Here is a 144,179-nt window from a genome sequence, read left to right on the forward strand (position 1 = left end):
GATAGATGCTTTTCTTCCATTCCTTCCAGCCGTGGTAAGAAAAGCAAGAAAAAGTCCCCCAAGGGTCACAACTTTATAACTCTGCAAGAGGTAAAAGTAAACATTTTTCTTCTCATGATACACCTCTATCATTATATTAAATGTTGGAGCTTTAAATAAACCTCAAAAACAACATGAGGTTTGTTGGCTTTGTTCGGATTATATCATGCTTCTATTAATTTTTTTGTTGAAAGACAAGTTAAAGAGCATAATTCCGCTCTAATAGCTAGAAATCTTTTCCCAAATTGGATTTTGTTCACCAACTATTTACATCATGATAATGGGAGAATTTGGGTGTTGTGGAATCCTTCTTTCATTTTGTTATTCCACTGGAGTGTGTGAAGTGTTGTCATTGTTGGCAACGTATTTGGTCATATTGGTGTTATGATAGTAGCTACTGCTGATTTGACAAAGCTGGAATGGTCAAACTGGTTTCTACACAATGACAAGGGTAATTTGGTCATTTGGCAGGGTTACAACAGCATCCGAGCATGTAGGATGATTATTGGCAGTATATTGGGTCCCTAAGAGGTGTTTGGCAAAGGCCCAAAACAGCAGGTGAAGGCCTCGTGCTTAGCCTAATTTTTCGGCTTCAAATTTAATGATCATTCTGTAGGCAGTCGTTGAATTTAATGAGCTACTGTCCCAGAATCTCCATGAGTGTCAGATCAGCATCAAGTGCTCAGATCCCTCTTGGGCGTCGCGGATTGATGTGAAGAGTTTTTGAGTCAAATTCTTGCACGGGGTGTAAATTGGGTTGGTCCACCTTAATTTTGTACACCATCTCACACCATAGTTTGGTTCTGTTCGTGTATTAATGGGTTTCAATCTAGCGCACACACATGCCTCAAGTGTAGAAGATTCCTTATAAAGGAATTTGGGTAGAAGATTCCTTATAAAGGAATTTGGTTTATTAAAGGAAAAAACTGAAAACGAAGGAAAAAGAAAGAAAATGAGTCTTCGATAGTGGAGTGTGATGTCGGCATGACTGTATACATTAAACAGCCTGACGGGTTTCAGCTTGGTGATGACCCCACTATGGTTTTTAAACTGAAGAGAGCTTTATATGGATGAAAGCAAGCACCAGGGGCATGGTACTCAAGGTTAGATACATACTTACATTAGTTGGATCTTCGCAAAGGTATGGTAGACAACAACTTGCATGTTATGACAGAAGACACGAAACTGCTGTCTGCCTTGCGCATCCATTTGAAGGTCATGAAGAACCAAGGAGGGGGGCAAGAGATCATAGTTGAAGAAACCTCAAGTTCTGCTGTAGATTTGGCCAGATAGTATGCAATAGGGTTTGCTTCCCTATAACAATGAGTACCAACTGCAAAGATAACCACTCTTGCAGTACAAACCATGGAACTAGGCCTTTGGATAAGAGAGTGAAAACCGAGTTGGAATCACATTCCACCCAAGGGTATTGAATCCTAAGATCCTTGGCAAACACCATTCCTTGAATTACCACCAAGAATTCATCCTCGAAGTTTGATATTATTCCCAAAAAATTTCTATATGAAAAGCTCACTTTGGCTTGATCATCTCAAAAGACGCCGCCTGTACCTAACTTCCCAGGGTTTTCCAATGAACAACCATCAACATTGAGCTTTACCCAGCCTGGCGAAGGAAAACACCAACGGATCTCTTAGGTAATGTTTGGTTGGAGGTTTCTTCGGAGACAGATTCGACGGAATCTGGATTCTTGAATTTTTTGCGTGTTTGGTTTCTCGGAACCCGGTTCCGTGTTGGATTCTAAGAATCCATGAAAATCCATTTTATAGTGTAAACTTGGAATCCACAAGAATTCACCCCAAGGGGCAAATTCCAAAACAAGTCCAGGATACTGGGCCGTCATATAAATAGGATGGATTCCAGTGGACTCCAAAAATCGGGATTGAATGGGTATGCTTGATTGCTAGGGTTTCTCTCGTCTTCAGCCATCTCTCTTGTTTTCTTCTCCAAGGAACCGAAGACAAAGACAATCTCTGCAACTCCAAGGAAGTGAAGGCAAGCTCTGCAACGGTGAGGTTCTTCACGACTCTCTCTCTCTCTCTCTCTCTCTCTCTCTTTGTTTCTCTGCAACTCCAAGGAAGCGCAGACAGTCTCTGCAATTTCAAGCGAAGACAGTCTCTCGCTCTCTCTCTCTATCGTTCTCGTTTTCTTTGTGTCTGTCTCTCTCTCTGTGTCTATGTATCTCTCTGTCTCTCCCTTTATCGTTCTCGCTCCATTGTAGTTAGGGTGTTTTTAAAAAAAAAATTGGAATTATTGATTGCTAACCAATTTTTTCTCCATTTCAGGTTCTAGGAAGTTCATTTGAAAATCTCCACTGGAAGGAACATCTTGGATTAACGCAGGTATGGCATATTTCTTCTCTCTCTCCCTTATCTATCGTTGCATTATAGTGAGGGTTTTTAAAAAAAATTTCATGGTTTGTACTGATTGCATTCCATATTTTGGCTTTCTTCTGTGATTATCCTGAATCTCACTGTTGTTCAACATTTGTTTGTAAGTTTATGAAATGTTCTTTAGTCCTTTATCATGATATATTTATTACTTCTATTTTTTTTTCTATATTTGTGATTGGTAGCCTGGGAGAGTGATTAATTTGGTTATCAGAGAGGTCTACTGATGCCAAAGATTCTGGCATTGGAAAGTTTGGTAAGAGGCCTTTGAGGTTACAACCAGCAAGGTGCACATCTGTGAGGGGTTTATTTCTAATCCAGTCAGGAACATTTGCTAAATGGAGTTTGTTGTAGGGTGAGTCTATTGACAGTAGAGATAGGATGCCATTTGGAAGGATTCTTGGTGAGGGATCTGAAAACCCATTTCTTGACAGGTTAAGTTGCCAAAGTTTCTGTAGCCTTGAAACTGAAACTAGGATTTGACCAGTGAGGGTTTACTGTTTGAGTCAGGGTTTCTGGGAATAAAACAGAGAATTGAAAAAAAGAAGGCAAACTTGAAAACCCATTTCAGATCAGCATTTTGGGAAGTGGGTTTTGATCTACTTTGACAAATTTCTTGAAAAATATATGAGATTTCTAACCTGCTAATGGGTTCTCGCTGGTGAGAACTCTATTGGAAGATGAAAAGCTGAAAAAGGGAATTTCTGTGTTTGTTTCTTCACTTAGGGTGGAAGGTATGATGATGGAAACCAAGTGGGGGAAGAGATCGAGTATTATATTATGGTCTGAACCAGATGCAGGGGTCCTTCTGCCTTCCATAATATAATTCTTTTGAATAGTCTCAAGGCTGGATTTTCTCTAAAAAGGCATAATTTCCCTTTCAGAATATCTATTTTTATTAGTCTTTTATTGAAAATTCTCCAATTTTCTTTTGACATTTTTTTGCTTTGTAACTGTCACAGAAAGTTTATAATAGAGATTTTGGCTGAAAGGGTTGTTATTGAGTGATCATTTTCATTTTTATAAAGCACCTTGGATCAAGGGGTCCTTCTGGAATATCTATTTCTTGAAGTCTTTCAAGGGGAATTCTTCTAAGCTCTTTGTAGCTATACCAAGTACCAACAGAGTCACAACTTATAATAAAAAACATGTAGGGACCCTTTTTGCAATATTAAATTTATTGAAGGCCTTATATGAAAACTATCCATCCTTAAGTTTGCTTATATGGTGAGTGGTAACAGAGGACCCAACATTTATATCAGCTTGTCTGTATTTTGTTTTAAGTTTTGAAGTTATAGTCAAAGTAGGAGTGGGGAGTAGAAACTATGATGGACATGTGGTGAATTGGAAGAGCAGGGAAGGGTCAAACAAGTACCACACCCAAATACCAAAGAGAAGAAAATAGAGAGAGAGAGAGAGAGAGAGAGAGAGAGAGAGAGAATAGGAAGAAGAAGATCAAAGACTTTAGTGCAATCTACAACTAGCATTAGAAATTAAGGCTCCAATACAAGAGCCACGAAGGGCAACAACTCAACTTCAATTCAATAAAGCAAGTAACAATTTAATTATATAGTTTGTCCCACATCCTAAATGCTTTGAAATATAGAACTCCTCTGATTTTATAACACCCAAAAGTTGATTTCCTCTTTGAGCAAAACAGCAACCTTATAAACCTTAGATTTTCTAAATTACTAAGCACCAAAAGTTCTATGAAGTCTTTCTAATTTTCAAACCTAAGACTAGAACTTACTGCTTTTACTTAAATTTATCAATTTTGCAACACCTGTGTGATGTAGATCAATGGTGGTTGAGAGAAGAGAACAGCAACCTGTCCAGGTTCATCCCCCCATCAACCCAGCTTATTTGGGGAAGATATTATCTATTGGCCAGCAGTTAAAGGGTATCCAATCCTATCCTTCTTCTCTATTTTCTTCTTTGTTTCCTTTCCGGTTTTTATTTCATATTCATCTTTGTCCCCTTTGTGTTTCATGTACCCAGCAGTAGATAATATGGACTTTGCATAGTTTCTTGTTCTACATCCACCAAAGCTTGCAAAATAGATAGATCAGCATTGATCTAGTGTTACACTGGTACTGTTAATGGAAGCCGATAAACATTACAGAATATAGAAATTTTCTTACATGGCTCTATATGGATGTATTGCCAATCCAATCTTTTGGATGAAGCATGCGTATACGAATTAATTCAACTTCTCCCACAAAAAGAAATGTGGTGCAGTGCAGTGTGATTTGCTGACTGCATCTGTCCAGATGTTCCAGCTTGGCAAAGTGTATGTTGACTATCCAACAACTTGGTTACCCTGCATGTTTTTACATGCAACTACCAACCAAAGGTTCATTAATTCACTTGGATTGGGTGATCTAGTTGGTGTAACTTTTGTAATATGGAGTATCTGGGACTGAGTGAGATAACATCACCTATGGTGGTATTCTTAAGCATGATAGTCCCCTGAAAAGTATTGGAGGATCAAAGATGAATGCTGCACAACCGATTGAAGTCAAGTGCTCTTTCCCACTGAGCCTGTTATATTTTATATAGCCATCCATGCATATATGATGGTAAATTCCAGTGTTTGGTTTGATGATGCAACCTGTGATTGACATGATAATGTCTTTGTGCAGGCTAAACCAGAGACGGTTGAAAAGGTGTGTGAAATAGTGAAGAAGCAGTTGGCATTACCTGATGACTCTGAGGTCACTGGTGAACCAAAATTTGCTGCACTTGGAGCTGATTCTCTTGACACGGTATGCAATTTCTAAATCAACATGCTGCCTTTTTTAATGCATGTATTATACTCTCATTGACCTGGTATGAACCTACTGATTTCCAATGTGGCTATGGATACAGTGCCTCTAATTTCACTGATTAGGCTACCTAAATCGTGATCATTTAATTTTACAAAACTTTCCTTGTTCTACAAAATTTGAGGACAGTTGCTTTTAAGTTGCCTTTAGTGCCAACAGTGAACTGGTAGAGTAAACACCACGGGTAGTAACTTTCACTAGCATCTGTCTAAAGTCCCAATGGGGCCATGTTCGGCTTTGGGTATTCTTGGTATATGTACACAATTTCCACAACTTATTACATTTATTGGGAATTCAAGTGTTCTAGAAAGTTCGTTTAATTGGTAAATGATGTGGGTGATGACCACTGGATTCAAGAATTAGTTTTTTTTTTTTTTTTTTTTGCTACCAGCAATAGTTCTGAAAATGATTTTAGTTGTTTCTAGTGGGAGAGTCAAGTTGCACAACAATCCCAAAAAAAAAATTTCACCCCATTGGATATCTTCTCTCCAAATAATATCCAAAATTGGTATTGGATGGGGAGCTCAGGCATGGTAGTTCTTTATCTTACATTCATTGTCATCTTGGTCCGTTCCTATCAGTCTTGAGTGCTCATTAGACTAGAAAGCAATATACTATTAGTCTTGGAATGTCTTGTCCTCTTAGTTAGTGGTTCTATTTGTTGTTGATTAAATTCCAAGTTCCACTTGATGGGCCTTAAGCTCAAATTGGTAGAGCACTTGGAACATAAGCATGTTCCAGGGATGGTGGTTCAAATCCACCAAGGCCCTTTTTATTCAACTGTTCATAGCATAGTCAATTATGACACTAATCCACACAAGAACCCAAATTTAATGGCATCTTTGAAATTTGACAAAAATTTTATATGTATGTACTTCAATTAAATAGATATGGATTTTTTACTATATGTAGAGATCTCTGTTGTTTGAAAATGCCCGTACTATGAGTTTTGCTTTGTTGAAGTAACATAACACCACTTAGTGCTAATTTTGTAATTTGTATGGACACATGAAAAATTGGGAAAGATTTTCTTTTGAGAATTTTAATCAAATTTTTTGATTATCTTTTTTTTTTTTTTTAAAAAATAAAGTCATATTAAATGTATGCATATGTTGTATAACAAAACAATGTTAAAATATTTTTTCAGACAAAATTCAAGTAGGATCCAACTGACAGACTCAGGGTAACCAAACAATTTTACATATGGATTCAGAAGGATTCCACCTGACAGACCCAGGGTAACCAAACAGGTTTTTTATCCGAATCCAAATCCACATGAACCAGATTCTTAAGAAGCTGATCCAATATAAGAATCCGACTCGTCTGACACCTTCAACCAAATGCTACCTTAAAGATCCCTAGGCTTACCAGATAAGATTTGGATTCTCAGATTTCTGGCACAAATAAGATCATTTACCGAGGAGATTGGAACTTTGAAATTTGGAGATAAAGCCTTTATCTCTCTCAACAGCATATTGCAGACCGTGCCCAAACTTCTAGTCTTCTCATTAAAACGTCTGGAAGTTCTTTCTGACCAGATAATAAAGGGTATAAGGATCAAACCACAACAAATCCTTGAACTGCCACACCCCACTCCCAAGATATTGGCAGTGTGACTGGAATACCCTCGGTATTCCACACCAATCCCAAGGATCTGCACTTTGTAATACCATGCTCACTATTCCCGACAATATAATCATAATCAGAGTCGCAGCGAAAATGAATAATTGCATAATTTAACTAACGGAATCAAGAACTAGAGATGTGATAATATATATGTAAGTGTCATCTTATTCCAATATTCACAGTGTTCATCGATCATATCATAATCATAAGTATAGTAACCAAATGTATACATCAACCAAAACTCCAAGTAACATCATACTTAATTACATTTCCAAAACCAAATAAGAGGAAAACATAAATCCAATAGGGCTCTAGTCCCACATTACTATATAATGTAAGCACATGCATCATAGGTACAGCCTGCACCGTGCTCCTCCACACCAGGAACACTCCAAGCCTCATATCCATCACCACACTGATAGTCCTACTCAGCCTCGATTGGGTCAACCATGCTTGCATCCATATCTAAAAAGAGAGAACCCTCGAGGGATGAGCTTCCACCAAGCCCAGTGAGCGATTAAACCATACAAACAAGCGCAACAACATCTATGATGCACAACACACACGATGCATGAATGCGGTCATTGATTTTCCCCTTAACAACACGTCTAACTCGGATCAAGTACTATAGCACTAAAGTAGCATCCCCGGCATGCAGTTCCATAAACCAGATGGTAGTTCGACGATGTCAAACCCATGCCATTGTGGAAGCCTGCGGTATTGAACTCCACTGGGTTGTCCGCAAAACCCCAATACAAACCCCATCCTGATGTTCAACCTAAAATACTAGTTGGTGCTTGAACTTCACGGTGGGCTACCTCAAAAACACGGTCGGGACACATGGGTATGCCCGACACCTATACCCCTGTCTATAAGGATTGTAGTACTGGGTATAACATAGCCTAACAGGCAAACAACTAATGCAATGGGAGGGTATGCCGATATATAGCCTAGAGGTCGAGTTCATAGTGTCAAATCACAGTGGCCCAGCTATCCTCTCACCCCCTCTAGCTTACACATAAGCATACAACAGTATGGTGGGTGTGATACCGAAGTAACGGATAACCGGTCACCACCCTATCCAATCATCCATTATCCACACAACATTCACATAACACTCTCATGGCAATCACAAGTTTGACGCCAACTTACGACACTTGGATCCCATCACTAACATTCATCGCATAACCACTTATCCATTTTTATCATCATTTCACATTTGTTAATCATAACCATCATTCGATACACATTCATCATTCACGTTGATTCCATGATAAATATCCAATCCTAAACATCTAGCATTCAACATGATAATTTCCAAACACATCTATCGTAATCCAACATTTAATAAGAATTTCAAATTGACATCGCATGCATTGAGATTATAACACATCAACACATAAATAAATAGTACAACATATGCATGGATGGCATTCGACACAATCAGAAAACATTCCAAAAATTAAGTCCAAGTGTCTAATCCACTCACAATCGTCGATACATGTGATCTTGGGTTCTATGCACCTGTACGCCCTTGCAAGTATAGGTTACCCTAGAAAATCACAATATAAGTGCACAATCAATAGGAAAGCCAACAAGAGAGAGAGAGTCAAACTCTCATAGGGATTTTTCCCATCCAGGGTTTTAGAAACCCTAGGTTTATAAAAGGGAAATTATCAACGCCACCCCCTGATGTTTACCTATATTTTAAAGCACACCCACAAACTACCATAATATCAACCATTACCCATTTTTAAACGGTGTTAACCTCTGAAACTCCTTTGACCAAAATACCCTTTACTCTATTCCATCATCCAGATAAACACAGTGGCATCTCTCGTGAATCTCTCGTTGGAAAAGATCAACAAGGTAAAGATCGTATGGGCGGGGATCGTTCCACCATGAATCAATGTGTTGAAGGGAGGGTTCTCTGAAGCGCATGAACACACTATGGGTGCCCTCTTCAGCCTCGCTCTTGACAATGAGAACAAGATGGTTGTAGGTGTGTTAGGCGCGTTGCCACCGCTGCTCCACATGCTTCGGTTTGAGAGTGAGCGGGCTCGGCAAGACTTGGTGCTCACTCTGTACCATCTCTCGCTGGTTCAGAGCAACCACTCCAAACTTGTGAAACTAGGTTTTGTGTCGACACTGTTAGCCATGGCAAAGGGAGGGGAACTTGCGAGCAGGGCACTACTTATACAACAAGGAAGAAAAAGTTGCAAAGAGTAGTGAAAGAAAGAGTCCATCTATTGTACTTTTTCCTGAGAGAGAGCTCATTTTGTTATTGATTGTCTCGATCCTCAGCACATTCTAGTGCTTTTTTTGTTCCGTCTAGTTATCCAATTTGTTGCATATGCACTAGATTCTTGATTTTCCTTTGTTTCTGGAAATTTTTGTGATCGGATCTTGGTCACGGACCTAAATTTATCAGCCATTGTTCACTTATTGCTCTGATCGATAGAAGCTAGAAGCTCTTTCCGGACCTTATGAACTAAAACGTGTCAAATGGTATAGGGTTTATGTATGCTTCAAAATAAAAGTTGAGTTATGGGTTCATTTCGACGAACTCTATCACTTGCTTATCACGACCGTTCGTACCAAAATGATAGTAATTCGTTTGTGGTTCATTCTCCAATTAATAAGCTTCTCTCTGGTTCCAACTACTCGTCGAATTCACCATCTTTTGATGTGTTAGGTGTTGGATTCCACTGATTCCTACCTGGGATTTTCTTGCCGAGATACTTGCGCAAGGGGTATCCACCATGGAAGCGATTCTTGTTTCGGTTATTGCTGTGTTTTGTTCTAGGTTTCGTGCTAGGGCTCACACCGTTTGCTGAGTCAAGGGAGTTTGAGGTTCAAAGTGTTGGCGAAGGAGGCGGGAGCGGCGGAGGTGTTGAGAGAAGTGGAAGAGAGAGGGAGCGAACGAGCCAGGAGAGCGAGGGAGAGGAGGTGGACTGAGAGGGCTTATTGGACTAACGTAAAATAGAAATCCCATCTTTGTCGTCGTTCATCAACCCAAAAAACCAAACCAAACATTAACACAAAGGGAGAGCCCATAATTTAGATCGGGTCTTAGCTTGAATCTCAATGGTTGTAGGCTTGCAAAGACAGCGATTCTTCGACAGATAAAGAAGGGTTGGGGTTGCTTCGTGTAGATTTTTTTTCTCAGAGTTACGCTTACGAATAGCCCAAAAGTTCACTTACATTACCATGTAAACAAAGGAAATGGAGCATCTACTGTACGTCTATACTCATCGGAGTAAGGAAGACGATCGTCGGGGCCTTTAAAGAACTTCGTCGACTGGGTGTGAGGAAGAAGAAGGGTTTGTGGGTTTTTTAATTGAAAGGGTAGATTAGGTATTCTCCCACTAACAAGGGCAAAATTGTCTTTTAAAAAATATTATATAGTTGACATCACCACTTAACAGCTCTTAACTAATGGTAGGGGGTCTGTGTGGAATTAGTTTGGTAAAGTAGGGGTGGCTTTGATATTATGGTAGTTAGTGGGTGTGCCTTAAAATATAGGCAAACGTCAAGGGGTGGCGCTGATAATTTCCCTTTATAAAACCACCAAAAAATGTAAAGGGGGCACCAGTGCACCACGTTTTTGGCTGCCCCCCCTCTGGATGAATTTTGGCTCTCTCCCCTCTCTCTCTCTTGTGATCTCTTCTCTGCCCTTCTTCTAGCTCTCTAAACTTTTGAGAGTTAGGGTTTTGGAAACCCAAATCTATGACTGACGACCTGAAGAGGATCTAGGATTGGCTTGAAGAACCTTGGCTGCATCATTGGATGTTCAGATCTATTTACTTAGAGTGCTCATTGGAGGAAGAACCATTGTCTATTGGAGGTGCAACACTTGAGGCTCATCAGGTTAGCAAATTTATATTAATTCTTGTTGTTTTAATTTTATGATTATTCATGGGATGTGAAAGTAACCCCAATCGATTGTTTTCCGCTGCGCATTCAGGTATGGGATGGATCCCTCTTTCCATGGGATGGAATAGAGATGTGTTTTCTCAATGACATGGATCCCATTAATTTTATGGGATGTCAAAGAGATGGGCTGGGCATTGGTTTGTCATACCAAACCCTAATAGGGTTCCAGTAGGGCACCATGGGCTACCATGGAAAACCTTAAAAATTGAAAATAGGATGCCCAAGCCAGTTTCGAGTGCCCTAGGGACAACCCTAGAGATCCCAAGAGTTGGGAACTCACAGTATATTGTTTATTGGTTTACCATGGTGAACCATCATGATCCCATGTACCATAGCTTTGTCTACAGTCTTATGGTCTGATCATGAATTGAACAACTACCACCTAGAATCTAGAAGGAATTGCATAAAATTTAAGTAGAATGGATAGCTTACAATGGAAGTTAGCTTATAACAACAGGAGGGGAAGCTTCTAAGCTAGAAATGGATCAAACTCCTCCTCTTCCATGAACTCCAAGGTAAAGGATGAGTTCTCAACCAGTTGGAGTGAAGATGGAGCTCAAGAATAGCTTGAATGGCTGGGACAACAATGGAGTCACTTCTCTTTCTTCCTTCTCTCCTTTCTTCTTCTTCTTCCTTTGCTTGCTCTCTGCGTTCTCTCTTTTCTCGAGGATTGGGAAAGGAAGTGAAATGAAAAGGAGGCTAGGGTTTTACTAATTATGGATAAGGATACTAAGGACTGTTTGGTTGGGACTTGGTTTTAGGTCTTAAATGTGTTTAAAACATAACTGGGTTGAAAAGGGTATTAGTTTAGGTGTATGGATGACTAGGATAAGTCAATTAGGTCTAAATACACCAAGGAATATCCAATTCTGGGAAATTTAAGCCTCTGCAGATGATCACTGTGGTTGATGTGCTGCATTGATCGGAGGGTGTCCAGGCATGATCCTTAGAGAGCATATCTGGCAGATTTGAACTCCAAATGTAATGGGGTTTTCTCCGGGGTGTTTGTACATGCAAGGGGGACATAAATGAGTAATGATATCACACATAAAGGCCATATAAGGTTTATCTAATCAAGAGATCTAATGCTCGATGCTCACCTAGTTGAAGTCTTCCTCCGGAACTCCAAAGAACTTTCTCATCTTGATGCAACTTCGCAAAGACACCAAGTATCGATGATATATGACATTGGAATCTTCTTTCGGTATTCTTCACTTCTGGGGCTAGTGCTTGGAGGATAGTCAGTGAACTTACGATCAACGAATCTTCCCCACTTCTGATTGAGGAATCTCTCTTCGACATATTCCCCCGTCCTCGGGTTGATGATCTTATGTGTTGGCTTAATCGTTAGCTTGAATAATTCACAGGCATCAGGAGCTTCCTAAGCTACGCTACAGTATACACACATAAGTTCAAATTAGTATGGATTCGGGCACTGGTGTAACAGCGGGATTGCCCCCTTTTAGGGTGGGCCGGTCATTTCGCCCCCTTTGTGTCTAGGCATGGGTGGTACACTCCCCTATAGAGAGCTTTTTTCCATAATCAAGAGTGTCACGGATTGCGACAATGATTCTTTGACCTCATTGGTCATAATATTGGTTTCATATGATAGGAAAGAGCATTACTTGACACTAGAGAAGGATTTTTCCCCCCTTAAATCAACAGAACTTCAATGGTACTAACCTCACATATTATGTGAGCCTTGATAAACCCAAAATCACACCGGCCAATTGTAAGCCACCACGTGTCTCGGCCCAAGCAGGGAGACCATCCCAAGGTCGGCCACCTCACTTCTCTGGATGGGAAAGGACCAAGTCCAGGTACTACAGGCTACTACAATCAAGGACCAAGTCTAGGTACTACGGGCTACTACCATCAAGGACCAAGTCTAGGTACTACAGGCTACTACCACCAACGATCGAGTCCAAGTACTACACGCAAGCTACCACCGCCAACAATAAGATATACATCATCTCATGGGTACAGGGCACCGCCTACCAGCAACATAGTCCCAGATGGACTCAAGCACCAAGGATCCTATCCAACACACCAAGACTTATGAATGTCTATCTACCAGGAACATCCACCCTACCGGGACTCTACCTCCTGTAGGGGGACAACCAACCAATAGAAGAATCCTACTACCTAGGAACTCTATCTACTACGAGGGTTACTCGTCATCAACTGGGGCTCTCCACACCGCCACACTCCACTATAAATGCGAAGGTACTCTACCCCATCAACCCATCTCGAATTCTAACTATTCATCTATTTACTCAAAGAGATCTAACTTAGGCATAGGAGAGTCCTAGGCTAGAACCACATCGGTTTTCCTTTGTCACCCAGGTTCTTTTGCAGGTTACGACACTCGAAGGGACCACCGAACGATTTCTTGACGCAACAGATTGGCGCCGTCAGTGGGAACGACGCTAGCCATCGTACGTACTAGCTCGATTCCTCAACTACTCAATGACACCACTGGTTAAGAAGACCTCTCCCTCCACCAACAATGCTGCGAGGGAGAGGAACGGATCACCTCCTCCAGAGAGCTCGCGTGGCAGAGCCAATGACCATGTCTCTTGATGAGCACATTTATGTGTGAAATCTTAGGGCATAAAGCATACATTTTACCATATTGGACAGAGTTACTTCAGTGTTTTCTTGTGCTTTTCAGGTTTTAGGTGAATTCTTGTGAAAATGGAGCAAAAGATGCTAAGAATAGCCAGAAGCGCCCAGGAGTCGAGAAAATCAAGTTTGGATTGAGCACTGAAAGAATCACACCAATCAATCAAATTTGAATGTGATTACAGTGGGCCCCTAAGCATAATTTTGAGGTGTTAATAGTATGGATGCGTAGCCCGTCGAGTCAGCTTCGCAACGGTTTAAACGACACTTGATTCCGAGTTGAAACGAAGAAGTTACAGTCGTTTCCGTCGATAGGGGTTTATTTGTAATTATCAAAAATGGCCGACGACAAAGTAAAGCAGAAGTTTGGATTCGAGGGGTGTTAGTGTAATTATCAGAAGTTATCTTTCCTGTTAGCCGAAAGATTCCATTTGAAAGGCTCTGCAGCAGTCCAACTTCAACTTGAGATATCTTGGGCTCCCGAACTCCAAATTGGACGAAATTTAGGTCTATTTTGGGTGATTTTTCGCAAGGAATGCAATAATGAGGCCTATATAAGCAACCCATTCTCCACGTTTTTTGAAGGACAGAATGGGTATTTTATTTGTTGAGTGGAAGCCTAGTCATCACTTTCTCTCTCCTCCAACTTTCCAAGGGCACTTTTGGAATTTTACTATGGATAGATTTCTTTTGAAAAATATTCTCTCATCCATGGAAGGTTGAAAAGTCAAAGATGCCTTGATCTCATTGCTTGGAGAAGACACCTGCAAAGAAAAGGAAGCACAAGTTTAGAATTAGAAAGTTACTTTTTGAAAAATAGAAGGTTTTTGTAACTAGGATTTTTATCTCTCTTAGTTTCTATTTTTCTCTTTTTTTTTGGGATTCAAGTAATGTAAAGAAGGAAGGAGAAGAGAAGAGAATATCTCTTAAGCAAATATTTCTTAGGAAATATTTCTCCTACCTCTTCTCCTCTTCTCCCTATAAATACCCCTTGCCCTTTGGGTTGTAACTAGTTAATTTTGTAGTTAGTTCTAGTTCAGTTTTTAAGTTAGTTTTAGTTTAGTTTTAATTCAATTTTTAGTTCAATTAATTGGTGAAATTTCTTCTTCTCTTCTTCTAGTATTTGGCTTTCTAAGTTCTAGTTTGATTTCATGCTTTTAATTCTATGGTTGTAATGCTTTTGATTCATGCTTTAATTTTATGTCTTCAATATGGTTGTAATAATTCTAGTTTAGTTTCAAGCTTTCTAGTCTAAGTTCCTAAGTTGATGACAAGACTTGGAGATTTAGAAGAGGAAGCCATGCAAGGTTTGTTCAAGTATCCAGGTTTTTACTCTCTAAACTCTTAAACTCATTCTCCCTCTCTTCTTCCATCTCATTCTTCTTCTTCTTCTCCCTCTATTTCTTTTTTTTTTTATGTGGTTATGGTGTGTGGTTGCAATTTATCCCTTCCAATCCGCGTTAGTTTGATAGGTTAGATGGCTATGTGTTAGGACGCCAATTTAATTCATGCCAATTTAATTTGTTAGATGCTTGTGAGTTAGGGTGTGTTAAGTTGTTAGTTTAATTAGTTTAATTTAACACTTTAATTTGGTTCACTTTGCATTACTTTAAAGTGAGTAAAATAGGGTGGCGTATATCTCCTAGTGTTTGACCCGTAGCTATGATTGACCCGTACGCTTGCGGTATTATTTTAACTCAAACATCTCTCAGGAGAGGGAGATCCTAGAGAACGACCAGGTTGAGGTAGTTGACCTCAACCCCAAAGTAGTCGTGGAGCTAATACCTGACCCTAATGCACCAACGACTGTGGGTCAGGTCAATGAGTTGCAACGATAGATCCTCAATGACCAACGACTCTTTCGAGACTACCTAAGGCAGTGAGAGACGTCCCACCACCATAGGGCGTTGCCACCACCAAGGACGAAACCCATCCCTCGACAATAATAAAAACCCTAGGAGGTTGCCTCCTAGGGGTGAGAGGTCAAAGAGACTCACAAGGCGTGCAAGTCCCACTCACCAGTAGGGAGATCCTTCACAGCATCCTAGGAGAATGGCGGACCTGCCAGAACGTTCAGGACATGAGGTGACACCAACACATAGGTCTGTGGTACCTAGTCCAAAAGGTTCAATCAGGATGTCAGTGTTCCAAGGTCGACTAGGAGGAAGTCACACATCAAGGCGGAGCCGGACCTACTGAGAAGAAAGTCCCTCACCTTCACACCAAGGTTCGTTGCGCTGTGACCACTCACCATCCCGTCAAAACTCATTGCGGGAGGGAACGTCAAGGAGAGGTCGAGAGCGAGGTCACAGCGAACACCCTACCAGGTGTGAAGGGCAGTCACGAGAAGAGGAGCTAGACAAAAGACTCTGAGATTTGGACGAGAAGTTGGAAGGGCTAAAGAAGCAGACCAAGGGTGAGACGCACTTGGTACCCGGACAACATCCCTTCTTGGCAGAGATCATGGCAGCCACACTCCCCTCCCGGTTCAAGCTACCAACTTTTGAACTCTACAGTGGTACCACGGACTCTAATCACCATATCAATTACTTCAACAGAATGATGACCCTTTACGGGGGATCGAACGTGGTCTCTTACCGAGCATTCCCTGCATCCCTCAAGGGTGCAGCTACCTCATGATTTTCCAGGCTACGACCAAGGTCGAAAGATTCATTCGTAGAACCGACTTTCAGAGCAGCGTCAAGAAGAAGAAGACAATGGTTAATCTACTGAACGTGGTACAGAACCCTAGGGAGTCCCTCAGGGAGTACGTCACCAGGTTCACCAAAGAGTCCTTGGAGGTCCGAGACTTAGACAACCAGACCTAGCATGTAGCCTTGGCTGGGGGCATCAAAGACCTGACTTGATCAAGGACCTGGCACTACATGAGACCAGGACCATAAAGGAGCTTCTAGAGCGGTGCAACAAGTTGGGTATGACCGAGATACTATAGGCTAGAAAGAAGGTGATTGAGGCCAAGCCACAGGATAATATGAGGTCACCGCAAAGAAAGCAAGAGATCAAGGACCGAGCGCCGACAGGAGAACGGTGACCATCAGTCAGGAAGGACCAATCGTCGCCCAGAGAGAAGCAATCGAGCAAGCAGCCTTGATTTCACACCCCTGAATACCACCAGGTCTCAGATCCTCATGCAGATCCAGGACCGTGACCTACTGTATTGGCCACGACCCATGCTAGCAGGACCTTAGAAGCGTAACCCCAACAAGTACTGTCTCTTCCATAAAGACATTGGGCATGACACAGAGGATTGCATCCGACTGAAAAGGGAGATAGAATAACTTATAAAGGCAGGGAGTTTGAACAAGTACGTGAAAGGAGGACGTGACGGCCGTTCGGGCCAAGGAGGTAGAGGTCGTGACCGAGAAAGAGAAGAACCAAGGAGGGAAGAAAGAAGGACAGACCGAGATAGGGAGAGAGACCGCCCAGAAGAGTGGAGAGATGTAGCAGAGCCAAGTGGCACCAAGGGAGCCCCCATCCTCACCATACTAGGAGGACCAGGGCAGGAGTCTACCCGGAAGGGCAACGCCCATGCCAAGTTCGTGGGAGTAGCGGAGAAGTCGAGTAAGATAGCCAAGACCAAGACGGTAATCTCCTTCTCGGATGCAAACCTGGAAGGACTGAGCTTTCCACATGAGGATACCCTAGTAGTACAGGTGGAGGTAGCCAACCGACCAGTGCACAGAATGTTGATAGACACTGGGGCGTCCGTGGACGTGCTCTCACTAGAAGCCTGCCGACAGTTCAGGTTTGGCGATGACCAATTCAAGCCAGAGCTCACCTACCTCCACGGATTCTCAGGCACTACAGGCTCCATCAAAGGTACCATAGAGTTGCCTATCACCTTTGGAGAGCACCCTCGGCAGATGACAATCATGGTGAACTTCATGTTCGTCAACTCTGTGGTATCCTTTAACGGCCTCCTAAGGCGACCATCTCTAATAGCCCTTAGAGGAGTTGTATCACCCATCCATCTGAAGATGAAGTTCCTCACTGAGAATGGGGTGGGCGAGGTCCGAGGAGACCAGAAGAAAGCCAAGGAATGTTATGCAACCTTCGTCAAGAAGAACAATGGCAACACCCGTGGAATGGCTCTATGCATGGAGAACCTTGTTAGCAATCAGAGAGATGAACTGACAGAGAGAAGAGGAAGGCTAGTGGAGGACGTGCGTCGACTACACGGAACAGAAGGATGCGCTTGGGCATCTCCTCAAAGAGAACATGGATGTCTTTGCATGGTTGACTTCCAACATGCCAGGCATACCCCGGTCCATAGCCGAGCATAGGCTACACATAGACCCAACCAAGAAGCCCGTCCAATAGAAGTGACAAAATTTTGCCCTTGATCGATTGGCAACCATGAAGGAAGAGGTCAAGAAGTTGAGCTAGTCGGGATTCATCAGAGAAGAAAAGTTCCCAACCTGGCTTGCGAACATGGTCATGGTACCAAAGCCCAACGGGAAGTGGAGGATGTGCGTCGACTACACGGACTTGAACAAGGCATGCCCGAAGGATGAGTACCCACTACCCATGATTGACCTGTTGATCGATGCTACTACTGGCCATGAGATGTTAAGCTTCATGGATGTCTGCTCTGGATACAACCAGATCCTCATTCATGAGGATGATGAGTCCTATACTGCATTTCGGATGGACAAGGAGAACTACTGGTACCGCATCATGCTGTTCGGGCTAAAGAATGCAGGAGCCACCTACCTGAGGATGGTCAACAAATTGTTCGAGGAACAGATCGGATGCAACATGGAGGCGTACGTGGACGACATGCTCGTGAAAAGCGTCCAAGCCCATCAATACCTAACCGACCTGGAGGAAGCATTCAGAGTACTGAGAAATAACCAGATGAGGCTAAACCCCGCAAAGTGTGGCTTTGGTGTAACATCAAGGAAGTTCCTGGGCTTCATGGTCTCGGTACGTAGAATAGAAGCCAACCCATCAAAGATAAAGGGCATCCAGGAGATGGCGCCACCCCGAACGATCAGGGAAGTACAGAGGTTAAATGGAAGGGTTGCGGCCCTTTCAAGGTTCATGTCACGGTCGGGAGATAAATGCCTACCATTCTTCAAGACCTTGAAGAATCTCCGAAGTCCTAAAGACTTTGCATGGACAGAGGAGTGCCAAAGGGCATTCGAGGAGACGAAGGAGTACTTAGAGAGCCCACCACTACTTGGGCAACCAGAGCCCAATGAGGAGTTGCAACTCTACTTGGCCACCACCCCGGTCGCGATATGCGTCGTACTGCTGAAGGAGGAGGGTAAAGTACAGAGACCCATCTACTATGTCAGCCATGTCCTGATGGACGCAGAGACCAGGTACACAAGAATTGAGAAGGTAGTTTACGCACTGGTGATCGTGGCAAGGAAGCTACGACCATACTTCCAAGCCCACACCATCGTGGTACTCACCAACCTACCGCTGGAGAAGGTACTGCATAAACCAGACATCTTTAAAAGATTGATAACCTGGGCAGTAGAGTTGAGTGAGCATGACATCAGATTCTAACCTCGGACGGCCATCAAGGGTCAGGCTTTAACGGACTTTGTCGCTGAATGTACCCTTTCAGAGATAGAGCCAGAAGCAAAGGAACCAGAGGAGCATGATCGTGGATCGTGGGAGATGTTCATGGACGGTTCGAGTAACACAGCAGGAAGCGGGGCTGGCTTCATACTCACCAGCCCTTAGGGTTTTCGAATCCAGTATGATCTTCGATTCACCTTCTAGGCATCCAACAATGAAGCAGAGTACGAGGCACTACTAGCTGGACTTCGAGTGGCCAAGGCCATCCAAGTCACCCACCTAGCCATACGGGGTGACTCCCAGCTCATAGTGAATCAGGTGAATGGAGAATATGAGGCAAAGGTCGATCGAATGGCATCATACGAAGCACGTGCTCGAGAAGTTTGAGATGGTTTGAGTACCAAGGATTGAGAGCGCCACAGCCGACACCCTATCTAGGCTAGCAAACGACGAGCTCTGGAACTTGGCCAGTGCTATCTAATACTGCATGAGCCAATGTACCAAGAGAAGCAGGTCAATGAGATTGAGGAGGGGCCAAGCTGGATGGACCCTATACTCAACTACCTATAGAAAGACGTCCTACCAGGAAATAAGGTCGAGGCAAGGAAGATAAGGATGAGAGCTGCAAAGTACACGGTCGTGGATGGGGTACTATACAAGAGGGGGGCTCCCTGCACAACCACTCAGGTGCCTAGGACCCAAGGGAGCCAAGTACGCCCTGGCAGAGGTCCACGAGGGGATATGCAAAAGCCATATGGGAGGGCGAGCACAGGCCTTCAAAGTCCTCTGCCAGAGATTTTACTGGCCACGGATGCAAGAAGAAGCCATACAATATGCCAAGACTTGCGAGCAATATCGATTGTTCGCCCCAGTACCCCATCTACCCACCACCAAATTGACATCCATCCTCAACCCGATACCATTTGCCATGTGGGGGATGGACATCCTAGGTGACTTCACTACAACATCTGGGAATCGAAAGTACCTGGTAGTCGCCATCGACTACTTCACCAAATGGGTCGAGGCTAAGCCACTGGAAAAAATAATAGAGAATGAAATGGAAAAGTTCATCCGTGATGATGTCATCTATAGTAGAAGTCCTTGCCATGTCCCACAGAGTCCTGTACTTCAATGAATACACCTACGACGACGGGCTCCGAGCAAATTTGGACTTCCTGGACAAGGCTCGTGAGAAAGCACTCGTAAGGAACATGGCATATCAGCAACGAACAGCCAAGTACTACAACACCAGAGTTAGAGAAAGGCTCTTCCATCAAGGAGACCTAGTTCTAAGGTGAGCTAGTGCATCACAGCCAAGGAAGGAGGGGAAGCTATCGGCCAACTGGGTAGGACCTTACATAGTTTCCAAGCAAATACGCCAGGGACCTACCGCTTGAAAACTCCAGGGGGCAAGAAGATAGATCATACCTGGAACTCAGAACACCTAAAGAAGTACTACTAGTAGAGTAGAGTAGTTATAGTCGGCCTTCAGCCGCAGTAGTTCGTAGTAGTTTGCATTATAGTAGCAGTATTCCATTTTTCAAGGATAATTTGAAAGTTTTTTGAAGTTTGAAGTAACTATTTGGTTTTGGGCTACATCCGTCTACTTATCGGCCGCTAGTCGAACACTTTCAAGCACTGAGGTCAAATGACCACCAAGTCATAATGCCACCAAGGTCCACGGACCACCAAGGCGTAAGGCCACCAAGGACCATGGACCACCGAGGCGCAAGGCCACCGAGGTTATATGACCACTAAGGCATAATGCCACCAAGGTCCACAGACCACTGAGGCGTAAGGCCACCAAGGTCCACGGACCACCAAGGCACAAAACCACTGAGGTCAAATGACCACCAAGGCATAGTGCCACCAAGGTCCACAGACCACCGAGACATAATGCCACCAAGGTCCATGGACCACCGCGACGTAAGGCCACCAAGGTCCACGGACTACCAAAGTCCAAGAACTATCAAGGCTCAAGGCCACCAAGGTTGAATGACAACCAAGGCCTATCGGCCATGTACGCAAACAACGAGGAACAATATGTAAGAAAGGCAAGAATTTAACTACAAATATCAAGGGTAGGAGGCAACAATAATTACAAACCAAGTTCAAAATCCCAAAGTTTAACATGCAAAAAAGTACAAAGTTAAGAAGCATCCGCACTCCCCCTTGGGGGAGTCACATCCTCCTCTGAAGGAGAAGCCATATCACCCTCAGGGGGGCGAGCCCCGCCCTCCTCAGGCAGAACAGTGCCCTCCTCGGGCAGATCAGCGCCCTCCGTAGGCGGAACAACACCCTTCACCAGAAGAACATTGGCTGCCATGGCAGCTCCAGGGATCAGCGGCACGTAACCCAAAAACTGAGAGAAGTTGTAATCCAGAGTCTCCCCAAGGACGTAGGCCGCCAGGTCCTAGTTCCCTGCATTATAGATCTCCTGGTTGTACTTATAGAACAGCACCTTGATGGTTCAAGATTTTTGAAAGTCCACCATAGCTCGCTCATCGGCCTCGACCAACTCAACCTCATGGCCCCGCCTCACAGTCTAGAGCTCCTCCTCTAAGGCACGGACCCTGGTAGTCGTGGCTGAGCTCTGGGTCTCCAAGGCCACGATCCTGAAAGATATGGAACCAATCTCCTAGGCCATCCTCCTCTCTCTGGCGATGCTCTCCTCTCTAGTGGCCCTCTGCTCCTGGAGGTCCCTCTCCAAACCCCGCAGCAACCAAGCCTACTGAATCTCCTGAAAGGTAAAACGCTTAAAGCGAAGTACCACCTCAGTAGTGCGATGCTGGGCCTACAACCAAAGCAATTGTCAGAAAGCAACAAAGTATAAGGTACCAAGTAGCAACAAAGTACAAGGTACCAAATAGCAACAAAGTAGAAGGTAGCAAGTAATAAGGAATGAAAAGGTACCAAATCGCAGGAGTCAGAAGGTACCACTTACTGAAGCAAGATCCTCATAGAGTGACCGCAAAAACTCTGTATGGCTCATCCCCTGTAGAGCCAGATACTCAGTCAGGAGCAGTCCCCTGTCCAACCACTCCCGCGACACACCGCTCCCAGACAAGAAAGCACCCTTTTGGATGTCCCAGGGAAGGATCAGGGGAGACAAAGCTGGCAGGTCCACGGCTGTGCTAGAAGAAGAAACCACCCCCTTGCCTCTGGAGGAGGGTAGAATAGAAGACTCGGACGCAACAATAGCAGCAGGAGTCGATCGTGGAAGCCAAACCCGCGGAGAAGTCGTCACAGTACCAGGAGGATCGGGACCACCCTTTCGCTTGGCACCCATAGCCACGACCACAGTAGGAGGAGGGTAGGGACCAGAGGAGTGCCAGCATCCCCTGCCCCAGAAGAAGAACCATCCACAGGAAGTGCGGCTTGAGCCGTATCCCTTTGAGCTGCCCTCCTCCGAGTCCAACTCTCAAAGATCCATTGAACGACAACAACAAACTAGAACAAGAAACAAGTCGGCAGCAGATATATACAAAAATCTAGGTGCAAGTACCAAGTCTAAGTACGAGAACGAAAATCTTACCAAGACTCAGGTTTCAAAGGAATAGGAAGGCCTTCGAGTCCAACTCTCGAATGTCGAACATCCTAGACACCGCTTGAGGGAGTCGTTCTCGAAGTCACTCAGCTCAAGAGAACGGTTCACACTCTTGAGGTCAAAAACCTCCCAAGTGGTCCGCAGCGAACATTGGGGGACCGTAGCAAAGAAAAATTGATCCATCCAATACTTCACCGAACTGGTGATCCCCTTGAAGAACTCAAAGTCTGAAAAAGGTCCCTTGAGGATACGACGGACAAAATGATAGCACCCACCATCCCCCTTCCTCAACAAATAGAAGTGCGAGAACAGGGGAACGGTGGCAGCACATCCCATCCGGGCAAAGAATACATAGAAGCCCAAGATAACCCTCCAAGAGTTGGACAATATCTGCCTGGGGGTAAGGTGCTAGTGGTCTAAGACCAACTCGACAAAGTGAGAAATGGGGAAACGAAGGCCATAGGCGAAGAAAACTTGGTAAAGACAGATCTCATCCGCCCGATGTGAGAAGGCACGATCATTGGGCCCAGGGACGCAAAGAACGACCTTAGAAGATATGTGGAACTCCTGGCGAAGGGATGCCAGGTCTGAGGCGGTCAAGACACTAGAAAATTGAGCTAACTAACAGGGTCAACAACAGGAGGCGTCGCCCTAGAGGTACTAGGGACCCCTGCTAGGGCTAGAGTCACCAAAGGCTCCCTCCTCCTCATTGCTGGCAATAGCTCCGGGAGAAGGCAATGGGGGGAGAGTATCCACAGAAGAAAATGACCTTGAAGAAGGCCCATTCGTAGACCCCATCACAACAGTGGCGGAGTCAGATTCGCTAGACGACATGAACAAGGGCGAGGAAGGCTACTTACTTGGGCGGTACTCCCCCAAACGTCAAGCCGCCGACCCAGGAGAGTGGAAAGCGAGCTGCAACGACCAACAAACGGACTCAAAAGGAAAGGTACCATAAAAAAAAAAAAAAACAAATATATTCTATGAGACGTACTAGAGAGGGTGAACAACACCAACAGGCGCCAATAGGCACGGATGGGTGCCAACGGTCGTGAACGAGCACGGACAGGCGCAGACAACACCAATTGGCGCGGAAGGCATGGAAGGGCTTGGACGATCCCCAATGGGCGCGAAGCACGGATGGCTGTGAACGACCCCAATGGGTGCAAACGACGCCAATGGGCGTGGACCACAGACGGGTGTAGTCGATTGCCAAGGGGTACCGACTGGCGCAGAAGGCACGGACGAGCGCTGACGACCCCCAATGGCGCAGATAACCCAGACGAGCGTGGACGATCGCCAAGGGATGCTAACAGGCGCGGAAGGCACGAACGGGCTCGGACAACGCCAATGGGTACGGAGCACAGATGGGAGCGACGACGCCAATGGGCGTGGACCACAGACAGGCGCAAAGCACGAACGGGCGCAGACGACTCCAATGGGCACGGAGCACAGACGGGTGCGACGACGCCAATGGGCGCGGACCACAGACAAGCGTAAAGCACGGACTGGAGTGGACGACGCCAATGAGAGTGGAGCACAGACAGGCCCGGACGATCGCCAAGGGGCGTCGATAGGCGCGGAAGGCACGAATGGGTACAGAAGACCCCCAATGGGCGCCAATGGGCGTATAGCACGGATGGGCGCGGACGACACCGCCGAACGCAGATAACGGAGACGGGTGCGGATGATCGCCAAGGGATGCCGACAGGCGCGGAAGGCACGAACGGGAGCAGACGATCCCCAATGGGCGCCAACAGGCGTGGGCGCGGGCGGCACGGATAGGCGAAAATGGGTGCAAATGGGTGCAGATAAGCACCGGACGGGCGCGGATGACGTTGACAGGCGCGAGACCACGAGATTGACGGGCGTGAGGCATGAGACAGGCAAAGAAGGGCGCTAGGCGACACGGACGCAAGGAAGCGACAAGCTCGTGGCTGGGACCGCGGACATGATCAAGATCAAGAGTAAGCAACGCTAAGTAGGTCAAGACTGGGCAAGCTACCAAGTAGACCAAGGGCTAATGGCCAAGAAAATGAGAGACTAGAAGAAAGCAAGGAGGCAAGAAAGAGGCCACACTGTTTATTGTGATCCAAGGGCAAACACTTGGAGGGCACAAGAAATAGTGGCCCAGTTCAAAACAAAGGAGAAAGGCTTCAAAAGCAAAAGCAAAAAAGCAAGAGACGAGTAACCCTAATACCAAATGCTTCCAATTGTGGTGAAGTTGGCTCTCGCAAGTCGCATGCGTTGTGTACCCATAGGCTGTTCCTTTCCTTACTCCCACTAAGTTTTTTCCTTCCTTATTGGTAAGTAAATTTTCGATTCGCGTGCCTTCTTCTCTTCCCCTCCCCTCACTTACCTAGGACGGCGAGGGGTATTGGCAGTGACAGTGTACGGCTGACTCAGTGGTTGTCTCTCCTTTTAAGTCTTACTGTCCCTTTTGCGTTCGTCCATTTCTCCCCCCTTTTCTTTCCTTTTTTTGGTGGTGTTTCTTCTTTGGTGCCTGTGGCTGCTTCCCCCTTCGTTTCTCTGCTTCCTATTTTGGTTCGCCTGTTTTGTCACCAGTGGTGACGCCTTGCTGGTGGAGCTGTGCTTTCTGTGGCGGCCTGTGTGCGTGGTTTGCCATCCCATTGTGGGTGACAACGTGGTTTTAGGGTTTTGCTCGCTGTTTTGGAGCGTCCCTTTGTTGTTTTTACTCACTGTTTTGCTGTGTTACCTGCCTCCCTGATTTCGTTGTCTGTTTCTTCTCAGGCTCTGATCCTCTATGACGACGAGGGCTTCCAGTTCCCGGTCTGATTCTCGCCATCGTTTTAGATCATCTCGGCCTAACTTTCATTTCGTAGATGGCCATTCTCCACATTTTGCTACCTGGGAATCCAAGATTCACCGCAGCCTCTCCCTTACCCAGAGAATGATATAGAAAAGGAAAAATGATACAAAAATAAGACGTGACAAAGATGCTGGTTTCGGTTCGGCTATTGGTTGGCTGATGGTGTAGTTAGCTCTAGCCAAGTCTAAGCAAATATGGCGTCAAACACCAAGATAGAAAGAGACCTCCTTATTCCCCTAGACTTGACTGCCTTGGCGTCTCTTTTCTCTTTTTCGTTCATATTCTTCCGTCACGGCTTGGACACAGACGTGGCGTCTTTGACGGACGTGTCAAAGCCGCCGTTACCCATGCTGGCTGACTGGACAGTCAACACCGACATGCTCGGTGACGGAGGGCCGTCAGCATTAGAGGACACTAGAGGATTGTTGTTGTTGGGATGGGGGTGTGGAGTGGATGAGCCACTCGGAGGGTTTCTAGAGTGACAAGAGGCAGTGGAAATGGCTGTGGCGAGAGAGATGGGCATGAGGCAAAGACCCTTCCCTTGCAGGTATTGCATAGCGGACCCCATGTCTTCTTCCATCAGCTTCGCCACCTGATGCTCCGTTACAGATATGCTGTCGTTTGATGATGGTGCCGTTTGATTACCGTTACTGCTCCGTCCAAGTCCACCACCAATTCCTCCTCCACTGGCCTGGAAGGAAAGAATGTGTACGTATGTAAGTGAAAATACTTAAAAGAAAAGTGGAGAGCAACAAAACAAAAATAAAAGGACAAGATAGGACAGGACGGATCATCTCGGGGTGTAGGGGTATATTTGGAATCAAGAAATTAATCAGGCACGCGTGCAGACAATCTCGTTGTCGTTTTGAATTTTTTTCCATTCCTTTTCTAACTTTCAAACTTAAAATAATGTTCTCGTAGTCTAAAGTCCTATAACACCATCACCACAAATACCACTACCACCAACAAAACTCCATTTGTGTCCCTTTCTGATGATAATTATATTCCATTTTTTTTTTAAAGAAATTAGAAGTTTAATTCTTTGTTTCTTATTCTTCTTCGTTGTTGTTGTTGTTGTTGTTGTTGTTGGTGTAATAGTTATTATAATTGTTGGAACTTACATCTGAGGACATATCGGCCACCAGGGGAGCAACCGCTGCTGCACCGCCCAATCTGCTCATGCTCAGAACCTGAGGAAGAAAATTGGAATCAAACTCAGAGAATCCCATAAATCCGAATCAAAGAAACAAATTTGTTGGAGAGAATTCGTTTTCTGAACTAATTACACAAGCGCAACCACATATGAAGAGAGAATCAGAGATAGATAATGGATTAAAAGAAGGTTTGAAGATAATTGCCTTGACTTGGAGCTGCAGGAATTTAACATAGTCGATGATCTCGTCAAGCATGGAAGCCTTGTCGGTCTGTCACTCCACCACCATTATTAGAAGAACAGAAACGTCAGTCAAAAGACCGATGAGATCATAAAGAAATAGAAAATAGCCATAGAGACGTCTCTACCTTTCAGAATCGACACATTGCCCCATCTTTCCCCCGGTGTCAACTAAGAATAAATGCACCTTTTTTACCCTTTTCTTTTGTAATAGGGGCTTCTTTTCCCATTAAATATTAACCCCCCAAAAAAAAAGCTGATAATTAGGATCAAAGATAAGTCAATGGATTGACGTTAAATGACAATATAACCCTCCTCTCGTTCCTCTCCTCAATGCCTTTCAGAAGTCATCAGATCACCATGAAATATAGAAAGACTTGTTCATTTATTAAAAGGGTATTTTTGTAGGTTTATCATTTCTCGGGTTTCCTATCCCCCTAAGGGTGTCAAAACTAAACCGAAATCATTTATCGAAACTGAATCGAACTGTTTAAATCGAAATCAACAAACCGTTTAGTTAAATAGTCTAGTTATAGTTTTTGAAATAACACCGTTTATTTAATCGGTTTGATTCAATTTTGGTTGATTAATCCAACGATTTCAAATAGTGTAATCCAATTAAAATCGATTATAATCAAACTGCCTAACCGTTTAAAAACTTTTAAAAAAAATTTCTTATAAACAAAAAGTCAAAATTAACAAGTAACAACTACTAAGCAGTCATGTTTTTTCATTAATGATTTCCTTTTTTCAAAAAAAAAACTAATAACTTAATAAGTAATAAGTAATAAATATTAACTAATAACTAATATTAATTAATAAAGTAGAAAATATGTCTAGAACCGTTTAACCAAAACTGTGTAAAATCGTATAGAACCATTTAACTGAAATCATTTGAAAACCGTTTAATCGAAACCGTTTACCAAACGGTCCAGGTTTTGATTATGAGACTACTAAACAGTCGAGTTATAGTTTCTACCCTCAAGCAGTCAAAATTGAACTGAACCGAACCATTTAACCGTAACCGGACCATTTAACACCCCTATATCCCCTGCCCAAGAATGTATATTATTTAAATTTTTAAACAGTAAACCCTTTTCTTTTTCTCTGTTTCCCAAAATTTCTCCTTAAACCAATTTTGTTCGAAATTTTGTTCAGAAAGGAAAACACAAAGAGGGTTAGAGAGAGACAGAGACCTTGTTGGCATTGGGTACAAGTTCTTGCAGAGACTTCATTCTTTCTGCAATTCTTTCCCTCCGCAACTGTCAAAAGGAAACAATTTCATCAATAGAAAAGGAATAGAAATCTAGAAGAATAGAAGAACCCAAGAATAACAATTAACAAAACCGCCCAGAATCCCAGAACGCCCCCACTTTTCTGCTTGCCTCCATTTTCTATTCAATAAACAATAATAAACATTTACATAATTTATAGTTCTATATTTTCGTAAATGTTCAGAGAGAGAGTCTAGAGAGAATGGAAAAGGGGAGGATCGATTAGCTTACTCTTTCAGCGATGCTGTGAGGATCAGTGGCCTGACCTCTCCTAGCCCTAACCCTCTGCCTTGGTTGAGCCTGACCACCTGAAGCCGGGGCAGCTTGATTCATCCCAGTCGATGGAGCACCGTAGCTTTGGTTCGAAATGGAACCGCTCTGATGCAATTACAATTACAACCAAAGAATGAGAAACATTGATGAAATCTGTAAAATTTTACCACAAATTAAACCAAATTGTAAATGAACAAGACGAAGAAATAACCACCTGAGGATGGTGGAAATGCTGTTGGTTCCCTGTTTGAACCGTCCGAGCCAGAGATCCGGTGAAGCCATTGTATAGAGCTTGAACTGAACCCTCCCCAGTCTGAAAATTAAAACGAAATTTAATCACAAAATTCTTTGATTTAAATTCAAGCGAATATTTAATTTTTTGATTTGATGGACTAACGGGAGATTTGAAGGAACCGTCGACAACATCTTCGCGAGATCGATCAAGAATGAGTCGAGAATCTGAGGAATCAGCACTTCCTAGGGTTAATGGAAGCGGAAGAAGACCGTGCTCGCCGCCGGGAGCTGCGGTCGGCGATCTAGTCAAGCCACCGCCACCTACGCCTCTCGAGAGGAGCAGATGTTGCTGAAGCATCATCGATTTGCCAGTCGGAGAATTACCGCTTATCTGATGCTGTCTCAACCGAGACGCCAGCATAGTCGACTCGTCGAAAGAGTAGTGAAGATTTTCGGTCTGCGAACCCGACTGGTCCTCTGAAGGCTTGTTAGTCGAACCGCCGATTGGGATGTTGAAGAGCTTCTGGTTGCCACCGTTACTGGTGGCCGCGGCGGTGGCGTTAGGGTTTTGAGGGTTAAGGTCCCAAGAGGATTTGTTCCCAGGGAGCTCAGGCCAGGAAGGGATATTAGACAGCATTTGCTCGAGGAAATCATCCTGAGAAGGGTGTTCATAGTGAGAGCCCTGAACCTGATGCATCAGAGGGTTTGGGATCCGCTGCTGTTGACCGTTCTGAAGCTCTGGAACTGGGATTTGAGACGGATTCAAGCTTGCCGTTATGGAAGTCATCCCTTGCATTTCTCTGCTGCAAGGCTGCATGGATTTTTAACTTCTCTCTGCAACTTCAGCAAAGTCTACGACTGTGAGTAAATTGAGGGAGACCTAGATCCCCTGATCTGTTGATCTGTAAGACTAAGAGAAAAGGGGACTTAAACTCATCTAAGTTTGAGAGATACAGGTTTTGGTTTTGAATTTCCATCAAAACGCATAGAAAAGCATATATAAAAGAGAAGTGAAGAAGAAGAAGAAGAAATGGGGACTTAAACTCACCTAACTTTGAAACGCAGGTCTTTCCAATTTCAGTAAATCTCAGAATTTAAAACCGAAACTGTGCTCATAAGAGTCCGTTCTTTTTATCTCACTTGAAACGAGGAAGAGAAAGAGAGAGATGATGGCATTTCATCTCTCGCCATTTTTATAGGGTTTCGGATCCTATCGTTCTCTTCGATACCCCTAATAAATTCCAAAAGCAAACTTCTTGGTTTCGCTTCGCGTCGCTCTTCATTAAATACTCTTTCTTTCTCTGTCTGATTCACTGATTCTCTCTCTCTTTCCTCATCGATTTCAATGACTCAGAGTCGTCTCAGGTTAACCAGTATGTTGACCCTACTATGGTTAACTTTACTACTTGGTCGGCCGGTCTGGTTAGGGTTCGCTTTCAGGAATTTGAATTACCAAACTATCCTCCATCATCATTCATTTTAAATAATCCACAATTTAATTAGTAATTTAATTGTTTGCTGTTGTTAAAATCCCCTATTTCTCGAGATAACGGAAGTTTGAATTTCGAAAAAAGACAGAAATGATTAGAACGTTATTTGATAATTAGACCATTGATGAGATAGTAAGTAATGTAAAGGAAGGGATTTTTTTATTTATTAAAGAGGGTTAAAGGTGACGTGTGAAATGAAAGACAATGATTGGCTGACTTCGAATACGACGGCTCTGATTTCACAGCAAAGTAAAGGAATAAGGCCAGCGGGACGATGAGTGATCGAAATGATGAATATCATTGTCAACTCAAAAATGATGGTGACCCAGAGGAGGACACAGTACACTGTACACATAACTGACTCTGAAAAAACAAAAACCTCATTTAACAGTAGTGTACAGAGATCCTTACCTGCCCGTACATGTTGTACAATCATGAAAGACAAACAGCCCCTTAAGGGTGTTTCCGTAATTTGAGAACTGACCATTGTGTAGGAGAAAATTATCCTCTCCAATTCCCTAAAGCTCAACAATGCTAAGTGGACTTCACCAAAAAACAAAAAAAACACATCAATGCTAAGTGGAGATGCCGACATGCGACACTATTTCCTGGATTATTATCCTCTCCAATTCCTAAAGTGTGGCAATGTGGCAGTGCTTGGTGGAGATATCGACACCTGGCAGCTGCCGCATCTAACGGTCTGATCTCATGTCTGCTCCTGGTGACAAAATCAAACAGTCTTTTGTCTTCGCCCCTTGGCTATTGCCACAGGCCTCGGCCAAAGATGGATAAACTGTAGACGCTGAATTTTGTCACCACCCCCGGCAATGATGATAATTGGACACGGGTGATTGACGACGGCCCCTAAGGACCCTTACCCCCGCATATGAGCCATATCACCCCCCATATCCCTAAAAAACGATTTACAAGACCCTTTTACCAAATGCTACAGGAGGATGAAATGATGTCATTCGACCAGAAAGATGGGATCAACGAGTGATCAAGCCATACGCGAGTACCATAGAGATCAGAAGACCACAGGAGATCGGACTATACACGAATATAGCGGAGATCAGAGGACCACGGGAGGTCGGACTATACGTAAGTACAATGGAGATTAGGAGACCACGGGAGGTCGAACTATACACGAGTATAGCGGAAATCAGGAGACCACGGGAAATCAGACTATATGCGAGTATAGCAAAAATCAGGGGCCACGAGGGATCAGACTATATGCGAGTATAGCAAAAATCAGGGGCCATGAGGGATCAGACTATACGCGAGTATAGCAAAAATCAGGGGCCACGAGGGATCAGACTATACGCTAGTATAGTAGAAATCAGGAGACCATAGGGGGTCAAATAATACGCGAGTATAGCAGAAATCAGGAGACCAAGGGAGGTTGTACTATACGTGAGAATAGTAGAAATCAGAAGACCATGGGAGGTCAAACTATACGTGACTATGGCAGAAATCAAGGGACCACGGGGGGTCGGACTATATGCGAGTATAGCGAAAATCAGGAGATCACGGGAGGTTGAACTATACGCAAGTATAGCAGAGATCGGCCTATACGCGACTATAGCGGAATTTAGAAAAGCTATGTGCGACCATTTGAGGATGAGACAACATTGCTCAACCGGATTTGATCTTTTGAGGATGAGACGGCATCGCTCGACCAAATTTGACCTTTTGAGGATGAGACGGCATCGCTTGACCGGATTTGATCTATTGAGGATGAGACCGCATCGCTTGATCGAATTTGATCTTTGGAGGATGAGACGGCATCGCTCGATTGGATTTGATCCTTTGAGGATGAGATGGCATCACTCAACTGGATTTGATCTTTTGAGGATGAGGTGGCATCGCATGATCGAATTTGATGTTTTGAGGTTGACATGGCATCGCTCGACCAGTTTTGATCATGTGTTAGCCGGTATATGAGTATAAGGAGGATTAGATGATGGATCAATCTGAATATGAGTGCAACGGAGACTGATAGATTCATGGGGTGACCTAACTACACATGGGTATAGTGAGGATCAGAAAAGTCAATGATTAACTTGTACACGAGTACAAGGGGGATCAGATGATGAGTACAACAGAGACTGAAAGATTCATGGGGTGATCAAACTAGACACGAGTATAGTGAGGATCATGAAAGTCAAACTATTCATGAGAGTTTCTTTTGTTTGCTTTCGCCATGCCGTCACGCCAACGTCCGCCTCCGTGTAATGCACAATCACCACCACTATAGCGGTTCTCATCTCATTCCACAGATCTCCTTTACATTAACGATAGATAGAATTAGAAGACTAAGGGATCTTTGGAGCAGTTTCAGCTACCGAACTCGAATGTCTGGAGCCACCAAAAGCTTTAAAATTTGCTTTCCTGTACAAAGCCTCCCTGAAAAAATTCCTGGAAGCCCTTGCGGCCATGGAAGCGCCCTCCCTCTCTAAAATTCAGTTATCTGAGAGCCAAAGAAAGACAAGATGTGAGCTTTACTGGTACTGAATGAGAAATGAAGAAAGCTTTCAGATTCTCTGCTTAACACACGCACACGCACACAGAGAGAGAGAGAGAATGGAGAACAACACGAACTTGGAGACTTGTTCAGCAGGCAGGAAATCGGGGCAAGATTTATCCCTCACAAAATTGTAACTCATCCACTAACTAGTTATCTCCCAAATCACATGAACACACCCAGCAGTGAATGGATAACTAAAAGAAGAAAATGGAAAACGATTACCTTCTTAAGCCCAAATCAAAGAGATTGTAACCCTTGACAAGAGATATATTCCCTGCAAAAACAATGTCTCTGTGCTTTATTTGTATAAAATCAGAGAAATCAAGCAATATCTCTCTAGGGTTTTAGATTAGATGATCAAATGCCGCTAAAGAGAGAGAAAAAGAATTTTGGAACCAACAACTTACAGGGCGTAGATGATCGTCCGTTGATGAGTTGAAGTCGACCCTCGCTGCCTCGCATTAGGGTAAGGCTCATTGTAGGAAGAAGAAGAAGAAAGGGGTTTGTATTTCTAAAAATAAAGTAAATGCCTATTTTACCCCCCTCATACTTGGGTGTTATAAGCACATGCTCATTAAACTAGCGAAAAAATGAAAGAAAATTGTTTTTGGCCATAATCCATAATGGAATCCATTATCATTTTGGGGGGTGTTTTCAATTATTTTAATTAAAAACAAGTTTCAAAAGTGATACCAAACACATGAAAAAATGAAAATGAAAAGTGATACCAAAGAGGCTATCAATAAGGAGCAAAATTGGGTGAATGCAAATCACTGACTTAACCATTTAAGTGTGAGTGCATCCCAAAAAAAAAAATTGAACTAAGAAGTCCAATAAAATACCTATAAAAATTTTCCATTTTAAAAAGGAAAATTAAAAAAAAAAAAAAACTTTTTTTTCGGGGCCCGCTAGTGTACCCCACACTGGCGGCGTGTATTGATAAATCTGCTGCCTACGTAGGATATGCTGGTAGCATATGCTGCTTGCATTCCACTCGTTGGCAGCGTATGCTGCCTGCGTATGGACACAACCAGCTTATGCTGCCTGCTTACCCTACGCAGGCCATAGCTTTAGAACCCTCTTTTTTTTTTTAAGTATGAAGGAAAAAATATAATTATTTTATTTTTCTTTCTTTTTCATATCAATCATATTATGATCAAATCAAGACATGCATTCTCTTATTGGAAAAATAACAATTTTATTCTAAGAACATGGAGTTCATGATCAAAAGTAGGGAAGAAACAATTTTAAAAATAAAATTCATGGTTACGTTAGAGTCACAAGCACAGCTTCTTCTATAGATAATAAGTCTTCCAACTTATGCAAATATGGAGATTGAAAACTTGTTCAACACTTGAATGCTTGTTTAATCCTTACAACTTTTAGAAGAACATAAAAATCACCAAAGCCTCATGAGTTCTCAAACTCAAGTCTCACACACACCACTACAAGAGAGGGGAGAGAGAGAAATTCGTAGGAGGGGAAGAAAGCACTGCCAAAATCGTGGAGAGGCTCCTCCCTCTCCCTTTTTATAATTTTGAAAATCCTTGGATCTCAAGAAATCCCTTTCCATCTTGTTCTTGGCTCAATCTTCCATTTTAGTGTTTTGTGGATCTTCTAATTTTGCAACTCCAATTTGCTACTAAAGTTGAAGACGTAGAATCTCAAAAGAGATACGGTCTTTCTAAATTATGGTTCATAAGATATTCTCATAATATCTCTTGCCATAAGATATAAAGATATTTAATCATAAATATTTTGTTCTCTCATATAATGCCATGTGTCCAATAAACTCTTTCATTACACATAAGCCCTTTCACTTTTCTAATATCTCATAATGAATTATAGGGTATGTACTTTAATGTTACTAATCCTCAATTCATCATGTACGTTGATCAAGAGAATATGTGATTGCGATCGAACAGCCAAAAAACTTCGAAATCAATTCTCAGTATAATTTATATAAGGGGAAATATCATCCCCCTCCCCTCGAAGTATCCAAAATATCAATCCGATACCCAAGTTTTGAATAATGATAATGCCCTCCCTTACTTTTGAAAGATTCTATCAACCGTATTTCAAATTGATAACGTTGTTAAAACAGTAGTTCAAAAGACAATATTACCCTTTAATTGGCTAACCTCATACTTTTTTTTTCTTCTTCTTCTTCTTCTTGTCTAACTTTTTTTTTTCTTTCAACACAGATCTCCTCTTCTCCTTCTTCTTCCGCCAGCACCACCACATCGCCACCACTGCCGCCACCGATCCTCTTCCACTGCCAGCACCACCGTTAGCACCACTACCAGCACCACCACCACCGTCGAAAGACAAAACATATTAGATAAACCCTAGATCTAGATCATAAAAAAAAATGACCTGATTAGTGAAAAAGATGAGATCTGGACCATCAATAGGGCCCCAATCAATAGCCCTCTCAATGCACCACCAGTACTCCTGAAGGGTCTCACCCTTTCACCCGAAAACAACAGCACTGTCATGAGCGATGGCGGCAGCGGCATGGTCCTGTGTAGAGAAAATGTTGCAGGAGCACCAACGAACCTCAGCACCCAGAGCAGTTAGGGTTTCGATGAGAACAAACAGTTTGAATGGTCATGTGAAGAGAACCAGTGATCCTAGCTCCTTTAAAGGGTTGCGCAGAGCCGAATTCGATTCTGCAATACATCAAACCAGGCATCTCGACCTCAAGGCGACCGAAATTGGTTCTTAAGAAGGGGATTAAGTTTGAAGCATGTTCTACTTCACGGTCTTCACCAAAGACTTGCCCAACTGAGTGATTTGTGTCTTCAGATTGGCTTCATCGTCTTCTTCTTCTTCTTCTTTTTTATTTGGGCGGTAACCCTTCTAGTTTTTGAGTTGTGGCTGTAATTCTTGTTGTGTTATTTTCTTGGCAGTGGACCTAATTGGCCTTAATTCTGCCCAGTCTAATCTTCTTATTTGATAATCCAAATTGAATTGGGAGAACTCCATTAGAACCATGTTGCTAAAGATTTCCGCCATGAATAGAAATAGCAACAGAGCTTAAAAATAACCTTACCAGATCCCTGTGGTGGAACAAAATTATTCACAGAAGGGGCCTATGCAGAGTTTTCTTCAACGATAAATCATATGTTATTTCTTTTCTTAAAATTAGAATTCTCATCCAAGTTGATGAGCTCTTCTCTGCAACGAGCGGAACCATTGCCATTGCTTCAAAGCAAAAAAAGAAAGAAAAAAAAATTAGATCTGAAGCACACAAGAGTTCCGATTTCCGATTGCTTACTTTCTAAGCTGCTAGGTTCGTGGTGGGCTGATGGGTTAGGTCATTGGTTGTAGGAGGAGAAGAAGAAGAAGAAGAAGATGGGAAGAGGGAAAAATTGGAATAAAATTACATTAAGGGTGGTTTTAGAAAAATTGGAAATGCCGACGTCATCACTTAATGTCGATTTTTAACGATTAGGGTATGGTTGATAGAATCTATCAAAAATAGGGGAGGGTATTATCATTATTCAAAACTTGGGTACCGGGTTGATATTATGGATATTTAGAGGGGTGGGGGTGATATTTCTCCTTTATATAATAATTTTATATTAAAAATAAATTAATAAAAACATTTCGATTAAACACTGGATCCAGATTTAGTTCCGACCAATCACTTTCTCTCTCTTAGATATTCCCCGGATATGGGCAGTGGATTCCATGTTGAGCATCCTCTTTGTTTACAATGCTGGACCACGAATCCATTGCACCAGTTTATAGTCCTAACGGACATCACCATTGGTTTACCAAAACCCATGACACCACACTGCAACAAATGGAATCTCTCAAGTCTAAGGGTCATCGAGTGGCGGGTACGTGTATCACTCACACAACCAGTAGCATTACATAAGATACTCGTACCGGATTCTTATCTATACACGTTCTCGACGTGTATTTCTCATGACATGCGGTATCACGACCATATAAACAAGATGTCCAGTCCCGTTCCCCGTCAACACCTATGGAACAAACTTATAAGCCCAAATTATAATTAAAATGCTAATAATTAAATTCATTAATTTAATAAACGGGTTTGATGGACACATTTTCAATAGATGCAAAACGACCTGCAATTTCCTTCAAGTCTTCACAAGACCTGTCCCCCAACCCCTCCATCGTCCAATCTTGAGTCTTTACCAACAATCTCATCATTCGTCGACAAGAACAACCTTGAATTTACACAGTTCACCCATGCCAACTCCAAAGCAGGGCAAACCCGCCTTCTAGGTGAATACAAGCACCTCATATTTCCAAGAGAAAATTAATTGGACACCCCCTAGACTATGGCCATTTTGCTTACTATCCCCAACTTTTCAAACAATTACTTGACACCCCCTGAAATCTGACGGTGTTAGTTTGCTATTAGTGGTTGAATGGAAAAGCCCATTTTACCCTTATCACATATTCAATAGAAAACAGTGAAATTTTCTTCTCCTCCTCCTCCTCTGATAGCAAGCAAAACATGGCTTTTAAGCGGAGAGATTTAGGTTTTTAAACTTTTTGCCCCTTTGCATGAATGTGACGGGTTACTGCCATTGCAGGAGCCTTGTTGTTTACTCTTAAACTAAGTGTTGCGTGTGAAAACCTCCGGTGCTTGGTTCGCCCGCGGATGAGCCTGCAAAAACCAAGCAATGAGCACAAGAGGGCCGGTGTGGCTCCGGCCTAGGACTCTCCGATGCTCAAGTCAGGTCTCCAGTGCAACAGCGTAACTGCTAGTAAAAGTGAGATGAGGAATAGTGCTCCATACCTGGGTATTTATAGAGTGAGGAGGAGATGAGACGGTTGGAAGAGTCCTAGTATGGGTAGGAGTCCTTCTTTCGGAAGGTTCTCCCACGTAGAGCGGAGTGGAGAGTCATTTTCGAGGTCGGACTCTTATTAAGGTAAGAGTCCATGTAGAGTGCGATTCCGTGCTGTGCTGGGATCGTGGCTTGATCCCTATCCCATTATTCTCGGGATGTGCTGACGTGGCCCAGAGATCCCTGGCGGGGTGCTATGGCAACCTCAGTGGAGGAGGGCTCGGCCTCGGAGGTCGGCCTAAGGGGTCGGTAGAGGAGGTCGGCCCGAGAGGTGGTTCTCGGCCTCAAGCTCGGCTAGGAGTCTGGTTGGCCTGTATGAGCTTGGCCTCAACCACCGGCCAGCTCGCTCGAGCCTGGCTTTGTCAGATGACTTATCGAAGATGGGGTCGGCCCATTCTCCTGCTCGGCTCAACTCGGTTCTCGGACTGAGGTCGGATCAGCCACGTGGCAACCTCCGATAGGTAGGGTGTTTTATGCCTCATCACAGGCCCCCCCACTCATCAAGAGTCGGCTCGGCACTGATGAGTGAGGTTCCCAGGTCGGCTTGTCTGGAAGATTTTGCGCGGTCGAGCCAGGCTTATTTTTTGGCACGGATTTGACGTTGCACGGTCTGATGGTTGGGTGTCCGTGCCACATCAGCAGAGTCATTATGGCAGGCTCGGGAATTCGAAACATCCTTTGATCTGGGCCATTGAATTATGCTGAGCTCTGGTGGGCCGTTGGATCAGTAAGACCCAAGGATTATAAATAGGCGACTCCTAACTATTCATTCCTCACTGCTCTAAGCTATTGACTTCTCGGCAGCGCTCGGTGTTTACTTGTTCGCGATCAGCTCGGCCTTTGCTTCGTTCGCGCCCAGCTCTTCTTCAACCAGTAAGTCTTCTCCGCCCAGTATGCCAGTTGGTAGTAGTCCCATGGGCGAGCTGTTCTCCAGGGCGGCAGAGGGCGAGAGTCCGAGCCGAGAGCTCCCCGCTCGTTCTCCCACCATAGACTTGTTGGGCTCGACCTCAGATGAGCCCGATGTAGTGGAGCTTCGTCAGGCCGAGGTGGCCGAGCCTCCGTTACTCCTGGAGTTTGACCACGCGGCCCAATCCATTGCCGCAGACCGAGCTGAGAACTCCGGGTCATCCTCGTCCGATGAGGACTTAAGTGAGGGAGATTCGTCTGAGGTGGGGGTTGGCTCGGTCAGCTCGTCTACTGACGCCCCTGAGCCCGAGGAAGGCAGTGTCGACACCATTTTGAGCACGATCACAGAGGCCGACCTCGACTATCTGAGGGCGACCTATGCCATCCCCGAGGACATCCAGCTCCGAGTTCCTAGCCCCTGGGAGATGGCCTGCTTCATCAGGCCCGGCGAGGTGGCTTTGTACGAGACGCCCTTCAAGTATGCATTCAGGCTCCCCGTTCTCAGCCTGGTGAACCAGATCTTGGACCACTTTCACCTGTCTCCTGGTCAGCTGGTGCCAAATTCTTGGCTGGCCGTGTACGGCTTCCACGCCTTATTTTGCGAGATGGGCCGAGGTGCGAGCATGGCGCTTTTCTCTCGGCTCTTCTTCTTGAAGAAGTCCCCCGAGAAGGGGTGGTACTATTTCTGCCGCTGATCAGGGAAGAGTGTGGCACTAGGCGGCCACAAATTTCTGGTCGGCACGCCGACCTTCAATAAGTATTGGAAGCCTCATTTTTTCTTTGCTTCCATTCCCAACAGCCCTCTCCGAACCGAGTGGAAGGAGATGAACTTGAACTATGTCAATAGGGTATTACCCCTGACCGAGAACGAGATGACCTCGTTGGACCTAATCCTCCAGCGTCCGCCCTTCGATGTCCTCCAGCTTCAGGACGAGGGGTTTCTTCAGAGGTGGCATATGACCCCTGGTACGAGCCCGAGCCGAGACCGTCTATGTGGTCCGAGCTGACCCCCTTACTTAGTCTTCTTTTCTGTTTCTACTTATTTTTGATGTTGTCGATTTCTCTTGCAGTGGTTGGCCACATTCCTCCTATGGATACAGCTTGGCTAAGGGCCGAGACCCTTGCAGACCGGAGGAAGAAAAACTTGGACAAGAAGTCCCGGGGCGAATCTTTCAATGCCCCCAAGGGCAAGGCCGTGATGCAGGGCCCTTCGGATGCTGTAGTCGGCCTTGAGGCCGAGAAGAACACGGGCCCAGCGGGGTCTCCGAGAAAGGGGAAGGGCTGAAAAGGCGAGAGGAGCCCGCCGAGAGACAGCAAGCGTCAGAAGCTCTCGGTTAATCTGAAGAGTGGTGGTCTTCCGCCCATGGCTTCGCCCGCCAACATCTCCCGATACGTCTTGGGGAGGGCCTCAGCCAGCAACGTTCCTGTTAGGTCGACCTAGCGCCTCTTCCCCGGGGACTCGGCATTGACGTCGGTCGCACACGCCAAAGAATGGCTGGATACAGGTCGACTTCCAACCGACAAGGAGAAGCTCGAGGCGCTGTCTGACCCGGAGCTCCTCTCCACTCTATTCCAGGATTTCAACATGGTAAGTTTCCTGGTCGGCTCTTGTGATTAGATATGATCTGTGTAGTCTGTCTTGATTTTTGTTCTCGTTCCTTTTTGTAGGGCTTCGCCAAGGCAGTGGAGACCATGCTCCATTTTGAGCGACTCCTGACCGAGAACCATTCCTTGGGCGTCCAGTGCAAGAAGGCCTACCAGGATGCCCAGGATGCCGTTCAGAGGCGTCGAGAGACCCAAGAGAAGCTCACTACTGCCGAGGCCGAGGTGGAGAGTTCTCAGGCCGAGGTGGTCAGGCAGAAAGAAAAGGTCCGGGCTCTGCAGGCTCAGCTTGTCGAGGTGAAGGAGAAGGTTAAGGAGGACCTGGCTGCGGCTTGGAGCGAGGCGGTCAGTGACTATCTTCAATCGGAGGAGTACGCTGATGTCTGCCATGAGATCAGGAGGCCTCCATACACCGAGGGTTTCGAGGCAGGCCGAGCTGAACTTTTGGCCGAGATCAAGGCAGCGTACCCGGATCTCAACCTCTCCCATTTTGATGATGATGCGACTACCTTTGCCGAGGAGTTGGGAGATGAGGAGGGGGCCGAAGTCACCCAGGCTCTGCCCCTTAGCTCGGTGCTCTCCACCTTCTTTTCTTTGTGTACTCTGTTCTATTTGTGGCCGAACTGCCGAGTCATTTTGCTAGCCGAGCTTAGGAACTTGTCTCTTTTTTGCCCATCCCTCATGTGGTCGGCGGCTCGGCCATACCATGCCCGAGGTCAATGTGATCCTTGCCTTAGTTGGTTAATTCGCCGTTCCCTTTGGTCCTATTGGACAGGCTATCATATAAACGGATGCGTGGCCGAGCATCCTTCCTAGCCGAGCTTAATGCCTTAGCTTAGTTTTGAACTTTGTTAGGCTCGGCCAAAAGGGGGATGTTTGCTTTTGAGAAGTCGGCCAGGTATATGAGGACCGGTCTTACGACTTGGCTGCCTACCTATGAGGGTCGGTCTTTGAGGTCGGCCAGGTCTATGAGGACCGGTCTTATGACTTGGCTGCCGACCTATGAGGGTCGGTCTTTGGGGTCGGCCAGGTCTATGAGGACCGATCTTATGACTTGGCTGCCGACCTCCGAGGGTCGGTCTTTGAGGTCGGCCAGGTCTATGAGGACCGATCTTATGACTTGGCTGCCGACCTCCGAGGGTCGGTCTTTGAGGTCGGCCAGGTCTATGAGGACCGGTCTTACGACTTGGCTGCCGCCGACCTATGAGGGTCGGTCTTTGGGGTCGGCCTAGGAGGGGTCTATGAGGACCGGTGGCTTACGACTTTGATTTGGGAGCTTGCCAATGCGTTAAGTGGTGGAGAAAGACTTTATTGAATCAAATGTCGGAGCTGAAGCCGAATACAAGCGTTCTCAGTTATAGAAAAAATTTCTTCAAATTTTCTGAGTTCCAAGGTCTCGGTGCCTTCTTGCCCCCCAGAGTCTGCAAGCGATATGTGTCCGGGCGAATTTGCTTGGAGACTATGTACGAGCCCTCCCAATTTGGTGCTAACTTTCCTTGCTGCCTCGGCTGGGATGCTCTAAGCTTTCTGAGAACAAGGTCCCCTTGACGGAAGTGCCGCTCCTTTACTCTTGAGTCATAGTACTTTTCCGTCCTCTGTTGGTATGCCACGTTCCGGAGTAGGGCATTTTCTCGAACTTCATCGAGGAAGTCAAGGTTGGCTCTCAGTCCATCTTGATAGGTCTTCTCATCGAACTTGAGCACTCGGTACGACGAGGCCATAATTTCAACCGGGGCGAGGGCTTCGGTCCCATAAGCGAGGCGAAAAGGACTCTCCCCGGTTGGAGTTCTTACTGTCGTACGATATGCCCATAGGACACTTGGGAGTTCTTCCACCCGTCTCCCTTTGGCCTCATCTAGCCTTCTCTTAATGCCTGCGAGTAATGTTCGGTTGGATACTTCTACTTGTCCATTTGCTTACGGATGAGCTACTGAGATAGGTCGGAAGTCAATGTAGAAGTGTTCGCAGAACTCTCGAAAGGCCGGGTTGTTGAATTGGGTGCCGTTATCAGTGATGAACACTTTCGGTAGTCCGAACCAGTAGATGACCTTGTCTCGGAAGAATTTCTCCATGTTCTTCTCGGTGATGGTGGCGAGGGGCTCAGCCTCGACCCACTTGGTGAAGTAATCGATCGCGACTACCACATACTTTCTGTTCCCCGATGCCGGGGTGAAATCTCTGAGAATGTCCATTCCCCACATAGCGAATGGGATTGGACTCAACATTGAAGTCAACTTTGTTGCTGGTCGGCTTGGGATTGGTGCGAACAGTTGACACTTCTCGCACGTCTTCACATACCTCATGGCCTCTTCTTGCATTCTTGGCCAATAGAATCCTTGCCGAAGTATCTTGTATGCAAGAGCTCGGCCACCCAGGTGACTCCCGCATATTCCCTCATGCACCTCGGCCAATGCATACTCGGCCCCTTTGGTCCAAGGCATCGGAGAAGAGGGGCCGAGATTGCTCTTTTGTAGAGCACCCCATTGATCATGGCGTATTTGGCAGCTCGGATCTTGACCTTTCTTGCTTCGTCTCGGTTCTCCGGGAGCAGGTTATTCTCCAAGTAGTTGACAATGGGGTCCAACCAGGTTAGCCCGTCCTCTTCAATGTGCTTCACGCTTTCTTCTTGTAAGGAGGGCTTCTCCAAGATTTCTATGTATACGGACCGGCTCAGATATTGGAGGTCAGCCTCGGCTAACTTGGACAGGGAGTCAGCCGTGACATTTTCCTTTCTCGGTATTCTAGTCATCTCAAAGTGCTCGAGTTCGAAAATCAGGTCTCGGGCTCAGGTCAAGTAAGCTATCATCCTTTCGTCTTTCGCTTCATAGTCTTTGTTGACCTGGTTGACCATGAGTTGGGAGTCTCCTCGCACCTTCAACCGCTTTATGCACATTGCTTTGCTGACTCGAAGTCCAACTAGAAGGGCTTCATACTCAGCCTCGTTGTTCGAGGCGGGAAACTTGAACCTCAGGGCATATTGGATCAGAAACCCTTCGGGGCTTACCAGTATCATGTCGGCCCCGCTTCCTCTGGAGTTGCTTGAGCCGTCGACATTCATGGTCCATGTCGGGTCGATCGTAGCCCCGACCTCTTCTACTGTCTTTTCCTCCCCGACCTCAAGGTCGGGTCCTGTGCATTCGACGATGAAGTCGGAAAGGGCTTGTCCTTTTATCGCCGTCCTCGGATGATAGCTTATATCGTATTCACTTAGCTCAACCGCCCAGGTAATCAACCGTCCCGAAACGTCGGGTTTGTGCAATATCTTCTTGAGTGGCTGGTCGGTCAGTACCGCGATCGGATGAGCTTGGAAGTACGGCCTTAGTTTCCTTGCAGCCGTAACAAGAACGAATGCTACTTTTTCAAACCCGGAGTACCTTGTCTCAGCATCGACAAGAACGTGGCTGATGTAGTATATCGGCCTTTGAGTTCGACTCTCCTCTCTGATCAACACCGCACTGACCGCTACAGGGGTAGCGGCTAAGTAGACTTGAAGCTCCTCTTTTGGTTCGGGTCAGCTAAGGAGAGGCGGGTTCTCCAAATATTTCTTCAGCTCTTCAAAAGCTTCCTGGCATTCGTCCGACCATATAAAGTCCTTTGGGCTCCGGATATTCTTGAGGGCTTTAAAGAACGGTAGGCACTTGTCTCCCGATCTCAACATGAATCGTGCCAATGCCGCCACACGCCCATTTAGCCTCTGTACTTCTCGGATCGTTCTTGCAGGACTCATCTCTTGGATGGCTCTGATTTTTGCCGGATTGGCTTCAATGCCTCTGACAGAGACCATGAAGCCGAGGAACTTTCCCGAGGTCACGCCGAATGCACACTTGGCGGGATTCAGCTTCATTTGGTTTTTTCTTAATACACCGAAAGCTTCTTCCAGGTCGGCCAAGTGATGTTCGGCCTGCAAACTTTTCACCAACATGTCATCCTTGTAGACTTCCATGTTCCTTCCGATCTGCCTGCGGAATATATAGTTCATGAGGCGCTAGTATGTTGCTCCGGCGTTCTTCAATCCGAACGGCATGACCTTGTAGCAGAAATTTTCTTGGTCAATTCGGAATGCCGTGTATGACTCGTCCTCCTCATGCATCATGATTTGGTTGTAACCGGAGTACGCATCCATGAAACTCAACATCTCGTGACCTGCCATGGCGTCGATCAAGAGGTCGATCCGAGGTAGCGGGTACTCATCTTTTGGACAAGCCTTGTTGAGATCGGTGTAGTCGACACACATTCTCCACTTTCCGTTCGGTTTAGGGACCATGACAACGTTAGCCAACCAGGTCGAGAATTTTTCTTCTCGGATGAACCCTGATCGGCGAAGCTTTTCCACCTCTTCTTTGATCGCTGTTTGTCAATCAAGTGCATAGTTCCTTCTCTTCTGCCGGATTGGTTTTCGACCTGGATCTATATGGAGTCGGTGCTCAGCTATATGCCTGGGTATGCCCGACATGTCGGCGGTCGACCAGGCAAAGACATCGGCGTTCGCCTTCAAGAAAACTTCGAGCTGATTCCTTTGATTTTCATTTAATAATGATCCGAGCTGGACCACTTTTGTTGGGTCACCTTCGCTGAGACGAAATGGGGTCAGGTCTTCTACAGGTCGTCCTCTCCTCTCGATAAGCTCATCCCGCTGATCCTCGAGGAGATGCTCGACGCCCATTGCCATTCCTCGAACATTACCCTTGTTTTGCTTGACGAGAGTAGCGTAACACTCCCGTGCCTTCTTCTGGTCGCCTCAGACCTCATCGACACCGTTCTCGGTGGGGAACTTCATCTTCAAGTGTGTCGGGGAGATGATGGCTTGGAGGGCGGTCAATGAAGGACGGCCGAGTATGGCGTTGAAAGCCACTATCGACCGTACCACCATGAATTTGACTTGAATTGTCGCCTGGCATGGAGCTTGCCCCATCGTGACCAGCAGGTCGATTGAGCCTTTGATGGTCGCGGCAGCTCCCGAGAACCCGTGGAGTGAGGTGCCTTCTGGCTTGAGTGCTTCGTCGCCGAAGCCAAATTGTCGGTACGCCTCTAGTGACATAAGGTCCACGGATGCGCCGGTATCAACCAATACACGGTGGACTGGTCTGTTCGCAATTTCTACCAGCACCACTAACGCATCATCATGAGGTAAACTTATACCTTCGAGGTTGGCTTCGGTGAAGAGATCTTCGCCACTGGCTTGAGTTTTTTGGCCGGCATCTCGGCCACTCCGATGAACCGCACGTTTGCCTTAGCCTTTCGAGTAGTCTCTGGCCCAGGCCCTCCGAGGATAGTGTATATGGGAGCTCCCTTGTCACTGCTCGGCCCGGATCCGTCCTCTTTCTTCTCGGCTCAGACTTTATCATCGTCTCATTCAACTCGCCTGTTTTCGGCCCTAGGCTCGGCTCTTCTTTAATCTTGGTCTTCAGGCCGCCGGCCTCCACGATCTTCTCGGCCTCCTTTGACATATCGCTGCAAGTGGCCCGCTTTTATCAGCTCTTCGATTTCTCTTTTCAGCTGATAGCAATCCTCGGTGTCGTGACCGGTGTCCTTGTGGAATTGACAGTATTTGTTGGGATTTCGAGATGACCCCGCTTGCATTGGTCGGGGTCGGCGGATGTACCCTCCATCTTGTATTTGCATCAAGATCTCCTTGAGCGAGGTATTCAGTGGAGTGTAGTCGGGGCTCCGGGCTCGATCCGACCTGTCGGCTTAGCGATCCGTCCTGGGCCTTTTGTCTTCCCTACGGTCGTCCGTTGTCGGCCTTTTCTTGTCAGGTCGGCCTTCGTTTCCCTTCTGGGCCTGGAGGACCTCGGCCATATTTGCGAACTCGTTTTCTTGTCGGGTCGGCCAGGTTTTTTGTCGGCTTCCTGGCCAGGTCCTTGATGAGGTCCATATCGATGAGCCCGTTGCTCATAGCCGTATGGGCCGTGGCCTCATCCAAATCCTTGATGTCTAAGGATTCTTTGTTGAAGCGGGAGACGAATGCTCGGATTGACTCGTCGGGCCTTTGCTTCACGCTGAGTAGGTTGACCGTTGTCTTCTTGTGTTTCATACTGCTCTGAAAGCGCATGACGAAGGCTCGGCAAAGTTGAGCGAAGCTTTTTATGGAGTTCGGCGGCAACCAGGAGAACCATGAGGTCGCCGCGCCCTTGAGGGATGCAGGGAAGGCTCGACAAGAAACGATCTCAGTACCTCCGTACATGGTCATCATCGCATTAAAGTAGTTGATGTGATCCGTCGGGTTGGTCGTCCCGTCGTATCGGTCGAATGGGGGAGGTTTGAACCCGTTTGGTAGCGGCGCGGTCATGATCTCGGGAGGATATGGGTGTCGCCCGACCAACGAATAGGCGTCCGGGGTCGCTTGTTTTTTCAACCCCTCCACTTGCTCCGCCAAGTCTCGTAGCCGCCTCTCCAGCTCAGTTTCGGGTGCTCGGTCAACTAGCTCCTTGGCCCGTGGTCGGTACGATCGGCCATCCCGTTGTGGTCGGCCATTCTGGTCTGCTCGGTCCTCGCCGTCATTTCTTGTTCTTCTTTCCTCCTGGAAGTTGGACCCACGGGGGCTCCCCTGCTGTTCTTCTCGGGCGGGCGAGCCTTGACGCCGGGGGTTATGACGAGATCCTTCTCCTCGTCTCGCGGCGCATCGTTCATTCGGTTCTTTCCCTTGCTCTCGGACTTTTCTCGGCTGTTCGTCCTCTTCGAGCCGCCCAAAAAATACCGACCTCCTTGCTATCGAGCCGACTGGTTCGATTTCCTGCCCTGTTCGCGGACTTGGGCGATGATCTGGCTCATCCCGTCGAGCGGCTCTGCTAGGGCATGGAGGTGGGGTCTTCTGACGAGACGGGTGTGAGGATGCGGCTCGGCTTGGCTCAGTCCTATGCCAGCCACCATTTTGCTGCAAGTTCCTCTCTGCGCGGACCGGAGCTGGAGGGGGCGTGGCCAGCGGTTAGCCCATCAGCCCACCTCGGGCCATCTGGTTCATGAAGGTGCGCAGCATCTCGTTGGTGTGGAGCATCTGCAACTGCAAGTCCATAACCTGTCGATTATTTGCCGGGGCTTCGGGGTCTAAACTCTCCGGCAAGGGTGGCGGCGCTGGTAGGCCCATCCCATCCAAGCTTGCCTCGGCCTGTATCCGGCCAGCCGCGGCCGTGGTTAGCGCCGCTCCCCCATTCCCGCCATCCGATGGGGGAATGGTACCCGTGATGGGCTACGTACCCCCTGCCCGAGGGGGTCTTCTGTTTATCCCCTGCCGAGAGGCTTCGGGGGGCGGGGATCGCCTCGTCTGCCCAACGGGCTGCGGCTCGTCCGTCCGGGAAGTCGAGCCATGCTGCCCTAACCTCGTGTGCACCATTATTACTGCTCTTGGAATTGGGAGAAACGACGATGCTTACCGATGTCGTTCCCACAGACGGCGCCAAATCTGTTGCGTGTGAAAACCTCCGGTGCTTGGTTCGCCCGCGGATGAGCCTGCAAAAACCAAGCAATGAGCACAAGAGGGCCGGTGTGGCTCCGGCCTAGGACTCTCCGATGCTCAAGTCGTCTCCAGGCAACAACAGAATCGCTAGTAAAAGTGAGATGAGGAATAGTGCTCCATACCGGGTATTTATAGAGTGAGGAGGAGATGAGACGGTTGGAAGAGTCCTAGTATGGTAGGAGTCCTTCTTTCGGAAGGTTCTCCCGCGTAGAGCGGAGTGGAGAGTCATTTTCGGGGTCGGACTCTTATTAAGGTAAGAGTCCATGTAGAGTGCGATTCTGTGCTTTGCTGGGATCGTGGCTCGATCCCTATCCCGTGATTCTCGGGATGTGCTGACGTGGCCCAGAGATCCCCAGCGGGGTGCTATGGCAACCTCAGTGGAGGAGGGCTCGGCCTCGGAGGTCGGCCCAAGGGGTCGGCAGAGGAGGTCGGCCCGAGAGGTGGTTCTCGGCCTCAAGCTCGGCTAGGAGTCTGGCTGACCTGTATGAGCTCGGCCTCAACCACCGGCCAGCTCGCTCGAGCCTGGCTTTGTCAGATGACTTATCGAAGATGGAGTCGGCCCATTCTCCTGCTCGGCTCAACTCGGTTCTCGGGCTGAGGTCGGATCAGCCACGTGGCAACCTCCGATAGGTAGGGTGTTTTATGCCTCATCACTAAGCTATTGTTCTCCTTCTTGCTCTGTACTAAGAGCCCAAAAGAAAAACCAAACAGAAATGAAATGAAAAGTTTTTCATACTCTGATCTTCACGGATTACTTTCAGAAGGCAAAGAACTAATTAAATAACTGGGAAGTAGAGAAGCTTGGATAACAATTGAAATTGATACCAAACAACAATTTATTCTCTTCAGTACCCATTAAAAAAAATATATAGAGTACGAAGGTCATCATCAACATCATACATTCATAAATGTATATTAACAACTCAACATAATCACAATCATAAATCCCACCAATCTCAGACCCAATTACTCTATAAATATACTTTCCTTGATGATAGATACCACTTTTCAACCCAAAAAAAGGAAAGATGATGGCTACAACTTGGTTAATCCCAATTCCCAAGTCGATTTCTTTGATTTGCAGAAAAATCAATGAAGAATAGAATCACCAAATTGAAACAATAGGGTGGGTTATCTTAAAAGAAAGTAGAATTCAAAGTCTAGCAAGAAGAAGAGGAAGACGAAAAATCAGAAATGTGTCTTCCCCAATGGAATCACCCTAATTAGGGTTTAAATCTGAAATCTTATTTTGTACTTGAATTGGCCATGAAAGAGATTTATTAGGGTTTAAATCTCATATCGATTAAGGGTATTGGGTTATTTGATTTAAAATTTGTTTAAGAAAAGAGAATTTTTTTCTAAAATCGATTAAGTATGAATCTGAAATTGGGCTGTAGGAAGGAGGAACAGGGTAAAAGGGTCACTTCACTACCCTTTATGGGTAGTTTAGGCATTACAAAAATTTTAACCGATGACATCATCACTAAATTAACGGACAAGACCAACTTGAAAGAAATGGTAAAATGCAAGGGGTGTTTAAGTAATTGTTTAAAAAATTGAGGATAGTAAACAAAATGGCCATAGTCTAGGTGGTGTCCAAGTAATTTTCTCTATTTCCAATTCTCAGCCGATGAACACCATCAAATGCCACAAAATCAACAAGAGATGGGGTGAGATGAGCGGAAGGAGAGGGAGATTCGTTCGCGGCAATGAAGGGGGGAAGGGGACAAAATCAACAAGAGAAGGGGTGAGCGGAAGGAGAGGGAGATTCGTTCGGGGGCAATGAAGAGGGAAGGGGAATTCAAGTAGATGTAGGAGGAGGCTCTTTAGGGAGATCCTCTTCTGTGCTAGCAAGTGCAATGAATATGTGTTTGTGTCAAACCTTTCCAATGGATTTTCCAAGAAAGCTGCAATGCCAAGAGTGTATAAAAGACACTTACTTACACAATCACCCTCTCCCTCTAGGATTTTTATCTTCTCAATTTCGCATCGAACACTCCCGCAGGTAGTGAGAGACGAGTGCAAGAGGGGAAAAGCGGTGACGGACTGTCGACAGTGAGAGGGTTTGGAGAGAGGAGGCATATGATTGAAAATGTAGACCTTTATCCGCTCCAATACAGCAGCCGCTGTTGTACGTATCGTGCGGCACAGCAGCAGCCATGCCTGCACAGTGGGGCCCTCTGTGCACACATGGCCGCTGCTGCGCCGCACGATGCGTACAGCAGCGGATAAAAATTCTGAAAATGTCGATCGTGTCAGCGCTTGAGGATAGGTAAATTATTGAATTTCAATTTGGACTACCCCGTGTCATCTTCTCAGCTATGCACTGGCCGTGCACCGGAGACGATAAAAATCCCAAAAAGAAGGGCACTTACTAATTCTCAAGAAGGTACAAGAGCTGCGGTACTAGATCGGGAACGAATCCCCTTAAAAGGTTTTTTTTTCAAGAGACTCATTACTATTTTGTCCGTAGAAGAATTCCCCATTCATTTCATGGGTAAATGGACATTCCATTCATTATATGTTTCATCGTTAATCGTACATTTACACTACTAGAAGGGGTATTAGGTAGTGTAGTTTCTTCGTTAGTGCCTCTTGTCCCTCCACACACCACCCAAGTGCCACACTTTCATGACCCTATAACTCCTCTACGATGCCCCATTCCAGACCCTCACGGGCAGCATGCCCATCCCTCCCATTTTTAGTTCTCTACTTCCATACTAGTACCACTAAACTTTCTAACCTTTTTAAGCCGAAATAGATTTCTATCGCACAGCCTCAGAAAGTACCATAGAGCTGTGCGATGCCTATCATCCGATTGAACACTCACCCTAGAAGCAACCTACCAAATAGCTTCACAGGCAGTGTAACAACAAACCTTGAAATACCTCGGAGTTGGATAAGTCAAATGAGGCTATCATCTAGTCATAAGTAGTCTCTAGTCTACATTCTTAAAACCTTTCATCGAATAATTGGGAGTTCCAGAAAATAGATACAAGGGGCAATGCCTGAAAGATATCGGGATCACGCCACAGAAACCACACCAGGAAATTGAGATAACCCTAATGCAATGAAACCAATACCGAGAATATAATAAAATTTGTGTCAACAAGGGGGATAGAAGGGGGGAGCTCAAGAAAAGACCAGGCCTCGATTAACGATGAAACTACAATACCTAAAACCCCTTCCCCAGATGAATTACATGTTCAGGCACCGGGCTACAGACAGTTTCGTTTGCTCCCGCTCCCGAGTGCATGTTAAAAATACCAGAGACCTATCAAATGATCCACGCACCAACACTATCATTTTCCATTAGTAGCAGGAACCAGAATCCACTAGCCAAGTTGGTCCATAATTCTTTTATGCTATGTAAAAGAGCTAGCAACCACCATTGTTGGTTTAACTTGTACACCAACTGCAAAAAGTAATTTAATAAAGGCTCTACGTCACTACAAGACAAACCCCCCCATACTCTCTCTCTCTAGAGACAAGAAACCCTCAAACCTTGAATCATCCCTCCACCTACAAAATAGAATCCAATGCCTCTGACTGCAGCATGGGAATATACCAAACATTCCAAAGTACCAGATACATGGCACCTTCAACTAGTGCACCGAAGCAGCAGTGGAGAGATGTATTTCTATGACTGGAAGCTAATATAATTATATTTACCTTAGGAAAACACTGGAGACAGGATAATCGGTTTCCCTCCTCAAGAATCAGATCAGACTAAGTTACATCATCAGCCATTGACTCTCATCCGTCGCTTCTTCCCACTTTTTGTCTCACTTTCTTGTGCTTTTGCAGAATCTGATTTCCCTTTCACGAAATCCTCATTTTCTTGTAGCTTCGATGAATTGGATTTCCCCTTGGCAGCCGTGCCATTCGCACTGGTGGTTTTGCCACCAGTTTTTGGGGTTTCACCCTTAGCCTTGGTGCTTCTTTTGGTTGTCTCTTCCTTGGACTTAATCTTGGAAGTGTCATCCTTGGATTTGCTCCCTGATTTCAGGGCATCTTTCGACATGCTACCAGTTTTAGGGGTTTCAACTTTGGATTTGTTGACAGTTTTAAGGCTGTCATCTTTGGATTTGCTGCTGTGTTTAACATCTTTGGATTTACCACCAGATTTTGTAGCTTCACTTCTTGATTTGCTGGTCGAAACTCCTCCACCCCTACCCAAAAAAACTCACCACATAAATCCCCGAGTTGCAGGGCCCCAATTAAAACAAAGGAAGTAAGCACATAAAGTTACCTTTTAGCAGAAGCATCCATCACTCCTTGCTTGGTTGCTGAATCTGAATTTGTTTTTGCTTTCTTCTTTCTGTGCCTGATCAATTGAACATCAATCAGCATTAATTCTAGCTTTAGGCACAAGTAAAATTAAATCATTTGTTCTTTCCTACCCTACTTCCAAACACCAAAACGAAACAAAGTGAATGACAATAAAAAGGTTTTAGAGCATATATGAGGCAGTTTCAAGGACAGCACTATCAGCAGAAGGAACATTACCATTAAAGAGTCGAGATACTTCAAAATCTCAAACTTACCCTAAAACGGCACACGACATAATAGAGCATCGCATGATATTAACTCAAAAATCAACCCAGAACCAATACCCCATCATCCCCCCCCCCTCTGGCGAGGGAGGTGGGGAGAAGAGGGAATGAGTTTTATAGAAGCTACCATCTGCTTGTATTTAAAATTTTGAGTACCAAATGTGTGCATGGAGGTGCTCATTTTGTATGGGCTTTCAGTTTAATGTTTCTATTCGGAAATGACTATACTTGAGGCTGAAATTTGACACCTAGCTAATCCAAATTATTCCTAAATATCCAATGGTTGGAATTGCCAAATCACCGTTCCATGTGGCCCAACGAGGTGTGCAGACCTGGTAAAGTTACATGGTCAGCGCAAACCATGAAATCTATCACCAATTTGTAATTTAAAACGAAAAAGTAAAGTCACTTGCTAGTTGCTACTCCAAATTATGGGCTAGGCAAATTTAGAAGACCCCAAATCCAAAATCAAGTTAATTACACTGATCCAATATATTGTTCAAGGCATGCTAAACTATTTTCTGAATGTAAACTTTTAGCAGCCAACAGGCATTGCTCTGAACGGAAAAATTTAACAGCCAACAACAGAGCTTACATGTCAGAAGAAGCATCAGGACTTGGAAGATCAGTTTCTTCTCCCTGTTGATTAAGAAAATAATTTTTTTTAAGACCTAGGATCAAAAACAATGAAAATAACACAACATAGAATCACACATTAGACCTACCCCTGCCACATCATCTTCTTTAATAAACTCCCACGTCTGTCTACTAAGATTCAATACTTCCACATCCCCATCATTGTAAGAAACCTGTGTAAGTGACAGACATAAAAATAAGGCTGGGGAAAAAGTTAAGCAATCAGGTTAAGAAAAGTACCAATATAAATTTTAGTATCTTTGGTCACCTTATGTTTCATTTTAACAGCGTCAAAAAATGTTATGTTACCTTCATAGAACCTGCATAATAACAACTTGAATATGAGCAAAGACACATCAAAATCTTTTATGTCAGATCCAAAATTATGATTGGATAAAAAATCTGTAACTTATCAGAAAACTATATAGCAAACAACAAACTACATGAGCTGCTTAGAGCTTATGGTACAACAACAAAAAACTCAGCCTTATCCCAACTAAATGGGGTCAGCTACATGGATCCATTCAGAAAAAAATAAGTAAAACAGAGATCCACACAAAGGGATAGGAAAGTAAAAGAAACGAAGAATAAAAATGAAAAAATGAGATATTAAAAAAAAAAAAGAAAAACAAAAGTGAGAAATGGAAAATGAAAGATGAAAGTAAGAGGAAAGAGGATAGCCCAGGAAATCAGAAGAATCAAAGCTACATGGTGTCGACAATGTGGATCCTTGCCCTCCAATAGACTCTATCTGAGGTCATACTTGGCACAAGACCCAGGCAATGCATGTCATTCTTCACAACCTCACCTATTGTCATTTTAGGCCTGCTCTTAGCTCTTTTAGCTCCTTCAATCGAAATCAGATCACTCCTCCTTCGTGGGGCATCCCCAGGCCTCCGTTGCACATGGCCAAACCACCTCAAACAACATTCTCGGAGCTTGTCGTTGATCGGGGCAACTCCCACATCTCTAATACATTCATTCCTCACTTTATCCTTCCTAGTTTTGCCTCACATCCATCTTAGCATCCTCATCTATGCAACACTGCTTCACTATATGGCACTTCTTAACTGCCCAGCATTCCGCCCCATACATCATAGTAGGTCAGACAACAGTCTTGTAGAACTTTCCTTTCAGCTTTAGGGGAATGTGTTGATCACACAGTACTCCGGTCGCACCTCTCCATGTCATCCATCCCACTTTAATTCTTTGAGAAACATCATCTATGTCACCTTCTTTGTGTATGATAGACCCCAGATATCTGAAATAGTCACTTGACAATATCTCTCTCAATATTCACCATGTCATCATCCCGAATAGTGTGACTAAAGTTACACATCATATACTTTGTCTTTGATCTACTAATTTTAAATCCTCTTGTTTCCAAGGTCCACAACTCTAACTTAGTGTTAATCCTTGCTTTTGTCTCATCCACCAAAACTATATCATTGGCGAAGAGCATGCACCAGGGTACCTCGTCTTGGATGGTTCTTGGTTAGCTCATCCATGATAAGCACAAACAAATAAGGACTTAGGGCTGATCCTTGATGTAACCCAACCGTAATTGGAAATTCCTTGCCCTGGCCTCCCACAGATCTCACACTAGTCATCACACCCTCATACATATCTTTAATTACCTCTACATACTTACTCGACACCCCTCTCTTCACAAGAACATGTTGGATTAGATCTCTAGGGACTTTGTCATAGGCTTTCTCCAAGTCAATAAAGACCATATGGAGATCCTTCTTGCCAGCTCTACATCTTTCCATGAGCCTCCTCAATAGATAGATAGCTTATGTCGTGGATCTACCTGGCATAAAACCAAATAGATTCTTCAAGATATGAGTCAATCTTCTCAGATGGGCTTCAATAACCTTCTCCAAGAGTTTCATAGTATGACACATTAATTTTATGCTTTTATAGTTATTGCATCTCTAGACATCACCCTTATTTTTATAAACTGAAACTACAATGCTTCTCCAATCATCTGGCATTTTCCTTGTGATCATAATCTTGTTAAATAACTCGGTTAGCCAATATACCCCACAAACTCCTCTAGCTTTCCACACTTCAATTGGGATTTCATCCGGGCCAGGTGTCTTGCCTACTTTCATCTTTCTTAAGGCTTCTTTAACTTCTACCACACCAACCTTTCGTATATAACTATGGTGTGTGGTGTCTTGATGAATAATGTCGTTAACCGAATCGGTCATATTCGAACTATCTCTATTTAGAAGTTCACAAATATATTCATCTCATCTTCTCACAATGTCCTCATCCCTTACTAATACTTTTCCATCCTCCCCTTTTATACATCTCACCTGGTGGAAATCTCTACTCTTTCTTTCTCTCAATTTAGCTATTTTATAAATAGCTTTTTCCCCTTCCTTTGTGTTTAGCTTAATATAGAGCTCCTCATATTTCTTCACCCTAGCCATCCCCACCATCTTCTTAGCCTCGTTTCTGATCTCATCATACCTCTTTTTATCTTCTGTTTCTTTAGTCTGTTTCCATTCTTAAATTTCTCTTTCTTGGTCATGATGGTTGCTTGGACCTCCTCATCCCACCACCAAGTCTCTCTAGGGGCTTGACGCCTACCCATTGCTTCCCCTAGAACTTGCTTGGCAACCCTCATAATACAAGTCATCATTTCGTTTACATCACGTTGGTAACTCCCTCAAAGTCCCACTTTCCTTGTTTGACCACATTTTCAGTAAATGTGCCTAGGGACTCCCCTTTTATCCCCACCATCTTATCTTAGGGTAAATAGGTTCCCTCCTCCTACGCTTTATGTACCAAGGCACATATCCATGAACGCCAGTCTATATTGGGTGGTTAGACTCTCCCCAAGAATAACCTTACAATCCTGATATAACATTCTGTATACGCTTCTAGTTAGGATGAAATCTATTTGACTGGAATGAATCCCACTTTTGTTGGTAACCAAGTGTTCCTTTCTTTTTTCAAAGAAAGTGTTCAAAATGGATAGATCATACGCTACCGCAAAGTTTATGATTGAGGTCCCCTCCTCGTTCCTCTCTCCAACCCCGAAGCCCCCATGGACATCCTTAAACTCTACAATCGCTCCCAACATGTCCGTTCAGGTCACCTCCAACAATGATCAATTCATCTTGGCCAAAACCCTACACTAACTCATCCATGTGGTCCCAAAATTGGTGTATAAATAAGCACAAACGATATTGACAACCTCCTTCTCCAACACTAATTTGATAGATATAATCCTATCACTCAATCTTTTGACTTCCATTACATCTTTCTTCAGATCTTTATCCATTATTATCCCCACTCCGTTTCCATTAATTTGGTCTCCCGAATACAAAAGTTCGAAGTCATCCAACAATTTAGCTTTGTCACCTTTCCATCTAGTCTCTTGGATACAAGCTATATTAATCTTTCATCTCCCTCAAAACATCTATCAACTCCAAGGTCTTACCCGTTAAGGATCCAATGTTCCAGGAAGCTAATTTAATCCTACGTTTCTGAGCTAGCATAAATCCTCTCACCTACCGTTGCCCTACTAATCACTGCATTTGGGCGTGATGCGACGCGTCGCATACGGTGGACGCCCTAACCAGTTAAGGACGAGATGACATGATAACAAGAAAAAGAACAAGAAAGCATAAAACTGGGATTCATAGTAGATAAGGATATGCAAGAGAGTACTTAATGCATTAAAAGACACTCACACAACTGGGGAAAAAAAAAAAGTTGGAAATTCAAACAAAGCAAGATATCGGGATGCTAACACAGTGCAAGTAACTAAAACAATAATGTTGGAAAGCGTAAACATGTGATACAAACAACAGAGATGATACAGAGTTGGTATAACAGAGCATATAACTCGACAGAGGATCAGATATACAACTGGACAAATATAAAGGGATGCTACTTAGGCTACAGTTAGTCAAGTAGGCACAATGTAACACCTGAATGCACCACCAGTAACTCAAAATATCGACAGTATAAAGATCAAATATACAACGTGACATATAGAAAGAGATGCTACATCAGCTACAACAGATCAAATAAGCACAGCCAATAACTCAAAATATTAACAAAATAAAGATCAAATATACAACTTGGCATATAAAAAGGGAAGCTCTACAGCTACAACAGATCAAATAGCATAATAATACAGCTGGATGCACAGTTCACCGAAATATAAAGTGTTCTAGCCCAATAAATTAGAGTTATCAATGGCTAATAGTAAATAGAATGCACACAATGGTTAAGGGTAGAAGAATGTCAGCTACGACACAGCACTCCAAGGGCCATGACCAAGGGTAGTTCAGCCGAGGAAGCGATGTGATATGGGTCAGCACACTGCCGACGCAGACCGATTCAGTTTTGGTGCAGTTTGACACAAAGCTGTGAGACAGTGGCGGTGGTAGGGCAGAGGTGCACGGATAGGGGGTGGGGGTGATGAGCGAGGGGCAGGAATATGAATCGTTGGTAGTGGGTGTGAGGGTTGTTGGAATGATCGATAAGATGGGGTTAGGAGAGACAGATGGAAGCAAGGAGTCCGGATGAAGAATCGAGTACTGGGAAGATAGAACAAACAGCAGAGAGAGAGTCGGGGGAAGGCAGGGCAGAGATGGTCAGGGAAGAAGGGAGACGATGGTAATTTTTATATATATTTTTTTAATCGTCTATCTTTCTCAGCAGGTGTTCTCGTGAAGGAGGAAAGGGGGATAGTGATTGAGAGGAGGATAGAGAGTTTTGGTGGTGGTAGGAGGTAGGGATTCCGAGGATTTCAGGTGTTCAAGGATGACGTAGGGATTGTCCGGCAGTGAATAGGTAAGCGTAGTTCTGGAGGGGTCAGCGACGGGGAGTGGGGGTTATACGTACCTGAGTCGTGCACAGCTGCTGTATGGTAGTGACCAAAGCCGTTCCAGGAGTGTCACAATCAAGAGAATCTCGCACTCCAGAAATCTCGTGGCTGTGAGAAGCCCAAACGAATCGCAGAGCTAGTTAAGTGGCTCTGTTTGATCGCACACAGCAACCTCAAAACCCCTTTCTGATGGTGGTGCTCTGTGTGCTACTTAACTAAGCGCTAGAGGGTGGTCTCGGTTTACCCGTTGAGGTAAGGACGAGAACTAGAGAGCAAGCGAGGGGCTCACCAGACTCTGATCTCGCCGGAAGTCAAACCATGAGAATCTGGCCATTAGGGTAAGAGAGAGAGAGGCCTCCTCAACTCTCAAGCCCTTTAAAGAAAGACCAAGTATAATCTTTTCGCTTAGAGCTTATGGTCTGCTACATAAAGCTGGTGGTTCAGGTTTATAATAACATTGTTTACTTCTTCCCCCGAAATACATCATGGGCATATGTGCAAAAAGGGATTATCGAATTACAGATTGTGCTTCTGTTAACAAGAATGTCTTTGCTCAACTACAAGGGCCGGGAACTCATTGTATAGACCAATCACACGGAAACCAATTTTAGGATCCCCATAAGAATTTGAAAAGGCATTAAAAATTAGAGAAAACTAAAATCCACCTGTATAGATACGTGAAAAGGGAAGACTTGACCCTACCATGTGCTGAAAGATGATAATAACTAGATTTGATTACAACATTGTATTATTGAATAGTAAAACAGGAATGCAATTATAATGGAACTACCAAATGAATCAACAAGATCACACAGGAGAAAAACAAAGCTGTTAAGATAAAGAAAAAATTTTGAAAATGAAAGAAAAATTCTTCATGCCCTAACAAGTATACAATATCAAATTCACACAAAATCGCATAATAAGTTGTGTCAGCAAGAAAAGATATATGGAAAACCACACTTACATACGATCTTGTGGCCAAAAAACCTTAATCTTGGAACCAACCAGATTCTCACCATATTCTATAGCACCATGCTGCGTTTCAGAAGACTGAAAAGGAAAATTATTATCTTGATGAGAAAGTGATTAAATGACAAAAGCTAGAGCACTAGCATAACATTAGAAGATAATCAGTGGTCAATCAAAAGAGTTCAGAACAAGGGAAGAATTCATGCCATCTCAGAATGGGATTATAGTATTATCTGGGAAAGTCCAACTCAAGACATGTGTTATACTAGTTACAGCAATTGAAACAGATAGAGACTGGCATGAACCCAATCGATTGACTTCCAAACACAACCAGGAGGCTAGTCAATAGCAAGCTTATTTTTCTAAACTTGAACCAGTTTATTTACTACATTTCACAATCCCTGAAAAATAAAATTATGAATCCTACAATCCAAAAACCAATACCAATTGGACTCTGCTTAACATGTTGCAAGCATCAATCCAAGCAATCACATGAGACGTATACAACATAGTTCAAATATTAAAAAGCAAATAGAAAGAGATAACCAAAGAAGTCTATAAACCAGATACACATCAAATTACAACATATTAGTATAACATACCTCTTCCTTCCCGGGAGTACGTTTCCTCTTAGAAGGTATCTTTGGGGTGTCTTCAACTTGACTTTCATCTTTATTTGATGCCTTTGTTGCAGACTTTGGTGAAGAAGCTAAAACCTGTGTAATACATAGTGACAAAAAGTAACTTATTCAGAATGGAAAGAGGTTCAGAACATAACCACCAAACTACCAATTAACAAACCATAGTGATAGGTTACCTTCTTACTTGATTCTTCAACATCCTTGTCAGATACAGATTTGCCCCTGGCCCGCTTATTTTTAACCCCCTGTTGTTTTCCTGATGATTCATCCTCATTGGAAATTTTTACATCTACCTTCTTACCAGACTTCCTCAGCGACTTAACATCTGAATCACTTGTGGCTCCAGCTTCCTTCTTTGAGACAATATCAACTGGAGTTGATGTTTTCTCATTGGCATTCCCAGAAAGTGCTTTTTTCCCTGTGCGCTTATGTGGTTTAGCTTCAGATTCACTCATGCCCTCCAAATCCTTTTTGGCTGCAGAAGGAGTAGCTTCATCTTCACCATGATCACTCAATGAAGCTCCCTTTGGTGGCGAACCAGGTTCAGCTTTTTGGTTTCTGCTTCCTTTCTTCTTTGGAACCCGGCGTCCCTTCCTAGAGCGCGTTTCATTAGTATTGGTCTGAATTGGTGATGAAGCAACATTTATAGCCTCACTAGGTGACGCTGCTGGAGAGGAAGCCTGTGCCTGACTCTCCTTCTCTGGTTCAGATGACACAGCTATGCTCTTGGTAGAAGGGCCTTCAGAAGTTGCACTATCAGCTTCCTTTGTGCGACTCTTCCTCCGATCAGGCAGCTCTACAGATTCTTTCTCATGACCAATCCGAGAATGGTCAGAACCTTCTGTAGAAGTCATCAAAGAATTAGGTTTCCTACCCCTTGCTTTCTTCGTAGCTTGATCTGGCTTTGTTTCTGGTTTGACTACCTTCTCAGATTCCAAACTATCAGGTTCAATCTTCACTGCTCCATCAGTACTTTTGGATTGATTAGTACGACGGGGACGTTCAGGCTTCTTTTTTGGGGAACTTGGATCTGTCAAAGAATCATCATTTCCAGTTTGAGAATTACCATTGCTCATCACTGACTTGGGGGATTTATCCACAGCAGGATCTTGCGATCCAGAACCAGTCACTTCTGGTGCGAGTTCATTAGCTTCCTGAGAAATAAACAGTAAAGTTATGCATGCTCAATTTAAATATTTTAATCATTCAGCAAAATCTAAAACAATTGGCAAAAAATATGATCAGAGGAATACAGCCAAAGGATCACATGCCTGGAGTAGCTCATCTGCACCAGCCTTCTCCAACGATTTGCTCTCATCTCCCTGAAAAATGCCAATAAACAAGTTTTAAAAAATACTAATAAAAAAGAAAAAGGAAAAACTCCATAACAAATATATTCACATCATCTGGGCATATCGCACTATGAATAACAAAATAATTGAACATTACTTATCAAATCCTTTGGCAATATACTGCATATAACAGTGAACATTACGATACAAGAATGGAGTTCGATTGGAAAAATCAATCAGAATGAGATGGGCGAATGGACTCACAGCACCATCATATTATTAGCTGAGTATACATTGACCAGACCTACCCAAATATGGCAGCAAAGGGAAGTAGAAAAAAATGGAGATTCGGAACAACAGAAACAAGCCCCACCATGAAGGAACCGTCAACAACCTCTTGCTTTTATGCAAATGCCAAGTAAAATCCATTAAAACTCCCACTCGGGGTTCACAATTTCACCAAAAGACTGGTTTTACCAAACAGAGTAACTGGAATCTTTTATCAAAATCGACATAAATGGGCAACATCAGCAAAGCTTCACAGAGATGGCAAACCAAGGTGTTTTGCTTGGCATTTAACCGCGAGGGGATGCTATATTAAGCATAAATAAACATCTAAGATTGATTAAAATCATAAGAAAATAACCCTCAAATGGTTTTATGACTTTGAAACCTACTTTGACAGTCTGTGAATGGTTTGAACAGAACAGATTTTCAGCATAACACATCCAAGGGATCCATGTAGGGGCCTGATAAATTGCAGTGGCCATTGATGTTGTGTCCCCGCAAGTTTCACATTACCATCCGTTTGTAAATTTCCACACAATTTCCAAAATACCCAGATGGCCTCACCATTTCATCCCATGTCATGGCAACAACACATCTACGCATGCCACCCACCAATATTTATTATTCTGTTCACTAAGCTAAGGAAAAGTATAATGTCTGAATGGCAAGAACAACAAATTGTTCTCAATTCGTTTTACATTTCCTCATGGAGATGTTTAGATAACACAACATATCCTAATAATTAAAAGATCAGGAGAATATGCCAAACAAGGCTGCCAAGAAAGACGCCATCGACTACTCACTTGCAAATATGGATTCAAGCGAAGGGAGTAATTATATCCACAGAAACCCAGACAGAAAACAAACAGAATAAACCAGAGATGTAAACCAAGTAATACACCTGCAGCGTTGGCCGGTAAGATTAATGGGAGAGCAATTAGAATACAAAACACAATAATTTTCATAAAACAAGTTATCTAGATCACCAAGAGAGAATAGATTCAAGCAAATAAGATAATGGTATTCAGGGAAATCCAGGAAGGAAGCAAACAGAAGCAAACAGAAGCAACCAAAGATTTAAGCAAATATGTCCACAAGATTAACAGGGAAACAATTAGAATCCCAAACACAAATAAATTCCATAAAATAAGTTATCTAGATCACAAGGAGAGGCGCACCGGATGTTCGCCTGATGCATTGGCTTTATTGTGTTCAGCAGCATCAGATGTCTCACGGCATATAGAGGCCACAATGTCACTGTAATCATTGAAAGAAATGCCCAACGATTCTACTGCGTGAATCATGTACGGTTTAAGCTTAGCAACACAGTTTCCAATTACTTTCTTCCCAAGTTTTTGTGCAATAGGCAAAACATCCTGATACAGAAAAACTAATAAGACAGACAAATGGGAAAGAAGAAAATAATAAAGCAAAAGACGTCATGTAAACAACAAATTACCTTATTTTCCTTTTTGACACTATCTAAGAGGGGAGAAAGAAGCTCCACGGATATATCTTCACTTTCCTCTAACACAAGGGTCATAATTGTCTCCATGGCAGAGAAGACATTTTCTGGGTGGTCATCCCTGATATTTTAGCAAAAGCGTTCACATAATAATAAGTTTAGTTACTAGAACACTATGGTACACCTAATTCAAGAATACATAAATAAGTATCTATGCATTATTTAAAATAAAAAGAAATAAAAGACGATATTTCCCAACAAAAGAAAAAGATCAATGATCAAAAATGTGTTTAGCTTAGCCATTTATAATGTTCATAACCAAACTCACAATTGTCATACTGCCACAAATTATTATAAGATTTTATGCTTAAAGGACCATATTTGAATTATTCAAGTGACTATAATAATTGGACATCAGCTTGCTGGATGGCCCAAATATCTGGCACACGGGTCCAAGGTCCCACCCCCCCCCCCCCCACATAATAATAAGTTTAGTTACTAGACCACCAAGGTACACCTAATTCAAGAATAATTAAATAAGTATCTTTATTTAAAATAAAAAGAAATAAAAGACAATATTTCACAACAAAAGAAAAAGATCGATGGTAAAAAATGTGTTTAGCTTAGCCATTGATAATGTTCATAACCAAACTCACAATTGTCATACTGTCACAAATTATTATAAGATTTTATACTTAAAGGACCATATTAGAATTATTCAAGTGACTATAATAATTGGACATCAGCTTGCTGGATGGCCCAAATATCTGGCACACGGGTCCAAGGTCCCCCCCCCCTCTGATAGATCGAGTTCAACCAAAATGGAATTTGCCAAATGGAAAAATAATGCTTTGAAAATCTAGTGACTACCAAGAGGGTGCATGGCCAACTGAATGGTTGCAAGGTAATATATGGGATTAGGTTCAGAATTTTGACAAATGGAAAATCAAGACCATGCTCTCAGCATCCAAATAGTCAGTATCGCTATATCACCATTCCATGTGGCAAAAAGTAGGAGGAACATACAGAAAGGCCTTCCAATGTGGGCCATGTAAAAGAATTAATTATTTTTTATTAAAATGGTAATTTTTGTATGTTGTGGCTGCTAACTTGGGCCTCGCATATAAAACACAATGATCTTTCATGGTAACTGCTGTTTTGGTTACATTGATGCACAGCGATAGAAGGATCTGCTGATGATGGGCATGAGAGAGAGAGAGAACCTGCTGGTTCGGATGCACGCAAGGATGAAGAAGAGAGAGAACAGAAGAAAAAGGCAACAACCTCACTATCAAAATAAATCAATTTCATTAATCAAATCGTGACGAGGCTAAGCCTCTTACAGGTATTTATAAAACTGAAAACAGAAGAAACAGAAATATAAACAAATAAGGGAACTCCTACTAGGGGTGCAAGTTTGGCCCAACAAGCATGAGCCCAAGCTCGAGCCCAGCAAGGTTTGGGCTAGGATTTTTAGCCTGAAGGGTGTGCCAGAGTTGAGATTCCTAGGCCCAGGCTAGGGAAGGCCTTGGGTTGAGCCCGGTCCAGCCTGATGCCCTTGTATATATATTCACACATTTTTTATATAACATAAATCAAAACCAAAAATAATGCAAGAGGCTTGGGATGTCTAGCTTTATTTATAGGCATCACATTCTGATGTAGTTAAATCATCTAAACAGGCTTATTTTATTAGAAATAAGCCTTGAGTTGGGTTATATATGTGTTGGGCCTTTAGTCCAATGGGTTTTTTTTGTAATGGGCCATTTTAATGGGCCTATAATATGAGTAAAGGCTAGGCATACGGGATTAGTTGAGCTAAAATCTTTATTTCTTTATTCCAATTGTTTTTGAGTGTTTTAGTTAGGCTGGATTAGGATTTTTTATGACGTGATCGGGACGTACTGATCTGGGGTCAAACCGTCTTGCAAAATAGCAAACTCTGGCTGAGGAGTGCCGGTCTGAGCCGGCGGAGTGAGCTCCGATGCCAAAGTTAGATCGCGCGCACAAATATCTCTAGGTTGGAAAAAACCTGAGCTAAGTCAGTCCCCTTTACCTGAATGTTGCCATAAATAGGAGAGCATTGGACTTCATTTTCTCATTCGTTGCTCACTTTCAAAGGTCGTGCTGCTGTCTTGGTCGGTTGCATTCTTTAAGCTCAGGTCGCTTCCTTGGTCGGCGCTTTTTTCCTCTTGCTTTGAGAAGTATCTTCGATTGGGTTGGCCACAAGTAAGTTTTTCTTTTACTTAAGGCTTATAGTGGTAGTGAGTACAAGTTGCCTAAGGTGAGTAGTTCCGTAAAGGGCTTTAGTCAGGGTTTCGACCGTGCCTCACCTAGTAGTCTGAATGCCAAAGACCTCCTCAGTTCGGCTTCCGATGACCTTGACAATGTTCGTCCTGACCGGGATGTGGCAGTGGGGCCCGATCGTGAGATCCATAAACCATTAGTTGCTCATCCCGACTTAGGAGGGGGGACGAGTTAAGACTGCCGATCCTGTTGCCGAGGCGGACGAGGTCGTAGAAGTAGAAATTTTGGCTACGGAGAGCTAGGGTTTAGTCGATCATGGGGTCCAAGTCATCCAAGATGATCAGGTCAGCTCTGACGAAGAGGATGATGATGAAGATGAAGATGATGATGACAAATATGACGATGACGACAGTGATGAGTCCGGATCGGACGAGCAAGAACAAAGCGTATACAACATGTCCAGTATTCCGGGAAAATCCGACCTAGTTCGGATAAGGAAAAAGTATGGAATTCCCCATGAGGTCATCTTGAGAATTCCTTCCGAGAAAGAGATGGCGTGCCACACCCAGAGTCCGTGGGTAAGTTTGTACGAGATGTCCTTTTTTAATGGGTTGAGGCTCCCTGTCTTGGGCCTTGTCAAGGAGATATTTGACCACTGGCTTTTGATCCCCTGCCAGCTCGTTCCGAACTCCTGGAGGATCATCCTCAGCTTTTATGTATTCTTTAAGAGGATCGGTTTTAAGCCCACCTTGCCCTCGTTTTCTTTTATTTTATGTTGAAAAAGTCCAATTTGGACGGGTGGTACTATTTCACCCGTTGTAATTTGGGCAAGAACAAAAAGGGGGTCCTGCTCTTCGTAGCCATGCCCACTTCGGTTAAGAAGTGGAAAGATCGGTTCTTCTATGCCGACATCCCAGGGGCACCATTCAGGTCGGAGTGGCTCGAGATCAAATTGAAAATTACCAATCGATCCATTACCCTAAGTGGCAAGGCGGAGAAAGCTGTTGCCCGTGCCGCAAGGGTCAAGAAGTTTGATGTCAGAAAGCTGAACTCCGACGATTTCCTAAGGGAAATGAACTTGGGTGAGTTAAGTTAGCTCGGCTCAGCCCTTGGTTGTTAGGTCTGGTTCTAACCTTCTTTTGCTTTTGCACTTCTTCCAATGACATTCAAATTGGATAAGGAAAGTCTTGCCCGAGCCACACTCGAGAAGAAGAGAAAAACGGCAAAGGAGAACTCTCGAAAGAAGGGAGAGTCGAGCCGAGGTGTCGCCCCGACCAACAAAGACAAGGGGAAAGCTAGCGTCACGGTTCCCCTGAAACCGTCAAAGGGCAGTTCGAAGGCGCCTCCCCCCACCAGGGTTTTAATTATTGACAGAGATGATGGGCTCGACAGGGACGAGCAAGAGAAGAAAGACATGAAGAGGAGGGAGGAGATTCCCTCGCCATCCGTAAAACGGGTCGAGCGGGAGAAGACAAAGCTATCACCCGAAGAGAAAGGGAAGAAGGTGGACACGAGGCTCAGGGAGGACGACCCTGAGCCGAATTATTTATCAGATGGAATTTGAAAGCTAGCGATTCAGCGATGGACGACGGTGTTGTTACCAGGGAGTGGGTCTCCAAGTGCCGACTTCCTCGGGATCGGAATGACCTGAGGGAGCTTTCCAACGGAGCCTTCTCTACAGAATTTTATAGGTACTTAAACACGGTGCGTTCTCACTCATTTTCTCATTGTGCCTTTTTCCTTGGTACTGGAAAGTTCTAACTTTTCTTATTTTTCTCTTCCTCTTTTCTATTTTTTAGGGTTTTTCTTCTTAACCAATAAAATGATACATCCCCTATACATCTAACCATTGGACCCCACAAAATAAATTAAAAACTATTCTACTTCTAATTTAAAAAATTATTCAATACTTTGGGCCCATGGTATTATAATGCTCCAATTAACATATAAAAATCCAAGATGTAGATTTTGAGATCAAACAACATCAACACAGCTGAACTAGCCAGCTGCATCATATACCAAGTTGAGGCAAACCGATAGAAGGATCTGCTCGTGAGGGGTACAAGAAGAAAAAGAACCACGCTGGTTCAGATCCCGCAGAGATGAAGAGAGAGAAGAGAGGTGAGAACAGATCAAAGTCATGGAGGGAGAAGAGAGGAGAGAGAAAGAAGCATCAACCTCACTAGTCACTACAAGATTCTAAAACTCGGGTTTCGACCCAGCCAGAAACCGAGATATGGTCGAAACCTGTGATTTTTTTCCCGCTAACTCGAACTGGTGGTTTCGAGGCCTAGAAATGCTTTTTTTATCTGATTTTTTGTATACAGCCTATTTTTGACATTCTAAACACAATGCATGAACTATTTTCACCTAAAAAAAAAAACACTAATGGTTACAATGATTTTTTACCCAAGTTTACTAGTGTACGCACAGTGTGAATCATAGTTGTCAAGATAGACATTTATTTATACCAAATATCGTTTAAGTAAATGTTTCATCTACTTGGGATAATATTCAGAATAAGCAAATACCCACTATTTGAATCCAATAAAAATAGTTAAAAAATAAAATTTCAAAAAGATAAAAAGTCAACCCCCAGTTCAAGAACAAAAATTGAATTTTCGGCGATAGGTGAAATTTTTAACTTTTAAATGCTGGGATTTTTCTCAAATCTAAAAATTCCCTAAATCTTAATACGGTAAAACATTGCTAAAAACCAAAAGTGCGGTAATATATTCATTTGTTTTAATGTCTAAAAAAATATTTTCAATTAGAGCGATTTTAAATAGCATTCACGAACATCAAATAAGGTTTGACCGAAACATAACTCCTTCAATATCGCACTTTTGGTTTTTAGCAATGTTTTACCATATAAAGATTTATGGAATTTTTAGCTTTGAGAAAAATCCTAGCATTTAAAAGTTGAAAATTACACCTACCACCGAAAATCCAATTTTTGTTCTTGAAGGGGGGGGTTGATTTTTTATCCTTTTGGAATTCGATTTTTTAACTATTTTTATTGGATTCAAATAGGGCGTATTTGCTTATTTACGAATAATATCTTAACTAAATGAAACATTTACTTAAATGACATTAGGCATAAAGAAATGTTTGTCCTGGTTTCTAGCATAAATAATTGTATGTCCTAGTTTCGAGCCAGGTTTCCTCAAGTTTCGATAGGCATGTGTTGAAACTTGTGAAATATGGGTTGTTTCAATCGAAACTGGTTGAAACTAGTGACTTTTTTCCACCCACATCTCGTCTCGGTTTCTCAAGAAAACGAGATATTAGCAATTTCAACCGAGATTTGTTACCATGCCTCACTATCAAAATAAAACTAGATCAATGCCATTAATCAAATCATGAGGAGCCTAAGCCTCTTACATGTATTTTTAAAACTGAAAACAGAAGAAAAATAAATAAAAACAAGGGAGAGAGTTCCCATGAGGGCAATGTAAGAAGGAATCTGCACACTACAACCAATGAGGGCTTGGAAAGTGGTATCATCCATATGAGGCCTATATAGTTAGATAAAAGAGAGATGTCACTATGGATCCCACTGTTTATCATGCGAGGAGGCCGGAGGGCATAAAGGAATCTGTCCAAGGGCAGTGTAGCAATCTTTTTCCCAAAAAACAAATAAGGGAACCTCCTACAATCAACCACCAATAGGGATTCCTCAACAGAAACCCAAACCAACTAATACTCTCTTCCACCTGCAGGCGAAAAGAAGATCCCCTAATCGACTCAATATTTACAATAAGATAAATACAATAAAATAAGGGTAATTCTAGGCATCACTATACCTAGCGAAGCATAACACTTAATAACTATTTGCTACTTGGCAGCACATGGATTAGTCCATGTAATAAAGGACCCCCTCCTCCTTCCTGGGCATCCCTAGGCCTCCCTTGAACATGCCCATGCCACCTCAAACGCCTCTCTTCGATCTTGTCATTGATCAAAGCAATTCCCAAGTCAGCTCTAATACGTTCATTCCTTACTTTGTCACTCCTAATTTTCCGCACATCCATTTTAACATCCTCATCTCAGTTACACATAGTTTCTCAATATGACACTTCTTAACTACCCAAACACTTTGCCCCATACATCATACCCGGTCATACAATAGTCCAATAGAACTTTTCTTTAAGCTTTAAAGGAATGTCAGTCCACATAACACTCCGGATGTACCATCCCATTTTAATTCTCTGCGAAACATCATCCTCTATGCCACCTTTTTATTTATAATTGACCCCAGATATCTAAAATAGTCACTTTGTGGTATCTCTCGATCCTCAATTCATACTATGTCAATATCCATCATAATGTGACTAAAATTAAACACCATATACTCCATCTTCGTTACTAATCTTAAATCCTCTTGTTTCCAAGGTTATCTCCAGAGCTCTAACTTCACGTTAATCCTTGCTTTTGTCTCATCCACTAAAACGATATCATCGGCGAAGAGCATATACCACGGGACCTCGTCTTGGATGCTCTTGGTTATGTCGTCCAAGAATAGCCAAATAGGAAACAATCAGTGACAGAAATCAGCTCTAGGGTTTTGAACTAACTAACAAACAAAAACTAAAAACAAAGTTGAAATTAGAAGCAATAACGCAACAAGCCACAAATAATAATTCCAACCAACTAGACTTGTGATAAAAATAGATCCACAAGATGACAGCTAACTAATATCAGAAAGTATGAATATTGATAATAAAAAAAAAGGGAAAAGGAATGCTAACCGATGTTCTGCCTCGACATGTACTTGTGCCCAGGCATAGCCGCACGCGAAATGATCGGCGCAACCCTACTTCTTTCCGCCTTTCCAGGGGGTGCGCTGGTTATTTTGCATGCGGATGTGCTTGGGTGCATGTACACGCCGAGGCACAGCACCAGTTAGCATTTTTTCTCCCTAATAAAAAAAGGATATTCTAACTATTGACCATGGAACGTTGATGTTAGCAGATCTGAATTAGAGAATATTGCTTGGATGATCAAATACTGACCATAGGCCTTTGTATTTACAATGAATAATAGAGATTACTTGGATAGAAGAGCCCCCTAATATAGCCGACTCTAATATAGAGTGGTTGTATATGATAAAAAATATAATAAAACACTGAAAAAGGTCCAGAATACCCCTACGGTATTCTGTCCAATACAATCCAACACTCCCCCTCAAATTGGTGCATATATATCATGCATGCCCAACTTGACTAAAATAAGATGAAACACTTTGCCACTCAACCCCTTAGTGAACACATCAGCTATTTAATCAATAGACTGCACAAAGAGAACACAGATGAGTTCGCCTTCAAGTTTCTCCTTGATAAAATGTTTGTCAACCTCCACATGCTTGGTACGATTGTGCTAGACAGGATTATGAGCGATGCTAATGGCAGACTTATTATCACAATATAGCATCATGGGAAGATGGACAGCAACACCAACATCCTGCAACAATCCTCTAAGCAATAACAGTTCACAGATTCCTTGCGCCATGGCACGAAACTCTGCTTCAGCACTGGATCTTGCCATAACATTCTGCTTCTTGCTACGCCATGTGACAAGATTCCCACCCACAAAAGAGCAATATCCAAAGATAGATTTTTTGTCGATAGAGCCAGCCCAATCAACATCAGTATAAGCTTCAACCTTCAGATGACCATGAGGGGATAAAAGTATTCCTTTTCCTGGAGCAGACTTCAAATAATGGAGGATGCAAAGTATTGCCTCCATATGAGAGGAATAAGGATCATGCATAAACTGACTTACCAAGCTTACGGCAATAGCAATGTTTGGCCGTGTATGAGAGAGGCAGATCAGTTTACCAACCAACCGCTGATAGCGACCTTTGTCAACTGGTTCACCTTCTTTCTCCTTGAGTCTTGCAATAGCTTCTATGGGAATGTCTCCCGGATGACACCCTAACAGCCCAGTCTCGAACAACAGATCTAGGATATATTTTCTTTGAGAAAGAAAGATGCCCTTTGAAGATCGAACAACTTTTATTCCCAAAAAATATTTTAGAGGTCCCAGACCCTTTATTTCGAACTCACGACCAAGAAAGTGCTTCAGTTTGTTGATCTCATCACCACATTTCCGGTTACCACAATATCGTCCACATAGACTATGAGAAGAGTAACCTCATCACCAACTCGTTTGATGAACAAGGTATGATCAGCATTGCTTTGTTTGTATCCCACAGAAACCATAGCCTTGTGAAACCTGCCGAACCAAGCTCTAGATAAATGGTTCAACCTATAAAGAGCACGCTTCAATCAACAGACCTTTCCCCTGGTCTTGTCATCAGAAAAGCCTGGTGGGATGTCCACATATACCTCTTCCTCTAGCTCTCCATGGAGGAAGGCATTCTCCACATCCAACTGTTGAAGAACCCATCCAAGATTAACAGCATAAGATAATAACAATCTTACAGTGTTGAGTTTTGCCACTGGTGCGAAGGTCTCCCGATAGTCAACCCCGTATGTCTGAGTAAAGCCTTTTGCAACCAGACGTGCCTTATATCGATCCACAGTCCCATCAACCTTCTGTTTGACCACAAACACCCATTTACATCCCACTGGTTTTTTCCCTAGAGGAAGAGCTACAAGATCCCAAGTATTAATATTTTTCGATGCTCTCATTTCTTCCAACATTGTTGCCTTTTACTTTCCATTTGTATAAGCTTCCTACCAAATTTTAGGAATAGAAACAAAAGAAAGAGAGGACACAAATGCAGGAAAGGATGGAGACAGAGAACTATAAGAAACAAAACAAAAAATGAGATGCTGAGTGCAAGTCCTAGTACCTTTGCAATGAACAAGAGGTAGGTCAAAAGGAGAGATCTTACCAAGAGCAGTTGGGTCTTGATCTAAAGTCAGCAATTGGATGGGTACTGGTGCTACAGTGGATTTAAGTTGCCCTTTTCTGGAACATCCTCTTTGATAGGTTAAAATGTTGGGGTCGTCAACCCTCTTCTGAAATTCACTAATGGTTCTCTGGACTGGAGTCAGCTCCCCCTGATTAGGAACTTCACCATCACTATTGTCCATAGTCTCCTTTTGTATAGGATTCTCTTTGGCTAAAGGAGCAGCAGCCAAAGGAGTAGGGGCAGTAGCCAAAGGAGTAGAGGCATTACTAGGGACAGCAGCCGAAGGAGGACAAATCTCAAGAGTAGGCTCAAGTAAAGGAAACACATCTTCACTAGAACTCTCCCCCTGAAGAGGTGGTGAAGAATAACAAGAAAGGCCTTCATGAAAAATAATATCCATACTAACCAAACGACGACGGGAAAGGGGATGGTAACACTTATAACCCTTCTGGGTTGAAGAATAACCCAAAAAAAATACATTGTAACCCACAGGGTTCAAGTTTGCTAGGAGACTTTGCATCCCTAACATAACACACAGCCAAACACTTTCGGTGAAACAACAAAGGAGGAATCCCCAAGTAAAACCTCAAGCGGACTACAGGAGTCAAGAACCCGTAGGCAACCGATTAATGAGAACAACATCTCCCGAATATTGGGAGGGAACATGTCGAGCAAACATCAATGCCCTGGCCACCTCTAGTAAGTGACGATTCTTCCTTTTAGTCACACCATTTTGGGTTGGGGTATCAACACAACTAGTCTGGTGAATAATACTATGGTCAGCAAGATATTTTTGGAAGTGACCTTCTGTATACTCTGTTCCATTGTCACTTCTCAAAATTTTGAAAGTGACCTGGAATTGAGTTTGAATCATCTTATGGAAATGCTGAAAACATGAAAAAACCCGATTTTTTTGTGTGCATAAGAAATACCCATATGTTTTTAGAATGACAGTTATTAAATGACACAAACCAAAGGTATCCAGAAATAGAAGTCTTACAACTAGGACCCCAAACATCAAAATGAACCACATGGAAAAAATAACTTCTTTTATTTGAAGTAGAATAAGTTGAACGTGTCTGTTTGGCCCGAATACAAGCCTCACAAAAAAATTCATCTTTATTACAACCCTTAATTAAAGCAAGAAACAAAAGAGACAGTTCTTAATGGGGAGTAACCTAATCTAGAGTGCCATTGGTAAAGTTCAGAAGAGACCAATGAGTTTTGGTGGAAAAGGATGACCATCATCAAGCAGGTACAATCCACCTTACACTTTACCACATCCAATCATCTTCCCTGTCACCAGATCCCAAAAAACACAGTGAGAAGGAAAAAATGTTACTTTGCAGTTAAGATCACGAGTAATACTACTAATGGATCAAAAGTTAGTAGTAAAATTAGGAATGTGTAAAACTGAAGCCAAGGTAAAAGAAAAGGTGCACTTAATTGATCCTTTTCAAAAGATAGAAGAAGGGGAACCATCAGGTACCCTGACTTTGTCTTTCCCAAAAGTGGGAGAATAACGATGAAAAAGACTAGAAGAACTAGTTATGTGGTCTGTAGCACTAAAATCTATGATCCAAGGATGGGATGCTACAGAAGCACAGTGACCACCAAATGGGATACCTGACCAAGCAAAATATGAACCTAAAGGAGCAAAGGAATTGGCAGTAGCTGATGTAGTAGAAGAGGCAGCAACAGAAGCCTTGAACACACGTAGGAATGCCTGTAGATCATCCTGGGATAGACCAATGTCAGTAGTAGGGGCTGTGGTAACAGTCTCAATGTGATGAACCTTGTTCTTTGACTTTTTCTTGGTAGCCCGTTTTGCTTCAAAGTCAGCTGGTTTCCCGTGAAGCTTCCAACATTTTTCTTTAGTCTGGTAGGGCTTGTTATAGTGCTCACAAGTAACAATGCCTTTAGTGGAATCACCAAGAGAGTGATTTCCAATAGGTGCAGGAGTAACCAGTGCAGCAATCTGTAGGGCTGATCTGTCAATAATAAGAGGGTGCAGCATAGCACCCCCACGGTTCTCTTCATAGGAGACCAAAGCATAGGACTGTTCAAGTGTGAGAAAAGGGGAATGGCCCAACAGTTGGACACAAATCTAATCATACTCCACATTCAATCCAGCCAAAAAATCATAAACCCTTATCTTGTCCACATGCTTCTTATATGCAGCAATATCGGCAGCTGTAGAGGGGTGGAAATCAGAAAAATGGTCTAATTGTTGCCAGAGACTGCGCAAGGTAGCATAATATTTGGAGACAGATAACTCTTCCTGAGTAGTATGAAGGACCTTTCTCCGAAGTTCATAAACCTGAGCATCATTACCAAGCTGTCTATATGTTTCCTTGCAGGCAGCCCATATTTGGGAGGCTGTATCAAGGAGCAAAAAACCATTGGCAAGGTCGGTTGCATGGAACCAATCAGATAAGACATGAGAACCCCATTGTTGGCAAGCCACCTATCTTGAAGAGGACCAAGGGTAGTCAACATAGCACTGATGCCATTAATATGGCCAGTAAGGCCACGGCCAACAATGGCAACGGATGCAGATCGAGACCATAGAAGGTAGTTGGAGTCATCCAATTTGATAGGATTAGGAGGAAAATTGTGGTATTCTGTTTTGCCTTGGCCATCATGATCAGAAGTAGCAGTGGAATTTTCTGAGTCACCCATAATCGCAGAGAAGCTGTTGCGATGAGAAACCCAATAAAAAAATCCAAGAAAAACTAAGACACTCAAGAAATTGAAGAAGATAGACCTTTACAGATGAGGATATATGTCTTAAAAAATCAGTAGCAGTGGACAAGGCAATCCCCTAGATCGATTTTGTCAGGGTTTTGAAAAAAAACTTTGTTTTGGTAAGATCGATATAGGGGGGAATGGTGCCAAAAACTTGATGGATGAAGCTGTAACTGAGGTCGAGTGTGCCTGTATTATTGGAGAATCACCCTTCCAAAAATCAGCTTCAACAAAAACCAGCAACCCAGAGATCGATATTTTTCAGGTTTTGAAAAAAATAAAAACAAATTTTGAAGAAAAAAATCGATCTATGAGGAGGGATAGAGTCTTGCGCAATAATCTTCTGCAGTTCTTGCACTTCAAGAAGGTGAATCAAGTCCGTGTACTGTAGAGAGAATCAATCCAGAAAAAACCTTGAAGTCTGTAAATATCGCAGATAGGGAGCAATCTTCTATCGAGCAGAATTTTTTTATATCGAATGAGGTGATGGAGGGCAGCATCTAGATCTTTAGATCACCTCATCAGTGCTGCCCTTGTGGGAGAATGAAGAACAAAAGGAGAAAGAGACGGGAAGAAAAAATTGAGAATAAAAAAGAGAGAAAGGAGAAATCGAAACCTGCTCTGATACCATGTTAGCAGATCTGAATTAGAAAATATTGCTTGGATGATCAAATACTAACCCCAAGCCTTTGTATTTATAATGAATAATAGAGATTACATGGACAGAAGTGCCCCTAATATAGCCAACTCTAATATAGAGTGGCTGTACATGATAGAAAATAAAATAAAACATTGAAAAGGTCCAGTATACAATCCAACAGTTGGACAAAGGATGACCTCAACTACAGAGAAGAGTAACCTTTATCTGCCAAAAAAATATGAGCAAATTACATGCACCTACCCTCGTGTTCGAATCATTTACAGAACACCCCCATTGTTTGAACAATTACATCTGTACCCTTGAAGGCTGACGGAGTTAGTGAGGTGTTAGTTTTGAAATGTAAATAACATTTTTACCCTTGTTATATCTTGAACTAAAATGATAAAATCGAAATACCATTTGCACCTTTTTTACATCCTCAAACCTAAAATCCCCAAATCTTCTTCTTCCTCCTCCTGCAACCCCACCCACCCCCAACCCTTTGCACTTTCCCTTTCTTCTTCTTCCTCCTCCTGCAACCTCACCCACCCCCAACCCTCTGCACCCTTTCCCTCTCTTCGAACAATCTCTCTCATTCTATCTTGATGGTTCTAATGCTTGCTTATGAGTTGCAGTTGAGCTGTTCATGCATTGGATGATTCGATGAATCAAGCTTTGAGATTTTTTAGCTTGGATTATTGCTTGCTTAGAAAAACTAACAACCGCTTCCATACTAGTCTGCAACCCATAAAATGGATGAAACCAGTGTTACTAGTGAGAACAAAATAACAAAAATGTGTACACAAAATAAAAATAGCTAAATTGCAGTTCTATTGTTTTCGATAGCTGAAATCTCTGAGAGTATCGATTTCTTTAATTAATCCAGATCTGTTATCTGGCTTTGGCTGATTATTTGGGGCTTTTATTAAGCAGTTTGAAGTGGTCCTTTGACCTGTTTTTGGGGATGACCTGAGGCCTTGGGTTGCTGAAATTTGAATTCTCTATACAGTGCGGCGGTTCTCTGTTTTATTCTCTTATTGGCAGAATTGGAACTTCATATTATCTTCATCTGATTTTCTGATTTCAGAAAGTATTTAGGACATTGTTGACCCTCTGTGGAAGATTGTTTGATCACAGTTTGGAGTTATTCCAGTCCTTTGTTTACAAAGCCAGTGAAGTTTGTGACCAATGAACGATGATGAATCAGCCTGCCTAAATCCGTGTCAGCTAGTTGAAAATTGTTCCCCAGAAAGTTCCGCAAAATGCCAGAAACGTGATTAAATTTCTTGCTTTCTTCGACCAATACTTGTTCTTCTTTCTTCAGTGATTCTTCTTTCGTCAGTTTTCATTTGACTTCCCATTTTGATGAACCGTTGCAATTTCAAATGCCAAATTACGTTAACATGGGAAGATTTATTTAAAATGTCTATTTCTTGAAAATCATACTCTTCTAGTCCCTGTTTTCACAAATTTGAGTCGCATTTCGCCAGATTGGAGATATTAGAGCAGCAGCAGAGCCGCCGGAGATTTTCAAACGGACAACAATAATATGCTATTTCGTGCATCTCGCATTTCACCAGATTGGAGATATTAGAACAACAGCAGAGCCATCGGAGTTGACCGCGATCAGATTTGCATCTCGAAGATCGTTGGAGTGGAGGTGGAGAGTTGAGCTCCACCCTCGCCGATCACCGGAGAGGACAGTGGAGGTTCGCAGAATGCCGGAGAAGAAAGAGGTGAGATAGATGGAGGAAGATGAGGTTGGAACGATGGTTGAGGAGATGGGTTTGGGTTTTGTAACATAAGGGTAAAAGGGTAAAAGTACATTAATGAAAGGTAATATGGCCAATTATGAACGTTTTGCTTCAACTAACAGTTTCAACTTAACAGACAGGTAAGGTAAGCCCCACAATAGTCCAGGGGAGGTCCATGTAAATGTTCAAACAACGGGGGGTGTTCTGTTAATGGTTCAAACATGAGGGGAGGTCCAAACATGAGGGGAGGTGCATGTAAATTGCTCAAAATGTAATTTCCATAACCAACACTGAAATAAAATTCGTAAGGAATTATAGTGACACACATAAGCCACACACCATCCTAAAGGCTTGTGCATGTTTGGTTTTAATTCTAATTCTCAATTCTGGCCAAGAATTAGAATTTGAATAATGACTTGATGACATACATGTCTGCTCCAATTTTGGAGCAATTCATAGAATTAAACCAGAATTGAGAATTGGGCTTATTCAAAGGCACACGAGCAATTCTGGAGAGATTCTACACCTAAGGCTTTAAAGACTGCTTTGCACACACTTTAGCCAGGGCATTCTCTTCATTTCGCAATTAAAACATAAGAAAAAGAACAGATGGAGAAAAAGGGGGTAATGCCATCAACCAAAGGAGAGGAGACTAATTAGAGACACAAATAGTGCATCCAAAATGCAATTCTCTAATTCTATGAGTTGCAATTCAGAATTGGAAAAATTAAGAGTTGGAATTGGATCCAAATGTGCCCTTAGTTTGGACTTTGGACAGCTTATCAGGATTTAAGGAGGCAAGGAGGCAGATTGAACAGAAAACATCAATTTGGTACACCTCCACCACTAGAACCCCAAATTTTGTGAGGCAAATGGCTTAAAGATTCCCAACCAACAATTCTTCAAGGGTTCTGGTGTTGGAGGCAGCAAAGATTCCAAAACGACGATTTCAGTTGGACCCACCTCCTTGCCTCCTAGAAACTAGCTTCTGAATGCAGTGCTAACCCCAAACCAATGGATTCCAGTGGGAGATAATCTTGCGATAGGATCGCAGGAAAAAATACAGAGACAAAATAACAGGTCTGATACACCAATAATCAATTGAAGGATCTGATTTTAATGTAGAAAAGTTCTACAAAGTGTGATCAAAATCTAACAGTAAAATTCTCACTATGGAGTAATCCTACTTGGGGAAGGATAGTTCAACGAATGCCAAATTGGACAGAATGGGGGTTCAAACCAGCGATCAATAGGCTCTTCAATTGAATAACAGGCAATAGAAAGTAAAAACAGAACAGCCAAAACAAATTCAGAAATCTGAAGATTTAATAAATTTAACAAATTCTAGTTGCACTAGAATTTCTAGTGTTAATTGGAAAGTTTAGATTTTGGAACCATTACAAGATTCATAACTAATAGCAGAACAAAGAAGTGAAATCAGAATTCAGAGATCAATTTTAAAACAAGAAATTTGGAGAAATCCAAGTTGAAGTACATAGAATTCGATGGGAAAGAAAGCATATTTGAAATTGAAACTGAAATAGAAAAGAAATTATATATATACAAATGATCAGGAATCACCACCTGATCTGTGGGGTTGGAATCACTACCAATACCCCAACCTTGGAGTCACCACCAAGGGTTCCTGGAACCACCACCAGGTAGCCTACTGAATCACCAGCAAAACTAAAGGCAACAAACCAAATTAATTACTCAAATTCAAGTACAAGGCTGTAGCCCATTACATAGAAGCTCAAAAACAGACTCAAACTCATAAAAGGAAAGGCCTAAACCATTTCTAAACGAATTAGATAACTTAAACTAACTAGGAAACTGAAATAGAAAAGAAGGAAGTAGGAAACTCTATCCAAAGTAGGGGATAGGCTTCCCACATGACTAAAATTCAATCCAGACTAGAAGGAAGAGTTCTATTCAGAAAAGACTATATATAACCTTTACAAGTAGAGAGAAACAATACAATAATAAATAAAACAACCCAAACTAAACTAAAAAAGTAAAATTCCTTATTCCTACCTTCTACCCATATTTTTGCCTTCTAGAGTGACCTATTTATTACAAAGAAAATCCATTGGACTAAAGGCCCAACACATATACAACCCAAACAAAGAAATTCCACTAAAATAAGATTAATTATGTGATTTATCTGGCAGCACTTCTAAATTCCCAAAATCAGAAGCCTGGTACAAACATGCACTTAGACTTAAATCTGACCTAAAATTTTGACACTTCAAAACAACCATATGGTCCTGTTAAGAAACTTATAAAGAACTCATATCAAATAAGGGAAGATGAGACGTGACAGACTTTATGTGAAAATTAGTCACCAAATTGAGTTTATTACTATTCAAAGAAATTAGGATTAAAAATTGTGAGACCGAGAAAACATAGAATTATTACACAGAGATAAATGTCATAAACAGTTTTTGCCGGTTGAAAGAATTTATGGCTACGATGGAACAAGGAATCATCCAGGAGTAATGGGATCTGGTTTAACCTAGAAAGAGGTTTCAGATTATTCCCAACCAGTAAGATCGGACAGTTCCATATTATAGAGAAAATTAATATGTCAAAATTCACAACTCAGATCAAGCTGGCTTTCTGGTCGAGCAGGCCCTTCAATCAGATGTACAGAACTTCAAAAATTCGAGGGAATCCAATGACTGGATTCTCATCTATAGATCTGTTTCAGAAAATAAAAACTTTAGGTCCTAAATTCTAGGAACCTAGATATCATCAGATCAGATGGTCTGATGGTGATGACCTTGGTCGATTATCACACCCCAAAGAGTGAAGAAGTCCACAAGAGTACACACAAATGAGATGGGCAGATTCTGCAGAATGATATATTCCAAGACAGAGCAGGAAAGCCCAAGAACAGGGTATCCACCAACGATAATTCTGCAGAGAAATCTGATTCTCTTGGGACTGATAAATCCCGTTTCCACTGATATATTACACTCAGATTACTCCACAAGAATTGAAGATTAACAGAAGATCAGCAGCAGTAATCGATTGAGGATTAAATCAGAATTAACCTGTAGTTGTAGGAATTTAATGGAAGAAATAATGTAGAAGAAGAAGAAGATATGACTTGAGCATCTCACCCAAGCCTGAATCAGCATCCCACTGACTTGCAGAGCTGCATCTCTTGGTCACGGAAATCTGAATCTCATATATTTGGGGCATCAAGCCAATTTTACTGAACTTAATCAATCATGGGGTATGTATGGCCAAGGAGACAGAATAGGATTGGTTTTATGAAATCTAGTAACCAATCAGATCATTGTCTAATAACAAAATAAAGAAACAAATCTGAGTGGGGAAGCTCCATACGTCCAAGATGGAGATTTCCTAATCAGGCCATGAAACTTGTCCTAAAGTTTTATATAGTAACCTGATTACAATAAAAGACTGAAATAATAACAACCAAACTAAGATCCCACGTCTACAATTGAATAAGATCCTAAAAATATATGAATCTGACCCACAACCTATCACAATTTCCACAGCAACCTATCACAATTTCCACAGCAGGGCCGAACAAGATCTCCCACGAAAGCTGCATTGGTCTGATGTTTTCCCTCCTGAAATTAAGGAATTCATGATCGATAGTCTTCTAATAAATTCCCACAACTTGGTTGCTTGGCTAAACCAGAAAAACCAAATCATAAGATCTGGTTGGCTCTAGTTTGGCCCAAGAACTGGTCTAAAAACAACCCAGGCCCACCATAGGCTATCCTCCTTTCTTTCTTTCTAATCTCAATCTGCATCAAGAAGGTACTTCTACAGTTCTACAGGCCCATCTAATGCTATGGTGGTTACTCAAACTCCATCATGATGGATGGTTCCAGCTGCTCAAGCTAGTCTCGCAGAACTGTTGCCCATCTTTCTCAATAAAATCATAGCCTTAGATCTCCCTTTGGGTCCATTATCTGCAGGCTGACCTTATCGGCCTGCATCATGTTCCCCATATGACAAAGGGACAGAGACCATTGAATCAAGCTTGAAATCCCACAATTAAGTGGCGAAGGAGACCCATATGTGTTCAATTGGGCCATGCAAATGGAGTACATGTTTACCATAGAGAATGCCAGAAATTAAAAGGATGCAACTACAAATCAGTTTTGTTCTTAGATTTTCTATTTTCTGCTGCCATCTGTTTTTATACATGTTTTACATCACAGAAAAATTTGCATTCATATTTATCCATTGTCTATTCTCATCAACCAACAGCTTCAACTAAGGACAAACAAGATAAGCCAATTAGTTACAGATTCAACAATATTGGAGCTCTTTACCTTATGGCTTTCAAGAAATGTTGGAACATCTCAAGAATCAGAGCATCACATTCAAGGTCCAGCATTACAACACATGATCGAACCTTTGCGACGGTTTCAAGTACCGAAACTCTCTTAGCATATGAACAACTAGAAGTATCAAACAATTTCTCAAATGCACCAACAATCAGCTGAAATATCTCCTGCATAGAAACAAATTAGGAAACAGACTGAGTTCATGTAAGCAGTCGCAAAAACATTACAGCATTGATACAGCAGAAATCTAAAAAATCTACTCTCAGATAAAATACATCACATTAAGCTACTTTAAGTACCTTCATTTGTTCATCATCATAAGGAGCATCCGGTGCTGTTATTCTCGTGATCTCACTAATGCAAGATGAGACTGCGACTTTGACATCAGTATCTGAATGCCTCAGAAGATCATCAGCAATCAGTGCCTTCATTGAGGGGCAAAGTGCATTTTGCATTGACTCTGATGGTGACTGTTCTACCCTTGATAGGCAATTCTCAACTTGCTATAGTTCAAAAAATACACACATATTAAAGGAGGCAACACAAATGCAGTAGCCAGTCACATGATCAAGGAGCCTTCCCAGTCTCCATCCCAAAAGAAAGAAAAGTGTATGAAAAAGGAAAACTTAATAAATGGAATATCAAAAAGCTAATCCTGAAAAAATAAGAGACAATTCTCAAGCAAATATAACTGCTTATGGTCACAAATCAAATTTTTCACAAAAGCACTGAACAGGTAAGCACTGCTCAAGGGAGTAGCACAGATAAAAGGATAAAATCATTTGATGTCTTAATGTTCAAGAACCTTACTCTAATTAACATTAACAACCTGGTTCATCAACATTGTATGTTCAGTCCATGAGTGCAAGTATGAGCCATTTCCACAAAAAATTATAGACAACACGAGTAAAAAGACAGCTTTAGCGCATATCAAGAAGATTTGCAAACTATAACACCAGTGAAATGTAGATCCATACATTAAAGTGGGTATTAGCAACAGCCAAATTATTTCTTACTAAGCTCATTTTTTTCTTTTGGGGGGGTGGGGAGAAGTATGTTAACCTAGCCAAATATTTTAAATTCACGATATTAAGGAAGAGGCTAAGATTATAATTTAAGTACACAGCCCTCGATACACCAATTAATTTTTACTTCACCGCAACCAAAGAATGAAAGCAATAGATTCAACAGCAGAAGTGTTATTCTATTTTCCAATACACCAATTATTATTTTACTCAGCAGATCCTAATATGAAGCAATTGAACGAATTAATTAAGTATTAATCTGTTGCTGAATCATGTTTCCTTCTATTTGTGTCTTTTCATTGGGGTGTGATACCATAAAACCCAAGTAAACCGTCACAACCACACCAATTCAAAGTGGCCAAAAATAAGACCTAAAGCGCCAATTACTGTAGTGCTATTCTAATTCTCATGCCAAATTGTGTATCAGTAGCAAGGAAAGCTGATGCAGAGCTGAGAAAGTATTCAAGGAAGTAGAAGAAGAAGAAGACAGCAGTCAATTTTGAGACGGCTGCTGCACAGGAGCTGGCCACGATTTTGACTGGGTTGTTTTATGTTTTATTTTTTAGTCTTGTAATGAACCAATGAACCTGTTGGAATATGTAATCCAGAATACCGTGGGGGGTATTCTGGTCTTTTTGGGGTAGTTTTATTCTTCTTATGTTATTAAGTGTAAGTGGGCTATGTGGGTTTAGTCCCACATCGCCTAGTTTAGTCTCTTTGTAATTTCCCCTCTATTATAAATAGAGGGGCTTACCCATCAATAAATACAACACATTATTTTCTCTCATTCTCTCTTTCTAACCCACGATTCTGCCAACATGATATCAGAGCTGGTCTGATCTAGGTTAGAAAAAGAGAAAGAAAACCCTAATCGATCTCTTCAATCAACTTCTCCCTTTCTCGGCTTCTCCTTCTTCTCAACCTTGTAAAGGGGCAGCACTAATGAGGTAAATACAGCATACCCATGATTTAGTTGCTGCCCCCCCTCCCTTTCTACCTTTTTTTATTCTGTTCGAAATCTGCTGGAGCCATACCTGCGATTTTGGAGCTGTTCAGAATTTTTTGGAGATCTGATTTTTACCTAATGAAGACTGATCCTCCATTGTTGGAGCCTCCCTATGCACCCTTCTCCAGCCCCTTTCTACCCTATTCCATTATCCTCATTCCCTATTTCCTTTTTCTCCAAGCTTTAATTAATTCCAGCCACCATACCCTAATTGATCTCAACTTGTCAGGGTTTTTCAAAATCCTGATTCCAATCGATTTTGGTGTTTCCTTTTTCAGATGCAGCTGATCTTTTGGGGGTGATTCTCTATTACTACAAGCCCTACTCGACCTAAGTTTGGACCCTTTCTGATGGCTGGATTTGTTTCTATAGCAAAAATTCCTTAACCTGCTAATTTGGTTACCTGCCAAAAACCCTGACTTTCAGGTTTCAGTTTTTGCTAATTTTTGGAGGGTTGATTACTCCCACTTCAAGGACCAATCGACCTCAATATTGCACCTATCCAAGTTTTTGGAAGACCCCTACCCCAATCGATCTCTTCTTTTCAGGGTTTTCCAAAACCCTGATAAAAATCGATTTGGGCTAGGGATGTTTGCTGCTGTTCAAGTGCTTTGGAGGTGGTTCTAATATTAAAAGAGAACTCTCATTCATCAGCTCAAGGCTTGAAGAAGGTCCTTATATCTTGGTGTAGTCTTGTAATGCCGCCTCGCTCTACTCTGCGATTTTTGGAATCTCTCCCCTTTGAAGATCAAGTCTCACTCTCACTTGAGATTGATTGTTCACCTTGGAGGTTCCATTTTAGCAGCCTTGGTCAGCATCTATTACATGTCTACATCAGCAATTACAGCCCCCTTTCCCTAAATCGATCTCAATTTCAGGGTTTTCTAAAACCCTGACAATAATCCATTTTAGGGTTAGGGTTTTCCTATTAAGCTCATATTTTGAGGAGAGTCTTATACAAATCAGAGGAGTAATCAACCCATATTTCAGCATCATTCATCAGTTATTTTTGGAAAAAATTCAGGTTCATTCTTATGGCTCGATTTTTTCAATTATCAACCTATTTTCCTTGTTCTTATGTGGCTGGCTGCTTCAACTACCTATTGGATCTACTAAGTGATTATCTTATATTTTTGGTTCTATTGAGCTTTACTACCTACCTTTTGGTTCTCTTGATTGGCTTCCGTAAGCATGACTGGTTGACATGTTACTGCTGCCTTTATGTGGACTACTGCTACCCTATTATTGAGACTGAGTATCCTACTATTGGAGATCGAATTTCTTTCATTATTGAAGACTCGAATCTACTACCCTGGAGATCAGCTTATTTGGGATTACAACAGTGTGTTCCAAGGTTATTGGTTGCAACTGCGAACCTATTCAGTTATGTGAAGCTTTTTTGGTTCATATCCGGCTTACTTTGAGAGCTTGATCCTAGCCTTATTCACTAATTCAGATCTGATCCAAGTTTTTTGTTAAAGCTTCTTACATCCATTGCTGTCCAGATATCTTCGTCAATTCTATTTAGCATGTGGGAGTTTATAGTTTGGAATTTTGCACACTGGTTCTTCCTTGTGTGAAGATCGATCAAGTTTTTTAAGAATGGTGCCTTCTCCTTCCAAAAATCAGACCTGTTTTTTTTTATAATTTAGATCTGATCATTGGAGATTAGTGTTTTGGAATTAGTTTGATCGATTGAAAAAGGTTGAAGATTACTGTGTTGCATTGTTTTTGTCCATGGTTCATTATCCCATTGCTCTTTTCACTTCACCACCTCCCAAAACATACCTTTGGCTTATACCCATAACCCCTTTGGAAGTTAATGGTATTCTCTAATTTGCCATTTCTTCCTTTTCCATTACCCTTAGCACCTCTTGGAAAATTCTGGAATATTATGTTTTTGCCATATCTCTTACATCATCTCTGTTATGTCCACGTGTACTACACGTGAGGGGGGGATTATGTACAGTACACCTGCAAACATTGTAGAAGCAGAATTTGCAGGAACACTTGGTGCAAAACATAGAAAATCAGAGTTTTCACCATTGCCAATGGGTATCTACTTTGTTATTGGGTTGAGTTTGCCGTAAAGGGGAGATTGAAGTATTAAAGTATTGAAGATGTTTGGTTATTGCCTGCCTATATGAGGTTCTACAGTTGAGTTGATTTTTTCCGCTACTTGATCTTTTCTGCTGCTTGATTCATCTGCTCGCTACCCTAGTTACTTATCTTCAAGATTATCAGTCAGAGATTCATTACTGGACAGCTGTTAAAAATTGGTGAAAGTTTGCTGCTCAAGTCTACCCAGATTTTGAAGATCTATTTTTCAAGTTCTTGAAGGTTTATTTGGGAGCTGCATTCATCTGTCAAACTGGATTCTGCCACAACTTAGTTTTTTCCCTTTTTTGTTCAAGTTGGGCATTAGTACCTTGTATGCGCCAACTTGCAGGGGAGTGTTAGCATTATTAGGAGTTATTTTTTTTTTAGTTCAAGCTAGATCTTCTTTCTTTGCTTATTTGTATAATCCAACTTGAGGGGAAGTGTTGGAATATGTAATCCAGAATACCGTGGGGGGTATTCTGATCTTTTTGGGGTAGTTTTATTCTTCTTATATTATTAAGTGTAAGTGGGCTATGTGGGTTTTAGTCCCACATCGCCTAGTTTAGTCTTTTTGTAATTTCCCCTCTATTATAAATAAAGAGGCTTACCCATCAATGAATACAACACATTATTTTCTCTCGTTCTCTCTTTCTAACCCACGATTCTATCAACAGAACCGGTTGGTTCAGTTGATCTAGTTTAAGTTGTGGTCCCATATTTTAGTAAGACAAAGTCTTTTAATTTTATTTAGGCAGTGTTCGGTATACATTCGTGGAATGCATTTTAAATCGATTTCACATTCTCAGATGATAAAAATAGTTGTTTTTATGGTCCAAGAATGCGAAATCGGTCTAGAATGTATTCCAAAAATGCATACCAAACATAGCTTTGGGGTAAATTATGTTCCCTGGAACTAGCCCGTAACTCATGTAACCCCCACGATTTGAAAAAAAATACACATACCTCCCCCACTTTTACAAGCTATAATCATAGTGGTCCACTCCGTTAGTTGATTCCTGTTAAGTAATGATGTCATCAGGTTAGATTTTACCAAATGGCCAAACTACCCTTGAAGAAGGGGAAACTATAATTCATAATGACTGGGAAGTCCTCGTCCCTAACCTCACCCACCAAAAACATAATCTGTGAGGGTTTGATTTACCTTCACCTTTCTTCCTCCCACGTCGCCTTCTCTCCTTCGCCACTCCTGAAGAAGCAACCGCCAAGCGTAGCCGCCAAAAGTGCCGCCTTCGAATCGAAACCCCTCTAAACTCCCTCCATCACTCCCAACCCCAACATCATCCTACAAACTCTAACCCTAAGCCTAATGCTCCCAAACTCCAAGAGTCCGTCGCCATCCTCACCGGCAACCACCTCAACCTCCCCAATCGAATCCTCTCCCTCATCCGACAGAACGACCTTGATGAAGCCGCACTTCTTTCTAAACACTCCATTTACTCCAATTGCAAATACCATCATGGCTTCTATTTAATTGGAAAATAAAGTTAAATCTTCATGCAAGGGCTTTTGATTTTAAAGAATTTTGAGTGTTTATTATTTATATTACCATCTTAATTGTGTTCATAGTTTTCACTTTAGTGAAAAGAAAAGAAAATTGATTTTACAAAAGATAATGGTATAGTAATTACGCTTCTTAATAATTAGAATATTAAAATCCAAGGGAGTTTTAGTTTATTGATCAATTGTGATTGACATTAAAATTTCAGCTTTCAATCCGTTGAGGAACCAAGTCGGAGGATCAATGCAAGATCAGATCTTGTACAAGGTGGGAAACACTATTAAAAACTGCCCCCTCCCCCACATCAAGAATGATACAAATGGATTGTTTGGATTCTCCAAAGGTTGCCTCACCATGCACAGATGGGATCAGCTCAATAACTGTTTCACCCAAACAGGGCAACCATTCCAACCATTCTTCTGTTTTGGGCTCCATCGCAGAATGCAACTTGAGAAAACCATAAAAGAACATGATTCTTCATTGATACAGAGCTACAGTAACTTTTGGGTTGAATGCACTCTTTGGGAGAAGAAAGAGGAGTTGCAGGTCTTCAACATATGGGATGGGTTATATAGAGGGATATAACAGGGTTAAAAGGGTCTTTTACTTTTTTTAAGTTTTAACTTAACACCGTAAGTAAAGATGGGTGCAGTTGTAATTTTTTTTTCAAATCGTGGCGTCTCCTGGTGTTATGGGCTAGTTCCAAGGGAGGTACACGTAATTAATCTTTTATTTAAGTTGTTGATAGGTCGGTTCACATCAGCTTTGACTGATTGTGTCTTGTAACTCAAGTAAAGGGTCAAGTTTGGAAGTTTCTAATTTTGGGACTTTCCAATTTTGATTCGTTGGTATTTTTCGTTTATTGCAATCTATAAAAGCAACCCAAAGAGGCCATAACAAGCCATGATTTTATCCTCAACTACAGCTGTTATGCATGATTCCTTCTGTTGAAGTTTTCCTTGGTGTTTGATCCATGGAGGAAGGAGCTGGTGTTTGATCCTGCTGACTCCTATGGTGGGAAGCCCAGGAGGTTGCCTTCAATTGCTGTTCTTCATCCCATTTAAGTTCTCAAGCCATCAGAAGCCCCATTCCTTCAACCGAGCCACTCTGATACTGCCTATTTTCTTAATGTAGTTCTAGACAAGGATTAAAGTATCGGTCCTTATCATATCGTCCGATACGTATAGGTATCGGTCAGTATCGATACGATACTAACCGATACATCTCTTTTTTTTTTTAAATGTTTTGTTTGTATCGAGTCGATACGATACTGACCAATACGTCTCTTTTCTTTTTCGCTGTTTGGTTTTTTTTCTGTTTCATCTTTGTGAGGTTTAATTCAAGGAACAAAATTTCCATAAACAAATATGATTCGAGTAACATTAGTTGACAAAACTGCTATTTGATGCAATTAATCATTGAATATAATTCTAATGCCATGTGAAATAGTAGACCATTAAGCACAAGTTTGGCAGTAGGTCATCTGAACTCTACATATGACTATAAATTTTTAACCTGCTACTAAGGTACATGAACTTCCATTGTTGATGTTAGTTCATCTTAGAGATGAGTTCTAAAACACAATGTCTTTTTTTTTTTTATGCCTGATGAGATACTTTTATTGATATTTTGATTTGTTAAATGATAATCTTATGTGAGATGTAATAGGGAATATTATATTGTGTTTATTTTAGTTGTGAGGTTTCTTTTTGATAAAATCATTGTCTATATGCTATTATTCTGTTTATTACGTGGTGCATGTCTATTACATAGTGAATATATTCTCGTATTTTTGCTTATAGAGTGGCCATATTAAACACGTATCGTATTATTCTCGTATGCGTTTTATTACGCCAGATTTTTTAAAAGTATTATTGTCGTCTAGTCTGTTTAATTGCCAAACGTATCCGTTCCCGTTCAATTGTTGTTCCCAAGCTTACTAAGGTATCGTCGGATACATGTCGATACGATATGATACGATACGATCGATATGTATCAATACACTCAATATGTACTAAATATTACCCTTTTTGGGTTTTTAAATGTCTTGATATATATCGATACGTATTGGTCGATACATACAGATACGTATCGATACACATTCACTTGAATCACATTTTTCATAGAACACGAACCAGAGAGCACTTGCAGCAGAAAAACCCTGTTCCAGCTAAGGAGAAAACCCAGAAAATTTGGATTTTAAGCCCATTTTTTGCCCAAATCTCTTGAGGGCTTCCATTCCATAGTGAAAAACGATTCAGATCGTGGTGGAACTAAATCATTTGCAGCATCCAACAACAAAAAATCGAAGATTGAAGGAGTTCTTGAAAGGAAAGATAGGTTTTTTTCAAAAAACTTGATCTTTTGCTTCAAATCTTGCATTTTAGTTCTTTTTTTTGCTATAATTCAAGGAGAATAGGTTCAACTAACTATTAGATGCACGCATTGTATACGTTTGCAAAGATTTGAACTCAAATCTACCATTTTTAACCCAAAAACGAAAATGGCTTCCATAAATGATTTTTTTTTATTTCTTCCAAAAATTATAACCTATGCTTGTGTATAATATATGTAGTACATTATGTACAGATCTATCATCTTGAATGTAGAAATCTCATCGTTTCTAACAATTTCGAAGTGTCGCACTTATCTGGTTATACATTATTCACAATTCTTGGTGTATATGCATGATATATGACATATATTGCTTGTTTATAATGTTTTTTGTGTCCAAAAGTGTATTTCCATGTGTATTTTGATCATTTTCAAGCATTTCTGCACCGATTGATACGTATTTCCAATATGATACGATGTCTCTTAAAATCGCCCAACCGATACGATACCCGATACTTTAAACCTTGGTTCTAAAATGGTAGAAGACCAACTAGAAGCCAATAACCAGGATCTGCTCTTGAATGGGTAATTTGGCTAGGTCAAATATGTGAAAATTGTAAAAATAAGGTTAGGGTTTGATGGGACCTAGGGTTAGATGTTTGGGTTAAGTTAGGAGAATGTGGATTATATGGGAGGGAAGAGATGCTGAAAGTAATAGTTAAATCAGATGACTAAATCTGAAGTTATTGAAGACTCCTAGTAGAAATAGGATTGAGGGGTAAAAAGGTAATTTCAGACAATCGGCTGGGTGGATGGTAATGAAATTTGGATAAAGTCTCTCTTAGGGTTTGAGGAAGATTCAACCAAAATTTCAGTAGGTCCTAACGGTTAGATTTGGCTGGGAAAAATTCTCGTGAATATCACCTTGCATGTGACCTTCTAGAAGGGAAGAAGAATATTTGCAGAATTTCAATTTCAGACTTTCTTGTTAAAATCTTGAACCTTGCAGATAATTTCCAGCAACTGAATATGTTTCTTCAAGAGATCAGCTAGGGCAGAACTGGAGCTTGAATGGAACTTGAATGGAGATCGATGGAATGGGGTTAGGGAAGGGAATGGCTATCTCAGCCTGGGCATCTCACCCAACCTATCTCAGGATTTTTTACAAAGGCTAAAGCCAATATTTCATTAATCAAATTCGTGTACCATGCTTGCCTCCTTTACAAACTTATATAGAAAACTCAAAAATAGACTTCGACACTAAAAAGTAAAGGCCTAACCTTATCCTTAACTAATAAGGTAACCTAAATTGACTAAGAAAGTGAAATAACAAAGAAAATAAACTCAAAAGAGGACTCTAAATAAACTAAGTAAATTCCGTTTTCCTATTTTCTACCCATATTTTAGGCCCATTAAATTGGCCAATTACAAAATAAACCCATGGGATCGAAGTCCCAATACATATATGACCCAACCCAAAGCTTATTTCCACTAAAATAAAGCCCCAAGTGACTTATCTACATCAATTCTGCTATTCCATGGTTAGTTTGTAATTTGGAGTTAACCTTCTATTCCATCACCCCTCTCTTCTTGCCCTATCAAGCCACCAGACCACTTTCATCTTTCCATCGAGTTTTGTGCCCACCAAAAGAGACACTTGATCCATAGGGCAGGCCATTCTGACCAATGGACCTGCTGTTGTTTCTCTTCTACCATTCCAACCTGTCCCTGCATTAATTCTGCAGGTTTGGGCCTGTTTAGTGAAATCAGTAAGGCCATCCTACCCTGCTGTTTACATACTGCCCTCTGCCATTAATCCCTACCTTACATACTCTTATTCTGTTCTATTCTCCCAAGCTGTTATTACACTGCTCCTTCCCTAACCTGATCCCTTCCCTTAACCATCAACCTGTCCATCCACCTAACTACAGTATCATTCCTTGACCTATACCCTGATTTCAGATCCTGTATTGGGACTGATTGAAACCTTCAATCCTGTCCTACATTAATTGGCAACAGAGCCTATGATAGGGAACAAGACTTCTGGACCTTCTGGTCCACCTGATCCCATGGTAGCTATGCTGGAGATGTTTAAACTGAGCAACCAGATTACAGAGAATCAGAGGAGCATTGAGGAGAGGTTGTCAGCAATGGTGGCTCGAATTGCTGTCCCTACTCATGACTCACACCTTCCACTTGAAGAGGAGGCCCATCCGGCTCACTCTGCAGCCAATTTTCCTAACCGGAGAGGTATAGGAAGGGGCCCACAGAGGGTTCCAGCAGTGTAGCCGACCTTTGAAGAGCATCTAAGGAGTTATTTCACTGGTGATCAGCCTGCGCTCAATCGACACACAGGTGATTCTCAAAAAGTCAAGCTTGTACTCAAGGAGTATTCGGTGCATGATCCCCAAGTATTCTATGACTGGTTGGCAGCATTAGATGACTATTTTGATTGGTATGAATTGTTGTTGGCGCAAAAGAAGAAGCTAACGCACAAAAAACTAGTTGGAGTTGCACGAGAGAGGTGGAAAACACACGAGAATAAGTAAAAAGATCGTGGTAGAGTGCCTGTTACATGGGAGGAGATGAAGGATGAATTGAAAGACAAGTACTTGCCACCCAATTATAGAGCACAACTACAAGATAAATTAAATTCTCTTTGTCAAGGGAATTTATCAGTTGCAGAGTATGTGGAGCAGTTTGATTCTCTCTCATCTCAAATGTGGATTAGGGAAACGATATTCAAGTCTTGTCACGATTCAGATTAGGTCTACGGCCTGCAATCAATAGGGCCACTGGCGTTGCAAATGTGGTGAATGTTAGAGACTGTTTTGAGAAAACCCTACATGCTGAGGAGTTATTGGCTTTGGCTTCCAATAACAAGAGGTTTGGTTACCAAGCTAGGGAGAATATGAGATATTTTCCAGCACCTAAACCTGCTACAACAGCCCCTAATCAACCCACGACACCTACCCGACAAGACAAGGGCAAGGCTGCTATGACTAGTGGCACTAAGGCACAATGTTTACATTGTCATGATTGGACATTATGTTAAGCATTGTCCACATCGCCAAAGAATTAATGTTGTCGCTGAAGTTGAAATGCACCAGATGATGAAGATCCTGATCTATTTCTATACCTACTCAACGATGATGATTATGGTGGGGCTGAATATGATGAGGATGATGCCAACGATGATGGTACTTATGGCAGTCATGTAATCAACCGTATCTTGGTGGCTGAAACCAATATTTCTATGGGGTAGGTGCTTTTAAAGCAAAGAAAGAAGAAGTGAAAACACAAGGCTGTTTTTGAAAGAAAAGCGCTAGAAAGAAGAAGTTGTATTTTCTACAGCCGCATGAAATTCGGAGATAACACTGCTTTGGTGATAGTTGACAGAGGCAGCTGCATCAACGATACTTCGGACACTTTTGTGAAGGCAAACTTGAAGGTGGAGAAGCATCCTCAACCATATAAGGTATCCTTGCTGAACAGCAATACCTTAGAGGTAAATCAGCATTGTTCCGTACCGCTGAAACTTCATAGGTATGAGGAAGAGGTACGGTGCGATGTAATCCGTATTCGTCTCACTAATGTTTTATTTGGTAGACCGTGAATGAATGATAATGATGTCATAGTCGGAGGAAAGAAAAATCAGTGTCTTCAAGTTCAAGGGACTTCACACCGTCTTTCATCCGGTCAACATACTAACTAAGTTGTGCCAACGGAGATCTTTAAGAACCAACCAAAAGAGCACCGATGATGAGAAAAAGGTGTTAGATGTACCACAAAAGGAGTAGTTAGCTATTACTCACAAGGAATTTGTCCATACAAGTCATGACACAGGGTTGGTGTTGGCTCTTGTCACTACGAAGGTCACTCCTCCATCTGAGGCAACATTTTCCACGCCCATTAGAGAATTACTTTCTGATTTTTCTGACTTGGTTCCTGGTGACCTGCCTCCTATGAGGGATATTCAGCATGCTATCGATTTGGTACTCAGTTCAGTGTTACCAAACCTTCCATCCTACAGTCTCAGTCCTATGGAGAATGGTGAGCTCAAACGGCAAGTTGATGAGCTTCTTCGATAGGGTTTTATTGTGGAGAGTTGAAGTCCATGTGTTATACCAGACTTGCTTACTCCAAAGGACGGTTCGTGGCAATGTGTGTGGACAGCAGGGCAATAAATAAAATAACGGTCAAGTACTGGTTCCCTATTCCATGGCTTGATAATATGTTAGACATGCTGTCCGGAATCCGGATCAAAGGTCTTTTCTAATTGGACTGATGCATATCTGAAGACTTATATTTGAAAGAAGAAGTCCAAGCAGTCCAAGTAGTTGTTAGTAGTTAGTAGCTTTATATACTTAGTTTTATTTTGATGTAATAAACTGAACCGGTCCAAAGCTGGTTGAACCAGTGATTCAATTTAAGTGAAATTAATAGTTTTTAGTTTAATTGTTTTAGTAGGTCATGTGACTATTTAAGTTGTCATGTGAGTATGTGACAACTTACTAGTTCCCCCATCTCTCCACGGTTTTGAGATAGGTGGTGTTGATGTAATTTAAGTCGGCTAGGGGTCTTCTACTCCTAAGCTGAATAGGATGCTGGCCTTTTAGCCCTTATAAATAAATAAAATCGTGGGGCTCCTCTTTACCACTCAATTTGAAAAATACTCTTCAAAGAAGCTGCTGCTGCTACTGCAACTTGTCTGCTCCCAGGAGAATTGTCTTGTGTTTGATCAAGGCTGACAGTATCGGTGTTTGATCCGATTGACACCTTGCAGTGGAAAGCCTGTGGTTTGCAGTTACTTTTATCTTCTTCATTCACTGTTCTATATTCAAGTTCTGTTTTTTAAGAATTCTCTACAGCAACAAATCTGATTTCAAGTCTGTTCATCATTAAACAAGTCTGAATTCCCTCAAACCCTAGGTCACCCTTCTTCTTAATTTCCAAGTGCTCAATTCGTCCTAGACCATTCCAACCGTAGTAATTGTCTCAAATCTTGACCGGGAACTCCTCAGCCCTCATAGAGAACTCGATCCAGTTTTGGTTCAATTCTGACCAGCCAAAATCCTTCAACCAGCATTCCCCCCTTTCCAAAACCTAACCCTAATTCAACCATTCCCTTCTCAACCTTGCTGCCGATTCTGTACAGCAGTCTCTGGTTTGTTTTTTTAACGTAACCTTCACTGGAACACTCCCATATATCATATGACCTTAACCTTAACCCTAACCTCAAACCCTAAATTTAGCTGTTTCCATTAGTTTAACCCTAACCAAGTTACCCTTTGAAGAACAGATCCAGGTTTTGTCTTCTAGGCTGACTATTTCAATCTAGAACTACATTATGGACCTTAGGAACAGTTATCATCAGATTCGTATCCATCCCGAAGACAAATGGAAGACCGAGAGTGGAAAACCATGCCTTCTGGTCTGACGAATGCACCTAGCACTTTCATGCGAGTTATGACTCATGTACTTCGTCCTTTTATTGGTCGGTTTTTTATCGTTTATTTTGACGATATTTTGATTTACAGCAAGAATAAAGATGCCCAAATTGACTACCTTAAACAAGTCTTGAGCGTTCTTCGACAAGAGAAGTTGTACATAAACCTCAAGAAATGTTCCTTTATGCTGCCCAAAGTTAGATTCCTTGGCTTTATTGTTTCAGCCATAGGAGTTGAAGCTGACCCGGAGAAAGTTAAAAGCATCACTAATTGGCCTATACCAAAGACATTCATTGAAGTACAAAGTTTCCATGGTTTGGCCTTATTCTATAGAAGATTCATTTGGAATTTTAGTGTGGTCATGGCACCCATTACCGAATGTCAGAAGTCAAGCAAGGGCAGATTTGAATGGACAGCAGTGGCAACCAAGGCTTTCCACCTTATCAAGAAGAACTGAAGAAGATGATAGAAGCACCCGTGTTATGCCTATCTGATTTTGACCGAGTGTCAGAAGTTGCTACAGATGCATCACATGTTGGCTTAGGAAGTGTATTAATGCAAGGAGGGCACCCAATCGCTTTTTATAGCGAAAAGCTCAATGATGCCAAGAAGCGCTATTCAACATATGACCTTGAGTTGTAAACAGTCGTCCAAGTGTTACGTCACTGGTGACACTACCTTATTGGTAAGGAATTTATCGTCTACATCGACCATGAAGCGCTCAAGCACCTACATTCCCAAGAAGGGAAGAGAGATACAAAAAATTTTCATGTCTTAGCCAATGTGAGAAAGAAGAGGTGCTCGGTGGACAAAATTAAAAATAGTGATGGTGTTTGGGTAGAAGGAAGTGATGGAGTGAATGAAGAGTCCGTGAAGTTTTCTCAGATATTTTCCCTACTCAACCCTGTGTTGAAGACACTAACTTGCTAAACGTCATCCCTTCCATAGTTAGTGAGGTTGACAATACTTGCCTGACTTCTCTACCATCTTTGGAAGAGGTTGAGAGGGCTATTTTCTCTTTCTAAGGAAAGTGTGCCTAGTCCAGATGGTTTCTCAGGTTATTTTTTCATAGCTTGCTGGGATATAGTGAAACAAGATGTCAATGCTGCTATGGTTGATTTTTTTCAGGAGGGTCCCTCCTAGATCTTTGCTTCCGCTCACCTGATCCTCATACCAAAAAAGTAAAGTCCAGAATTCATGTCAGATTTCAAACCTATTAGCTTATGCAACTTCTCCTATAAAATCATAGCTAAGATCATGTCGTCAAGATTGGCAGTGATTCTTCCTAATTTGATAGCGGAGGAACAAGGAGCCTTTGTGCAAGGTAGATGCAATCAAGAAAACATCACCCTTGTTTAGGAAGTGGTGCAAGATTTAAACAGGAAAACCAGAAGAGGGAATGTAATTACAAAACTGGACACGGCTAAGGCCTATGACCAAATCGAATGGAATTTCTTGCAAGATGTCCTTAACCAAATCGGTTTTAGCTCTTGGATCAGCTTGGTAAATAAAACACTGGAAAATTGCTGGTTTTTGGTGGTGTTGGACTCGGGTCCGAAGGGGTACTTCATGTCAACTAGAGGGCTTCGACAAGGAGACCCGCTATCTTTTTCTTTATTTATTTTGGCTGAGGAAGTGTTGAATAGAGGTCTTCATAATCTCTTTGCGGAGGGGCATGCGTCATATTTCCACCTCCCATGAGGATGTCCTGGTGTTTCCCATAGTCACTTCGCTGATGACACCATCATTTTCTTTAAGGGTGTCAAATCCTCCCTCAAGCAATTAATGGGCTTTATAAACAGGTATGAATTTCATTCTGGTCAATTGGTAAACAAGCATAAAGTTTTGTTTGTAGTGCCCTCTTTTGCCAGGGTGAGGATGATCGGTGAGGATACAGGGTTTGCAAAAAAATCCTTACCAATCACCTATTTGGGAACGCTTATTTATACTGGTAGATTGAAAATCAACTTTTTGGATGATATGTTAGCTAACCTTAGATCAAAGGTGGCAGATTGAAAGGGTAGATTGCTTACTTCGAGTGGAAGACTGATCTTGCTTAAACATGTTCTTGCCTCAATGTCTATATACGTGCTTTCTAGTTTGGATGTCCCTAAAACTGTTATGAGGAGATTTTACACCATTTGTTCCAATTTTTTATAGGGCTCTTCTGATTATGGGATCAAGCATCATTGGGTGTGCTTTGAAAAAGTGTGCAGACTAGTTGGTGAAGGCGGTCTAGGCATCCGCTCTCTAGGAGACATTAACTTAGCTATGAGGCTAAAGGGGTTATGGCACATGCTCTCTGAAAAGTCTTTATGGGCAAGTTTCTTAAAGCCAAATTCTTAAAGGATGAGCACATTATTTTTTCTAATGGGTAGGAGAATTGGTTTGAAAACTTGGAAGAAAGTTTTGGATCCCAAAGAAGTTATCCTAGCTAAATCCAGATGGCTACTTGGTAAAGGTGAAATCTTATTTTAGCTAGATGATTGGCTGGGTAGACCCTCTAATAGACATTGTGGATGGTATTATGCATATTAATCCATATTCTCTGCTCAAAGAAGTTTCACACAGATGGTTCTTGGGATCCCTCTTTTTTAACCCTTATTGATAATGAGGATGTTCAAGAGAGCATTATCAGTAACAATATTACACTTTCACAAAGAGATGACAGAATGATGTGTAGACTCCAACCTCGGACAGCAAATTCACTTTCAAATCGGCTTGGCAAGAAACTCGATATAGGTCTTCCCCTACCCCCTAATCAAAATGGTTTTGGAATATTTCCTTGCCTACAAAAATAGGGGTTTTTTCTTGGCAAATCATGAACAGAAAAATTCCTACTGATAAGGTTTTGACGAAGTTAGGAATTCCCATGGTTTCCAAATGCAGTTGTAGGGTACCTTGGCGGGAACCTCAAACCATGCTCTTTTGATGGGAGGAAAAGCTTCAAAAGTATGGGAATTTTTCAGCAGATTACAAACGTTGAAACCGTCCCTAGTCAGGAAATCAGAAGCAGAATTTTATTTAGGAATTCCAAAGCAGGAAACCATGGTGTGCGCGTATATTACAGGTTTAATGCCTTCCTTCAATATGTGGGAACTTTGGAAGGAGAGGAACAATAGAAGACATGGAGAAAGGGTACGAGCGGCTTCGACCATTATTGAAAAACTTAAATCTTGGGTCAGGGAAATTCCTTATCCCTCTTCTTTTAAGAATTCTTTAACTATGAAGGATGATATTATCTTGCAGGTTCTGAAGATGAATTCACCCATTATCAAGCAAAATCCCCCTTTACCATTTTTCTGGTGCCCCCCTTTCAACATGGTGAAACTAAATGCACATGAAGCCAGTGAAGGGAACTCAGGCTTCAGTGGGGGAGGGGTTACTATCAGAGATCCTCAAGGCAAGTTGGTTGTAGCTTTTTGAACTATTATAGTGTTTACTCAAATACGGTGGCTGAAATGAGGGCTCTCCTTGATGGTCTTCGGTTGTGTGCAGACATGGAGTTCAGAGGCTGTCGTGTTAGCAACGATTCAGCTTCTACTGTTAATTTTGTTAAACAAAGATCCTGCAACCTTTGGAGTTGTTGGTTCTTGTTTCAAGATGTCCTAACTTTGGCCGACTCTCTTGGGATCAATCTTTACTTCTCTTATCAAGAAAGCAAAAGGGTTGCTGACTTCTTGGCTAACTTAGCTGGTAACCTTTTTGCTAGCTCATTTTTTCAAGTTGGACAAGAAATCCCCCCAAGATCTAATCAGAATTCTTCGTGAAGACAAGGCTGGCCTCCCAATTTTAAGAATGTAATAATTTTTTTTATGTATGTTTGTTTGGTCTGAGTATTTTTGGTATCTCTTGTGAGAGTGAGAGAGTGCCCTCCTTGTTTGTTGGGCTGGGGAAAGGCAGGTAATGTCCCCCCCTTTCTACCTTTTATCTAATTTCATTTTCAATAAAATTCTACGCGCCAGCCAGGGTCCCAGGTAATATTCGGATTAAAAAAAAAACAATTAAGCTGTCAGATGACCACTTACCAAATCACATGATCACTTAAGTGATCACATGACCACTAATTAAATAAAAAGAAATCTACTAACTAATCCCGTATGTATCCTTATTACTCATGGTTTAGGCCCATAAAAGTGGCCTAATACATTGAAAACCCATAGGATCAAAGGCCCAACATATATCTAACCCAACCCTAGACTTATTCCTAAGCAAAGAAGCCCAGTTTGATGATGATTTTGCGTCAATAGGTCAGTTCACATCAGCTTAGACTGATTGCGTCTTGTAACTCAAGTAAAGGGTCAAGTTTGGAAGTTCTAATTTGGGAATTTCGAATTTTGATTCCTAGCTATTATTCTTTTATCGCAATCTATAGAAGAAACCCAAATAGGCCATAATAGGCCATGATTTTATCCTCTACTACTGTTATGCATGATTGCTTCTGTTGAAGTTTTCCTTGGTGTTTGATCCATGGAGGAAGGAGCTGGTGTTTGATCCTGCTGACTCCTTGTGGTGGGAAGCCTAGGAGGTTGCTTTCAATTGTTGTTCTTCATCCCATTTAAGTTCTCAATCCATCAGAAGTCTCATTCCTTCAACTGAGCCACTCTGCTACTGCCTATTCTGCTATTCCACGGTTAATTTCTAATTTGGAGTTAACCTTCTAATTCCATCCCCACCTCTTCCTGTCCTATCTAGCAACCAGACTACCTACATCTTTCCATCGAGTTTTGTGCCAACCTAAAGAGACACTCATCCAAAGGGCATTCTGACCCGTGGATCTGCTGTTGTTTCTCTTCTACCATTCCACTTTGTCCCTGCATCGATTCTGCAAGTTTAGGCCTGTTTAGTGAAATCAGTAAGGCCATCCTAACCTGCTGTTTACATACTGCCCCTCTGCCATTAAACCCTACCCTATTTCAGACCCTTATTACATACTCTTATTTTGTTCCATTCTCCTAAGCTGTTATTAAACTGCTCCTTCCCTAACCTGACCCCTTACCTTAACCATCAACCTTACTACAGTACAATTCCTTGACCTATTCCCTGATTACAGATCCTGCTTTGGGACTGATTGAAACCTTTGATCCTGTCCTACATTAAGAGCTACATAGGATTGGGATTGAACCAGCAGGGACAATGTGGTAGAATGTCAAAATACTCAAGAGATAGATCAATACGTTGGCATCCAAAGTTGACCAATAGCATCGGGTCATTCAACTTTAAATAATGTCAAGACTAATGAAGAGTATTATCTAGTGGAAGCATCGGGGTTTTCGAGTTTTATCTCCAATAGCAGTATGCAGGAATCTATACACTTGAAAACAAGTGCAAGAACTACCCCATTCAACACTAGAAATCAAGAAAACTATGATTAAAAACCTAATTCGTTTTTTGAAAGGACTAATCATCCAGGATGGAGTTTAAGGCACACAACACTTCTCAACTTTACGAGTGTGCATATTGTTTGGTTCAAATGACCTTTCAGATCAGTCACTCTTCTTGTTCTTCCCTGACATCTCGAGTGTTGTTCCAAATTCCAATACCTAATCAAGATTCAACAAAAAAGTGGCTACCCACACAAGAAGATTTCAAATTATGCCAAGAGAAGTCCCACAAATTATTATACCAATTCAGGATAGAGAGCTGCTTTAGACTACAGTTACTGATTCCAAAACTGAATACTCTTGGATGTCAAGTTAAGATCATATGTCTACTATGAGAACAAAATCAAAGTCAATCCTCAGGACTAAACAACCAATGCGTTAATATGCCATATCAATGCACAGCTCTCCAATAAATGACTTGATTGATTTAAACAGAATAATACCCAAAGACAGAGACAACTCAAAAGTGATCATTTTTTCGCTTAAACTCGGCTCAGAATGCCACAAACAGATAGCATGTAAAAAAGACAGAGAGGCTAAACATAAAGAGTAACAAAGATAACCATAACACCTTTGGCGACCATATTTTAAAGACCCAAAAGAGAAAAGGCATCAATTAAATTTAAACACTTATCATAAGAAGAGTACTACACAACCGAGAAGACTGACGAGACATGCATAAAACTTAATCAACTGCATGCCACCCACCCCCAAAATCATCCAACCAACGGAAGAAATAGGATAAAGAGATTAAAGATATATACAAACACAACGAAGAGATATATACAAACACAACGAAGGGAAATAGGGCTTACGTCAAGAAGAGAGAGGAGTTCATTGACATTAGTAGGAGGATGAACGAGTCTCTTCCCAGCTTCCTTCAGCTGTTCTTCGAGCTCTCTCTCCGAGGACGCCATTTCTTCCCGTCCCAGATCCTCGAAGCTTCGAGCTCCACTGCAAGCTCAGACCATTGAAACCCTAAAAAAAGGGAAACCCTAGAAACCAGAACAATAACAACGACGACGAAACTACAACAGCCCCTGCTAAGGCGTTACAGAGAAACGTAACAAGGGATCCAAAACAAAAACAACAAAAAAAATCTAGGGTTTTACAGGTAACGAACTAACAAAAACTACGAATAAGAAGGACCGAAGGTTGAGAAAGAGAGACACAAATATTTTCTCTGTTTCGTGTGTACCTGTTTTTCCAGAGAAACGAAAACAGAGGTTTTTTTGTTTCCTTTATTTTCAAGCCCTTTCTGTCTCTACTTTTCTCTCTTTCCTCTCTTTCCTCTCTTTCCTCTCTCTAAAGCTTAGCCTTACCTTTAGCCCTCTCTCTTGCTGGGCCGTTCTCTCTCTCTCTTTCTTTCTCTCACTTTGTCTTCAAGGATGGGAAAACAGAAAATGAGAAAAATAATGTAAAAATAGGAGGGGTAAAATGACTTAAACAGAGGAAATCCAGGAATCCGCTCGGAATCCGCTTGGTTTATGGATTGTAGCTAAATTTTGGGTTTGGAATCCGTTACTCAACTTTTCTCTTCTGATTGCGTAAAAACATTGGGTTCTGCGTTGTTCACCTGTACAGAGAAGACCCGACCAAACACAATGGTGTCTAGTCTTTTTCCCCGTTTGAAAGTACTAAAACGCCATTCCCTCATTCTTTCTTTAATTTTTGACGAAGTTGTTCTTATTTAATTATGATTTACTTTTTTTTTCCTAGTGGTTTAAGCACTCCCTTTTTCCATGCATGCCCTTCAAATGTGTCCTTTCTACGTGTTCCCTCGGGTGTTGAGACAGGGTGTTGGGACAGATGCAAATGCAAATGCAAATGCAAATGCAAGTGCAAAGCTTGACTAAAGTTGAATATTAGAAGACTATGACCGGGTTTCGGTTTAGCATGCCCGATCCTAACTCCTGGATCTGTCTTGATCTTTGAAGCAAATAACAATGATCGAGGAGGCCTAAGGAAGCTGAAGGTCCTTGGTGAACATGAGGGCTAGAAGGTCCTTGAATGAAGCAAATAACAATGAGTTCGACTCCACCTCCCCCCTTTGGGCCACCCACATGAGAATAAACTTCTTGGTGAACATGAGGGCCACAGTATCTCCCAATTTGTGTGTTGCGGGATCGTACACTAGCCCTTGGTGATTTAGTCGCCCAAAGGCCAGATATCTCCTGTAAAAGAAAAAATGAAAAAAAAAACAATGATCGAGTTTTCCTTCAACCACGAAGAAGGGGAATCCTTTGATCGCGCGGCTTTGAGATAGGTATGAGAAAGTATTACACAACAGAAAAGGTATCTGATGAGTCCAGGATCAATAGACCAAGCCCGAGCTCGCAAGTTGAGAAAGGACCGACCTTACAGGGTCAGAGGACATGCCAAATCCTAGGACCGGTTTCCATTTACACGACGAGAAGTTATGCGTGTAAGTACACAAGGACAAGGCTTGGTGAGGCCACAACGGTCCCCGGGTTTTACATGATCGAGCGTGACCTAATTTGGTGGGAACGGCTCGATCAAAGCCAATCATATAAGAATCAACAATCAGCTCCGATACATCCCAAAAAAAGCGCAACAACCCCTTGATTCACGCACCACAATCCTATCCATAAGGGGTAACTAACGGGAACTTATCCAAAATATCGGATAAGGCGCCACCCCCCTGATTACGCGGGAAGACTCCCATCACGCCCAAAACTCCTACGCAGGAGTCCTTACCTAACTCAGACACTCCATAGCCTACTTACGACTATAAATATGAGCTGATACCCCTCCATTTCATTCATTCATTTTTCAGAATCATAATCAGTTGCTAAGAGAGCTAATTTAAGCATTGGAGTGTCCGAGACTGGCACGGCTCGGTCGCTTTAGCGCCAATCTTTCCTTTTGCAGGTCTTGAAGGTCGGCCCGCTCGGCTCTTGATGCAACAGATTGGCGCTATATGTGGAAACGACGCTTCCATACCTACGAAAGCTCTCATGGCTGGTAATCGAGAAGTCGTCCCCACTAATCTTGATGTACTCCAACAGGAGGGGAACCAAGCAACTCGACGAACGGCGAAAAATGCTCGTGGTGGAGCACATGGAGTACGGTTGACAACACGACAAGCAATACCCGCTGCAGTAGGAGCACTACCAACCACCGCGACTGCAGCGGCAGGGCCTAGCACGACCAAGGGAGAGACTCATGTCAATAAGGGATCCCTCCCCCCCACCACCGCCACTTCTAGAGGAGCTCTCGGCAAACCTGGACCCAAACGCACCCGCCACCGTCAGTCAAATCAATGACCTGCAGTAGCAGGTGCTCCGACAGAATGCCCTTTTTAGGGACATTCTCAAAGAAGTGCAGGCAGAAGAGCGCTCAACCTCGTGCCAGCTGCTGCGCTTGCCCCTACCCTTCCACCTCTGCCTCCAGGTCTACTGGCTCGAGTTCGGGAGACAGAACGCGTTCATCCCAAGGGCGAAGATGGCCAAAGAACTCAAAGTCAGGTTGGGTCATCCCAGCCAACCCAAAGAAGTGTACCCCCTCCGGGGATAGTTCGGACCGGAGACCTACTGACCAGGACTAGTGAAAACTTGGCACGCACCATAGAACCATCCATCACGATGCGTCGAGAAGCACATAGCCGCACTGATCAAAGTCGCACCCGACAATCCCACCAACACACGTCACGGGAAGAAAACTCTAGGTCAGTGAACCAAGGAAACGGGCGTAACGAACAAAACGGCCAAGCTGTAGATACAAGTGCGAATCAGCTAGTGGGAGATGAGCTTGACCGTAAGCTCAAGGAAATCAATGACAAATTGAAAACCCTAGAGAAAGAGATCGACCCTGAAGAATATTACCCGTTCTCAGCTGAGATAATGAGGGCGAAACTTCCCTGAGGTTTCAAACCGCCCAACTTCAAATCATACGATGGAAAGATCGACCCCAATGACCACATAAGCTACTTCAATGCGATGATGACAGTCTACGAGGGATCCGATGTCGTGTGGTGCCGATCCTTCCCCACATCCTTGAAGGGACCGGCCACCCTGTGGTTTTATAAACTCAAGTCAAACTCTATAAAAAGTTTCACAGAGTTAGCTCGAGCCTTTGTGAGTCATTTCCAAAGTAGTGTGAAGCAAAAGAAGACGGCAGCGAACCTGTTGGCGGTAAAGCAGCAAGCCAATGAGTCCGTATGGGACTACATTACTCGTTCAATGGAGAGTCCCTGGAGATAAAAGACCTAGACGACGGTATGGCCTTCAATGCCCTGCACAGCAGGGTCATAAATCACGACCTAATCCGATCTTTGGCCCTGGAACCAGTTTACAATATGACCGAGCTTCTAAACCGATGCTACCAATATGCGAATATGTTCAACATCATGAAGGCCTGGAAGGCGGCCGATGGCAAAGGGTCAGAGAAAAAGAGAACGTGTGATAAGGAGGAGAAGAAGGAAGGTGAGAAATGGCAAAGATCTGACCGGTACCAAGACTAAGAGCGCAGCCTTGATTACACCCCATTGACTGCCTCCAGGACCAATATCCTCATGGAAGTTCACGATCAAGGGCTCTTGCAATGGCCTAGACCGATGTTCACGAAGCCCAAACATAGGAACCAGAAGAAATACTGTAAGTTCTATAAGGATGTCGGGCACGATACCGATGACTGCCGACAACTGAAAAGGGAGATAGAAGACATAATCCAGAGAGGTCACCTCAGATGGTACGTCAAGGGGGAAGATTAGAGAAACAACTTGCGTGGTCAAGGAGGCATGAATACCAAGCCAAAGAGAGACAACCAGGCTCGGGAAAGAAATAAGCGAGATCTGTAGACACTGAATTTTGCCACCCCCCAGTAATAACGACAATCGGACACGAAAGACTGGCAATGCCCTTTAAGCTATTTTTTTTCTTCAAGGTGACTCGGACACCCCTATTCCACCTCATTTCCACCCGCGGTCCCCCACATCCCCAATATGACCCCACATGATGCCCCTGCTCAAAGCCACGACTTGGCAGTACTGCGCGCGGCTACGATATTGCACGACAGCGCCACACCCGGCCATGGCACTGTGCGGCAACACCACACCCAACCGTGGCTTTGCCGTGTGATCGTGCAGGGGTGGCGCTGCGTCTAGCCAGTCCTTGGCCCTGCAACGCCACGCGGCAGCACAGTGCCCCAAGCCGTAGCCCCACGGGGGACCCAAAATATAATTTTTTTTGGTCCGGCAGCGCCGTAAACTTCACCGTGGCACCGCCAGATGGAAAATTTTCCTATAAATACTCCCACCCCTCATTTCAAGAAGTTCCAAGTTGAGGAGAGGGGGAGCCCCCAGAGCTCCAATTTTCCTTTTTTCCTCTTTTCCCTAGTTTCGGCCCCTGCCTCAGTCCAATTTTGAGCTTTCAAGCCTCGTGCCTCTGTCCAAAGTCCGGGTCCCCCGGACCTGCCTTCCCTAACCTGTTCCGCCCAAAACCTCAAAGTCTCTCATGGCCTAGTCACCCTGTCAAATATCCTAATGCTTAGTTTCTAAAGCTTTCCAACACCGTTATCCTGTCTGAGGTCCTAGTACTCGACACCTGTGCACCGTTACTCTACCTGATATCCGAGAAGCCTAGTTTCTGAAGCTTTCTGATGTCATTATTCTATCCAAGGTCTTAGTACCCGATACCCGTGCACCATTACTCTACCCAATATCTGAGAAGCCTAGTTTTTGAAGCTTTTCAACGTAATCATTCTGTCTGAGGTCCTAGTACCCGACACCCGTTCGCCATTACGCTACCCGACATTGGGGTGATTACTCTCCAAAGATTTTTCAACATCGTTATTCTACCCGATATCCAGGCAATTAATTTCTGACGCCGTTACTCTGTTCGATGAAGGACAAAGCCAGTCTTTTGCCTCCACCTGAGCTGGGGGACGCGATCCGTCTCATATAATTGCATTGGTTTAAAGCATACAGGTATTTAATTCTTTCATCGCACTTTAATTTTGTAACGATGTAGACTTTTAAATTATGCCCATGTAGTATACAGTAGTTAATTTAATTAACCAGTTTGTGCATCATTTTAGTTATACATGTGGAAATAAGACATTTATGAAGGAAAAATATTCAAAAACCAACATCTAGTAGAAAGACCAGTTTACCCGGGTGAGGTGGGTGCCTAACACCTTCCCACTCTCGTAACCTGACCACTTACCCTGAATCTCTGACCAGGCCAAACAAAGTCCTGTAGCCCTTCACAGGGCTGCACCAATGGGTCCTAGGCCCTAATCCTAGGTGGCAACTCCATTTCATTTAATTGTATGATCCCCATCCTCTGATAAATCATGAACTTCGAGAAGACGCATTCCTTATCTCTCTCCAACCGAGGAGCATAACCCAACCCCATTGGGAACCCGAGAAAGAGTACCCCAAATGGGGGAATACAGAAGTGGTTCCAGGAACGGATCCTCATAAGATCGACACGACGACCACCGAGAAACTCGCCAAGATCGCGGAACTAGAGTCGAGGCCAATACTTCCATGGCACCAACCATCGTCATAATCATCAGGGGACCAGGACTAGAATCTTCAAAGAAGGCGAAGGCTAAGGCATGGTTCGCGGGCATAGTAGAAACAATGGAGAAGAGAGCAAAACCTGTCCCATCCATCTCCTTCTCGGAAGAAGACCTAAAAGGGCTAAGCTGGCCTCACGATGACACGGTCGTTGTTCAAACGTTTATAGTAAATAGGCCCGTACATTGTATCATCGTAGACACCGAAGCCTCAGTAGACCTGTTGTCCTATGATGCCTACCTGCAGTTCGGGTTTGAGCCAGGAATGCTGAAACCAGAAAGCTCGCCACTATACGATTTCTCGGGATCCCCGACCCTAATTGAAGGATTAGTAGAATTGCTAATGACGGTCGGCAAGGCTCCATGCCAGAAGACTATAAAAGTCAACTTCATGGTAGTCTGAGTCGCAACATCTTATAATGTCATATTGGGAAGGCCCAGCTTTAATGAGATAGGGGCGGTCATCTCAACTAAACACCTCAAGATGAAATTCATCACGAGGAATGGTGTGGGAGAATGCCTAACCGAATAGAGAAAAGCCAGAGAATGCCATGCTGTGTTTGTGAAGCAGACCACGGGCAACTGCCAAGGAACGGCCTTCACCGTCAAGGTCAGCGATAACCGCGATAATTGAAAACATCCGCAAGGAGAGCCCGTGGAAGAACTGGTCGAGGTCCCAGTCAGCGATAGTGACCCAACTAAAGTAGTCAAGGTTGGGGCTTTACTGAAGGAAGAGGAAGCGAAAGAACTCGGGTCTTTTCTTAAAGATCACACCAATGTGTTTGCGTGGTCGACTGAGGATATGCCGGGTATTCCTCGGCATATTACAGAGCACGCCCTACACTTAGATCCAACGAGGAGGCCCGTGCAGTAAAAGAGAAGAAATTTCACCCCTGAATGGCAAGCTTTAATACCATATTCAGAGTGTGTGGCGGTTGAAGGTTAGGGCAACCGTATACACAGCAAGAAGATGCCAGAAGAAAATGACACATTCGTTATCAAAAAGTGCTGGATTGATAGTGAAGGGAGTCAGGAAAGGAAAATCTGGGTGACAGACAACCCAGTCATACTGGAGTCCATTCTTATGGACAATGGAGAAGAGAACAGACTGATAGGTGGAGATGCTATTAGTCTTCTGGGTGCGAAGAGAGATGTCACTAAAAAGGGAGACTGGGAGAGTGGGGAGAAGGGTGAGCAAGGGATCTGCTATCTCTGGGGGGGTGGAGGAGGAAGATGCTCCTAGGGTTAGAGGCATACAGAGAATTGGGATAGTGGAGGACACTGGTTGTTTAGTCCTGGAGAGAAAATCTGCGAGGACATTGTCCTTGCCTTTGATGTGCTTCACCTTGAAAGACCAATGAGAGAACCATTGTGCCCAACGGAGCAACTGAGACTCAGGAAGTTGCTTTTGCTTGAACTGTATCATTCGGGGGAAGGTTGTCATGTCCATTTCAACCTGGAATGTGTGGCCGATGAGAAAGAATTGGAACTTTTCAATGCCACGGCGTACTACAAGGATCTCTTTGAAAGTAGAATGGTAATGTTGTTCAGATAGCTTGAACAGACCACTACGATATCCACATACGCGACGCGTCTTATCAGGGAATTCTTCAAGTAGGACCGCACCCCATTGGGTGTCGCTAGCATCAGACTGCAGAATACGTAATCCAGAGGAAGGAATCTGCAGGGTAGGGAGTGATTGGGCAAGAGTCTTCAGAGACTGGACTGCCTTGGTATGAATAGAAGACCAGGGTGGAGCATCCTTCTTGAGAAGACGATGAAGATGACTCATGAAACGGATCTGATGAGGTAGGAACTCGGTCATATAATTGATAATGCCAAGAAACTGCTGGAGCTATTGCCGAGTAAATGGACCGTCTGAAAAGTCGAGCAGGGAACGGCCAATATGGGGCTGAAGCTGGAAACTTCCTTTGGAGATGGTGACACCGAGAAAGTCAATTGTAGAGACTGCCACTTCCATCTTTGTAGGGGAAAGCATAACACCATGAGTCAGAGTAACATCGAGGAACCTCTGGAGAAGGAGAGCATGGGCTTCTTCCATCTCAGAAAAGAGGAGAATATCATCGATGTATATGAGAGTATGTTCCTGTATCGAGGCATATACTTGTAGCATCACTTGCTGAAATAAGGAGGGAGCAACTTTGAGACCAAAAGGTAGAACTGTCCAATGAAAATGTCCACCGGGAATGCAGAAACCTGTCTTGGCACGATCATCAGGATGAATGCCAAGTTGCCAAAAACCAGCCTTCAGATCGAACTTGCTGAAGATCGTAGCCTTGGAAAGCTGGAGTAGGAGAGCCGGCCTTGTAGGTAATGGGAACTTATCATCAGCCAAGAATGCATTGAGGGGCTGATAATTGATCACCAGACAAAGCTTGCCGCGTTTCTGTTCAGCTCGCTTGTTGACATAAAAAGCCTCACAAGCTCAAGGGGAAGATGTCTTCTCGATGAGGTTTTGGGCCTACAAGAGGGCCACTTCTTGTCGAGCACTGGCGAGATGTTCTGGATTCATTCCAGAGTGACTGGCTTTGGTGGGATTTATATCCTCATTCTTCTTAAAAGGAAGGCGGATGAAGAACTTCGGGTTATGTCAGAGGGGATGATCACACTTAGAGAGAAACTCAGAGTGTGAGTCAGCGCTACAGCGAGTGAGAAGTTGCTGCTGGATGTCTGCAATAGGAGTGATTAGTAATAAATTTGAAACAGTAGTTCAAGGGAGAAAATTCTTTTTATGACTGAGGCCATGTATGCTCCATCGGAGATGGGGTAAACGGCAAAGCAGATCAAAACCTATGAGGGCATCTCGACCAGGAAGGGAAGAGCCTAACACTGTATGGCTAAGGGTAAGAGAGGGGAAAAACCGAAAACGAATAGGACCTTTGGAAATAAGGTCAACAGAGAAAGTTTGTCCGTCAGCTGCAGTAAAGAACTGTTTATGGGGCTTCCAGAACTCAGGAGGGAGGACATGGGGAGCTAGGATTGTAGTGGAACAACCGGTATCAAAGTATCCGATGACCTTAATAGGACGATCCCATGTCGTAGGGGAGATGTAAAGAGGAGCCTGGGGTAAGGGCGTTTTGGTAACTGCAAAAAGGGGTTGGGACCCAAGAGGGGAGAAAGGAGCTGGAGATACAACTGGGTAGAAAAATTGAAGGCATCAGACTTCATCCGGGAAGAACAATTCCCTACCTGGCTGGCCAACATGGTCATAGTACCAAAGCCAAATGGGAAGTGGAGGATGTTCATCGACTACACTGACCTGAACAAGGCTTGCCCGAAGGATGAATACCCACTTTCCCGTAGAGACCTTTTGATCCACGCGACTGCGGACCATGAAAGGTTGAGCTTTATGGATGCGTATTCCAAGTACAACTAGATCTTAATGAAGAAAGAAGACGAGAAATACATGGCCTTCCAATCTGACCAGGAAAACTTTTGTTACCCCGTCATGCCGTTCGGGTTGAAGAACACGGGAGCTACGTATCAAAGGATGGTGAACCAAATGTTCAAGGATCAGATCGGGTGCAACATGGAGGTATAAATGGATGATATGTTGGTGAAAAGTGTACGGGCTCAGGACCACATAACCGACCTGAAAGAAATATTTCAAGTCCTAAGGGTTAATCAAATGAAGCTGAACCCGACAAAGTGCGCTTTCGAGTTAGCTCGGGAAAATTTCTTGGGTACATGGTCTCCCAACGAGGAATAGAGGCAAACCTTGCAAAAATCAGGGCTATACAGGATATGGCGCCTCCTAGGACGGTCCACGATGTGTAAAGATTGAACAGAAGGATCCCAACTCTGGCTCGATTCATGTCTAGATCCAGGGATAAGTGTTTACCGTTCTTTAAAACATTGAAGAACCTCCGAACCCTGAAAGATTTTGTCTGGACCGAAGATTGCCAACGAGCCTTCAAAGATCTAAAGCTATATCTCTCCAGCCCACCACTACTAGCATGACCCGAACCCCGAGATCAGTTATTGATATACTTGGCCACCTCGGCTGTGGCAGTGAGCGAGGTGCTCATGAAAGAGGAAGGCAAAGGCCAGAGGTCGATCTACTATGTAAGTCACGTCCTTCAAGATGCAGAAACCAGGTACTCAAAGATTAAGAAGCTCGCCCTCGCCTTGGTCATCAGAGCCAGGAAATTGCGACTATATTTCCAAGCCTACCCAATGATAGTGTTTACGGATCAGCCTCTGAAGAAAGTAATACACAAACCTGATGTCTTGAGACGGCTGATAGCATAGGCAGTGGAACTAAGTGAATACCAAATCAACTATTGACCTAAAACGGTGATAAAAGGTTAGGCTCACATAGATTTGTGGTTGAGTGCACCATGACCGAGAACGGGCACGAAGTAGTACAAGCTAAAGCTGAGAACGATTCCAAGGCCCCATGGATCATGTTCGTAGATGGTTTGAGTAATAAAGGTGGGAGCAGAGCAGGATTCCTACTGACCAACCCTGAAGGCTTTATAATTCAGTACGCTCTGCGTTTTAATTTCCCAGCATCAAATAATGAGGCCAAATATGAAGTATTGCTAGTTGGACTGAGGACAGCCCAAGCGATTCAGATTGAAGGTGTAAAGGTGAAAAGTGATGCACAACTGGTCATGAACCAGGTTAACGACGAATACGAAGCCAAATATGATCAGATGGCTACTTATTTGGCCAAAGTTTGGTCCCTAATCTCAAAGCTCCTCTTTCCATTATGAATGAAGTCAACCATTCCGAGTATGCCTCGTCTTCTTCTTCCGATTCGTCTTCTGATGATGAGGATATCCTTGAATACCATCACTTAATAAAATAACTAAAGCAAAGAAAAGCCCAGCCTGTCCAAGAGGACACTTGTCTCATAAATCTAGGAATAGAACAGTGTCCCCACATGGTTAAAGTTGACTCCTCACTCAATAAGGAGGAAGTTGGTCAGATGACAGCCCTATTGAAAGAATTCCAAGAAGTGTTCGTATGGTCCTACGAAGATATGCCAAGCATCGATCCAAGGATAGTACAACATCAACTGCCCACTTATCCAGATGCTTGGCCTGTCAAACAGAAGCCCAGAAAAATGCGGACTAAATGGAGTGAAAAGATCAAGGAGGAAGTCATCAAGCAATGGAATGTAGGATTTCTCCAATTGGCACAGTACCCTCAATGGTTGTCCAATATTCTCTTAGTTCCCAAGAAAGACGAGAAAGTATGGATGTGTGTGGATTTTCGAGACCTCAACAAAGTTAGCCCCAAGGACGATTTCCCATTGCCACACATTGACTTACTGGTTGATAACACAACAAAGCATGCCCTATTGTCATTTATGGACGGATTCTCTGGGTATAATCAGATCAGCATGTGTCCAAAGGATAGAGAGAAGATAGCATTTACCACACCATGGAGAACTTATTGTTACAAGGTAATGCCCTTTGGTCTGAAGAACGCAGGAGCAACGTATCAAAGAGCAGCCATGGTCATCCTACATGACATGATACACAAAGAAGTAGAAGTGTATGTGGATGACATGATCGTAAAATCAGTCACCTAATAGAGGCATTTTCCAGCACTGAAAAAGTTCTTCGAGCGAATCAAAGAGTATAAGCTCAGATTGAACCCTCATAAATGTGTATTCGGAGCAATGATAGGGAAGCTTCTGGGATTTCTCGTCAGCGAAAGAGGAATAGAGGTGGATCCCGACAAAATAAAGGCTAGAATAGAAATGCCATCACCAAAGACAGAAAAAAGGTCTGAGGATTCTTGGATTGCATCCAATACATAAACTAGTTCATAGCACGCCTAACCGTGACATGTGAACCCATCTTCAAGCTCTTGAGAAAAGAAGAACCAAAAGAATGGAACGACAAGTGCCAAGAGGCATTCGAAAAGATAAAAGAGTACTTAACTCATCCGCCAATACTTGTCCCACCAATGTTGGGTGAAGCGCTGCTATTATACTTATCCGTTGAAGAAATGGCAATGGGATCAATGATAGCATAACTTGATCAGAAGAATGGGGAAGAGAATGCAATCTACTACTTAAGCAAGAAATTGTTAGAGTACGAAACTCGAAACCCCTTTAGAAAAGACATGTACCGCCTTGGTTTGGGTAACTAAAAGATTGGGGCATTACATACTTTCACATCCAATCCGGACCCGATAAAGTACTTGTTTGAAAAGTCAACATTTACTAGAAGGATGGCCAGATGGTTGTTGTTATTATCAGAATTTGATATAACATATGTCAACCAAAGGTCTATGAAGGGGCAAGCAATCTCGGACTATCTAACTACACATCCAGTGGAATCGGATTCATGACCAATGGAAGATCTTTTCTCGGATGAATGTATTTTGATGGCTTAGCCAATCAAAGGGGATACGGGGCTGGAATATTGCTGATAACCCCAGAAGATCTTTACCTCCCTTCTACTTTCCGATTAGAATTCTCATGTACCAACAACATCACAGAGTATGAAGCATGTGTGATTGGCCTGAAGGCTGCCATGGCATTGGAAATCAAGAAGTTGAAAGTTTATGGTGATTCGTCAATCATAATTTGTCAAACTCAAGGGAAATGAAAAACAAAAGATGAAAAGCTGAAACCCTATCAGGAACACTTAGAAGGTATAATCAAGAATTTTAAAGAAATCACATTCGAATATTTGCCAAGAGTTAACAATAGATTTGCAGACGCTTTAGCCACCCTCGCCTCAATGGTTGAATGCAGCTCAGATACTCGAATCCGACCATTTTTGGTAGATAAAAGATGTGAGCCGACGTATGAAGAATCAGTGAATGTCTTGACAGCCGATGGAAAAATATGGTTTGCACCCATAATTGATTTCATCAGAAAAAGGAGGTGTCCTTAACATTTCACAGTGAGAGAAAAGAAGCGACTACGAAAGTATGCCACGCAATTCATGCTCCAAGGAAACTTGTTGTATAAAAGATCTTATGATGGCACACAACTACTCTATGTAAATGAGGAACAAGCTCAAACAACCATGAAAGAAATCCATCAGGGAATCTGTAGACCACATATGAATGCCAAAATGCTCGCCAAGAAGATCCTAAGATTAGGGTATTATTGGGTAACCATGGAAGAAGATTGTGCCATGTTCTTGAAAAGATGTCACAAGTGCCATATATTTGCCAACATTATTCACATTCCTCCCATGGAACTCCATTCATTGAATGCTCCCTGGCCATTCTCCATAAGGGGCATTGACATCATAGGGAAGGTGATGCCGAAAGCATCCAACGGACATGAATTCATCCTCGTTGCCATAGATTATTTCACCAAATGGGTGGAAACACAGTCTTACGCCATCATGACGGCTGCAAAGGTACCAAAGTTCATCAAGGAAAGTATCGTATGCAGATACGGAGTACCACATGCCCTCATATCCTATCAGGGAGCACATTTTTGGGGAAAATAGATAAGTTTTGGCCAAGTTTGTTATCAAGAGACACCGGTTTACGACTTACAGACCATAGAGTAATAGAGCAATGGAAGCGGCCAACAAAAATGTCAAAGCGATATTGCAAAAAATGACGGATACTCATAGAGATTGGGCAGACAAGCTCCCATATGTGTTATGGGCTTATCGGATGTCCATTCAAACTTCTACTGGGGTAACTCCTTTTTCATTGGTCTATGGAATGGAGACAGTATTACCTGTAGAAATCTAAGTACCATCCCTCAGAGTATTGATGGACAACAAATTACCCAAAGGAGAATGGATACAGGCAAGGCATGATGAGCTCAACCTGCTAGATGAGAAAAGGATAAAAGCCATGGATCACCTCAAAAAGTATTAACTCATAATGGCAAGGGCCTTCAACAAAGGAGTTCGCCCTTAGAACATCGAAGAAGGAGATTTGGTTCTTCGAGAGCAAAGAGCACCTATCCACGACCCAAGGGGCAAGTTTAGGCCAAATTGGAATGGACCTTATCAAGTAAAGGAAATCCTAACTAGGTAAGTTGTTCAACTCATGGATCTTGATGGAGAAGATGTCAAGGGCCTTGTCAACATGGATCAACTCAAAAAATATTTCGTGTAGCCGTCAGGTCTACATGAACTACATTTGACCTGATTCCTTTTCAAAGGATACATAGGCAACTTGGCATGGTCAAGTGTGGTCACAACAACCCTTCACCAGGGGCATATTCCTAAATCTGCCACCCGACAATCTCCACCACCCATCTAAAAAAAATTCCTCCACCCAACAAAAATCTGCCATCCAACATCTTCTCATATGTTACTAATAGGAGCTGACTATTCCTTGAGTCCTTAAAACAAAGTAAAAAAAAAAAAAAAGAAAGAGAGATCTTTTCCAGTTTACTAAAAAGTTCTTCGATTGAGTACAAGCAAGATGCATCCCCCAAAGAGGGCAACTCTCGATGAGACTTTATGTAAATGGACCATCGACATGAGTTCGAACAATCCAACCTCTTTGGAAGATGTACATTTACCGATCCTTGGGAGGATTATGTATGTGGAGGTCCATCATGACATGCTTCGGCCAAGGTTCAAAAACTCGGGTCTCGGAGCCATCTCGGCCCATGAAAAAACCGAGTTGGGCCGAGATCTCGGTGAGATCTCGGTGAGTTTGTGCAGTTTTTTTTGTTCGACTCGGAAGCCCATCTTGGTTGGTTTTAGACCTCTGTTGGGTCTGAAAATCGGTATACAGTCTATTTTAGGCCATTTAAACACAATGGCATTATTAGATTTTGCAAAAATAAAGTCCAAAGATGATTTTTACATCGGACCCTTAGTTGGTAGGCGGCGACGTATTAAAATAGCATAGTATATACATTAATGACATAATTTCTGTACCTAGAACTCAAACAAAACATTCAATTAATAGAAAAACAAGTTAATAAGCATTACAAATGTTTAAGTTAAATAAGTGATACATCAAATTGCTCAAGCTTAACAAATAACAATGTTACAAGTTACAAGTTACAACTATCATCACATAAAATTAGATTGAATGACATATTCATTCTCCATTTATCCCACATAGCCTTGCCATGACATATTGTTGCTAAACTGTTGCGTATAGTCCTCCACAACATTCGTATAAGAGTTCTCATCCACATATGCCAAGATCCCTAACCTAGGGTATAGCTGTTCCACAGTGGCGTCAGACCGTTGCCATGAAGGATGAGAGGCACTGCTTATGCTACTGTCATATTAAGGATTATATGGGACTTGGAATGTGGACCCAATGCTGGACCCAATGTTGGACCCAATGCCAGACTCACTGCTTTGATAGTCACACGCATGTGTTGGCTGCCCAAACTGACCATAGGAACTATATTTAGAACCGGTGCTCTGCTAGCCATAATCATAGTCATAATGAGGTTGAGATGATTGCCACGGCTGATGCTGGCTACCAGTATCCATACTCATGCTTCCAAAACTTGCTAGCATGGTGTTCATACTCATGTCATCATACTAAGGTTGGTTGTGTTTGCGACCCGTCCTTCTCTTGTAAGTTTTGTTGTGGCCACTATGGTCTTGATCTTGTGTGGCATGTGTAAACTGAGACTCACCTGTGAAACGCACAGGGTCCTCCTGTGTTTCCACTTCATGCTGGTATTGCTCGCGCATCCCCTCATGACGATCATTATAATAACCACCAGCAGGCATGCCACCACCAGTACCACCATCACCACCACTACTACCACCAAGAGGGTCATCACTACCAGCAAGGTCATCACCATCACCATCACCACCACCATCATCATCATCATCAGGAGGAGTTCCTGTTGCAGCCTCAAAAGGTCTCGGTGACTGAGAATGTGCACGCCCCTCTTGCGACATATAGTTGTCAACATCTGTACCGGTTATGAAAGCAATGGTGGAGTCGGGCCTACCTCCAGGCTCATCCATCTCTGGTGCGCCACGATCCCTCACCCACTGGAATAGGGGATCCTCATCATCATCAGAGTCCTCCTAAAATATGTTGGCTAGCTCGATGCGATCTTTGTCATTCTTCTTAAATTCTTCACGTATGTGCCTCATCCTTAGTCTCATATTATAATGCACATACACCAGCTGCTCCAGTCATTGACTATCCAATCTATTCCACCTCTTTGAGTGTATCAATGCGAATGTACTCCAGTTGCGCTCGCACCCAGAGGATGAACAGGTTTGTGAGAGCACTTTGATTGCTACCTTCCTTAGGTTGGGTGAACTTGTACCATAAAGCACCCACCAGTCAGCTGCATTATAAACATAGAATATTAAGAATATGTGCATTGTAAAGGGATAAAATTATAATTCATAAATGTAAAGTCATGCCACATTGCCACCTACAAGGGTTTGACTTTTGTCTACCTCCACTGCAGCTTTTTGACTAAAACTTGCTGAGGCCTCTCTGAAGAATTTGATCTATTTTCAATTTAAATTTAAAACAGTGTTAGAGGCATTAGTATTTGCTATTTAGTAATTACATTCCTTTATTGACTACCAATGTACCAAAGTCCCATAGTCTCACCTCATCATTGCAGTCAGATTGTGTCTTGGGATTGACCTCCAACTTCTCAATAACAGCTTCAACTGCCAGTAACAAATCCGTGTCCAACCCAAGCTTATGCGAGTACTGGTACTTTGGATTCAAATAGTATGCTAGTAAAGGGGAAACCACAAATATAAGTTGTTAGTGACTTAATACTTTCGAGTTTTGAATATGTAAATGTAAAAACTCATATAAAGTGTAAAGTATGTCGAAGTGTTGAACTCACCAGCTTTATGCAAGGGATGACTCAAGTGCTTCTCCCATCGCTCATCAATGATGTAAATGTATGAGCGAGCACTTAGGGGTATTGAAACTCGGACCATTTCCTTCATCTTCTGCAGGGCAGCATATATGTGGGGCAAGGTAGGCTTCTTCTCCGTGTCAACCATCCTTAGTACTGCCACCACTGGCTGTAATATAGCAACAACTTTGTACAAGTCCTTCCAAAATCCATCACTTACAATGGTCTCTTGTGCTGCCTTCCCTTCTTCTGTCCTAGAGCCTGGCCAACTAAACCATTGGTTACTTGTAGACATTGACCTCAGACCTACCACCTTCGACTGAATGCTCTTCAATGCAATGTAATTGGTAGCAAATCGAGTGACACCAGGCCTCACTAAATCCCCCTTGCATTTTTTCCTCATCATGGCTAAAGCATAACCATGGTTATACACAAAGGTGATCACTTGCCTTGCCCCATTGACCACACCAGCCACCAAAGCTTTTTTCCCCATGTCCTTTAGCATTAAATCAATAGAATGGGCTGCACATGGAGTCCAAAAGAGGCGGATCCTCTTACTCTTCTTGTTCATCAATTTCTCTCCAGCCTTCTTAAAATTAGAACCGTTATCCGTCACAATTTGGATAACGTTCTTTGCTCCTATATTTTTCTCCACCACTTGCTTTAATAGCTTGTACAAGTATGATGCATCCTTGACATGCTTTGATGCATCAATAGACTTCAAGAAGACTGTCTTCCCATTACAACTCACCATGAAATTTATAATGGACTCTCTAGTAGGTCCAGTCCAACCATCAGCCATAAGAGTAACCCCATCTGTGTCCCAGCTTGGCTTCAGACCCTCTATATATTCTTTCAGCTCCTCTACCTCTTTAGACAAATATACATTATACAACTCATATGGTGTGGGCCCCTTCCATCCTGGGCCAGTCCTCCCTGCAGTGTCAAGGAATGCATTATAATATGTTCCTTGTGCTACATTAGCTAGAATGCCATTGTATAGCATGAACTTGCTGAAGGCTTTCCGTGCTTCCTCTTGTTTACCACCAAACACTTGCGGGATGGTTGGCTGGAAGGCATCTTGTTGCCTAAAGGTAGATGGATCCTACTAAAAAATGGTATCTGGAAAACGTGCTCGTGGTCGGGCTTGGGGCCGTGGGATATCTCTTGTGCCAATGCTTCTCCTCCTCTCATCTTGTTGCACTAGTGTAGCTGAGCCAGATCTACCAGCTCCTCTTGCTTGCTCATATGCTCTTATATTCTCAAAATGAAAACTTTGCCTACTCTCTGCCAAAGTCTGCTGGTAAATCCTATATTCAGCCTCTGATTGGAACTCACCAAGTGTAGGCCTATATTCAGTATCATCTCCTACTCCTCCAAGGATGTCTACACCAGGCCTCTCTAGAATTGCCTCATCGAAAGCCATTTGTTGTCTTTCCCTATCAGCTTTCTTTGTTCGTACTCCTCTCAAGTTTTGTGCCATTGCCAGTTTCACTTAGCTCAAAATATTTCGGCATTTGGCAACATCCTTGCCCAGACCAGACAAATGTTCCTTTAACCTAGTTGCTCCTCTAGAATTTAGAATCTTTTCACAGTAGTTACATTTTGACTTCTTTTTGTCCTCAGACATCGGAACTCCATGTAGCCATGCTATATCCCCCATTGTGTAAGAAATATCTTATTTTTTACATTGTTACATAAAAAAATATGTATTAGTAACTATTACAGACTTAAAGTAAGATATTACACACTTAAAGTATTGTATTCATAACTATTAAACATAATATGAAGCTATTAGAACAATCAAATACCTATCTCTTATTTATTCCCTAACTCTAGTATTTATTTATTAATTAAAAATAATATTTATAATTTTTATTATAAATAATTATACCTTCAAATATAAACTATTACAACATAATGATGTATTTGACATCATTTGAAGTTGGACATTATGTACAAATGTTGTGCATAATTTTTCAACAAAAAGCAGGTATTTTTCCTTAATTTTATATATTTTTTAACTATTTTAATAATATTATTATTAAATTTGAAAAATAAAATATTTTTTTTAATGGGTGAAAAAAAAATTGACTCCATGAGGCTGTAGAGCATGCAAACTTGTCTAACATACATCAAAATAACATCCAAACAATAAGTATTTATCCTATTTTTTTTTAATTTCTTTTTTGAAAAAAATCATTTTTTTTCTAAAAATTATATTAAAAAATTCGGCCTCCATCAAGTGATAGATCGGCCAAACTTGTGTAACATAACTCAAAATCACACCCATCTACCAAGATTTCATCAATTTTTTTTCAAAAAAATAGGTTTAGGGAAAATGGGTTACCTTTAAAAAAACCTTCAAAATCTTGAGCAATCTTCCAAAATTGAGCTCCAATCTTCACTTTAGCACCAAATTCAGCTTCCAAAGGTTTGAATCCAACCAAAAAATGAAGAAGGGAAGAGAAGAATTGAGAGAAGAAGAGAGTTAGAGAGAAGAGAGAGCCAAAATGCCAAATAGAGAAGAGAAACAAGCATTCTGTCGAGATATGCATCTGTCTAACACTTTAGACAGCTAAATCAAGTTAAATGGGTCAATTGACCCAAGCCCCATACCTGAAACTGCAAACTCGACCCGAGAACTCGGCGAGATTTTGCTTTTCCATCTCCTGATTTTATCGAAAAATTGACCCTGAATCGAGACGTGATCTCTCCGAGATCATCTTGATGAGCAAATGTAATCCTATGTTTCGTAGGCTGTCTCGACTCGCTTTCTGGAAAAACTAAGAATCTCGGTGAGATCTCATGAGATTTCGGACTATGGCTTCGGCAAGTATACCAATATTGGGATCTAGAACTGTACGTTTTCAGAGTGAAGACAACCCCCAAAATTAAAGAGTTCCGAGCTTGCATGTTCTCACCACCACCAAGAAGACTTTTTCATCCCCCTCTATGCAACAGCTATGAAGAAGTTTTGCAAGATTTCTTCGGATGGACCAGGAAGGAAGTCAAGAAGGTCATGAACTATGGCAGAGTTGACATTACGAAAGTAGTAGGAATGTTTTCCAAGTAGGAAAGTATCGGAGAAGCTCAATAGAAGAACAGAAGGAAATCATATTTATTTTGCATGATTGGGAGATACTTGTTGTGCACCCGGAGAAAAGGTGTTTTCCTTGTAATGGCCGACATTGTTCAGCAGCTTCTAGAAGGATGTGACATTGCCCCTATAGTGCTAGCTGAGACTTTCAAGGATCTGGATGACAAGAGTGCTTCCCAAAACTATAGCACAGATTATTGTGCAGGATCGCCTGCAATTTTGCAAATATGGTTACTGGAAAGGCTACGATTGGTCCAACCAATACCCAACACCAAGCTACAACTAAAGCATCTCCGAATTCGAAGAGAAATAGTAGAGTTTCATGCAATCAACGATTGGAGGAAATATTTAGAAGAAAGAATGGATGAGAAGATTCAGTGAAATTGCATTGGTGGAATACAGAAGCCCCAATCTTCAAGACCCAGGGTTGTGATTATGTGCGGTTGATGGGTTTGACCCATACCACTTTCTATTTACCTCATCTTGTACCCATGCAGTATCATTTGACTCCAAAAGCGTCGACATTTAAGGTTCGACCACCAGAAGAGCTAACGTCGAAAATCGTGAATCTACTGAATAAGTTATGGATGAAATATGTAATTGCGGGTGATCTTATTGAACTATGTATCAATTCCATCTCTCTCTTCTTTCGTTGCTTTACCATTCCCATGCATGTAACAATCAGAGATTAAATGAAAAACATTTGGGATTGTGCCTTACAAAGGAAAAAGTAAATGTCTCAAAATAATTAACATGTTTTGTTCATAAGATAAAACAAAGAAAACAAACAACCAATATCCAAAATCCATACAACATACTAAAAAGGATAAAAGAAAAAGTATATGTAATAACTTGGGGAGGGGGAGAAGGCTAATTCTCGCCACTGGAGGATGAAGCCTCACTCTCAGCCTATGGAATAACTTCATCATCATCATCACCGTCGCCGTTATCATCATCATGTGCCACAGATGGAGATGGGAAGAGTCCTATAGATGCTAACTGCCTCCGAAGGCGCCTATTCTCCTCTGAGTATTGCTGTCAGCGATTCCTTAAGAAGTCCCGAGATTCCCTCATCTCATTGAACTGGCCACTCTAAAAGGGTAAAGGAACAAGATTACTTCAAGAGAGTAAGATTCCAAAGAAGGGAAAGGAAACGACAAAGGACACAGAAGAGAAAGTACTCACCAACCGCTGGATATCATATGTCCGCTCTAGGAGTTCGGTGTCCATGCTCGCCTGCATCTGACACATATCGGCATAGTGTTCAGCAGCACTAATCTGTTATGATGACATCAAGCATAAAACAAGGGTAAGCACCAAGACCAGGAAATCAATCAAAAAAAAAAGAAAGAAAAGGAAGAGGTAACATACTCTAGCAAAAGGAATCGGGAGTCCCAGATCATGATCAGAGTTTGGCAAGTAGGGAGGACATTTTGCAGACTAGTATCAAATCTAGAAGGTGTGGTCCATCCCCGGTATCTTGGAATGAGATCACCCATTTGTGCGATAGGCAAACCGGCACCAGTAGCATGGGAGGGGCGAGAATTCACACTGTAACTATGCGAAGGGGGCAATCCATACTCGCCAGGGATCAGACGAAGACCTGGATACTGCAGAAAAGAAAAAAGAAGAAGAAGAGACGAGATTGTCAAAGAAAAGAAGAAAAGAACACCACGAAGGGAGACAAGGTTCAAGAAAGTACCACGGGACCCTCCTAAGTCAAGCGAAAACACAGACTGTTTCTCGATAAAGGAAGTCTTGATAGTTCTGATCAGCCACATTCATCTCCAATGCAGAAATCCCAGCCATCAATTCCTCAATATCAAGAGATAGGAAAGGAGAATGCATATGGGAAGGAGGAGGTTGAGGCACTATCTGAATAGAATGCCATTGAAGGGTAACCCTCTCCCCGAGATAAAGCTCAACCCTGGTTGGACCTTAGAAGGCTATCCGCCTTTGAACAAGCGTAGAGACATACCGATATCCCTCTAGGTCAGCTACATCATCAATCTGCTCCTCATCATAAGGTTGCCAGTGGATCTGCCAACAGAATCAACTCAGTAAAGCCAATGCCAAAGGGGATCAATTCAAAAAAGATAGAAATGCCTAAAGAAGTTTCTTTTATGTTACCTGGTTGACTGACAAATCGTTAAGCTGAAGGTGCACACTTGCAATTCATCAATGAAGGAACACCTTGCCTTACCCCAACGAGTCGCTCTAGGGATGTAGGGAGTTGCTTCATCAAGAAGACAAGGGGCATGAATCCCCAAGACTTCATAACACCACACCTGTCAATAAGAGAAGAAAGCGATATCAAGAACAAAAGAAAGGTTGAGGACCAAAGTGAAGCCAAGCAAGTGAAGCATACCCAAAGAATATAGGCACAGCCAATAAGGCCTAGTGCACCGAAAGCAATACGATCCAACATCTTCAAGAAGTGGGAGTAAGCAGACCCACCCCAGTTGAAAGTCCCTGCCTCCTCAAAATCCTCAAAGAAACAGACAAAGGAAGTATTTGTACAACCTCGTCCATCACAGAAGAAGACATTGGAGACGAGATAAAGGAGAAAACTCCTAGCAGCCTGATCTAGTAACTCCTCAGAGGAGCTATCACCAATTACTCGGCTGTCCCACTCTTTCTTCAGAGTAGTCAAGAGAATGATGCAAGAAGTCACTATGAAACCCAAGAGGTCACCAATTTCCCCAAGAGATTTCATCTAGATTGAGGGAGTCAATGAAACAGGTCTCCTAGAGAAAAGGATCCCAGTAATCATGAAGAAATCTAAGGGAGTAATGGTTACCTCCCCAGCAGGCAAATGAAAGGTATGAGTCGACAGCCACCAACGGTCCGCGAGAGCATCAACTATTGGTGTATCAAGCTTTGGGGAGACTACCTGGGCAGTACATCCAAGACCTATCCGGTCCACTCTCTCTCTCACAACAGGATGGAGTTGTCGGTACCATGACAAGACATCATTGGTACGACAATATTTCTTATAACAGGGAGAATAAAGTTCCTACATAATAATTGGCAGAAATCAAGCACTAAAGAGAACGTGTGTTGCACAAGAAGGAAGAGAAGGTAGGTACTACTCACCTTTTTGAGGGCCTGGCCCCAAATAGTACAACATTTGTGGAGGGCAGTGTCCACCATGGTGTTGCTAGGATACCACTCCGCTTTCAAGTCACCAGTCACCTCAGAGGAAGACGACGATGGCCTGCCCCACTTCGATGAAGACATGGCAATTGGCTAACAAGAGAAAAATAAGAAAAAAAGTAAAGAATGCAAGGAAGAGGAGAGAAGGCAGAGCTCCAAGCAGAAAACCCAAGAAGGAAAGGAGAGGAATGACAAGGAGACCTCCCCTATTATAGCAATTTCATGCCCGGTGGAGCGTGCCTGGTGGCGGTGCGCGAAGCCGGCGGCCACACACGGCAGCGCCGCGTAAAAAAAAATAAAATGGTCACGATGCCATCTCATCATACATTTTCAAAATTTGGTCATGATGCTGTCTCATCATACAATTTTGAAGAATGGTCACGATGCCGTCTCATCATACAATTTCAAAACTTTTTGGTCACGATGCCATCTCATCGTAAATTTTCAAAAATCGGCCACGATGCCGTCTCATCGTACAATTTCAAAATTTGGTCACGATGCCATCTCATCGTACATTTTAAAAAATCAGCCATGATGCCGTCTCATCGTACAATTTTAAAAATTGGTCACGATGCCATCTCATCGTACAATTTCAAAACCTCTTCGGTCATAATGCCATCTCATCGTACTTTCTTTTAAAAATCGATTACGATGCCGTCTCATCATACATCTCCAAGAGAAAATTTGGTGATGATGCCTTTCCAATCGAGCGATGCTCAAAAATAGATTTCCGTCGAGCGTCGCTCAAAACCATAGCTTTGCTGAACGTTGCTTAAAAATTTGCTGGGCGTTGCTCAAAACCAAAGATCCTTGTCAAGCGTTGCTCAAAATCAAAACCCCGTCGAGCGATGCTCAAAACACAAAAGTTCCTATTGAGCGTCGCTAAAAAATCAGAATCCAATAGAGCATCGCTCAAAGCCATTACTCGTTGTTATCCGTGTCACACCCCGAACCCACCCCCTGGGAGGATTCGATGGCTGACCCGAATACCCGAAGTATTCGAAGACCGCCAGGATCCAAATGTAGTATTTACACATCACAAGCACAACACAATATCGTGATAACAAGTGTTTCCTTGATCAGAGTGCACGGAAATTAAATATTTATAAATCTTATATATATTATTTACATTAAGGTTCCAACAGCTTGATATTCCCAAGTTCACGACCATCGGGTCAACACACAACTATTCTAAAATATAAACAGTGGAACTCTTCCACCAAAAAGGATGGTGTTTAGCAAAAGAAAATATAAAGATAACACCACGTCATCAGTCCTTGTTCTCCAAGGACACCTTAATCGTCTGCATGATTGGGGTCACAACCCTCTGGGTCTGCACCAGCACTTTCACAGTGGCCATCAGCCTCCGCCTCAAAGTAATTCTCCCCATTACCATCACATCCACCTGCAAGATAATCTAAACAAAAATATTCCACAGGGGTGAGCTCCACCGAGCCCGTGAATGAAGAATAAACCATGCATGCAGATGCAACACAAAACATGATCCTATATGCATGGGGTTCAGTTTTATAATTAATCCACCTAACAACAAAACTAAGTCTAGGTTAGAAGGTACTACTACAATCCCCAATACATGTATCCCTGGGGCGGGCTTCTAACCCCTTCCCTCGATACATCCATTGAGTTGTCAGAAAAACCAGTCGGCTCCGGCATCCCTTCCCAAGGTCAGCCGGGCCAGCCTTCAATGTTACCACTGTGCTACCACCAGCCCTATTGACTGATGGGACAATCGACACCACCTGTCTTAATGACCTAATGAGTCTACTGACTGAGCAATGCCCCTTCAGGACATTAGTCTCACACATTTGTGGTATCCAACACCTTAACCCTTGTTGGCAAGGGTTCGTAGTACGGGTGATGTTGATCCCTAGCCACATGCCATTTTATATGAACATAGTATGAAGTGTACGGTGCTCATCCCATATTATGGCACACCATACCTTTCATTTCCAAGGCGACTACGGCGTCTATTCTAACAATCACATGCAAGCATGCCAACAATAATATCAAAGCATGCTAATAATAATATCATACCTCAATAATTTCCATTTAAATCTCATAACAATAATAAGAAATAAGAATGAGAAATAACTTAATCAATTACCATATTATAGCACAACAGTTGTATTACACCTACATGTATGGCATATTCCCACTCACCTTGTTATGCTTGTATTTACGAAGCTGGATTGATTCTCGAGTTGGTTGCCGATAGGTTCGATGACCAAATGATTATTCTCTATAATTATTAAGTCATACACAAGTATTAGGATATGCTTGAGTGTTGGTGGGATCCTAGGGTAGTCTTAGGGTTAGTTTAGAATAGGTTTAGAATCAAATTTAGGTTTAACAGTAGTTACAAGAATTTAAAAGAAAAATGGGGGATTTTGTATGAAAATTTTGGATCACACAGGGGCAGAAGTGGACAATGGTTTATTCTAACAAAATGAAGCCTATGAATCTAGTATCTAACAAAATTAGAATCAGAGCAAATGAAGTTCGGATGGTGGAGTTATACCATTTTACTAAACAAGGGTCATTCTCCCGGAACAGTAGACAAAACATACTACCCAACTTGAAGTAAAATTTCAGCCCATTTATGTGGAGGCACAGTGCTTGGGTCCAACCGGGGTAAAATATCCCAAAAACCTGAATTGGACTCTTGGATGAATTCTGGTCTGAGTCCACCTTTGGGTCCACCTAAAAACAGAATAGGTGTGGACTCTTATTACGGATTCTGGGCTGAGTCCACCTGAAAACAGAATAGGTGTGGGCTCTTATTACGGATTCTGGCCTGAGTCCACCACTGGGTCCACCTTTGGGTCCATCTCTCTGCTGAATTCGAATTTTCTAAGGTTTGAGCTTCCCAACTCGATTTTACTTGGGTTTTAAGCCATAAGAACTTGGGGGAAAGGTCACTAAGTTACCTAGGGTCATAACACCCTACTCTTATCGAGGGATTTGTTGGGTTCAATGAATAAATCATCCAAAAAGACCCAAATCTAGGGTTTACCATTAAAATTCCTAGATTCAAGTGAGGGGTTAAATGGAAGGTCAAGAGTGGTCTTAGAGGTGAGCATTAAGCTCCCCATAGAGGTGATTTAGCTCAATATCCATAGATTTCTAAAGGAACTACCAAAGATTAATATTGGGTAATAGTTACTATAAATTTTGAATTTGAAAAATAGTTAAATCTTAAGTTTTAGTGAGACTTTGCTTAGTTAGATTTCATTAAGGAACTTAGGAATAGGGAGGACTGATTTCAAGCTTGATCCTAAGGCAATTGGGTAAGAGCATAGATTTGACAAATCAGCCATGGGGTTTTATAGAAAAATAGAAGAGAGAGTGAGGTTCTTACCTACAAAACCAAAAATGAGCTCCCAATCTCTTCCTCCTCTTCTTCATCTTCTTCTTGCCCTTTTTCTTCTTCTCCTTTTCCTTTCAATAATGCAAAATTGATTCAACCGTTTGAGTCTCTAGTTTACTTAGGAAACTATAGCTAAATCTCATTAAAGGACACCTCCACCTTGCATGGGCAAGGTGGCTTTGTCTACCAAGCCACTACTTCCTTCCTTAACCACCTCCTACTTCACTATTTGTCCAACAAGCCACCACATGCTTCCTTAACCACCTCCTACTTCACTATACACCAAGCTACCACTTTCTTCCCTAGCCACCTCCTACTTCACTATGTATTTAAGTAATACAACATAACCCATCATATATATACATATATATAGATATAAACATAAACACCATATTATTATATTGTATTTAACTTATATTAAAATAATATTATAACACATCTTAATTTATAGTAACATTATTATAATATAATCCATTTAAATAACATATAATAATGTATTATACAGAATTCTTAAAATTTTATATCCGACCTACATTGGTTATAAGGCCGGATCTAAGTCTGGGTTTGAATCCGAGCATGAATCCGATGTACCTTGTTGTTCAGCCCACAACGGACTCAAGGCCGGACCCAAGACTCTGCTTGCATCCTTTCTTGCCTCTGATGCCTTATTTATGGCTTTTCGCTTAGGAAATCCTAGGGCTCTTCTTTGGGAATCTTCCCCATATATATTCTCTAACACACTCTCGCCAATAATATTTAGGTTTAAAATATCAAACACGGCTTATGCTTATCAGTTAGTGAAACTTACCACGATCCGTACATCTGTCAATGGGTCTTGCCACTACATTGGGGAGGTATCCGACGTTTTATCAGTAGGTGACGTATTGACACAAGGGTTCTTTCTTCATCATCTATCCGTTTGAACACCCAACTAAAATTCCATAACGTACTTGATGCTACGACTTCAGGTTCTGGATCTATAATCGGATTTGGGTTAGGGTTCGGGTTTCGAACTTACAACCAAAGTTCAAATTAGCCCGAGTTTTTGGGCACGGGTGTAACAATCCGATCCTTGGATCACCCATTGCTATTTGATCTTCGAATCATCCGCTGTCATCCGATCCTTAGATCGTATGTTGCCATTTGATATGTTGATCACCCGTTATTATTTGATCTTTGGATTGCCCATTGCCATTTGATCTGCTGATCACCCATTATCATCTGATCCTTGGATCACCCGTTGCCATTTGATCTATTGATCACCCATTATCATCTGATCCTTGAATCGGCCATTTCCATTTGATCTATTGATCACCCAGTGTTATCCGATCCTTGGATCGCCCATTGCCATTTGATCTATTGATCACCCAATTGTTATCCGATCCTTGGATCGCCCATTGCCCTTTGATCGGTTGATCACCCGTTGTCATCCGATCCTTGGATTGCCCGTTGCCATTTGATATTCGATCACCTGTTGTCATCTGATCTTTAAATCGCCCATTGCCATTTGGTTGGTTGATCACCCATTATCATTCGATCCCTGAATTGCCTGTTGCCATTTGATCTTCGATCATCCACTGTCATCCAATCCTTGGATCACCCGTTGCCCTTTGATCACCTGCTATCATCCGAACCTTGGATCGCCCATTACCATTTGATCTCCGATCTCCCGTTGACACCCGATCCTCTAGATCGACTGATTGAGCACCCGTTCCTACCGGACGGTTTGCCAATATAGGTTTTATCATTCAAAACAAAAGATTTTCATTGGACGGTGTGCCGAGATAGGTTGCATCGTTCAAAACAAAATATTTTCATTGGACGGTTTACTGAGATAGGTTGCATCGTTTAAAACAAAAGATTTTTCGGATGGTTTTTCAAAATAGATTTTATCATTCCAAATTTAAAAAAGTTTTGCCGAATCATTCACTGAGCGATTTGTCGAATTAGGTTTTATCGTTCAAAACGTTGTCACCTATGACCAAAGTGGCGATAGCAGTTGCTCGACTCGAGGAAGTTTATTAAAAGGTTTACTAAGGGATCTCCATTGCCTTTGAGCAAAGTAATGGAGTAGTTGCTCGACCCAAGGAGGCTTACTGAAAAGTTTGCCGAGGGAACACCGTCACCTATGAGTAAAGTGATGGTAGTACTGTAGTAGTTGCTCAAAAGGTTTGTCGCAAGGTTTACCAAGACGCATTTTTTATCGTTCAACTCCACCACCTTTGAGCAAAGCGGTGGCAATACATACTCCTGGTGATAAAATCAAGCGGTCTTTTGTCTTTGACCTTTGATTGTTGGCACAGGCCTCAGCAAAAGAGGGGCAAACTGTAGACACTGAATTTTGTCACCCCCCAATGATGACAACAACTTGACGCGAAAGACTAGCAAAGCCCTCTAAGTCCATTTTTTTAGAGTAACCCAAACAACCCCTGTTCCACCTCGAAGGCACCCATAGCCCCTAGTATCCTTGGTGTGGCCCCGTACAAAAATCGTAGCCCCACGTAAAAAACTGCCACCCCACATAGTGGCCCCACGTAAAAAAACCACGGCCGTGCAAGGCAGTGCCGCATGCAGCCGCGGTGCCGCGTGGTAGTGCCGCACTTCACAGGGAAATCACCCTGTAGCGCCGTAAGGACTCCAATAAAAAAATTTCACTCTTTTTTCACCTCGCGACGCCGCTAGACCCAATTTTTGCCTATAAATAGCCCCCTCCCCCCTCATTTGAGCAAGTTCCAAGTTGAGGAGAGGGGGTACCCCCAGAGCTCCAGCTTTCCTTTTTTATTTTTTCCTAGTTTCGGGGCCTTTCCCCAGTTCAATTTCAAGCCTTCGAGCTTTGTCCCTCTGTTCGGAGTCCGGGTCCCCCAGATCCGCCTTCCCTAACCCATTTTTGTGCAAACCCCCGAAGTCTCCCATGGCCTAGTCACCCTGTCTGAGATCTTAGTGTCCGACACTTGTGAGCCGTTACTCTGCCCATCCGGGTGATTATTTTCCAAAGCTTTCCAACACCATTACTTTGTTTGAGATCCTAGTGCCTGACACTTATGAGCCGTTACTCTGCCCGACATCTGGGCGATTACTTTTCGACGCTGTTACTCTGTCCGACGAAGGATAAAGCCAGTCTTTTGCCTCCACCTGAGCTGGGGGACACGATCCATCCTGTATAATTGCATTGGTTTAAAGTATACATGTATTTAATTCATTTATCGCACTTTAATTTCGTAATAATGTAGACTTTTAAATTACACTTGTATAGTATACAATAATTAATTTAGATTAGTTTAACTTTAAGCCGTTTGTGCATCATTTTAGCTATACATGTGGAAATAGGACATTTATAAAGGGAGAATATTTGAAAACCAACATCTAGTGGAAAGACTAGTTTACCCGGGCGAGGTGGGTGCCTAACACCACTTGCCCCGAATCTCTGACTAGACCAAACGATGTCTCGTAGCCCTTCACATGGCTACACCAATGGGTCCTAGGCCCTAATCCTAGGTGGCGACTCCATTTCATTTAATTGTATGACCCTCATCCCCTGATAAATCAACATACCCCTGAGAAGACGCATTCCTTCTCTCTCCAACCGAGGAGCATAACCCCAAAACCCCTCCAAAACCCAAAAAGAGCACCGCTATAGAACGCGCACGATTTCCCCCAGGAGGACGGATCCTCATACCTGGTGCTAGGCCTTCTATTGGTGGGGACACCTCACCGATCTCCCAAGTAGGCTGGTACTAGGTCGTGTTCTTGGGGCATTACAAGACCTTCCTATTTTGTGTTGTTGCTCAATTCCTGCTTTGTTCTGGTTCGCACGGGGCTCCCCCTGTGTTGGTGGAGGTTGTCAAGCAAATCCAGTGGGATGGTGATATCGTTCCTACCATTTTGGCAAAAATGATGAGAGGACTGGATATCTTGAGTGGGAGCCATACCCTACGTAGTGAAAACTTCTTTGGTAGTCCATACTTGTTGCAGGAATTTTTCTTTTTTGCTTTTTTGTGATGTCCCTCTCCATGTTTCTAGAACTACCCTTGTTCTATTTATATGGTAGATTTGTTATGAGAAGTTGCAGTTCGTGAAACCCATGAGGGAAGATTTCAAAATCAAGCATTATTATCTCTGCTTGGTAATGATGGAGTATCACCATTAGAACATTTGGGTGTGTGCTCTTTCCCGTATCTCTATTGATGACATTCGTTGGCGGTGCTCTTGGTGGTCTGTAGATGCCCCAGTGTTGAACTCTTCTGGATGTAACTATGTGTGCCTGATGGGGTTAGGTTACACTTCTTTCTATATACCCAATCGACTGCATTGACCATACAAACTGACTCAAGATGTGCCTGGGGAATTGGTGAACTTCTATCTGCCAGAACAATTGGACAAGGAGTTGGTGGCATGGATCGCTAGTCTGTGGTGGTCCAAGACAATACTGAAGAATGTGGAGGCTATTGATGATGGTGGAATGACTGTTGAGTATAAAGAGTGGGTGAAGACCCAAGGATAGGGGAAAGAGAAGACTGTAAGGAGGAGGTTGACATGGGAGTGGAAGGAAGCTTCAAGCTCTTCAAGTTCTAGCGTTCTAGAGAAATGGAGGAAGATGATGGTGAAGATATGGATGACCCAGTTATCCCGAAAGCAAGGATTGCAAACTTATAGAAGATGATGGAAGATTTAAGTTATTAGGATGTTTGATTGCCAAGAGTAGTCATTTTCATTTTTTTGAAGAAGTGTTTGCTTCCTTCTTTTGTTCTGGATAGACTTAGAATTTGTGATTGAACTTTAATGGATTGGTTTTATTATTATTATTATTTTTTGAAGTGACCGGTCCTGGTGTTATTCCACCAAGATAGTTCCTTTGTTAAGGAAACTTCAGACGTAGTACTTCTTGAGCTAGTCCATGTTTGTCAGATAAGGGAGCTGGATCCCATCTAGATCCACTCCTCGAATCGCTTTTCTAGGTAGTATTTCCTTGATCATGTAAGGGCCATCCCAAGTGGGCCTGAATTTACCTCATGGATCGTGTATGGTTGCTCTCTGCTCTTTAAGCACCAAATCACCAATGGATAGTTGGCATGGTATAACCTTCTTGTTGAATGTTTATATCATCCTTTGTTGGTACTTCTTCATGTTGCCGATGGCATGCTTCCTTTTCTCGTCAATGAGATTTAACTCTTGGAATCTTGTTTTGATCCATTCTGCTTCTGGAACTTCACTATCCATCATGACTCGAAGAGAGGGTATTTCTAATTCGACTGGAAGGACTATTTCCATTCCATAGACCAGTGACTAGGGTGTCACCCCAGTCGAAGTTCAGATAGATGTTCTGCATGCCCAAAGTGCATAGGGTAGCGTGTCGGCCCAATCATTGTTTTTGTTGGCCATTTTCTGTGTTATCCTTTTGATGTTCTTATTGGCGGCTTCCACTACACCATTAGTTTGAGGTCTGTACGGTGACGATGTATGTCTTTGAATGTTCATCTTGTTGCATAACTTCCTCATTTCTCCTCTGAAGTGGGATCCTTGATCTGATATGAGCTCATGAGGGACTCCATATCGGCACATGATGTTGTTGCTTATGAATTTTGCCACCTTTGTTGTTGTTAGTTTGGTATAAGACTATGCTTCCACCCACTTGGTGAAGTAGTCGATGGCTACCAGAATGTAGTCATGACTATTAGAGGACTTAGGGACCACTTACCCTATGATATCAATGCCCCAAGTGGCGAATGGCCAGGGAGAACTCAGAGTGTGCAACTCTAAAGGCGTTGTATGTATGACGTTGCCGAATATCAGACACTTGTGATACTTCCTTCACATATTGTGCATAGTCGGCTTCCACGGTGTTCCAGTAATACCCTAGTCTAAGGATCTTCATGGCCATCATTCTTGCATTTATGTGAGGCCCACATATATCTTGGTGGATTTGATCCATGACTAACTTTGACTGTTCCTCGTTAACACATAATAGTTTTACTCCATCGTACGACCTCTTGTAGAGAATGTCCTCCAATAGGATGAATTGTGTTGCATATCTCCTCAAGAAACGCTTTTCTTTTGTCATAGCATCTTTGGGGTATCGTGCTTCCCTAATAAAATCCATAATGTTGGTGTACCATGGTCTTCCATCAACTATTAAGGTATATATGTGATTGATGTATGCCGGTTGATGTCTTAGCTTAATCGAGAATGGGTGTACCTTTGTTTCATATTTCATCTCAACTATGGATGCAAAAGTTGCTAGTGCATCGGTGAACTGATTGTTATCTCTTGGGCATATGGGTTTTATCGGGAGTGATTAGTAATATGCTGACTCCACAACCCTTGTGATTGGCTGCTCCATCAAATAATAATTGTCAGACCGTGTCGGTTTCTTCTGGTTCCAACTGTGCAATATCCTCGTCAGGAAATACATCTTCTAACGGTCGGGTTTCAAAGGTTGGATGTGCTGATAAGTGATTAGCAATTGCTCATCCTTTGATTAACTTTTGTGTCACATGTTTGACATCAAATTCTGATAATAAGAACAACCATCGTGCTAATCTCCTTGTTAAGGCGGGTTTCTCAAACAGGTACTTGATGAGATCCATCCTCGAGATTAAAAAAACTAGGTGGGCTATCATGTAATGCCTCAACTGCCTTGTGGGCCAGATCAAAGCCATACAAACTTTCTCTAAGGTTGTATTTCTAGTCTCATAATCCACGAACTTCTTACTTAGGTACTATATGGCCTGTTCTGTCCTATCATCTTCCTGATGTTGTGCTACATCGCTCCCATGGCCATATCAGTTACAGACATATTGCAACAAAGGTTTGCCGGGTATTGGAGGTGCTAATATCGGTGGGTTGACCAAGTATTCTTTGATTGTGTCGAATGCGGCTTGACATTGTTCGTTCCATTCTTTTGGCTCATTCTTCTTAAGTAACTTGAAGATTGGTTCGTACACCACGATTAACCGAGAAATGAATCGACTATTGTATTGGATTCTCCCAAGAAAACCCCTGATTTCCTTTTTGATTTTGGGTGGTAGCATATCCATGATTGCCTTAGTCTTGGTAAGGTCAACTTCAATGCCTTGGAGGCTGATTATGAACCCTAAGATTTTTCCAACTTTGGTTTCAAACACACACTTCTAGGGGCTTAGCCTTAGTTTGTATGCCTTAATTCTTTCAAAGAATTTTCTTAAGGCTTCAAAGTGTCCCTCACGTTCTTTGGACTTGACGATTATATCATCAACATCAACCTCAACCTCTTTGTGCATTAGGTCATGTAAAATAGTGGTTGCCACCCTTTGATAGGTTGCCCTGACATTCTTGAGCCCAAATGGCATTACTTTGTAACAATATGTTCCCCATTGAGTTATAAAAGATGTCTTTTGCATGTCTTTTGGTGCCATTTTGATTTGATTGTACCTTAAGAACCCATCCATAAAAGATAGAAAGGCGTGTTTGGCCATATTGTCTACAAGTATATTAATGTGAGGTAGGGGAAAGTCTTCTTTTGGACTTGTTTTGTTCAGGTCCCTAAAGTCTACACACATTCGTACTCGTCCGTCTTTCTTGGGTGTCGACACAATGTTGGCCAACCATTCAGGGTATTCCATCACTTCCTAAAATCCGGTTTCAAGTTGTTTTGTGACTTCCTCTTTGATCTTAAAGATTCATTCTGGTCTCGCCCATCTAAGTTTTTGCTTTACTGGTTTCATTCCAAGGTATAAAGGCAGACGGTCTATAACAATATTGGTGTCAATTCCGGGCATGTCATCGTATGACCATGCAAAGACTTCTATGAATTCTTTCAAAAGTTCAATTAAAGGTTGGACTTCTTATTCATTCAAAGTTGAACCTAGTTTAATTTCTCTTGGCAATTCTGATGATCTTAAATTGATGATTTTAAAGCTCTCAGGGATTGGTTGAGTTCTTTTTTCTTCATTTTGTTGTATTATTTTTAGGAGATCAGGTGGAGGATCATTGAACATTTCGTCCTCATTGATGTAAGCAAGAAGAGGCACAATGTAACCGAAAGAAAGTAATTCATTGAAATCAAACTAATCGTCAGACTCAGACATGGACTTAGAAGAACTAGAAGAAGAATTGGACTCACTCAGACTCAGAACTAGAACTAGAACAGCTGAAGTGAAAACTAGGACTAGGACTAGAACTGTCGACACCTTCGTAGAAGCGGTACTCCAAAAATTGGGTCCAATTAGGTATAACTCCTTCAGCTTGGCAGATCATTACTTGCGGGTTTGGTTTCCAATCTTCAGAGCCTTCTTGTGCAATGATCACTTCTTCGAGCAGGTTTTTCGATGTGGAAAGAATCCACTTCATCCTGCCAGTCTTTGTTGGAGTCCACACGATCTTCTTGAAGGATTTCCAACCAGTCCATTTGATCTATAAAGAAGATTTCAAGACTTGGCATTAGTTGTTGAGAAATTTCATCGTACCATGGTTCATTAAATCCACAATAAGGGAGGGTATCCACTTCTTTGATGAAGTATCCATTGAGAGTTGTGGGGTAAGGTGTGATAACGCTTACCTCAGCTTTTGTGTCCTTTGACTTCTTTACCCTCTTGTACTTCTCGGGATCCTCTTTGTGCAGCTTCTTCGTGTAAGCTTCATACTTCTTTTGTTTCTCTTTCTGGGCCCTTTTGAAAGATTCTCTTTGGTTGGGACGTAACCTAGACCGTAATACTCTTTGTTGGGAGAGGGTAGTATGAGTTCTGACATTCCTTGGTGAGATTTTCCAAGGCCTATACCCAGAAAATACCCCATCTGCTTGAGCATGTATAGGACTGTTACTGTTGAGATGTGTGAGAGGAAGCTTATCTTTTAGGGGTGTTCCGGGTATGTAGCGCACACTGTATCGAATTGAAATCCAGCTAACTAAGAATCTATTTTTTTGTTGACCTCTATGTTGGCTAGCATGCTTATCACCTTAGGGTCAGCCAAGATGGTAATGACCTTATCATCAATTATGAACTTGAGCTTTTGATGGAGGGAGGATGGAACTGCTCCGGTTGCATAAAGCCATGGCCTTCCAAGGAGTATATTGAAAGATGAAGGGATGTCAATGACTTGGAACTCGACCTGGAACTTGGTCGGGCCTGTTAAACCTACCCCATTCTGACTAGAACCTTACGTATAGGTCAGGAGCCTAAAGTCACAAACACCAGTACTTTGTGGTGTATCAGCCCAGTGGTTGAGTTCAGTGATGTGCCCCCACTGATGACATCCTATAAATAAGCAAGGAGGCATATCCGATCACCATGCAGCTGCTCCATGCACCATCGGATGTACAACCCAACGTAAAAACTCCCTTAGTAATCTAGGGGCCATGCCAAAATTTATACTTGCATTAATTTGGTAAACATGTGGGGGAAGTGCCCATACGAAGGCCTTGGCCTTTGGAAAGTTTTAAAACAAAAACAGCAAAGAGGGATGCTTTGGACGATCTAGAAGATCCAGAGGATCGTCCAAAGTTGTTGTACTGAGTATTTTTTACTCTAGACATGTGGGGCCCAGTGTCTCGCATCGGGGATCCCCTCACCACATCCCCAATGCTTAGTAGAGATGATTCCCCAACCATGAAGCCATGTGGGACCCATTTACCCCCGTTATACATAAATAATTAGGGAAAAGAATGAGTTTTCCTAAAACAGTCCCCAACCAAACAAGCATTAGTGAGCTAAAAACTATATAAAGAGAACCCAGCCTTAGGAGACCCACCCTATTGTTCAAAGCGTAGAAGAAGAGGAAGAATGTAACGCCCCCAAAACCACCCTAGCGGTTTAGGGACATTGATGGTCCACAAGATCGTTTATGTCAAGAAGATATGAACCGGAGTAGAACCAAAACACAAACACATGTCTAAAATGTATAGATTAAGACTTCAACTAAAGTAGGATAGTTAAACTAAGCTATTACAATTTCTAAATTAAAATTAAAATTTTGAAATAAAGGTTACAATCTCCAAAATTAAATTAAACTCAAACAAATTATCAGTTCTTCTAAAATTGAAAGAAAGTGTAAAGTTTCTAATAGTAGTTGTCATCTTCTAATCCAAACACATCGTCCTCTTGGACCTCCTCCTTTAGTACATCCTCACATCCAGGTTCGCATTCATAATGTTGTTCATCTGAAAGGTGGTGAGGGTAAGCTTTGGAAAAAGCTTAGTAAGTAAATCCACAACAACTATACAAGTGTGAAAATATGCACAAGTAATATAAGATGTAAAGACATATAATAATATATATATATAGATCTGAAACAAAACAAAACAAAATGATCATAGCCATATTTGCTTATCACCACCACCGTAATGAAAAGTAATTATGTCAATGATCAATAAAAGATACATAAAAAAAAACGTAAATTAACAAACACATCACTCCCTGATAGACTAGTGTGAACTAATTACCATACATTGGTCAAGGCCTTCATAATAGCGGCATATAAACTCTAGTTATGATCAACTATAACACCACTGTCTCCTCTCAACATCAAGAAACTAATGGAGAAACTAGTGACCAAACTTGCCTCAGACCGAGTCAAAGCCCCAGAAGATTTTACTAGCAATGCCATCCTGAAGAGTTTTTGATCATCTCCCTCTTTCTAATAGTCTATGTAGTTCCAATAAAGATAAGCCCGTAGCTCAAAAACTCGCCAACTTATCCTTACCCCCAACATATCCCCAATGTCGATAAGGTAAACAACAAAATAACAATCAAGGGTTTGCTTATAATTTAAAGTTATACATCCAAGTTCGGAACTTAAGGGTCATGACTCCCCAATTCCACCCTACCACATGCTATTGAAAAGAATGAAAATAAAGTGTGAAAACAATAAATTTCATCAACATATCAATGCATAAAGTGAAGAACAATAATACGGAAGATTGGGCAAAATCTTCGCAATCACTTATCCAACAATAACATCAATGAAAATTAAAAGGTAAACCCTAAACAAAATCAAATTTTTATGCATCATCTATAAACATCATGCAATAAATTATAATCATGAAGAATCATTCATAGACCTTCCTCATACTATCAACAAATAAACATTGGATTCATTAGTCTTTAAACATGACATTATTAAAATTTCTGCATACACATATATGAATTAAATCATAAGGAAATCACCATTCCTTGCAAGTATTCATGTGTGAACAATTTAATTGAGTAAAAAGCATGAATGAAATATATTTTTGGCACGGTAAATCTCAGTCTAAAATTAAATTCGAGATTTAAAATAATGTTTTAAAATAAATTTTATATGAATGAAAAATATCAAGTATAATGGTTGAAGATCTACTCACCTTGTGTGAAGCAACTAGGGTTTCTATAGGTGACCTCAAATCAATGCTTCAATGGTATTGATCTACCTCTTCCTAGTTCAGAATAACTTTAATGGAGTTCTATGAGTAAGGTAATGATGAAATCAACTTCAAAGTATTGCTTAAACTCGGATTTGGGAAACACAAATTTTTGACAGAAAGACTTACCTTCAGTAAATCAGCTATATCTTTCTTCTCTGATCTCTGATTGTGGTGATTCAAGTTGGGTTGCGAAGATAAGAGATGAGACTACGTTTTATTGTGAAATAAGATTTTCTCAATTAGATTCTAAAAAAGGTTAAAATTGGACGTCAAGTGACTGATTCTGAAGAGTTCGAATCTCCATCTTCTCCCTCCTTTTCCTTCTTCTTCTTCTCTTCCTCTCTATAGCCCACTAATTTATCTTTCTCTTTCTTTCTCACGTTTATGCTTCTTACCCTTCCTCTCTAACGATTTTGATAAAGGGGAATAAGGTTTTGTATTTGGTTATGAGAATTTAATCCTAACAAGAAAGGAAGGAGGTGGAAAGAATCCGATTTAGTCTCTAACTAAACCTCTTTACTTTCCCTCCAATGAAAATATTTTAAAAGAAATCTTGACTTAAGATTTTTAAATTAAAAATTTAGATTAGGTAGTTTAATTTTAGCTAAATTCCTTCTTTTATTGGAATTTTATTTTATGAGGATTTTCTCTCTCCAAGATTGAGTTTCCAACCAATTTGAGATTGCCACCTCACCTTTCTATATCAACCCATAATACTTTTCTAACTAAATTCTTACAAGTTCAAAGACCTCCCAAGCGAGAATCGTGGGAGCTCCCTTTTAAGCCCTATAAAATTATAAAATAAATTTTAACTCCACCTCTAAAGAATGGAACCTTAGACCTCTAACCACATGAACTAATCGTCTAACCACTAGGCTAGGTTACTAGTTATGAATTATTTTTTAAATCAAGTTATATATCTTTTTAACAACCCTAATTCTACACTTAGGCAAAGAATAATTCAAATAAGGTTGTTACACTAGGGCACACTACTTACCATGCATGCATGTGTACACCTCCAGCTATTCCAAGCTCCTACATATCAGCTTGCCCTAATCCTTTATTAGGTTAAAAGACCAAATTACCCCTAGTCCAAAATCAGGGTATTACAATTCTCCACCCCTTAACAAAATTTCGTCCTCGAAATTTAAATTTACCTAGATCACTGAATAAATGTGGGATATTATAATCCACCTCCTTTAAAGAAATTTCGTCCTTGAAATTTACACCTCTGTAAATAGTTGCGGATACTTGGATCGCATTTCATCTTCTTTCTCCCACAACCCTTTGAATATCATGATTCCTCTAGAACATCGTCACAATTGAAATGATATGGTTATATAGGACTTACCCTTTGCGATCCAAAGCAAATAGGTGTTTCCTCAAAATCTGAGTCACTCTCTCTGACTGTTGTTTAAGATTTAAAAATTAACTGCAAGCGTACGGGTCAATTGTAGCTACGGGTCGAACATAAGGAGATAAGCCACTCTATCTTACTTATTTAAAGTAACGCGAGAGTGAACCAAATTAAGATGATTAAACTAAACTGACGATCTTAACACATGCTTCTAATGATTCCAACGGCCTAACCATTCATCATCTAACCTACCAAAATCTAACACAGAATACGAGATTGACGGATTGAAATTACCACATCCACACACATACAAAGAACATAAATCCAAGAGCAGAGAGATAAAACCCAAAAATTGCTTGAACCGAACTTGATAAGGCTTCCTCTATCAAACTTGAATTCGCATCTACATCTACCAAATCTAAAAATCAAAATAAAAATTCCAATCATAAGACATGAGGATGAGAGTAAACAAAAATCCCAACATAAGTACTTGAAATAAAGAGAATGAGAATGAGAAATAAAGAGAAAGAGGATGAGAATGAAAAAAAGAAAGAAAAATAGGATCGACTACTCCCTTCTACCAAACTTGCAATTATTGATAATGATTGTGTTGATTGAGCATTGAATAAATATTATTGATGAAGCCTACGTTGCTTGAATTAACTTGCATACCTTCCTTCTCCGAATCTCTAAATTCTTCTCACAAGAACTAGAAACCTATAACTAGAAGGCTTGAAATAAAACTACATCTAGAGATTGAAGAACTTACAACCAAAATTGAAGGACAATCATTGAAGTAAAATTGCATAAAAGAAATTACAACCATTGAAATAAAATTTTAGAAAAGTAGAACTAGAAACCTAGAAGCCAAAAAAATATGAAAAAGACTAGAAATCTCAATACCCCCTAACACCCATACCCCACAAGTATTTATAGGGAGAGGGGAAGGAAGAGAGGGGAGGAGAGAGAGGCCTCCACACTTTTGAGTGGGCCCCAACTCCAAAATTCGTTGGAGGTGGTGTTGCTCACTCAATCTTTGATTTTTATCCCTTCTTCCTTTTACATCAAAACTTGATTCCCAAGAAAAAAAGAAGAAAATACAAAGTAAAATATACAAGTTCCTAGTTTAATACACCTTCTATTTTCTAATTTGACTCTTGAGCATAGATTCCACTCTCATGTGTTTCCTTTTTCTTGTAGGTGTCTTCTCCAAGTAATGTCAATAAGGCTCCCTCAATCTTTGACTCTTCAGTTTTTCAAGTATAAGAGAATATTTTTCACAAAATATCCACCACTTGTTAAATCCCTATAGTGCCCTTAGAAATTCGGTGGAGAGAGAAAGAGTGGGTCATATGGTCTTCCTTCTCCAAGAATTAAATTGATGTCCATTCTACCTCTTCAAAAATCGTGGACCATGGGGTCCTCTTTGAAAAACGTGGAGCATAGTGAAGGAGTCCCAAAAAAAAACGCAGAAAGAGGATCTTTTGCATGAGAGAATCTCAACTCTTGATCATGGTTGTCTTCTTTTGTCAAACCTGCCCCTGACTGATTGGGAATCTTGGATGAAGGACAGGAACATATGACCAGTCATCCAAACACACTGTGGAGCATCACTCCAGTGGTTGAATTCAGTGGAGAACCCCTGAGGATGTCCTCCTACATACCTGTCAGAAGATGGGTTACAGACCCATGCAGCTGCACTACCCACAGCATGATGTACTGCATCAACCTCAGGTACTCTCTCTCCTATCCATATATGTGGGGTCACACCTGTTTAGATGTATGTCAGACCCTGGATGAGGTGTTGATGCAATGCCCAAGCGATAGGCCAAGCACCTGTGTAAGCCCAAGGCCTATACAGCAATGCTGCATTCTCTGGGCAATGCACTGGGCGATTGGCCCAAAGGCCCAGAGAATCGCCCAGAGTGGCTGAAATGGGTTTATTGGACTCTAGACATGTGGGGACCACCCATACAGACCATGAACACCCTCTAGGGGTAGATGGGAATTTTAGGAACTATTACCCACCCCTGAAGCCATGTGGACCCCACCAGTGCATCCAGAATGGCCCAGAATGCACTTAAAAATGCATGATTGGGAAATGGATCCTGAGGTCAAACAGGCCTTAGTCAGCCCAACTCTATAAATAGAGGGGGGCAGCTGCCATTTTGTCCTTGCTACTGTAGATGAAATCAAAAGAGAGAAAGAGAAGGAAAAGGAAGAAAAAGAGAAGGAAAGGAAGAGAGAAGAAGGAAGGGGGAACTATGCTACACTTTGAGCACTGATCCAGATGCATACAACCTCCAGGTAATAATCACAGACACTGTATGCTGCTGTTCTCTGTGTTTAATCTTTGATCTCTACTCTGATGGTGGTATCTCTAGCTAGTAATGCTCAGAACACCATGGGAATGCCTTGGGATGCATCAGATCTAACATGCAAAGCCATTGCATGTAAGATTTGATCATAATATATCATGTTGTGCTGCTGTTTCTGTAGTTGAGACTGAAGTTAGTCTCTGTGCCTGACTGCACTGCATAGTTGCACCTTGAACATATAGTCTGGGCATGGATCTTGCATGCATTGTGATCGTTGCATATCTTAGCATAGGATCAGTGTCCTACCATGAAAGCATAAGTAAAAGAAGCTCTGCATGCAGCCCAAACTGGATCCTTGAGCTTGAGCTTAGCCTGGACAGCTGTTCTCTGTGCTGTCAGAACACCTCCTTGCTTCCAAATGGGAAAAGCAAACCCAAAACCATTTAGACCAATGGATTTTACTTCAGCTATGGTCCATGACCATCCCTCATGCATCCCAGGTTGAAATCATGGCAGCCCTTACTGTAAAATCCAAGAAAAATTGCCCAAACCCTTATCAAACAGGCTCTGGGCAATGCACTTGGCGATTGCCCAATCACCCAGTGAAACGCCCAGAGATATAAATTGGGCTCAATTTGTGTCCTACCTTTTTGGACCTTCACCAGTGACCTATGGGGTGGTAAATGACCAAAATACCCCTCTCCACTTATGCTTGCTGTCATCTATACCCTGGGTACTCAAGTGGGCCCCACAGGGCCAGGTAACCATACCTAGGATTGGTTTCAGCTGAACTGTTGACCTAGGTATTGGTTTGTGTGACTGTTTGGGCCATGTATTGGCTGACTATGCTATTAAGGTACCAAGTTAGATGAATTCCACATCTTTGGATGATGCACCGGGAGATAGACCCGAAAGTCTAGTGTAAGACCCAGAGAAATCCCAAGTAATACTAGTATAAATACAATGTCAGACCAGTAAGCCTAGACTAACACTAGGATATTAAAGCAACTTTAAATATTAATTGACACACATTGATGATCCGATAAATTAGGTTTTGATCCCGTGCTCGTGGTGCACAGTCAAACACCAACCAGAACAGAACCGACAGCTGAACCAGTAGGACCAGAACAAGGTGAGTGAAATTACACCGTGTGTGTAAATGCAACATAGCTAATAAGTCAACACAAGATATAATGATTCTATTACATTGTTTAATTAATCCAATTACTGTGAATTTTGTTGAATAAAGAATGCTTGTCTTGTGAATTCTGTGTATGAACAATGAATGCTGTATGTGAATTGCTAGACTAGATGTCATAGCTGGCTTGGAAATGAGGCCTGTGGTAGCCCGTAGAATGGGATGCGGTTGACACCACTCAACTCATATGATCCCATATAGATGCATTGGGCTAGAGTATCATCACCTGTGCTACGCACCCTTGCCAACAGGGGTTAAGGAATTGTTATACACCGAAAAGGTGGTTATGGGCTACAAGCCAGAGAAAAAAAATGTGTTATGTGAAAGAATGGATGGATGCCTCATAGGTTAATCCAGAGGGCCGATCGAGCTAACCTTGGGAAGGGATGCTGGAGCCGACTAGTTTTCTCCGATAACACAATGGGAGTATCGCAGGAAGGGGTTAAAAGCCCTCACCAGGGATACATATATTGGGGATTGTAGTAGCACTAACCCGCCTTAGTTGTGATGTTAGGTGGCTAATAAATAAAATGAACTGCACTTCATGTAGTACTCATTTGGTTGTGATTGCATGTGCATGCATGGTGATATTTCATTCACGGGCTCGGTGGAGCTCACGCTATGCTATATATATTTTTGTTAGATGATCCTACAGGTGAATATTACTATGGTGGGGAGGCTTATCACCCAGGGGCGAGCTATGGTGGTTATGACGATATTGGTATGGACCCGGACGGAGGTCATACCGCTGGTACGAGTATTTTCGGTGGTAGCTGAGGAAGACCCGTGAGGGGTGCAACTGACTCTGTTTTGACTATGGGACTCCTTTTTATTTTGTTGGAGTTTCCCTCTTTTGTACAACTTTATTTTTGGGGCTCGGGTTACCCTCCCTATTTATATTCTTTTGTAGCTGTGTCAGATAGAGTTAGGAGTTGCTGATGTTCTGGGAGCGAGAGAGAGAATGAATTAAGAACACTATTGATGTATATATTTTCCTTCCTTCATTTTTCTTTTTAACTTTAATGTAAATATAGCTTTCCACAGCACTCTGTGTTTGACATTTTGTAACACTATGGATGTGTGTGTCTGTGAATGGATTAACTGCTTCTAGATCCTTGGGGGTGTGGATTGCTGCAGTGCAATTCGGGTCACCTAGCTAATCCTCCTAGGGGGTGGTTTGGGGTGTGACAAAGCTTGATATTAGAGAGAGATGTTCTTTCTACATTCTCAGACAATGGAATAGGATTAATAACTTACAAGAAAGTAAACATGTAATAAATAAAATTTACGGAGGGCAAATGTAAATAATAAACAATAACGAGATAGAAAAATATAGAACACTAACAATAAGCTTTAATAAGGACTGAAATATGGCGAAGGCCATTACATAGAAGTTCAAAATGGAAGTACTACTTCCAGATACAGACAATAGAGAAATAAATGGAAAATAAAGGCAGAAAACA

At 42.4% G+C, this 144,179-nt stretch overlaps 2 protein-coding genes across 8 annotated transcripts; both read right to left on the bottom strand.

Moving 5' to 3' along the window:
• Positions 1 to 25,660: 25,660 nt before the first annotated feature.
• Positions 25,661 to 29,786, bottom strand: LOC122646672 (bHLH transcription factor RHL1-like). 3 transcript variants are annotated; one of them, XM_043840263.1, is made up of 8 exons: positions 29,614 to 29,786; positions 28,727 to 29,404; positions 28,544 to 28,633; positions 28,288 to 28,434; positions 27,979 to 28,044; positions 26,748 to 26,813; positions 26,511 to 26,579; positions 25,661 to 26,080 (listed from the first exon to the last, which is right to left on the bottom strand). In XM_043840263.1, exons 2-8 carry the CDS (start codon positions 29,378 to 29,380, stop codon positions 25,679 to 25,681), a joined length of 1,494 nt encoding a protein of 497 aa, XP_043696198.1. In that variant the 5' UTR covers positions 29,381 to 29,404; positions 29,614 to 29,786; the 3' UTR covers positions 25,661 to 25,678. The 3 variants fall into 3 exon arrangements, with proteins under 3 accessions (XP_043696198.1, XP_043696196.1, XP_043696197.1); XM_043840261.1 differs by having other exon boundaries at positions 28,544 to 28,642; positions 29,614 to 29,784; XM_043840262.1 differs by having other exon boundaries at positions 28,544 to 28,642; positions 28,727 to 29,413; positions 29,610 to 29,784.
• Positions 29,787 to 50,717: 20,931 nt separating this feature from the next.
• LOC122645748 (nucleolar and coiled-body phosphoprotein 1) lies at positions 50,718 to 100,837 on the bottom strand. 5 transcript variants are annotated; one of them, XR_006330515.1, is made up of 15 exons: positions 100,315 to 100,691; positions 80,981 to 81,184; positions 80,667 to 80,848; positions 62,070 to 62,196; positions 61,789 to 61,986; positions 60,307 to 60,352; positions 59,207 to 60,189; positions 58,992 to 59,105; positions 58,385 to 58,470; positions 52,834 to 52,885; positions 52,655 to 52,738; positions 52,525 to 52,568; positions 51,626 to 51,700; positions 51,046 to 51,545; positions 50,718 to 50,895 (listed from the first exon to the last, which is right to left on the bottom strand). XR_006330515.1 is itself a non-coding variant. In XM_043839097.1 (15 exons), the coding sequence occupies exons 2-15, from the start codon at positions 100,414 to 100,416 to the stop codon at positions 51,116 to 51,118; spliced, it is 2,727 nt and encodes a 908-aa protein (XP_043695032.1). In that variant the 5' UTR covers positions 100,417 to 100,453; positions 100,698 to 100,837; the 3' UTR covers positions 50,718 to 51,115. The 5 variants fall into 5 exon arrangements, 4 of the variants coding, with proteins under 4 accessions (XP_043695032.1, XP_043695034.1, XP_043695031.1 ...); XM_043839097.1 differs by adding an exon at positions 100,698 to 100,837 and having other exon boundaries at positions 50,718 to 51,545; positions 100,315 to 100,453; XM_043839099.1 differs by having other exon boundaries at positions 50,718 to 51,545; positions 58,385 to 58,455.
• Positions 100,838 to 144,179: the final 43,342 nt, after the last annotated feature.

This window comes from Telopea speciosissima, chromosome 11, assembly GCF_018873765.1.
Source record: "Telopea speciosissima isolate NSW1024214 ecotype Mountain lineage chromosome 11, Tspe_v1, whole genome shotgun sequence".
In the NCBI taxonomy this organism is placed as follows: domain Eukaryota; kingdom Viridiplantae; phylum Streptophyta; class Magnoliopsida; order Proteales; family Proteaceae; genus Telopea; species Telopea speciosissima.

Coding starts and splice junctions, on each gene's coding strand:
- LOC122646672 (XM_043840261.1), bottom strand. CDS start 29,380: ATGCAGCCTTGCAGCAGAGAAATGCAAGGGATGACTTCCATAACGGCA. Junction 26,814..27,978: donor TTGTACCCAATGCCAACAAG/GTCTCTGTCTCT, acceptor GTGGAGTGACAG/ACCGACAAGGCTTCCATGCT. Junction 26,580..26,747: donor TCCTGCAGCTCCAAGTCAAG/GCAATTATCTTC, acceptor TTTCTTCCTCAG/GTTCTGAGCATGAGCAGATT.
- LOC122645748 (XM_043839097.1), bottom strand. CDS start 100,416: ATGGCGTCCTCGGAGAGAGAGCTCGAAGAACAGCTGAAGGAAGCTGGG. Junction 52,569..52,654: donor AAGAAGATGATGTGGCAGGG/GTAGGTCTAATG, acceptor CTTAATCAACAG/GGAGAAGAAACTGATCTTCC. Junction 51,701..52,524: donor CCTGATGCTTCTTCTGACAT/GTAAGCTCTGTT, acceptor TCAATTGATCAG/GCACAGAAAGAAGAAAGCAA.